Source organism: Cynara cardunculus (genome assembly GCF_001531365.2).
Source record: "Cynara cardunculus var. scolymus isolate 2C chromosome LG 3, CcrdV1, whole genome shotgun sequence".
NCBI lineage: Eukaryota > Viridiplantae > Streptophyta > Magnoliopsida > Asterales > Asteraceae > Cynara > Cynara cardunculus.
This window is the reverse complement of record NC_037530.1, coordinates 5,315,467-5,426,431: the sequence shown is the minus strand read 5'-3', so window position 1 is coordinate 5,426,431 and position 110,965 is coordinate 5,315,467. Positions and strand designations below refer to the sequence as shown.

Sequence of the window (110,965 nt, the reverse complement as noted above, 5' to 3'; positions counted from 1 at the left end):
GAATATCGATATATATTTTTGTTATGCATAAAATATTGTATATTGATGCATATTACTTAAAATTGAATATTACAAGTAATTATGCATAAGTTTGAGATATTTTTCCGATCGTTTTTCACCAAACTTTCTACAAAATCTTATACATAATAATAATCCCAACTCGTACCCAAGTTTACAGCCCCTACGGTTCAATATTAAACTCGTATTTTGAGTTTTTGTACCCGAATCTCGTCGAGCCGCCGCCACAACAGCTTCTAGCCTAAACCGCTTGACGTACAAGTCACCATAGCCCACGAGACTTGTACCAACAGAAAGGTAATTGAAAAACGAAGCCAACCATATATTATACATCAATTTTGGTTGAGTATTTTACCTCCAATCGCCGTTTTTGTGCGGAATGACCCTATGCCGCTTCAAACTAGATATCTCTCTCGTTTCTTGATGAAATCTCGAAATTCCAAAGACGTTTACTCCCTTACATCCTTAGGAATATCTCCACAAAATTTCAGCCGAAAAATCCAATTTATAGATGGTCAAACGGTCTCTAGAATAGGAAAAACGTGAATTTGAGGAATGATTTCCCAAATCTCATCACTTCCAAATTAATTTTCTACTTTTGGCAGAAATAGTCCTTTTTGTTTTTCTTTCTGCATTTTCATCCCAAATCAATTAAATACAAAATGTTTTTTTATTGATTTTATTTATTGCAATAAAATCATATTTTTCGAGTATCGACACTTTAATCCCGTATGTCGTTTACTCTTTAAATTTTAACCCTTAACATTTATTTATTTTACGAATCATAAATTTTTAGGGTGTTACAGTTGGGGATGTGATTATACTCCCCGATGGGGATGGGGACAAAGATGAGGGATCGGGGACAGGGATGGGAATTGAGGTCTCGCCCCGTTTCCAAGCCTACTACCGACGATACAACCACAACCACATCAACAACACAATCGTGGGACCCAACGGGACGGTCGTATATGGCGGCGACTTGGGGCAGGGAACAGCCGCTCCGCAGTGGTGACTTGGGGCAACCACATCTCTCAGTAATTTGTACCTGTGACCGGAGATTAGTTGCCCTATCACGGTTTTTCGATTTCTTTTCGATTTTTAATTCAAATTAATTAGTTTTATAGTCAAAATGGCTTTGATACCACTGTTGGGATTTAAAACGATTTTGTAACCTCGAAAAGTGTAACACCCCATCCTACTAAACTTAAGATGAGACATGTCACAACCGAAAACGGATCAAAAGTTTACCATTTATTGTACAGAGCTCTAATGGAACTCCCAAAAAAAAACATTACAACCATTATATTACATAGCACTAACATAATCACCTAATAACATAGCAAAAACATTATATTCAACCGCTAGTCTTTTAGAATCCTAAGTTATCTCGACCCTTCATCCTGCCCCTAAGTTAGATCCTGAAACTACCGAGGTAAAACAAAACAAACCTCAACTGAGCAAAAATTGCCCAGTGAACGAATAATAGCAGAAGAATATCAAATATGAATAAATAACTGAAAGGAAACATTACGATACAAGTGAAATCAATTTAAGTGTAAATCTCTAAAATTTGAAAGTTATATAATAAAAAAATATTCAAGGTAAGAAGATCATCTGTATTATTAGGATACGTTGTTCCCGATGGATGATCAGTCCAATCAGGCGTCGTAATGGAATGGAAGTGTCGGGCACTACACCATCACATTCCCCGGTAACCAGAGGTATCTGATATTCGACTCTATCCGGTAACCAATATAATCGGTATTCGGCTATATCCGGTATTCGGTTCATAGGATGCATCCAACGTTCTCTATTTGGCTTGGTCGTAGCCTTTATGAGAATTAGTGGCGGATCCAGGATTTTTGTTCAGTGGGGTCACTTTTAAGGTAGACTAAAAAACCGCAAAATCGTCCGATGTGTTTTTGACCTAATTACAACGTTTTCGAGGGAATTTTAAAGTTTTTTGGTTGATTTCGAAGAATTTTTTTGTGTTTTTGTCGATTTCGAATAACTTTTTTGGTTTTTTGATTGATTTCAACAGATTTTTTTTTGTTAGAGTAACAGTTTCGATTGGAGGTTGGGGGCCCGTGAAAAAATGTAATGGAGGGAAGTGAAAGGTAAATCATATAAAACCTAAATTTTAACCTATGAATTTTTTGTTTTTGAGGTTTTGACTGGGGTCCCTTCCCCCCTCCTTTAAACCACTGCATCCGCCCCTGATGACAATGCCATGATTATTTTAGCCATCATGGGGGCGTCTCAACACCCGTGCCCCGAGTATTGAGCCTATTCAAAGTTAAGTCAATAAACTCAAACTCAAATAACCAAATCAAGAACCAAACATTTGATAATAAGTCTAATAAAACCATTGAGGTTCCAATTTATATAAAATCGATCATGAGTCTTAAAACGTACCGATAATGGTTTAGATTTATCAGGTACACAAAATTTATAAACCAAAACATCATATTTCACATAAAGGAATTTCATATACCAATTTGATCATCTCCCCTTTTGTGGACATGTGTCATGATTAAGATTTCATAGAATGGATAATCACCACAATTGATTACCCACATATCAAAAGAAAGTAGATATTCGTACCTTGAAAGTGTTTTAAATATGATCAAACAAAATTTGAGGCTTATGAATGATTCCCTCCTTTCAGATTACCTACACTTATCATAAAAAGGGCTTTTAGACCATTTTCAATAACACTTCTCATCAACTTCAAGTTCCAACAAGCTATTACCTTTCATAGAACTTATGGACCTTTAAGCATGCTTAACATACCACTAGGACACTTAGTAAACATATAACACAATGCCTAGGACTAAAGACAACATTTGCAAAAATCAAATTTACACAATCCAAACAGAAGCTAACAGGTTATGTACACCAAAAGTTTAAGCCTTTTTCTCATACTTAGAGGTTGAACCAAACTTTCTTATAAAAATGAAAGTTGTACATATACCTCTAGGATTTCATACCAACTGGATTCACATAATTTGGAGTTCTGGTCTATTTTATACAGAATTTATACAAACAGAGTGCAATTTTGAGTGGTTGCAGACAGGGTCTGGAAAATCGAAGATTTCAAGCCATGTATGGTTCGAATTAGTTTTCTCACTAAACCACAAAGTTGTAGATAACTCAAACACCTTTCTAACGGTATAAAGAACTCATCAATCGGACAAACGGTTGATTTTATATGAATTTTCAAACTTACCGAAACGAATCTGCCTCCTCTAACAGCACCAACTTTAAGAAATTTCATCAATCTTCAATTTTTAACCTATGAATCATGAATCAACTTAGGGTTTAACCATTGCCCTAAATAATAAGAAATCAGAAAAATAAACTATAAACATACCTTATCTTGAGTTTCTAATTTCAATTATAACATCAATTCTTCAAAAAACTCAAAGATTTAACAAGAAATCCCTAGGTTTATAGAGACGAGATAGAGAATTTTTAGAGAGAGGTAGGAGAGATCTTAAAATTAGAGAGAGGAAGAAGCCTGATTTTGTTTTAAAAAAAACAATTTCATATATATATTTACAATATTTACTATCTAACCCTTGATCTTAAGCTTATTAGCAATATAATCATGCTTTGGCAATTTTCTTTACAATTTTGGTCCTAACCAAGATTGTTCTAACCAACTTAGAACCCAAATGAATTTTTATGAAAATAACTAGGCCTAATAAACGGCTCTTAAAAACTAAGATATAAAACACTAAAACACATTTTCACACTTGAACAAAATTGGTTCTCGATCAAGAGATTAGATTTACCAAATACGGGGTATTATAAAAAGCACAGCGTAAAAAATATTTAGGTTACAATATTTAGAAAGATTTTCTAAAATAAAATTTCAAGCCGGATCCAATGACAAATAAAACAAATTTAACAAAGCATATGGTGTTTAGAAGGTTATTTTTAGATCTGGCTAGGATTTAGATGGAGCAATTAAAAATCAAAATAGATTTCCTCTATTGACAGTCCACACACGAACACACAGTCTGACCTCCACCGGGTGCTAGTCCAAAACCCCTAGATCTATATGTGTTTTACAGAAAAAAAAATGTTTTTTTTTTCTATATTTTTCCTGATAGCTAAATCTAAAAGATTTTAATCTCTTCATTTGATTTTAGTCTATCACCTTATTTATGTGGAGTGCGTTATAGTCCATCCATACCACAAATAAGTTCTTAATAATTATTTGTAACATTTATATAATTATCTTAAACTTTAATATAATTATATATATATATATATATATATTTACATACAACACCAGTAATAATCGTAATTATATTTTAACATATATTTTTATAATTATCCTTCAAGAATAATTATTACAATCAAAATGATTTAACACGACTTTCTGAAAATAGAGGCAAACGTATTCTTTTATGTATGACCCTATAAGTTTACATACTTGTTAGTAATATTCTTGTGTGACACGTATCATGGGCATATAATAATCCCAGCCCATCAAATGCTCCACCGCCAAAAAGGCTCATTAAATTTCCAATATTATCAAATCTCTCCCAGAAATCGAGATTCAAGATTAAAGATTCATGATGCATCTAGCAATCGAGATTCAAGATTTATGCATTACAAATGACTATTTAACTTAACACAATCAGATCCCAAAAATCATAGTAATGAATTCAAGAAAATTTCAGAAATCGGGAGCAACTAAGGAGTAAGAAGTAGATAATTTTGAGCTTTACACTGACACAAACAGGCGCTCGTCTAGATGTTTAGCTGATATTTCTATTTTCTTCCTCGCATCTCTGTTTTTGGAGATCGCTCATCTCAAATTGGGTTGTAACACATATGTTGAACAAATCGATGATGAAAAGGGAAGGATTTCAACGAGATTTACCCGTTTGCTTTCTTCCTAATCTTTAACTCAAGTAGGTTCCTTTTTAATTGATAAACAAGAAGGGGGGAGGTATCAAGGAACATATCGACGGAGCAAGGGAGTAGATACAGACGCAGAGGGAGGAAGAAGAAGAAACATTGAAATAGTTTGTTGAGAGGGCTTTTTCTTGTAGAGGCTGATGTTTAGTATGGTTAGGGTAAATACGGAATAGTATGACTGAATGCAAATGACACATCTACTTTTGCTGACCGAATGAAGCACTTGACTGAAACATTAAGGGGCCGTTTACCTAAACACTTACCCGGTAAGCGCTTAACAGTAAAATTCAACTCTCTTTTGTTTATTGGGTAAGATTTTAGTCTACCAAACGACATAGTATGTAATAATTTACCCGGTAAGCGCTAACCGTGGTAAGAGTCATCGTCATCACTTACCGGGTAAGACTCTCGATTCGTGCATTCGCTCTTACCAGGTAAGATTTTTGGTACTTGTCATATTCATCCGGTAAGGGAATATGACTTGATAAACGCTTACCCGAGTAAACATTTAGTAAACGGCCCCTAAGTCACAACCGAACAGGTTTGTATGGCTTACAGAATAAGCCATATAAGTTATGCATTCATTAAGTCACAACCGAACAACCCCTAAATGCTATACCACTAAGCTATAATTGATCTGTTACAACTTTTACTAGCCATATAATATATTAAAATATTTTGATCCTATACATTTGACCCGTTGCTAAAATAAGATATATAGATTAATTTTTGTTTTATATTTAAGGGTGTTTGTTTAGAAGTATTAAACAATAATCAATGATAATAAAAATAAAAGAAACAGTTTGGTTTTATATAATATAATGAGTTATTTCACCTAGAAGTTTATATTTTCATTCATGGTTAAACTGAGAGGAATGAAAATCATTCTCATTTTCATTCTCTGTCATTTTCATTTTCATTTCTTAGACTGAACCAAACAGCTCCATAATTTCATTTTTACTTTTCATAAAAAATAAAAAGTAAAAGATAATATAAAAGCACGATTAAAAGTTATTATAAAGTAACTAGAAGGGTACTCGCACAATGTTTTTATTTTTGAATAAAATATAAATTTGAAGATAACATAAAAAAATATAATCAATATTAATATTAAATTAACCATTTAATAGTTCTCGTTTTTTTTGGTGTAACTTCTTTAATTCAGTTTTTTTATTATAATTTAATTTATGTTTAATAACAAAGTAATTTATTTTTGATTTGATAATATAATCTTTATTAAAGATAGTAATTAAACATTCGGTTAGAAACTCAATAATTATCTTAATTATATTTTAGATTTTGTATATTTAAAATAGATGTTTATCTTGTATTTGATTATGTTTATCTGTAGTTAGTTACACGAATTTAAAAATGAAGTTTTAATAAGTTGTACTTATACAAAAGCATTCATAATCTTGAATTTTAAGTAATATACATTAATAAACAGTATTTTATGTATAAAAAATAGTTTTTAAAATATAATTTAGTATATATATATTTTTATTTATTATTTTATTAGAATAATGATTAGAACGGTAGTTAGTTTCTTTTCATATATAAATTATTATGTTAATTTATAAATTAAAAAAATGAAAAAAAAAAAGTGAAATGGGTTTTAAAAAGTACGTGCCAAAGTTGATCATGGCATCAAGTGATATACATGCAAGCACGCCATTTTGAGGATTACACGACTATTTTTATTTTTAATAAAATTTTACGATTTTCTTATCATTTAGTTTTGAAATTATAAGATGGTCATCATGGTTTGTAAAAACATTCGGATTTGATCCTTTCCTCTAACAGCTCTTAAAATTTTCGTTAAATAAGGAGCATTTCCATTCTTTTATCGATTTTTTTTGTCTTTTAACGGATCAAAATTAATTTTATGATTTAGTCCTTGTAGTTTTTGATCAGATAAAAATGGACAAAATTTAATAGTTGTTAGAAAAAGGAATCAAATACAGACAATTTTACAAATTATACCAAAATGAAAAATGTATTTTTTGACAAAGCACAAGGACTAAGGTGTCATGTACTAAATACTTACTTGATAAGTGTCTACCGGATAAATTTTCTCATCGGATGAACATGAGAAGGGCCAAAAATCTTACCGGGTAAGAGTGATGAGAATGATGGAGAGTCTTAGCCGGAAAGTGAGGAGGAAGACTCTTACCCCCAGGTAAGCGCTTACCCAGTAAATTGTTGCATTCGATATGTTTTGGTAAATACTAAAATCTTACGCATCGAAATAAATCATAATGTTGACTCTCATCGATAAGCGCTTACCGGGTAAGCGATTGGGTAAACGAAAATAAAAAAATAAAATAAAAATGAAACACGATTCTTGTTGGTTATAATTAAGAAAAGTTATTGTAATTTTGGTGTCACAGATTTTTTTTAATTAAATAATAAAAATAAAAAATAAAAATAAAAATAAAAATGGAAGGATGGTGAGGCACAAGAGGCCGAAAGACAGTTTCTCGCCCCCTTATAACCTCTTCTTCCCCCCAACAGAAACATTAGTTTTTCATTTGTTTTTCCAGATTTCAAGGATCTCTCTCCCCTCTTCCTCTTCCTCCTTCTGCACTTTCCGTCTCGACGTAATCATGGTATGCATACCTCTTTCGATCTCATCGTTTTCATGCTTTTTCTTCTTTCATTTGTTGATATGCGATCATACGATATGAAAATTGCTCCGGTTTTACGTTAATTGAATGATGTGTTTGTGCATTCATCCACATCTGAAGGATCGATCTTACATTGATTCATTTTGCTTTTGTATTGATTCATTTTGCTTTTGTTCCTGTTTTCTTCTCCGTGAATTCGGCTTCTCAAATGGCCTTGCATGTCACGATTGCTCTGGAATGGACGATAGCATTATAATTGCTGTGATTTACGTCAATCATGACGCGATAATATGTTTGTTCATGCATCATCACCTCTGAGCCACATATTTACCTGATTTTAGTTTCATCAACATTAATTGCGTGATGGATTTCACTTTCGTGTCTGTTTTTGGACACAATTTATTGTTTCTGTAAGGTGAATTTGGCTTCTGGATCTCGGCATGACAACCGTGATAATAATTGATTCGATCCAGAATGGATGATAATGTAATATTGTTCAGGTTTATGTTAATCATGATCCAGTAACGTTTTACCCATGCATCCTTGGAGCACCAGTTCATTGGGATTACATTGATGAATTTCGTTATCCTTATTGTTTTTTGAAACGAGTTGTTGGTTTTGTTAGGCTAACGCGGCTTCTGGAATGGCTGTGGATGATGAATGCAAGCTGAAGTTTCTGGAGTTAAAAGCACGGAGGACCTACCGATTCATTACTTACAAAATCGAAGATCAGCAGGTGATCGTTGATAAGATCGGTGGTACTGACCAGACCTATGAGGATTTCACAAACTCCCTCCCTGCTGACGAATGCCGCTATGCTGTCTTTGACTTTGATTTTACCACCGATGAAAATTGCCAGAAAAGCAAAATTTTCTTCATTGCCTGGTAATGATATATATGTCCTCACATTAATCTAAATCTTATATCCCCTTGAATTTTGTCTAACATGTTACCACCAGTATTTGATAATCGCATGTTTTTCTTGCTTTAATGAACCTATATGATAATCGCATCTCGTGCATCCCTTAATTTTGTACCCCTATTTGCTATTATAACATTTTGGTCAGACATTAAGCATCCCTACTAGCTTGTTAGGGTTACAGTTTTTATATATGCATTTATTTCGATTGAAAAGATAATCTAGAGATGATTATTTGAAATAAAATAGGTCGCCGGATACGTCTAAGGTGAGAATGAAGATGGTGTATGCAAGCTCAAAGGACAGATTCAAGAGAGAACTAGATGGAATCCAAGTTGAGTTGCAAGCCACTGATCCCAGTGAGATGAGCTTCGACATCATAAAATCTCGAGCAATCTAAATAATAATGTTCCTCTATGAGGGAGCTTCTTTTCATGAATTTCCTTTACTGCTTATGCTTGAACGTTGTCCTTTTTTTGTTAATTTGTCTTTTCTTCTTAATTTTTTTCTATTTCCGTTCAACGAAAAGACATTATTGTAGCGTAATGTAACATTACTACGCACTCATATTGTTCATGTTTGAAGACATTTTGATTCCCTACCTCAATGGAAATTTATTTGCATCCATTATATGCTTTGAAAGCTTTGTGTTTCATACTCAAACTCTATTTTTTCTATTAACTAGGATATCCAACCAGCTATACGAGCCGACTAATCCCAGGGCGACCACCTGCTTTGCAGGTAGCCCTGAATCATCGCATTTGAACCTCCATGGCCACAAGGGGATTTTTATTCCTCATTGGATTTGAACCTGAGACCTCCAGACACTTTTGACCTTTGGAGCTCAAGCTCAAACCAATCAGACACCACCCTTGTGGTTACTCAAACTCTATTTAGTGATCATGCCTTGGAAGTTTATTGAAAAATCATGTCAAATGGTGATCAAGGGTTCATATATCTTCTCACGCTTTTCACACAATGCTTCATCTTTGAATATAACTCTTAAATTCAACATTTTTATTAGTTGATTAACAATTTAACCATTCAAATGAGGCTATAAATCGAGTGATTTAGACATCGTATTGTGTTCCATATGGTTATTCTTCATTTCTTTCAACTAATTATTTATTAGTAAATATAACGTCAGCCGTTGGACTTCATAAATAACCGATCAAAAATATTACTTCTCTCTATAAAATTATGCATGACGAGACAAATGGTCACTGTGTTTCTTTGTACTGAAAATGAAAAAAAAATGAGTCATCTACTTTAAGATTAGAAATCTTGTTTTTAAGATATTGTAATTTGTAAGCATGTTTAGTAAGAATAAAACATGTTTGAAATATTTTTTTCGATTTTTCCGTGCCAATCTTACGTATTTGTGGTTGCATCAGAGGTTGTCGGCAGATTTTTTTTTATAAATTCTATCATTTCTTTCAGTACTTCATGAAAAACATTTATAAACAACTTTTGTGGTATATTAAAATCTTCATTTAAACACTCTAGAACATTGATATCTATCGACACTTGTGGGTCATTTATCAAACACTTACCCAGTAAACGTTTATCGGTAAAATTTAACACTACCACTTATTTACCTAATAAGACTTTAGTTCACCAAAACAATATGCAACAATTTACCCAGTAAGCGCTTACCGTGATAGGAGTCGTCGCCCTCACTTATCGGGTAAGAATCTTGGTCATTATCACGCTCTTACTGGGTAAGATTCTTAGTCCTTACCATATTCATCCGGTAAGATAATGTGACTTAATAAACGTTTACCCGAATAAACGTTTTGTAAACGACCCTTTATATGTTTATTTGCTCGTTTATCGACACTTGTATGTTCTTATAGAATAAAACTTAAGAAATTGATAGAAATGTTTGGAAAAAATTAATAACACAAGTTTCTTATTTATACAAAATCACATTAAATCATTTTTTCAATGGTACCCTGGAAACTAATTGTTACGATGGGTAAAAACTCTTAAAAGTAAAAATAAGGCAAAATACTAGTCGTTTAGAAGTTCGACAATTGTCGATTCTTGATTGGCCCAAAATTAGGCTTTATTTTTATATACAACAACTACTGACTAGTCACACATTGGTCCTAAAATTTGGTTCGACCGGTGATCAACTTGAAAAATCCAGCCTGATCAAAATTTTCTTGACTCAACCTTGGATCTATTGTAACTGGTTCTTTTATGGCTTGTTTCGGTCCTCAGACCCATTCAAGCATTTTTACCGGGGTGCATTTGTTACGATACCAAGTTTTTTTTTCTCCAATATCATGTATCAATGAATTATAATTGGTACGCAAAATTTTATGCCGTATATCAACCAATTATAATTGATATGCAAAATGTTATTAATCTATATACCAACCAACTGTACTAGGTACCAATCGGTATCAACTTTTTTCAGTTGGTACATGTTGAAACAAGTTTTGTACTAACTTCAAGTGACATATATCAAGACTTACCATTATGTTCAAATTTTAAGTGACATTTTAAAATTTTTTTTTCAGGTGATGCATGTGATAAGGGTTTTTAGTTTCAAAAAATAGAATTTATGAACATTCTAATGTTGAAACAAACTAGTAAAAGTTATAAAGTTTAATATTTAATACATATAAAATTCAAAAACCAATAAATAATTAAATAAATTGGTATCATGGTATTAAAGGGCGGACCGGTTAAGGGTTCAACAGGGTCCCATGCAATCATACACCCGCTTAATTATGAAGGTCTCCTTAACTATTTGGAAATTGAATTCTATTGTTTACGAATTCTAACATTTCTTAAATATTTTTCGTGTTAGGGGTCGTTTACTAAACACTTACTTGGTAAGTGCTTAACGCATAAATTTCCTCATCGGATGAACATGAGAAGGGCCAAGAATCTTACCGGGTAAGAGCGATGAGAAAGATACGCTTACACAGTAAATTGTTGCATTCAATATGCTTTGATGTATTAAAATCTTACGCATCAAAATAAATTATAGTGTTGATCCATATTGGTAAGCGCTTACCGAATAAGCATATGGATAAACGGCCCCTTAATCTTACATATTCGAGGTTGCATAAAAGGTTGTTGGCATATTTCATTTACGAATTCTGGCATTTCTTGTGGAACTTCTTGGAAAACGTTTATAAAAAGTTTTTATGGAGTATTGAAATATCCATTTAACCACTTTAAAATATCTCCGTGTCAAAAACGTTGTTACGTTTTCATGGACACTTATGTGTTATCTAGTTTTAACCAATTTATTTACTTAAAACGATTGCATGGTACTCTATATCCACAATACAAAACACGACAATTAATCGACTTTGCAAATTGCATTCACCTAATAACTTCACGTATATTCATAGGGGTGTTCGCGGTCCGGTTTGGCAGGTTTAACCTCTCAGACCACAAACCAAACCGTAATGGCGGTTTATAAAATTTTCAAACCGAGCGGTTTGACATCAAGTGTCCAGACCAGTCAAACCAGACCATGAAAAGGTTGTCTGGTCTAACCGGTTTAGGCGGTTTGGGCCTTTGATGGACTTTAAATGTTAAACTAAAAAAAACATATATAATTTATAATTTTAGATTAAATATCCATTTTGATTATGTTAGATGTTAGACTTTATGTTGAGCTTAGGGATATATTTGAACCATAGTCCATAAGTTAAAAAAAGTTGAACTTGTTAATATTAAAATAAATAATTAAATTATATATATATGGTGGTCGGTGTGGTCCAAACTGCCCAAAAAATGTTCCAAACCGCAGACCGGACCGAACTGCCCGGTTTTACTATTTTCCAAACCAAACCAAACCGCCAGACCGCTCAAACCGCCAAAAACGGTCTGGTTTGACTTGGTTCGGCCGGTTTGAGCGGTCCAACGGTTTTTTTGAACACCCCTAACGTACAAGCATCTTCACTTAATATTGAAGTGTTATCTCTTTGCGAAATCTATTCCTATTAAAGAGATTTTTCATGTTACATAAAAGATATATAGAAGTTAACAATACAAGTTGGTCCTCAAGAAACTTATAAGATGGCAATATGTTGAGGTTTTATGTATTTATCATGGTGGAACCAATGAGGATCGAATCGGGTGCGAAATCAAAAGAAAAACGCAGAAAAGAGAACCCCACGACCTGGCGCGCGACCTTGGGTTGCAGCGCACTCCGTGCATCTTACCGGATGAAAATGAGCTGGCGACATGCGCGACTTAGCCAGCGACCCCGGGTCGCGGGAAAGGTCACCGGAAACACGCATGGGACCTTTTTGATCAATTTTTCTCACTTTCTCTTCTCATTTCTTCTCCAACTCTCTCCTCCTCCATTCCCTCTCTAGATCTAAATATTTTTGGACTTTAGCTCGAGTTTGAAGGTCTTTGGGAGCTTTCGTTGGTGATTTTAAGAGTCGATTATTAAAAGTAACTTCTTATCCCTCTACTCTGAAAGTTAGGGTTTTGGTTTCCTTTCATTCCCAAACCTTTTCCTTACTTCGTGGAGCTTTTGAATAAGGTTGGGAGTATTTGTAGTAAATCAAACTTGTGGAAGCTTTGGAACTAGGTTTTGAAAAGCTTGCTAGCAGATTTCAAGTCTTCACCAATGGAAGCTCAAGATCTGAGGTAAAACCTACATTTAGTATAAACTTAACAATGTGAGTTCTAGTTGTTTTGCAAAACTGTATGTCAAAAACATCTTCATTTTAAGGATTGAACACTCCCCAATGGGTTTATTTCACTTCTGATGAGTTTTACGGATATTTGTACTTTTGGGCATAACTGATTTTTGAAATCTTAAAAGATGTTTATATGGTGTTTCGAAACACCAAATGATATATATTGCTTTTGAATGGATTTTCTTGGAGATTTGGGCAAAAATGTTACTTTGGATCTTAAAAAGATGCCTTGGTTTTGTGATGATTTCGTTTGGAATTATTGAACGAGTTGAAACCCTATTTGGAGTCAAATGTTGTTTTAGAATTTTACCCAGCCTATGAACTTTTAATTATGGCACATTAGTCCTTTTGGTCATAAGTGTATAAGTATTTGGTAAACGCCCTTCTTTGGCTTTGTGAAGATTTTGGAAAATACAGACCATTCAGTTTTAGGCCTTTAACTATTAAGCTTCAATGAAGTGTTGGTTATGGACCTACTCATGTTACAGGTATCATGTATTTGTTAAATGTTGGAAAATATGTCTTTTTGGGCTTATGCGGGTTATATTGACTTCATTTAAACAGTCAAGTACATTATGGGGACTTTTGGAATGATTTTAACTCAAATGAGCTTTGGGGACATTTATTTAGTTTTAATAGCTCAATGGAGCTTTGATGTAGAATGCATTAATTGCATATTTGCTGGATAGTACATGTTTTGAGTGTGTTAATCATTCAATTGGAGTCATGTAATTTTAGACTGTAAGGCATTGGATCCATAGGCGGTGGAGTTTGTATTGTTGTTAAGATTAGAGTTTTGATGTCCACACTTACGTCTAGTGAGTGGTTCCCAAGTCATGAGTAGAGAGCTTGTGGTGGTAATTTTGGGTCGTATAGGGAGCTATTAGCCTGTGGTGGTACTCGGTTTGAGTCGTATACGAGGCTAGGTCTTGCGGTGGTGCTCACTAGAGTCGTATACAGAGACCGATGACTTTTGCGGTGAGACTCATCTAGAGGTCGAGTAGACACTAGGGTCATTTTGGGAATCTTGCGGTGATGTTCAATGGAGCCATATACGGGGGATCCATGACCCGAGGCAAAAGTCGAGAAAGTTGATAATCGGCTTACTTTTGTGTTCCTGCAACACTCGATGGAATCGAATCTCCCTCATCATCGAGAGGTGTTGTTTTCGGGTGCTTCGTTGCCCATGCTTTCGATGTTTTGAATACATGGATTTATCAGTATAATTAGTGTTTTTGTAGTTTACCCCTTGCGTACATTTTGGGTAAGTTTGACGACTGATTGTTTATCCAAAACGAGTACTTAAATTAAAAATAACGAGCTTTGTAAAGATATTCCTTTCTATGGATTGAGTTTAAATAATGGGTTGCCGTTTTAAGGAAAATGTTCGTTTTAACTGTTTCACGTTTTATATGATGAAACTGTTTTAACTCACTAGGCGTCAAGCCTATCACTTTTTTCTTATCCACATGTATATCATGTCTTAGTAGGATCTGAGCAGTATTTGAAGTTTTGTAGTGGTTCTGGTAGGATGGCTTTAGAGACATCATTCAATTTTCAAGATAACAGATTCGATGTTGTAGTAACATCCGACCTATTCTAGTTCTATTTGGGGAATTATATAATCATGTTTAGAACTCTGATACGTTTTTTTTGTCTTCCTTCCCTTGTAAACTTTAAGTACTTTGTTATTAAAGTTTTTTTAAGCTTGTAAAAAAGTGGTTTTCTCATTATCTTTTAGTTTCACCAGCGCTTCTTAAAATGGTTAGCAGATTTGAGTTTTTCGTCTTGATGGGTTTGGATGACTTTTGATTGTTAGTTTTAATAGGTTCGGGTTTTTCTGATTTTGATTTTAAGATTTGGTATAACTTGATTTGGCTGGAGAAGGGGCGACGGCCGGAGACGACTGGAAGAAGAGTAGTTACCGGACAGGATCGTCCCTTAGCATATTAAATGTGAGATTTTGAACAGGGACCTCGAAATTTTGGGGCCCAAATTTACATGTGTTCAGGGTCTTTTTATCGACCTGTGTAAAAGTATAGCCGAAATTATTTATGTTCAAACCATTAATCATTTGGTTTTAGGTTCAAATCATTATGGTTTATGTTTAGTTTCATATTGTTAATCGTTTTAGGTTTAGTCCATTTTTGTTCTTAACATATATTCTCTGTTATCTCATTTATGCAATGTAATCAAAAGTTTTGAATGCAACAGGGCCTTCAAAAAGATTGAAACGTTCCTGTTACCGAGGAAAATGACCGCATGGAGTGAGGAAGGTTTATCGACTGCTGACTTAAGTTAATCTATGGTTTAACAGAATTAAGTTAACCTAGGTAAGGGACTTGATCCGAATATAAATATAACCATAGGGATGAAATCTGTAATTTACTCTTCAAAAAATTAAATTGTTAGGAAATTTGTTGGAGATTTTTCAATGATTTACAATTAATATTATAATTAATAAAAATAAAATATTTAAAATCGAATATTTTGGAGATTTCAAAAATGAAAATTTAATTTGTTTTGAATATAATTATTGAGAAACTTTACTTTTGGTTTCATGGAGTTTTAAGCCAAAAAACAAACTGTGACTCTGATAGGCGAGTGTTTCTTTTTTCTTCATCTCTCTCTCTCTCTCCACAACCACGCGCCGCCGCGATGATGATGAGCATCGTTGATCACGAACTCCCCGACTATACCCACAACCTCTACGACGTCACATTCTACGAGAACACCATCTCCACCATAGTTACAAACACACCATCCTATGTCGACTCGTGGATCGCCGAAATCGAACGCATCCACCGCCGCCATCTTCACCGCCTCATCGTCGGACTCGATGTCGAGTGGCGTCCTAACCAATCCCGGAACTCCGATAACCCAGTGGCCATTCTCCAACTGTGCGTAGGCAAACGATGTCTGGTGTTTCAGATCCTCCACTCCCCTACAGTCCCTGAATCTCTCAAGAATTTCCTCCGCAACCCCTCCTACACCTTTGCTGGGGTGGGGATCGAGAGCGATGTGGAGAAACTTACGGTGGATTACAACCTGGTGGTTGCGAATATGGCTGATGTAAGGGCGTTGGCTGCGGTCAAGTATGGTGTGAGGGAGCTCCAAAATGCAGGGTTGAAGAGCTTAACGATGACGGTTCTTGGGAAGGAGATAAGCAAGCCGAAGGGTGTTACGATGAGCAGATGGGATAACGAATGGCTGACTCCGGCGCAGGTTCAGTATGCGTCCATCGATGCATTCTTGAGTTTTAAGATCGGGAGGACTGTGATTTCTGGGAATCAGAACTGATTCAAAATCGCAATCGATGATCATACAAGGTACGGATTCACAAGAAGAAATCAGTAGTTGATGTTTGTTTGAATAGATATGATTTTGATTGCTTGATGGTTGAATGATCTGGGTTTAGAAATCGATTCTGTAGATGGTTTGAATCTGTTGGTATTTTAGTTGAATTTTGGCCCAAATTAATCACAAACACCATCAGCCGTTGACCTAATGGATCATCGATTTCCATATCAAAATTCTAATTAATTTCCGTAAATTCCAAAATCGTAATTATGATTTACCCTTTTAAATATATAAATTATATTATATTTCAGAGAAATTCGGTTTAACAATCATGAGTTGTTTGGTAATTGTTGAATGATTTGGTGCAAAATGATTAAGAAGCTCTTATGATTTAATATAAAATGAAATATAATTATCTGACAATTGTTTACAATAAATTAGGATGTTGAATGGTTTAGGGAGAAATCATTCCATTGTAAAATGTTTTGTATTTGAATTTTCCTATTTGTTGACTTTTCCCTAGGCTAAATTTTGACTTTGCAAGCCTTTGATTGATCTTAAAGGTGCACCTGCGTAGGAAAATTCTTAGGTCCGTCACTGAATAAGGAGTCGTTTATCTAATTAGTTACTGGTAAGTATTTATCAGTATAATTTAACATTATCGTTTATTTATTGGGTAAGTGCTAACCATGGTAAATATGGTTGATCTCACGTATCAAGTAAGAGTTTTGGTCCTTGCTTTCGTTCTTATTGGGTAAGATTTCTGGTTCTTGGGCAATATTAATCGTGTAAGGTAATGTGACTCGATTAACGCTTATCCGAGGTAAGCGTTTGGTAAACAATACCTAACTCTTGCGGTGAAAAGTTCTTTTATGTATACATATTTATTGACAGTTATGTTAAAACAAAACAAAACAAAACAAAAATAGAGATTTAAGAGTTTTTTTTTATGTCAAAGGGCAAATGATTGTGTGAAAATGAGAGTTAAGGTGGGAAATGTAAGAAATGATTTGTATCATTGATCACTTTTAATCTCAAACTCACCTATCAATTGTGCTCACGGACGGACCCACATGGTGCCACTAGTGGCACATGCCACCGTATTATTCTTCCGTCGAAAGGTAAAAATATTAAGCTTCGTGAAAGGTGCAATTGTATTAACTTATTATGTGTCTTCTTATGTATTTCAGAACTACAACAAGAACAAGTTTCTTTGGTTGAATTGGTTAGCAAGACTTTTCTTCCACCTTAGATCTGAGTTTGAATCCTGCATGTTAGTGTCATTTTCTTGGTCAAATGATATTATCATTTGAATTTTTTTATTTATTTGTTTTTATAGTCAAATGTGTCACTTTATTGAAAAAAAATATATATATATATATATATGTTCAAAGTCCGTGTAATTTCTATTTTCTGTGTTTTGGAGAATTAACAAGATAGCTGTGATATACGCGCTGTAAAGGGCGAGTGGATTAAGTAACCTTTACAGTTTTCCTCCCTTTTTCTGCGGTTGGAAGAACCTACTTCTATTAACCCTTAAATTCTCACTCTCTCCCACAACCACGCGCCTCCGCAGAAGCCATAGCCGCCGCGATGACCATGAGGATCGTGGATCATCAACTCCCCTCCGATACTACGAAATCACATTCTACGAAGACACCATCTCCACAACAGTTACAAACACATCCTCCATCGTCGACGCCTGGATCGCCGGCACCGAACGCATCCACTCCAATAGCCTTCACTGTCTCGTTGTCGGCCTCGATGTTGAGTGGCGTCCTAAATACACCCGGAACTTCGACTCTCCGTCGGCCGTCGATGTCTCATCTTCCAAATCCTCCATTTCCCTATAATCCCTGGATCTCTCGTAACTTTCCTCGGTAACCCCTGCTATACCTTTGTCGGCGTGGGGATCAACGACGATGTGGAGAAGCTTAGGCAGAATCAACTACTTGGTGGTTGCCATGACCGCCGATTTAAGGTGGTTGGGTGAAATTCAGTATGGTCTGAGGGAACTTAGGAATTCTGGATTGAAGGATTTGACGAGCGCCGAAGAATATTACGATGAGCAGATGGGATGATCAGTGGCTAACTCCCGCGCAGGTACAGTATGCGTGCATAGATGCCTTTTTGAGTTATGCGATTGGTCGGATCTTGATTTTGGCGATCAGAATTGATTCAAATTCCCAAATCAAAGAAATTAGGGTTCTTAGTGTTTCTTGTATGATTAAACCTGAATTTGGTAGTGGATGCTTTATTTATGCATTTGAACAGACAAAGACATATTTTAAAATTTATGTTCTCCAAAGAATTCGTTTTCCCGTTTCTCAACTTGTTTAATTGAATTCATTTTTCTTTCAAGAATGGAGTTAAGAGTTTGAGGATCATACGGAGGTGGCATGGTGCAGGGCCTAAAATCTGCAGGGCCTTTGACGATAGACTCCTTCATGAATCTTTTAGCAATCCCTTCTGAATTGCAAGCCATGGTTTCGGAACAAATTTCGATTGCGTTCCGGGGTACAACCGGTTTGTATTTCAGGAGCTTCGAGTATCCGTTCAGAAGATGAAACATGTAGTCGTATACATGATCCATCTTCAAATCTTCTTGAATAAATCTGCTTCCCGCCCTTCCGATTCTTTGGGCCTTTTGCTTGTGATTGTTTCCCCAATCGACAGCAAACTTGATTGATCTGCATTTGCCATCCATCCTTACGGGCCAGTAATGGTGGACGGGCATCAACCCTCTTGTGAAGAAATCGTAGTAATCGGGTTTTACCATTAAGGTAACCGAGTCACAAGCGAGAATGTATTTCTCACTCACGGACCATGCAGATCCCTCGAATCCCTCGATATAGATCTTATATCTGCACGGAATATGTGGACCCCATTAGATTACTCTCCGTTGTTCCAACATATACTGAAAGACTAACTGATGTGGGACTCTAACAGAAGCAAAAGATTGATTCTTGCCTGTGGGTGCATTGGTTGGCCAAGTGTGATTCCTTAAATCCCTGCTGCGTTTCTCGAATCCAGTCCTGGATTAGGAGATGAACCCGTCTTTAAAACCAGTGATCTCGATGAAAAGGCGTAATTAGAATAAGAACCTGGACGTAAAGACGAGCGTTCCAATCCTTGGTGTTAGAAACATTGCATTTAAGGAGATCCTTCCTGTGTTTAGCAACGAATGGATTGCCTTTCCAGTAAGCATAAGGATCTCTGCCTATCCATTTAGTCCTTTTGTTGCCTTGATCCAGGTCCTTCAATAAAGACTCCCATGGTTTGATGTTAATTTCGGGCCTGCAGCAAAGATTTACGATCAACTTTTGGTGATACCCTTCTTGATTAAGCCTCGGTTCGAGGGATAGAGAAGACTTACCAACCCCAGAAGGACCAATCACGGAAAAGAATGTCGAAAGTGTCATCATCGCCACAGTATCGAAACAATGGCGGTGGAGCAACCAACAGATGGTCTTTCTTTTCAACGAGTGGATAATCGAAGCAGTCGAAGATAAGGTCTAAATCTGGCACTTTTCCAGGGTACCTCCTTAGCAACTGTAGGAAGCCCCACAGAGTGAAAAGGTCTCTAGTTTGGGGTGGTTTTTTATACCTTTCGACGTAAGCCCTTCCCTTCAATATCACCAAACGAAAACTGGCTTTACTCTTGGCGCGCTCCACCATCTCCTCCGTTATCCCAGTCTCTGTCCATGGCCTTAGATCTTCATGAATCCAATGGAAGAATTCTGGACAGGTTACTGATTTGTATTTCTGATGGTGAATTTGGAATGTTTTTGGGTAATAATGAAGAGGGCACGTTTGAGTGAGATTGAGCGGGGAGCAATTCAGTGGAAATTCGGTTTTGTGGCGATGAATTGAAGCCTCGGAAATCTGAGTTACTGGCTGCCATGAAAGAGCAATCAGAACTCGAATCGTTAAAACATAAAGCAAAAACGAGTGGAAAAAGAAGAAGGAAGGAGAATCACTGAATGAAAGAAGCGAGTGGAAAGGAGCATGAAGATGAAGAAGCAAACGGCAAGGAAGAGGTGGCGAACAGATCTAACTCCCAAAATCGAACTGCTATTCCTCCTATCATTCATCAGCTGTTGCATCTTGTATGAATTTGCTTCCAAATCTAAACAAAAGACGATGGAATTCTGTTAAACTGATCCTGCAAAACAAAAGAGAAGTGAATCAGATTGAATTGGAAGGGAGAGTATGGAGAAAGTAAAACAGCAATGGCGGAATGGAGGTGTAAAAGACGTAACCTCCTTAAAGAGGCAAGCGAATCCCTCCCTCCATCCCCTGCCATTGCCAAATACCAACTCAGGGGCCATTTACTAAACACTACCGGATAAATTTTTTTATCGAATGAACATGAGAAGGGTCAATAATCTTATCGGGTAAGAGTAATGAGATTGATAGAGAGTCTTACCTGGTAAGTGAGACTGACGACTCTTACCTAGATAAGCGCTTACCTAGTAAATTGTTGCATTCGATATGTTTTGATGTACTAAAATCTTACGCATATCAAAATAAATCATAGTGTTGAGTCCTATCGATAAGTGCTTACCGAGTAAGCAATTGGGTAAACGGCTCCCTTAATATCAATTTCACATAAATGTATGCATTTCTTCTTTCTTTTCTGTTTTTGTTTATATTATGGTATCGACAACTTAACTATGGGTTTATAGCATCCATGTATGACCAATGTTCTAAACGGCGTGGCATGAAAGCGAAGTCAAGACTTGGTGTTTAATGCATGACGCAAAGCAATGAATTTTTGTATCATTTGTAAATATTCTCTAATGTTACTCGATTTAAGACTGCATGTGTACAAGTAGGTTATGACGAAAGATCGTGTGAGAATAGGAGTTAAAAGTGAGAAGTGTAAGAAGAGATTTGGACACTTGATCACTTTTAATCTCAAAATAACCCGTGAATTGTGCTGTGGAAAAGAATTGATCTAATGGTTCTTTTCAATTAGGATTGATTCAATGAAGATCTCTTCTCACCATAATTTTCATTATCACCGGAACCCAACCTAGTAGATTAGAATAAATTACTAAAAAATAAAATGTAAAACACAAAAAGATAAAAGAAAAAAGTAAAAAAGAAGCAAATACCGTCTTATAAAAAACCATATATCGGATTATAGCGTGTCATATGCAACAATTTACCTGGTAAGCGTTTTACCATGGTAAGAGTCGCCGTCTTCATTTACCGGGTAAGACTCATGGTTCATGTTTCGCTCTTACCAGGTAAGATTATTTATCCTTACCATATTCATCCGGTGAGGTAATGTCACTTGATAAATGCTTACTCGGGTAAACGTTTGGTAAACGATCCCTTAGTGAATATATTTGATAAAGAAAATCATTCCAAAAAAATCATTCTAATGAATACTTGATAAAAGAAATGTGAATATATGATTTTTTTGATGATATAACATTGATGAAATAAATACATAAATAACATCAAACAAAACCTTAAAACATTATCGAATTGCAGTCCTCGACGAAACTACACCGTATCAATTTATGAACTTTTGTCAATAAATTATAATTGATCTTATTCAAATATATTAATATTTTTTTTTTGTTAAAACGTATTTATACTTTAAAAATGCTTAATTGGGATAACAGAACAAGATCACCAACAATTTGACACATGATTTTAATTTGCTTATTTGTTATGTCATTTTATTAAAATATTATAAAACATTTGATAAAAATTCTTAAAAACCATTTTTTATGTATAAAGTATTGTTTATTGATGCATACTACTTAAACTTCAAAATTACAAGTAGATTATGCATAAGTACAACCTATTAAAATATTATAAAACATTTGATAAAAATTCTTAAAAACTATTTTTTATGTATAAAGTATTGTTTATTGATGAATACTACTTAAAATTCAAAATTACAAGTAGATTGTGCATAAGTACAACCTATTAAAGCTCTATGACTAAATTTGTGTAACTAACTGTAAATAAATATAATCAAATACATGATAAGCATCTCATTTTAAATATAAATTTTTTAAATATAATTGAAATAATCATTGAGTTTTAACATAATATTTGATTATTATTTTTATAAAAAACTATATTGTTAATAAAAAATAAATTACTTCATTAATAAAAATTTGAATCAAGAAAATTACACACAAAAAAACAAGAATTTTTATATAGTTAATTTAATACTAATATCGATATAATTTTTTCAACTTTGTATAATATCTTCAAATTTATATTTTATTCAAAAATAAAAACATTATCGTATTCTCAAAACCACATAAAAACATATTATATTGATAAAGATAAAGAATAAAACGAAACATTAAAATTGAAATGTATCTCACTGTATTATGCAAATACCTTTCTGAACTAACTAATATTATTCATGCACTTCTATTTGAAATTTTACGTCGGATAAAAGAACATGTTTTTGACCGGTATTAATATAAATAAGACAAATTGAATATTCAAATTTCAATTTTTAGTCGATAATTGACCAAAATAAATACATTTTTTTATATATTTTTAAAATAACATAAAAATTATTCATTTAAAATTGGCTATATAGTATGACTAGAAGAAATGTATACTTTTTCGCTGGTTTTCAACGATGAGCATTCAAATTCAATTTCTTTTTGTTGTACGATATTTTGACTTAAAAGATACGTATAATATTCTTTTTTTCTTTTCAAAAATTATAAAGTCTTGTTTGGTTTGAAGGAATGAATTTGAGAAGATTTGCATTTCAAATGCATTCCGATCTCATGTTTGGTTTGTTGGATTGTCCGGATTTGAAATCTTGGGATTTCATTGAAATTCTTCAGATATAGGTTTTAAAATCCTTAGGGAATGCTCGGTATTTTACGGGATCTTGTAAGATTGTATGCAATAAAGTTTTTAAAAAAATTAAAATATTCATTTTGTAATAATCGATTAATAAAAATGTAATTCAATTATTTTAAAATTTTTCTATAAATTATTTATAAATAATGAAATCTAATTTCATTCCAAATCTTATAAACCAAAAACATCTAGAATTTCAAATCCATTCCAATCCAAATTTCTCCATTAAATTTAAATCCCTCAAAAACAATCTTGCAAGCCAAACAGATCCTAAAGGATTGTTTGGCAGTTACTGAATGGTTTGGTACAGAATGATTAAGAGACTCTCATGATATAGTGCAAAATGAAATATAATTATTTGCTAATTATTTAAAACAAAATTAGAATGCGGAATGATTAAGAGAGGTCAAGGATACAAAACCATCCGGAGGGTTTTGGAACCATTAAGAAACAGACTTTTTTTACCAAACAAGATTCACCTCTTAACGATTCAGATGTTGCCTCTTAATAGAACTATTAAGACTGTTGATTTTTGGTTGTCTAAAATAATTTGCAATATCTTCGATTTTGGAGGAAAATAAATTCTATTGACTTGTTAACAATCATTCATGATATCTGTTAAGTACAATTTGTAGTTCACAAGTTTTTTCAATTTTATCGTATCAAATTATTTTATAAGTTTTTAATTTTCAGATAAATAAGATTAATATTCCAATTTAAATATTACATTATTTTTTTACAGAAAAGAAATATATACATTTGAGTGTTTGTTAATATCTTTTAATAAGAACTAAGTTAAAAAAACTAGAGTGAATTACATGTTTTATCTTCGTAGTTATTTGTTTTTAACGGTTATTATCCTGCTTTTTTTAAATTTAACAGATCGTGTCTCCATGATTACATTTTTACAACGAGTTGGGTCCTTAATACAACTACAGGAACCCAGGTCGTTGATTTATTTAGGGGTTGTTTGGCAATTACTGAATGATTTGGTGCAGAATGATCAAATGGTCAAAATAATTAAGAGGCTCTCATAATATAGTGCAAAATAAAATATAATTGTTTGGTAATTGTATACAATGAAATTAGGGCTTTTAATGATTAAGGGAGATCCAGGATACAAAATCATTCAGAGGGTTTTAGAACCATTAAGAAGCAGACTTTTTGTTTGTCAAACAAGATTCATCTCTTAACGGTTCAGATGTTACCTCTTAATTGAAATATTAAGAGGTAAACAAACAACCCCTTAGAGACCAAACTCGTTAAGATTGCAACTAGTTGTATGTAGCTCGTTAAAAATTCAACAACAAAGACAAAATACCATTGAATTTCCAAAAAAAAAGGACAATGATCATTAAAAACATCTGACCCCGAAGTTACTCAAAGTTATCAACCAAAACTTAAAGGTATTAATATCAAATAAATCATTATTATTGCTCATGATTTGAGTTATGAATTCGAGTTGAAAACCTATCAAAATAATGTTGACTATTTTAAACAACAGAAAAACGCCTTATACTTTTACGAGCCTTAAACCATACTATTTAATATACATATAAAGAAATAGTTGAGTGGATAATAAATCTGATTATTTTCGTCAAGACGTAAAAGAAAATCTCGAACAATTTTTTTAAAACAAACTATCATATTTTATTATGGGTTTATTTTTAATTCTAATCTTGTAATTTATTGGATTGAAAATTAAAAAGAAAAAAGAAAACATATAGGGGTTGTTTGTTTACCTCTTAATCATTAAAAGATGAATCTCGTTTGGCAAAAAAAAATCTGCCTCTTAATAGTTCTAAAACTCTCTGAATGATTTTGTATCATGAGTCTCCCTTAATCATTCAGCTCCCTAGTTTCATTGTAAACAATTACCGAACAGTTATATTTCATTTTGCACTGTATCATGATCGTCTCTTAATCATTCTGACTACTTAATCATTTTGTACCAAACCATTCAGCGACTGTCAAACGCACCCTTAATTTGATGTAAATTTAGATGATTAATTGGTAATTTGGTATTAAGTATTGACTAATGACTATTAACCATTCAGCCCATTGGTTATGAAAGCTTGCACTTGGACCGGTCCAACTCCAATAACTTTTCATTTACATTTTAATTTTGATTGGAATGGAAGAAGTTGAAATTCAAAGTCATTATGAGACGTTATAATTAGTGGTGAATTTGGAAAAAAAAAAATTAAAGTCAATTAAGATCAATAAAGTTGTATTTTAATTTCGGAAAAAGTCAACATGACCTGAAAAAAATTCGGTTGTGTTAATCTGAGACAATACAGTTTACAAATAGAATCAACCATGACTTTTGACTTTGAGCAAGATTACATCTTATCGTGACATGTTTTGGGTCGAATTCCACTTTTACGAGCGACTTTTTTAGGTTTTCTAGTTGATTTCGTGATGGACAGCAGATGCAACAACAAAAAGTAGTCGAATTCCACAATTTATAAACATGTTTGACGGCATCATATACTGTGAGATAATAACTTATTTCAGATAAATATGTTTTATTATTAAAATCTATTAAAAAAAACAACTTTAAGAATAATGGATAAACTAGAAGAAAAAAATAAATAAAAAATAAATAAAAGTAAGATAGGGACAATTATAAATCAAACACAGTGTAGAGTTTTGTTTTAAACAATAATTGAACTCGTGAGCGAGCTTAGTAAAGAAAAGGAATGCCCCAACCGTTCCAACTACCTCAACATTTTTATTTTAAGTTCAGTTTTATAAAAATACAAGAGCACCCTTCAAAATTAAACGGGTGTACAATTATATCCGATAAAAAAAAATTCATCACGACGGGACGATTGGACAGGTGCCCGTGCGACGTACACCCCCTACTCTCTTAATAGGTTCGTCCTTGATTATCATTTGGAAGAAAGAAGAATGCTCAAAGCAATAAAGCCAAGCAGGCAAACCCACCGAGCCATGACCCTACCTGGTCCACTCTCATTACTCTTCCTTCTACAAGTACCTGACATATATCGTCAACCAATGTTACTATGACACGCCATCAAAAGACGATGAAGCACACTGCGATCTCCATGCCTTCTTTCACGCCCCATCGGTTTGCTCGCTCACCATTGAATACCATGAAGTCGTGGCCTCACTCGACCCTCGTGCTTCCTCACTCAAATTTTTGCTGTTTGTTATTAGTTTATATTTAGTAAAATATGAATATGTATGTCGACGACATCATATAAATTATCTTTCTGATGTTATTTTAAATTTGTAGTAAAAAAGTTTATGAAAAAGAACAAAATTATATAATTATATTATAAAATTTTAAACATAAAATATTTGAAACTTTCGATTTTTAAAAACGTTCCACGGTTACATTATTATATTTCATTTATACTTTTTATAATACAAAAAGAACTCTAACTTTCGTTTAACAACAAAAGAACACATTTAATAAGATTTACGGTTTCCTTTCGAGACGTTGGTTTTGATTCCCCAAAAACCATTTAAAGGGTTTTTTAGTGTTGACTTTTAGGAGTTGTTTGTTTACCTCTTAATAGTTCCATTAAAAGGCAGCCTCTAAATCGTTAAGAAGTGAATTTTGTTTGACAAAAGAAAATTATGCCTCTTAATGTTTTTAAAACCCCTAATTGATCTTGTATCATAGGTTTTCCTTAACCATTCAACGCCCTAATTTCATTATGAACAATTATATTTTATTTTATACTGTATCATGAGAGCCTCTTAATCATTATCTATCAAATCATTCAGCAACTGTCAAACAACCCCTTAGACTCTAAGAATAAGTTATGAAATGGACATATTTACAACCAACTTATTTCAATATACTTACATAAATCATTAGTAACGACTGATTTAAATGTCTTAACATTTTCCGCGACAAAATTCTTTTCATGGTTCTCGTATTACACACCAAATTATACAGTACTGTCAAAGTTCTTGTAACCATAGAGGTTCCCTGTAATGATTCTAGATTCTCTGTGGTCGTCTGAGCAATTAGTCAGTGCACATAAGTTGGTCTAGAAACCCACAGTTACTAAAAAAAGAAATAATTAGTTATATTGATTGATTTGTTTAAAATGAAAAGAGAATTGAAATACAGAATAGTTTTGATGACGGTGAGTTGATTGTCCCTTTATATACCACTTGTAACATGATGAAAATAAAAAGAATCTTCTTATCGCTGATCTAACCGACCAAACCACTTACCACCTCATGACAAGCTTCTGCACATATTGCTTTACAACTTTCATTAAGATCACCACTACCCAAATAAATCCCTTTTTTCATATATATATATATATATATATATATATATATATATATATATATATATTAGACTGGACACTACTACATTAGATGGGTGAGAATGAGTTAGACATGTGAAAAAAATTGGATGGTTTTAGGGTTTTAATTTGGTATATGTAATTTATCAATTTTATCTATTATTCTGATTTTTTGCTCCACTTATTTTGAACCACTCATATCTTATTATGTCTCAGTCTAATGTTATATCAAACATGGAACAATAAGTTTACGTATTGCCATGTCTCTCATACCAAACCACACCCACTTGTCTCTATAACATACGATTTTACCTTCTCATGATTTATGAGATTAATACAATGGAAAATAACCTTCACAGTGTTTTTATTGTAAATGTTCTGTTTTTCCTACCTTCATAGCATTTTGCTGTAAAACTTTAAATGTAAAAAAGTGATTTTACGAAAATAGGCTGATCAAGGAATGGAAATACAAATTGAAGTCGACAAAGAAAATGGGTTATGAAAATCATGTTTAAAGTGGTACTATAATAAATGCAAAATGTATAAGTACAACTAACAATGCACAAGGTACAAGTCGTAATCAATCAGCATGACTAGATACGTTGTACGGCTGTAGTCACACCGCACGCATACCATCAATATAAAACACCAAAAAGATGATCAATAACCATTTCCTTTCTCTGTTTCTTTCTTTCACACTAAATTCCCCCCACCTTCTTCTTCTTCTTCTTCCATGGCTCAGGTAATAATAATTTCTTCATTTTTCATGGATTTTTTTTAAATTTTCTTGATTTCCTGCATGTTTTTATGTATATCATCTCTGATGAGCAGAAGGTGATACTCAAGGTTCTCACAATGACTGATGACAAAACCAAGCAAAAAGCCATTGAAGCTGCTGCTGATATCTATGGTACACTACTACAACTCTAACCTTCTAAATCTGACCCTTTTTCCGGATCAAATCGAAACGGGAAAATGGGATTCGTATACGAGAGAATTGAGATGAACAGATGAATCTTACATACAGGGGTGGATTCGATTGCGGCTGATCTGAAAGATCAGAAGCTGACGGTGATTGGGGAGATGGACACGGTGGCAGTCGTCAAGAAGCTCAAGAAAGTAGGCAAGGTGGACATAATATCAGTTGGTCCAGCCAAAGAACCTGAGAAGAAAGAAGAAAAGAAAGAGGAGAAGAAAGAAGAGAAGAAAGAGGAGAAGAAAGAAGAGAAGAAAGAGGAGAAGAAAGAAGAGAAGAAATGAACAACTATTTTAGATTCATGATTATCATATATTTACGTTCTATAAATCAAATAAATTCCTTCAAAAAAGATGTTCTTTTTCAAATCGGTGAAACGGGTGAGACTCGAAACGAAGCGAATCGAGTCATGGGCAGATCTCCTGGCTGGGATCATGGTGGCATCTGCAATGGCAAAGATGCCTTTTAGATTCAAGATTCTCATTGAGAGATGATGAAACTCCATATGCACATTACTTAGCTTCATCTGCAAGCACTCAACTGTACCACCAAATAAAATCATATCTTGAATTCTATTTGATTATTATTTATTTGTTCTTTTTCCTCTTGTGGGGTCTTCTGGTCTTTAACTTTCATCTTCTCAATTCGATTTCACCAACTAATGTCAACATAGTAACACAATTTGCTGCTTTTGTCTCACATGTAACAAACCCACAAAAATTTTCAGCAGGGTCGTTGATTTAACATGAAAGATTTGATCTTTAGTCATTTTTCTGCGGTGATACGCCTTTTTGTCGAGAGCATACAGTAAAAACGGACATTCTAACTAAACTGTTTGTGAATTCTCAAATGCAAGCTTGAGATTCTCGTCCTAATTCCTAAACCCTTAACCCTAAATGAATTACAAACCTCAGAAGTGTCCCTACAGTTTGAAGTTCCATCTGACATTTCAGTGGATTACGGAAAGTACGGTCAATATGTGGATGGTAAAAGTTTCATCATCTTGATATGGGTTTCTGGATCTTTGTAGAAAAGACTAAAGGATACGGAGAAGTTTAATGCGTGTTAAACCTAACAAATTTGGTGGTGGTGGACCATATGAGACGAGTTAAGGGGTGTCTGTTCTGCAACTAATCCCACCACCAAAGACCAAATGTAACAAATACAGCCTATAGAGAAGTAATCAGAATATATATAAACATATACCCATATCTATTGATTCCTCTAATTGAATCCCTTTTGATGGTGACTTATCTAAGCAACGATGACAACATGATCCATGCATAAAGTCAAATATAGTATTAAATACTCTTATCTTTGTCCCATACATGTATGCAATCGTTTCATTTTCAGCCAAATGTCTAAACAACATTTCAATAGTCACCGAACAATAATTTGTAGTTACTCAAAAATCCATGTTTTCATATATATCCATATCCAATATAACAAGATAATAATGAATAATAGATATCTTTGATAAATAAATAAATATGATTATGTTCGCTCCGTTTGCACCCCTAAAGACAAAAGCGTAATTATATCACTTTAGCTTTAATTTTTTGCCAAAAAAAGAAATATTGCAGCTTCATGGGACAAAGGGAGTACTTGTTTTAAGAAACATAACTACATAAGCAAACACAAATACATAATTTGCAATCTTCCAACATTTCCACCATGCGTAAAGACCGTCTTTCTTACCAAGAGAAGCAGATGCGTAAAAGGCGAAGAAACACTAGCGAATTGGGTAGTTGGACCTGTGAATCCTGTAGACCCCCCATGCCTCCGCCAAACTGCAGACTGTGCAAAGGCGATAAGTCGTCGTTGAGCTTATAACGAGATGTAATAACATATAAGAAAAAGGGTATGGAATTAGAAAACGCTTACATAAAATAAGAGGCATACGCTTGAACTGTTGAATATATCTTGAATTTGCACTGCTGCACTTAGATGATCAAGGGATCTACTGTAAACCAGTGGCTTCTAATTTCTGCAATAAGATTGTTACCAATAAACTAAAGACCGAGGGATTAACCACCATAGATAATTGAAAGAGAAATGTAGTCTGTTTCTATTTGCCTACCCAACTCGAATCAACTTACAACTATTCCATCGTAGTGTTACTAAAGGCGAAAGATGCACCTGGGCCGGGGTGAGCCTCTCCAAAGTATGGTGCATGAGTTGAAAAATAAATTTAAAAATAAAAATATATAAATAAGGGATGTGAAGAGGCATGTATACTTGATATTTAATTTAATAAAGTGTCCTTAACATGACTTAACAACCACAATAACTATATATTATATGTGAAGTTATTGATGTTCTATTGAAGAATCATCAATTAACAATATAACAATAAGACAACATCAGTTAACCACTAACATCCCTTTACTGTTCTTCAATTAAATAATCATCGATCAGCGTTAACATGATATTAACCTTGTGCCCATGATCAGAATCATTAAATAGAAGAGATGAGAGTTTGCAGACATAAAAAGGCATAGTAGAGCAGAAAAGAGGAAATAAGGAGAATTCAATGGTTAAGTTGGATCAAATTAAGGTAGCCAATGAAGTTAGTTTTGACACATTTAATGCATTGATATAAGGAGAATTCAATGGTTAAGTTGGATCAAATTAAGGTAGCCAATGAAGTTAGTTTTGACACATTTAATGCATCGATATCTGTGTACGCCAATTGTCGTTAACAGCAAAGATGGATCATGCGGTAAGAGGTCAGATAACAAAGCACTACTTGTAATGGATCATGCGGTAAGAGGTCAGATAACAAAGCACTACTTGTAGAAACAAGTAACAGGGGATATTCAGTGATAATACATCCAACCTCACCAAAGGAGAGGCGTGTGTGTGAGTTTCATCTGCTGTATATAAACATTATATTCTTTAGAAAATTTGTGGAGGAACTCAGAATAGTCCACATACATTGGCTGAGTGGAGTATTGTATAATCTAAAAAATATAGTCAAGTATGATTGTGCAATGAGCATGATTTAGCTTTTTATGCTTTTAAACTATGTTGTTACAGCCGTCAAACTACGAAATCATGGTCAAGACCGTGATTTGGAATAGCGGTTATCGCGATGGTAAAACTTATATATAATAATTTGAGCTATATTATATATATGTATACATAACTCAATATACTATATGCACGTATCCAATAAAAAATATATAAGAATAATGATGTCCAAGTTCAAAAAAAGAATAAGTGAACACTGTGAATACTTTTATCCAAAGCCAGATGTCAAAGTGATGGTGTCCAAATTGAAAAAAAAAATAAGAATAATGGTGTGCAAGTCCAAAAAAATAAAGAGTAATGAAGCCTTAATATTGTCGGACTAAAATAAAACCCAATGCCGGTCCAAAATAAAAGCCCACAAAAGTACTTTTTAACACCAAAACAGCCTATCTACAAATAACGGTTATGCGGCCACTTTTTTACTTTCAAAATGGGGTCATTTAGCGGTCAATAGCACCGCTAATATTGGTACCACTCTTTGACCACCGCTGCACGATTAACAGCATAGCTTTTAAATTGTATAATATTACTTTTATATATAAAAAAAACGAGCATATCAATGAGCATACAATGTTTTCCATATACAAAACATCACTAGGAGGATCAAAAGGTCTTATAAATATTTCAATTCTTAAAGGGAGTGAGGTAGCAATTAAAAAAAGGAACAATTAGCTTCAGCAAATAGAGGGTGTTAGTGGCAAACCTTCAGGAAGTTCCAGTATTGCCATGGCCTCCAGCGCTGCTATCAAGTGCACAAATAAATTATACAGAGAGATTGCTATTGAATCTGTACAAAACATTGACAGCCAAAAGAGAAGGAAATATAAAACAACTTAAGATACACCGCCTCATGGTATTCAACAGCAATGGCAGGCTCAGTCAGCATAGTCAAACCCCCAAAAGAGAGAGGCGTAGCAGATAAAAATGATTTAGAAACTGTAGATGTAAAAATGGCAGTTTTTATATCTTTTTATATGTCAAGTAAGAACAATCATGAAGTGTGAAAAATGAAACATAACTATGCAACTAGTAGAAAATGTTATTACAACACAGATGCCTCAAAACATCTGAAACCAACCGAGCTGAACTAAAGAGCAGTTATACAATCAGGTGCCTTAAATTACAGGGCTTACCACATTAGCATCTCCTATATCTCTTTATCTTGTGAACGAGATGTGCATACTTCCCCTTTTCGACCATCTTTTTTATTACCTCATGAGCTTCAGAAAGCTTCCCAGCATTCCTCAGATAGCTTACTAGTGTACAGTACACAAGAAAATTGGGATTACACCCTCTAGATTCCATTTCTTTAAGCATCAAACATGCATATTCAAACTTTTCAGCCATACAAAGGCCACGTATCATTGCATTGTATGTATAAACGTTAGGAATCTTCCCATTGTCGAACATTTCTGAAAACATTTCCTCTGCCTTCTCAAATTGTCTGACTGCAATATGTCCTGTGATCATGACGGTGTAAGACACCACATCAGGCTCACAACCCTGCTTGATCATTTCGTCAAAAAAGTACTTGCAAGCATCCATATTTCCAGCTCGGCTTAGCCCATCTATCAATGTGGTGAAATGAAGAACATTAGGCTCAATACCAACATCCTTCATGTGGTTCAAGAGATCAACGGCTGCTGCTGGCTTATCTCCTTTACCAAGAATGTGAAGAAGGATGTTGAATGTATGAAAATCTGGAGGAAATCCACTCCTGCCCATTTCATCTAGTAATCTATGAAACTGACCCAACTTCCCCAGCCTATACTTTGTATACATTAGGATATTATATGTAAAAGCATCCGGTTGATGACCATCAGCCAACATCTGTTGGTACACCCACTCAATCAGTTTATACTGGTTTACAGCAAGAAGAGAATGCAAGATAGCGTTAAAGGAATGACTAAAGGGGCGAAAATTGAATGATTTTGACTTTATAAATCTCTCTACAACTTTCTTAGCTACACCGGCCTCGCCACATGTACATATCAGTATGTTGAAAGTACATGAGGTGACCGGATATCCTTTCTCAGTCATCTCATCAACCAACCTCCACATTGCTTTGTATTCCTCGGATTCTGAAAAGATTTGCATAATTAAATGATAGGTATGTACCGTATGATTGTAATTCTGTTTCTGGCCAGACCATACAAAGAATTTGTACCCAAGTTTAGCACACCGATCCTTGTTCGCATGATTAATGTTCTTCAAGATTCCTATAAGAACTTCTCTCACAAGTAGGCCTGATACTTGTATTTCCAACTTATCTAAAGCCGTTTTTGCATCAAAACCAGGGCCATCCTGTTGGAGAACTTTGAGGGCCATGGCAGCACCAACTTTTGCATTTCTTAAAAAACTTGCTCTATTAAATACATTTTGTTGGTGATCTTCATCTTCCTCATATCTGCCACTGGTACCAACAGAATCAATAGACTCTTCATGGTTTTCATTCAACACAAAATTACCATTTGAACTTTTTTGACACCCAGTTAAGTATTTCTCAATTCGTCGAAACCCATCACTAAATCCATTACCATTACTACATAAGGAGCGTGAAATGCCGCAATAACAAGAGATCCCCTGAACAACTTTGTGACCAATTTGAGCAATAGAGAACATGCAAAGAGCCAAGCTTATGCTTTTGTTAATCGAGTCAAATCGACCCCCGATTAACTTTGACAATACCTATGTGACGATTTGAATAGAATATGGTTTAGATATGAGAATTCCCTAAAAGCAACATTTGAGCAGTGGAGGTGTTGAGGAATTGAAGAATTTTATACAGACAAATCAACCTTCAAGTACCTGGTAGTAGAATAAACGTGTTGCTTTGATCCCGGTGCCAGCAGAAGACGATGGATAAAAGGGGGGAAATGGTGGTGCGGAGAAATCTGAATGGGAAGGTGGGTTTTGAGGCGACGGCGGAGGACGGTGGATAGTAGTGGTGGTGAGCAACAGGGTTTATCAGCGATAGCGGCGGAGAGAGGGTAGGGCGGACGCCGGAAGGTGTTGAAAAGGGTAAAGAGGGTACCTGGTGCCTCCTTGTTGCGAGATCTAAGAGGAGGAAGCCCGTCCCTCGCTGAATAAATAATTTTCTTTTATGAAATAATGGTACCAAACATACATGAATCATTCAAAATTTCAAATACCAACATAGTGTTATAAATTTTCATATTGATGATTAAACTTTTTATATATATATATATATATGTTTATGTGTATTGACTAATTTCTTTTAAGACCTAATATTATCATAGCGTAAAAATCCTATATTTTTCTTGGTTAACCGCCTTTGTGGCACTAGTGGTACACAGAAGTCATGGGTGATCATTGGTCCGATGCTTCGGAAAATCATTCCCATCCATCCGGACTTTGAAAGCTAGGGTTGTCTGCTTTGTCTATCGACTTGTCAAGACTGCCCGTTGATTTACTTAGCTTACATGATGGTTGTTGCTCACCGTTATTCGATGCATGATTTCCGTCTGCTTTGTAGGCTGGGTGGAGCTGGATATCGTGTTCTTGCAAGGCTAGACCATAGGCGCCCGAGGCGGTATTCCCGTCTTGGGGTTATGGGGCTAAAATTGCTCTCTCCTTCTTACCCGCTTGATTTCTGGTTGGGTAAGGGACGACCACTCAGTCCAGAAGCTCATGGGCGTTTGGTGAGACTCCTTCGAGCCAAACTTAAGCCCCGGGAGCTGGTATTGCCTCCCGATGAGCTGTTCGAGACTGAGGAATCTAGAGATTTCCTGATTTGAACACAGTAAATATGTGATTATTTCTATTACATCCCTTTGACATTAAGGAGTTGTTAACGAGGCTGTTTGGTAGTTGTTGAATGGTTTAATGCAACATGATTAAGTGATCAGAATGATTAAGAGACTCTCATGATATAATGCAAAATGAAATATAATTGTTTGGTAATTGTTTAAAATGAAATTAAGGCGCTGAATGATATTAAGGAAGGCTCATGCTGCAAAATCATTTAGAGGATTTTAAAATCATTAAGAGGCAGACTTTTTTTTTACCAAACAAGATTCACCTCTTAACGATTCAAATGTTGTCGCTTATTGGAATTATTAAGAGGTAAACAAACAACCCTTGCTGAATGGTTGATATAGTGCAAAATGAAATATAATTGTTTACAATGAAATTATAGTGCTGAATGGTTAAAGGGAGACCTAGGATGCAAAATCATTCAGAGACAGATTTTTTTTGGCAAACAAAAAATCCATCTCTTAACGATTCAGAGACTGTCTTTTAATGAAACTATTAAGAGGTAAACAAACAACCACTAAGGTTTTATGTCTTCATGTTGTGAAATTTTGACTTCTAGCCAATATGATTGGTTAGGAGTTGCGAAAATGTGTAGCGATTCAAGTCCATATATTAGCTTTGATGATTTTTAAATCTACTTATAACTAATCAGAGAAGTTAATGATAGTTCACAATTTAAAGTTTTCAAAGAGTTCGTAAATATAACTATCTGATTCTCACAATTTCATTTATTTAAACTTTCCTTGTCAAACTTACCTAACATCCTTCTTCTTCATCAAAGATCTTGGATTCGCTTAAGACGTTACAAACACTCCCACTGACTCATCGTTCTTATTGAGGTTTACCCCACCATCAGGGGTAGCTCCAATACCATTTTGTGAAACCCAAGTTATAGTGATACTGTTCATTTTGACCATAAGTATGGACTCAAGCTCGTGGTTTTAAAGACGCCACATTAGTTGGATTCAATCCATACCTATGTGGGACAATTGTTACAACATTATCTTGTTGTGCATTCACATGAAACTTCGTATGTGTTTTATTGACTTTAGACTTTATGATTCCTACTTTTTAGTCGTAGTTTATTAGTATAGTTTTGTTGTAAGAACTCTTTAAAGTAAATAATAAATAATGACAAATTATATAATCCAAACTAGCACAAGCTTGTGCATATATTCTTGTTCAATGTTTTCACTTTGAAGCGCTTTTACCAGTGCACGTTATGAATCTAAATGGCATGTACTTTCATTCACTTGCGATTTACGAAACATACTTTCAAAACACACTTTTAACGGTCCATAGTTTTAAAAAATATCTATTTAAAGGTGTATAATCTGACGCTAAGTCCATTTGAGAAAGATACTTTCAAATTGCACATCAAAGTATACTCTTAAATAGAATAAAGCATGTCTTTTGAAAGTGCAATTGAATAAAGTATCTTTTTAACACTACCAACAAATAGATTCATCTCATTGTCTCTACAACAACCCTAACACGACCTTTCTTGCAAGGACGTTTAGGGATTATTCGGTTGATTTTCTATGAAGCTCTATATAGATAAAGTTATTTGTATTAATTTAACTAAATTGGTGTTCGATTGTTGTGCTGAATAAACAGTCTGAATAATATAAATGACTAATTTACCCTTTAGTTTATATTAAACAATATTTGTAGATAAAATTTTACAATATAACAACAATATCTGCAACAATTTTAAAGAAAAATGTAGATCAAACAAGAACAAGAAAATTGTAAGAACTTTATAGGTGGTTCTTATCTTTCTATGACCCCCAGAATAAGAAGTATGAGGATATGCAGAGAAAGAGCTCTTGTAGAAAAGTCATCGATCAGCAAAATTTTTTGTAGATCAATCATATTACATGGAACACTCATAGCAAGAACAACAAGCAAATCAAATGTAACCAGTTGTTGAATCAAATTAAACCAAAATTTAAAAAAAGCCCAACATCGATGAACCCTAAATAATAATAAACCCCCCCCCCCCCCAAGTGGGGTTAGAACCATATTCACGAGGAGGTGATGTATAAAGCATTTGAATCTCTTATGCCATGTGTAAATGATCTGGATCTCTCCTTCTCGTTTGAATCTCTCTGCTAATAATGAATTGCCTTCTATGCGTAAAGCATTTGAATCTCTCCTTCATAGACAATTCCTATTGCTTTGCGAGTTGCGAGTTGCGAGTTGCAAGTTGACGTTTCTTGAAGGAAGGAATTATCAAGGCTTTTCTAGTGCAACGAGATTGGGAGATTCTTTGAGGGATTTCTTCTTCATATTTATGCGGCGGGTTTGGGAGATTCTTGAGGGATTTTTTAGAGTATTTTTTTTTCTTGAAGGGTTATGACAAGGATATGGATTGGAAAATATATGGCTGAGCGTAAATAAGACTTGTCATATGGTTAGCCGAATAAGCGGTCATCTGATTCATTAAGTCACAACCGAACAGTCTGTTAGTCGGGATTTCTTCCACTCATTTGCAAACACCACCTAAAATTTATCAAATGAACATAAAGAAATCAATCACATATTGTCATTCATAGATAAATTACACACAGTTATATTTTGATTGGTGTAACGCTCTGAAATTTGGAGTAGTTGGAAAGGATAGTCCATTTAAGGGTTATTGCTGTAGTAAGTGGAAGTAGAAGTATAGGGACTAATTAGCCATCAACTAAAAGTTGTGGACTTGATTGCAATTCTGGAAATAAAAATACAAATGAAGAAAATAGACGGATGTCAGGGTGAGGGACCAAACTCAAAACAAATTGCAAACATGGAGGTTTATCTTGTAATAGGTGAAGATAAAAGACTAAATCCGTCAAACATAAAAACCTCAGGGACCAAATCTGTAATTTACTCTTAGAATTAAAACCAAATATGCGCGAAAACATTCCGTTGGGTAGTATTAGAGACAACTGACCTCTGTGTGTGTAGTGTATCCACCATTCCATTCCCTCCGGCCAAACCAGACACCTCAGATTTCCACCCTCCGCCATGAGAACTCGCTTCTCCGCCGACTTCTTCAGCTCCTCCGCCTCATCGCAATCTTTGCAAACCCTAGATTTTCTCCGATTTCCACCTCCTCAGCTCTCTTCCCCTGATCTTTTCAACTTTGACAACCTCTCGTGTTTCGATCAAGTCACTTCTCTCTACATCTCTCCTCAAATCGAGAGGTTTTCCGTTAGTGAAGCTCTCAGTAAGTTCTTCTCCGACGTTCTTCCTCAAGATATAAATGCCGAGATTGATCAGCAAATAGCGAGGGAAGTAACGTCAGAGGTAATGAGCTCTAACTTCCAATCACTTTGTTCGGTCATCCATTATTATTACAGAGTACCTCTATGAGCACTTTATTTGTTTCTGATGGAGTTAATTTGCTTCTATTAATGAAACGTTTGTTATTCAGACCGAAGTTAGGTTTTGTGGATTCTGCAATATACCAATGCAGAATGTTTTCGAAACTCGTTTGCTTTGAATTCTGGTTTTAACGCATGCAGTAATCCGTACTGAAACCCTACTGATTTTTAGTTCTGTATATAGGTTTTTGAGTCTATAGTATATATCTGAATTCCAGGCAAAGAACTTAAAGTTTGGCAATCACAGGGTTATTATCTGACACTATCACTATTATGATACATTTTTTTTACTCTAGAAATTTAAAAGAGGTTAAGTATTGTATTGACAGTGCACACTAGTGATATGACTGTTTAACTTTATGATTGAAGTTTTCGGTTTGTTATATGAAAATTTTATTATTCAGTCAGTAATTACCATGTGAATTTTGGTGAAAGGATGTATGCAATAATGGTTTTAAATGTGTCCAGTTTGACTTTAAAAGATAACGAGTCACTTATTTTAAACTTTATAAATCAGTTCTGGTATAGAAAGATATGAGAAATATCATTTGATTTTATGGTATGCCAAGGTGCATGATTCCATACTCTAGAATTGGAATTCTATACACTGATGAACTAAATAGCTTGGATTTAATTCCAGACGTCGGATCTTGTGCTCCCTGGTGCTTAAGTTTTGTATAGCTTTTAAATACCTCCATTGTTGTCATTTAGTTTATATTTCTTTTTGAATTTAATGTGATGGGAGGGACCTGGAGTATCAACAATATCTGTACTACAAAGCTGGAGATATTAAATTCCCAATAGCATTGAGAGATTTCACATCTTATTATTCATTTCAATTCTTATATACAAGTCAGGCTTTTCACTCATGGTATTTGCTTGTGCAGAAGCAAATAGATGACAATTCAGATGGTGCTGCTAACAACAATTTTACAGTAGTTAAATTTGAAAGTCCAGAACTTTGTATATCTTTGGTAACCAACTGTTCTTCAAACACAATTAATTTGTATAATAAATACTTAACATGGAACTAGTCATGTACATTGTAATGATATATCTCGTTATCAGCTGAAGTCTGTCACCTGCAGGAAGATTCTTGCCTTTTGCATGAAGAGACGATGCAATTTTTCTTTGAAGTAGCAGATGCAGAAGTTTGTCCGGTACAAAGTTCAATTCATTTTTTTTCTCTGTTATACCATGTTAATCCATCAGCAAAGCTTTGAACCACAAGCGAGCAAAAGGAACACAGAAGGAACGGCAACATATCCCGCCATTGTTGTAATAAAGCAGTAGGACATCTGATTTTTTTAATGTAGCTTCCTTGGTATGGCTCTGAGAAGTCTGGCGTTAGAAACTTCTTTCAGCACTATAAAAAGATAAAATGTTGGGCAAACAGAGATGAAAGCATAAATTAATCGGAGGTGTCCACATTTATCTGCCATATTTGAGTTCACAACCAAATGTGTCTTTGAAACCCTGGAATTAGTATTCAATAGCAGTAGGCTGTCAGGATTTCTAATGAGTTGGGGGGGGACCCCCAAAGAGAGGATGTTCCTGGAGGCTAACATGTATTTAGATGGTAAATATACCATATATAAAGAGTTTTCTGTTTTCTGTAAATTGTAATATAGTTATGGATACACCAGGCACGTTGGACTGCGGCACCTGCTTTTCTGGTTTAAGAACCTTAAATAAAGCATAAGAAATAATGTAATAGGTATCATTCAGACCTTGATATTTTCATTTGTTAAGGTACTAGCGGCACATACAGAGTAACGTATAGCACCTCTTTATCCATTTTTCTTCCAAAAAGTCCTCTAGCACCTCTTTTATTCGTTTTTCTTCCAAAAAGTTGTACAGTCTCTTTTCTATTCATCTCTTGCAGAATTAGTTACCAATTTATCTGTGGCATAACTAGTTACCTAATGAGTTGGAGTTGGCACCTCAAAAGTCAAGATAACTTTCTTTGTATTGAAGATTTAGAGCCACTTCATTAATTAAGTTCAATCTTTTTTTGCAGGAGCTGCTTGATTTTTCACTTGAGGTGCAGCAACTGATGGATACTCATAAATCAATTTTCTCTGTAGAAGATTTTTGTTTAGAGTTCCAGGAAGAGCATGAGTCCGATGTCTTCGAAAATGGCAGTTTGGTTCAGGGCCAAATATCTTCCAAGCTTAGAACATATCCTCTCTTGGAAGTAGACGAGACAAGTCTGGGAATTAGCAGCTATATATCTAAGGACAAACATTTAATATTTGAAAGCAATGAACCCCAAAAGTGGATGCAAAAAGATGAATCAACATGCGATGCCAAGGAGCTTTTGCTTTCCATGGAATTCGACATATGGGAACATTTCTTAAATCACTCTCTGGTTCCATATCTTAAATTTGAAATACCATGCGGAAACTTTGCTCCCGAGGTGGACTTAAGAAATGCATTAGAATATTCAATGACTGATGGTAAACAAGAGTCTCATTGTGAGTTAGTGGATGGGTTTTCCTCTCTGACATTGAGCCCATTTGCATTCGAGCAATTGCAATTTTTTGATACAAAGACCTCACATTGTTCAGAAATGTTCTTTGACACTGAAATTATAAGTGATGTAGAATATTGTGAACAGATGTTTGGTGACACAACCTTAAGCACTTTTAACAGCTTGATTGTCACACATGAACTTATTCTGAGAGACGACTCTTTCAAATCACTGCCTGTTCCTATTATTTCTGATCAAGAAAAGATACTGTCAATACAAGTGTTTGTTGATGAAATGCTTCAGAAGTTGAAGATGCAAGCTTCCTCTGCTTCAGATGGAATATACTTGGACTGGCATCTGTTAGAGGAAGACATTTATACTCGTAATAGATCATCTTTCAAAATGTTTGAGGATATAGACACTTACTGTATTGAGGTAGATATGGACTCGTGTAATAGTCGAATGCTGACTTTGGAGTTTGTTTTATCTGATGCATGCTCAGATGAGAAAAACACAGAAGAGAACACTGAGGTGCTGAACATACAAATGAATTCACCTTCTAGTGGAAATTCAATGGATCATGTGTGTCATGATGGAATTACTTCAAGTAAGTTGAATGACATCTGCCAGAAGATGGAAAGTGGAGAAGATTTACTTGACAATAAGGTTAACAAGGCTCATCAGCTTGTTGAATCAACATCACAGTTCAATGATCTTGACTTTTTATTAAACCCTTTAGAGGTTACTTGTTTGAAAAAGCAAAGACCTGCTGATAAGAGACTTGAAATGGATTATGCTCTTCCCATGATTTCAGCCAAGGGCCCAATCGAGACGCATGATACCTGCGAAAAGCAGTGGCAGAGCTTGGAGAATGAGTTGCATTCAGTTAAGTTTTTTCCTTGCATTTAGTAACGTTTTCTTTTAATGCATTTTGGCCCTCATTACCTGCAGAAAGAGCTAAATAGCCATGTTGTATAGTGACAAACATGTGAAAGTTTTGAAAATTAATATCTATCTGGAAATCATAATTTTATTTCTTCTAAACTCATTTTCTATCTTTTAGCAATGATAATTTTATCCTCCTCATTTAAGTTTAAGCATCTGGTTTAGTTTATAAGGGTTAGTTGTTGTTTTGATTTGAAACTCTTTACATTCCATACATGTATTACAAGCTAGAGAGAAGATCTGCATTCTACTTCACCACTAAGCAAGAGAAGCAAGAACTCAGAAGGACTGCTATGTTCTACACCTGTTGCGGAAAAGAACACCATGGGATCTATGAAAGCCACATATGAAGTTATGACTAGCTCCCTCCATCTACATGTACCACAACAGCCCTCAGCATTGGATTCAAAGAAAATGAGCACAAACATGCCTTCATTACCTGATGCGGTTATAGTGGTGAACACCCAAAATGTTGATACAGAAATGATAGTTTCCAGGAGAAGCACATACCAAAGAATACTTGCAATGGAGAAGGAAGGTTTACAGGTTGTTGAAAGGGATTTAAATCTGCCAGTTGATGTTATAGTTAGTGCTGCCGTTTGCTTAGTGTTGTATGACAGCAAAAACATTAGAAGGAAGACTTCTTTAGATGGCGTTTCTGCATTCTTATCTTCATGTGTTGAAAATATTGCGGCAAACGTTTTGACATCACTTAGTTTTGCCTTCAGTAGTTGCATTCTGGTAAGTATCATGCCAAACTCTGGTTCATTATTTTTCAAGGTTCGTTTTAATAAACTTGGATCATACTAGCCTTAACCCAATTACTTGGGTTCTTATACATACTTTTCCTTCCACCACTTTATTTTTAAAGCATGGCATCCTTCTAGACCTCTTAGTTATGTTAGTTCTGACGATTCCTCCTTGGGACACATGCCTTTTAGTGTAACAATTGATGATTATCCGTTACAGCCAAAAATGTGTCTAAACGTTATTGCGTCTTGGTCCATATTTGATTGTTCCATAAAGGTAATCACACATTATGTTACTTGTTCTCATGGAAAGTTAGGTTCCAGTAATTGAAATTGTTGTACCATCACTACGGAACTATGACGTCATCAAGGCAACGACTTAGATGTCAGCATGGTTTTATATTAACAAACTAATGCTTGTCATCTGCGTGGTAAAAATATGTCCATTTTTCTATTTCTACATTGCGTTTGCGGGTAAAAGAGTAGTTGAACAAACGTTGAATAATAGAGTACCCGTTTTTGCTCCATATAAATTCACACATGTGCTGATCAACTTATTCACCATTGAATTTCTGTGTAGCTTGAGATAAATTATTATTTGACAGTCTCTTTGATATACCTTGTTCTACAGATATTTGAAGGAGAAGTTGGTTTCCTTGCTAGTATAATGGAGTCATCAGATGGATTATATGCTGCTGCATCAAGCCTAGGAATTGACTTGCAGCTCTTTTGTTCATATTCATCTGAGATAACTGATGAGATAATATTGAAATGTATCGCACATGCTGCAAAGTCAACTAGAGGCCTATATCCCAAGATGCCCGAGTCTGAAACTCTAGCTGAATCGTTTCTAACCAAATTTCCTTCAATTAATCCACTCTCGGCACATGCAATTTTGTCTTCAGTTGGAACACTCGTTGAGTTTCTTGAAATGTCTCATCAGCAAAGGGTTTGTGCCGTCCAAAAGTACCTCGTTCCTGATGCAAGTACCACATTGTTTAGTGCTTTATGCAGATATGGTGAGCGAGAAGATTCTAGATCAGGAATGACAGATTGCTGCTCTTCAGTGTCAGAAGGTCATGACTCCGGCAATTGTTGTCCTAAGAGTGACCATGAGAAAAAGAAAAGAAAGTATGTCAGTAGTCCTGAGGCAAGGGCGATGTCCATGGATTATTTATTTCAAGTTGAGCAAAATAATGATGTCACATGTGATCCTCCCAAAACTGCAAATTCACATAGTTATTGGAATTTGGAAGCTGAAGAAATATCTGATGATATTGTGAAGTCTAATACAGCTTTTGATGAGATTTATTTTGGTGAAAACCAAAGATCTGCTCTGGGTATTATGCTGAATCCTTCTAGTTTGGCTAAGCCATGTAATATTCGAATGTCAGAAGCACCTGAGGTCTCAGGTGAAATAAATTTACCCGACATGACAGTGATTGAGACATCATTTGGTCAAAGCAAGAAAGTGCATATGCCCACGGTGAACAAGTTAGGTAGTCACACTGATAATAACTCTAAAGGTCTGCACGAAGGGTTTAAAGGGGAAGTTATTGACATTGATGATGATGCTATGGCAGGTGAGGACTTCTCTTTGGTGCACTCCGTATGCTTTTCACCTAGAATAGAGAAGGGAAGTGCCCCAGGCGTTTCTAGAACTACAAGTAAACTATCGTCTGGTTGGTGCAGTCTTCCTAGTTTTCCCTCGGCTGCTGACATCAACTCAGACTTAGATTTCTGGATTGATACCAAACATAATGGACAGAGTTCGAGAGAAGAAATTACACTGAATTCGCATGCAGATCTAATGAACAATGGCATACCTCTAGAGCAGCTGCAGATATCCTCAGAGGAGTGTTTACTAGTGAACTCTCCAGTGGATTCCTGCAGACCATCTTTTAAAGGAAAGGATCCACATTATGGTAGGACACCACTGTCAAAAGCCATTTTCTCTGCTCAACCACAGAAAGGTTCACCTTGGACTATAGATTTTCTTAACAGAATTAAGGAAAAGAGCAGGCTGCGTCAGCAATCTGTTCCATGCATATCATCTGCCCCTTGTTTTGGCTATTCAGGGAATTCATCAAAGTTTAGAAAGAGAAAAAGCCCATCTATACTCGACTTCTACAGGTACCAAAGGAGCAGCACCGTGCAAAGCATGGAGCACAAAGGGCAAAAGGTTCCTATACAACCATCAAATTCATCAAAATCTGTAAACACATCACCTTCCTCATCACAGACATGGACTCCAATTGATAAGAGAGCAAAAAGGGTGTGTCATTCATACTTCTAATACATATTTTGAAGTGGGTTTTTGTGTGTAAATCTTACATCAAATTCTTCTACTTGGATACAGAGGCTAACTTTTGCCACCAATGGAAGCAAGGGCCAAAGCAAGCTAATCTGGAGTGATAAGACTAATCAAACTCAGAAAAGAAGATAGTAATGTTGCATGCTATGAGCATGAAGTACAGGTAAAATTGTTTGGGCATTGGTTCATCATCTAACTAGCTTGGTTATCAACCCAATTTTAGCTGTAAAATGTGGGTTTTGATGGCTCGCTAGTTTTCCTACTTGATCATAAATGGAAAGGTATACATAAACCGTTCATGAGATGAACTTACACTTGAGATCACAATTTTGTGTTTCATGTATCCTTATCCTAAGTTTCCTTATTCCCTTGTTTGTATCCTTATCACTGTTTTTTATGTGTTCTTAATATGGACGTGGAGGTGTGTATGATATGAGAGGGGTATGGTGAGAAAATTATGGTGTTAATGGGGAAAGTATGTCTATTGTAACTTACCTGTTAAGTCATTGATCTATTGATTTATATCTTAAACAAACATTCGTATATGGGGAATCGAATACGTCCTCCAACCCGTTAAGTCCATTAAGTTCTAGTAAAACACCACCGTAGTCGTTATATTTCAGCCATAACCTTTGAATGACTAATTTTGTTCGAGTTGTAAGAATATTGAAAAGATATGTCAATGATCTCATTCTTGCACACATCCCCATCCCAGTCTGGTTGAATTTCTTTGGTAAACAGTAAGTATCATGCTCTGCACCAAGCACCAGAACACACAAACAATACTATGAACCCACTTCTAGATCATGAGTGAATTTGTTGATGTTGCACCCATCAAGTATGGAAAGTGCCAAACATTGGGAACTACCATTTGGGACCTTTTTAGAAATTGGACGTTCTGAACCCAGCTCACGTACCGCCTTCATATCACCTCTTTATCATTAGCTATACAGAAAACACAGAACCCACATCAACCTCGGCACAGAGAGAGAGAGAGAGAGAGAGAGAGAGAGAGAGAGAGACCAGAGGACCTTGATTTGGAAGGGGAGATTGCATCACCATAGCATTTGAATCAGATATATATGGGTCTAATGGATCAAATTTGGGTTGGGCCTGAGTTTAGCTTGGCAGGGAGAGAGGTAGGCTCATCGTTTGGACAAATTTCATCTTTTTTCTTTCACAAGCCATGGGTCTTCATGGAAACATCCACTCTACTCTTTGGAATAGAGGTAAAGTCTGCCTACATCCTACCCTCCCTAGACCCGATCCCTGGGTGGGATATACTGGGATAGTTGGTCTGGCTTGAGGTAGGCTAATCGTTGGCTTCAATGACATTGTAGGTGATCCATTAATGGGAGAAATCAGAGTGGCATGTTGGTTCCTCTTAGGGACTACCCTCTTTTATTCTGATGGTGGTCCAACAGTGGCATGGTGGTTGGGATGATGGAGGTTGGACGTGGGGGCATCAGCTCTTTTTCTTCTGCCATAGGAAGGGTTGGTGATATTAAGTTATCTGTTTAGTGGTGGAAGATCCTAATTAAAGAAAAACATCCTTATCTCTAATATCTAAATGAAAGAAATGACTTCATTACACTAACTGTATTGTAATGCAATAAGCGCATGACACTTTCCAGTAATATTTGGTCGGGAACACAGCACAAATTACATATTTGAAACAAAAATAATTTAGGGTATCAATTACCAGAAGTGAAAGGTAGAAGTACATTAAGTTTTGAAGGTAAAAGCATAGGGTTTTTTACTTTTCTGCAATCAATTGCTGCATCAAAATTGATGTCAAACCTGTAAGTATGTTCCATAAACATTGAAAGTCCCACATGATGGAAAAGAAGGATGGGCCAGTAGAACATAAAGTCGTCACTAAACATTTTACAGTAAGTGACATTACTCGATGCAAGATGAAAAACAAACACAAAGATAATGGTGTATAAGATTTGTTAATGGTGGTGCATGCTGTGGGATATCCAAACACAATCTCAACACAACCTATCTCGTTGATCTTCCCATAACTGGATTCACGCCACAATATGTTACAATTTTAGGCATCAAGCATCTACAATACTGCTATTTCTTCTTACCATTTCGCAGATTACGCAAGGTCATTACAAGTTGTTGTCTTTCACCTTCCACCTCTGCAAATCTTAGACTTATTTCTAAATATTTTTCTTGCATCTCTTTCAGCTCACTTTCCATATGTTTGTTCCTTTCATCCAATGTTGATATTTCACTTAATAATCTGTTAAGGTTCTGCTCATCATTGTAATGAGAAGTGGGCACTGACTGCTCTTTCTGTGAGCATCTTCTTCTTTCATTGCTGGAAACACAGAAGATGAAGAGTTCTTTATTATGTATCTATACATTAATGGAGATTGAAAAAAGAAGCAAAGGAAGGGAATAAGTGAAACTGCTTTAACTTAATTGTGTGTACCTTTTTGCTGATTCCAGAGTGGATCTGCTTACATCATGCTTGTTTGTGGTGATGCTAACATCACATGGTACATTACTTTCCTGCAGATCGAAGATAAGTCATCAGGTGAGTTATGGTGCTATTCATGTAGAAACATAAGTGCTTAATTTGCAAGTCTTTAAAAAGGTATTGCTTTCTACAGAAATCTGAGAAGTTATGTATACAAGTACGGCTGGTTTATAAACCAAACCAAACAAACTCAATATATCCCATCCAGAAGAGGGAGGAGGGGAGATGTACGTAGACATTTCCTCTGTCTCAAGATGTAGGCAGATCTTTGGCGGGTTGGGTTTAATCGGGTTATTTGCAGGTTGGGTTGGGTGGGTTGGCGGTTCGGTTGGGTTTTTGGCTGGCCCTAGTAAAGAGGCTGTTTAATAGTTTACTTTATTGGAGTTACAGAATCAGATAGACCTTACTTAGGATATGCAGAAAAAAAAGAATATGATTCCTTCAACATGTGATGGATGAGTAAATGTTTGAGTGCTTGCTTGTGTGTACATTTACATGCATTTGTATATGTATCTAATGCGTGTGTGAAAGCCGAAATTGGATTATGTACCTTGAGCAAGTTCAGGTGTTTTGGCTGATCCATGGTTGTGGTTGCCTCTTCTTTCTTCCTTAGGTTATGCTCTAACCTAGAAACCTCTTTCTGTAGATTGCTTTTCTCTAACTCAATTACCAACAACCTTTGTCGCAATTCGTTGTGGTCACCTCTTAGCATTTTCAGTTCTGACTGCATAGACCTAATCATAACGTTCTTTTCACTCATCAAACTCGTCCAAGTTGTTGATTCCTTCTGTAGCTTTTCTGTTTCCTTCTTTAGCGAAGCAAGTTCTGTCACCAATAATTCTCTTTCTCTAATCCATTCTCGTGGTGTTTCTGCTTCTGCATCTCTAATAAAATCGCAGTTATTTGCTTCTTGTATATCTTTTGTCAATGAGAACTCTTGACGAGATTTCTCAAGTGCTTCTTGTAAGTCTCTCATCTGCAGTTGCAAATTTTGAGCTTCAGCAATTGCTTCTGAAGCCAGCTTCTCTTTCTCATCAAGCTTTGATGTCATTTCGACAGAAAGCCTTCTCAATTCCTCCTGAAGGTTCTCAGCAGCAATAGCATTGGCCAACCTTGTCTTTCTTAAAGCCTCCTCTGCTTCTACAACTCTTTGCTCCTGTTCTATTTTGGCTTTCATCAAGTCTTGTACATCGTCTTCAAAATCATGCCCTTGCTTATCTAATTCTTTCTCCAAGCCCTTAACATGGGTTTCTAACTCAGTGATCATATCCAAAGACTGTGAGAGTTCCGATGTCTGATTCATAATCTTTTCCTCTATTCTCTTTACCTGGAGTTCATATTGTTTAATTGTGGCCAAAGAATTTGAGTATTCGCTTTGCATCTCCATCTGTTCTATCTGTGTCTGCTCCAACTTGCAAGAGATGTCATCGTTCTCCTGCAGTAAAAGTTTATAATCTACAGAAATATCTTCAATATGGATCTTCAACTCCTCCTTCTCTTTCTTTTGGAGCTCTATTTCAGCATACAGGCCCTCAATCTTCTCTTTTTCATGGTCCCTTTTGCATGCTATAGCTTCTTTCGCCATTTGACTTTCTTTCAGCTTTTCAGAAAGATCAGACATCTCTGAATTTTTTTCCTCTACCATTCTATCAAGATCTTTGACTGCAAGAAACAATTTAGAATTGGACTCTTCTGTTTCCTCTAGATGCAATGACAGTGATTTGTTCAAATCCTTTTCACGCTTTAGCTCTTCTCTTACTTCATCTAAAAGAACCTTCAATACTTCTGGTGATTCTGACAGACGAGGAACTGCCTTATACATGTGTTTGTGTGAGGATTTGAGTTGATCACATTCTGTTTTAAGGTATTCTTTCTCCTCCTTGAGTTCAGCAATTTTCCTCGAGAGATCTTGTCCTCTTTTGTTCTCCTTCAGCATTTGCTTACGAAGAGACTCTAACTCCAGCTCTGATAACTCTGCTTGCCTTTCCAACCTGGTAACATCACTTTTTAACACTTCAACTGCATTCTTTGATGCTTCAGCATACCCATTCGTCTGATCCTGATAGTTGTGTTCTGGGCTGTTTAATAGATCAGCCATACTTCTGTCTGAAAGAGAACCCAATGACCAATCGGTGCTTGATCTTTGCTGTACATGATTTTCTGCCCGAAGGGCGTCACCCTTCTTATTCACAGGGTTTGGGTTCCTTCTGACAGCTGTATGCTCCTGGAATTTAGGATTGTTCTCCAACCGAGGATCTCTGTTGTTCTGAGAGTTTACTCTGCTTATGTAGTCATCCTGATTAACAATTGGAAACATGCTCTAAATATCAACCTTCAGCTTTAAGAAAGCTGAATTCAGTGTCTTTAGTAACATTTCAACCCTCATAACTTGCATTGTGCATAAATGGAATCGGAATATGCTGCTAATAATGTATCTTACTTCTGCAAAATCAAGGATGTTCTCATTTTCGCTGCCATCACTTGCTTGATTCTTCGATCTGAATGATTCAGCCTGTAGAGATTCATTCTCTTCCGACTCTCTGAGATGGCCCCAAGAATTGATCAATATTACATCAACTAAATAAAAAACCAATATCGGATTGATTAACTATGCTTCTTATACCTTTGTTCGTCTGTTCGTTGCATCTTTTGAATGAAAACCTGTCTCATGTTATAAGTATTAGTAAATTTGTCATTTTGGAATTTTTAAAAAGTGAACTTCAGACTGGTATTGTGATCCCATTAAGCCACTAATAAATTTAAACTGCCACACACACATATGTATGCATGTGTGTGTGTATATATAGATAGATAGATGGATAGATAGGTAAACAGAGAGAGAGAAAGAACTTACATGTAGAATTGCACCAGAGTTTGAAGTTGTGAGGGGAAGAGAAATTTGAAGAGGTTCAGTTGCCTCTGCAAAATCAGCAAAATCAACTCCTACCTCTCCTACAAAACCCGCTTTCGAGGATCCCTGTGAGAATCCTGAAACAACATTACAACGCCATCGAAAGCTTCACCGAAGATGAGACACAAATTTTGCAGTTATTTTCTTACCGTTGCCACATTGAAGTAGTAAATTTTCTCTTTATATGTTTCTGTTTTTTGATGCTTAACCAATTTAACCATCTCATAAATAGGAGATTCCCACGTACAGGTTCCTTCTACAATTGCAGTTTTCTCTAATCTGGCTGTGGGCTTCCCAATATCTGCTGGGATCAGAGATATCATCAACCCTTTTCCTTTCAGCTTTGGCACCTGCAATCAACACACCCAGAGGTAAAAACGTTAAAACCCGTATATTGATAAACCATAATTGCTTGATCTCATTACAGATAACATACCTGTGTTGCTTGAAACTGCATTTGGAACATCACTTTTTTGCTGTTTTGAGTCTTCCATCTTCCCGATTTGAACATTTTGCTTCTGCTTCTGGTTTTTTGATCTATCTCTTGTTGTTACATTAGGATCCAGAATTCAGATCTCTCCTGACAGCATCCCAGATGGGCTGTCCTCTTGTAGCCTTGGTATATAGCTGTCATAGATGAAGAACCATAAATGCAAGGTAAGAAGCCTTTTTCTTTATTAGCCTAAAAAAGTTTAAAAAATTTGGTTCTTGATTCGAGTTAAATCAATCACAAGTTGTACTTTAATTAGACAACAAGGTAGGTAGCCATACTAGAATATTGTATTCCTGCATGACAGAGTAACGTTACAATCCTCAAAGCCGGTACTCAACTTGTAGATCAAACTTCTGGGTTGTATTTTCTTAAAACACATAGATCATCTAACCATTTTAGGTTAATGGTAAAGAGTCGAATTTGGAATGTAGATTTATGGGAGCATTATTTGGGGGACCAAAAGCCACACCAACCCTGGGGTATTGCGTGGCCAGGTATGGATGGTTTTATGCAGGCAGCCGGACCCATATTGGAGTATCCATTATTGAAGCATTAAGTGTATGGCTTATCTATGATTGACCCATATCTATAATTAAAGTCTCAACTTACAGCCCTGTTAATCCATGAAAGCATCTACCCATGTGAGCCCATGTGCCTCTCCCTGTCTCTCTCTCTCTCTCACACACACACACACAACGGCTATATAATTGGTTAACTAGAAATATTATTATAAAAATAAATAAAACATGATACTTGAAGTCAAAAAAGTAGGAATGAAGTATTATTTGTTAGGATTAGAATAGAATATGTGAATAATGGTAGGAGAACATGATGCTGTTGTAGCATTCAACTCCAAGATTCGGTCCCTTTTTTACTCCATCAGAAATCTTGCAACGGTGTCGTGTTGTGGTCTGGAAGGTGTTTCTAACAGGGTTTGGACAAAGAAACTTAAAAAGTTTAATTATGATCCACTTCATATAAAGTGATATAATGACCTTATCCATTTACATTTAGCCATCTAATTACCACCCAAAACCATCCAAATTACATGTTTCTTCTTTTTTTTTTGTCTTTATGTGTATGTATCATATTTAACTTCTTAAAAATCATCCTAATTAATATTTGGTCAAAATCCTATTGTTTTTTTGCATGCATCTTTTAGAAAAGGATATAACACTACTTTTATATAGATTTAGTTTTTTTTTTCATTCTTAAAACTTTGTGTTTGTATCTAGTTGCAATCAGGGGTGCACTCTCCGAATGGAATTGACATTTGAGCAAGACAAATACTACGTCGTAGGCGTAAGGTCGATGTGTTTTTAGGCAAATTCCATCGTCTCGAACAATTTCTTCAGTTTTTTTGGTTGATTTTGAGGATTTTTACGGGTTTTTGGTTGATTGCAAGGCCTTTTATAGGTTTTTGGTTCATGTCTCTTGGACTTTTTTGGTTTTTACTTATATTTTCAAATATCTCGAAGCACCCCTAAAAAAATTCCCTCACAAAACTAGATTGAACAGTAGTACGAGATCCCACCTAAGCCTTCGTAGGTCCGCTTGTTGCAATCATGGTTTTATATCTAGTTTTTATCAATAGTTTTTTTTGTTGTATAAAAAAGTGAATGTAAAATGTTGTACCTTTTAATTAGTTTAAATAATGTTGAACATAATTAGTGAGTAAATGCAGGATAAGATGGTTGAATTGAAAAATGGAGGTTAGTTATGAGAGAAAGCAGTAGAGCATCTTATTGAGCTTGAACCCCTACCCTAAAGAGGCAATGCTATAGCTAGTAGAGAGCAGCAGTGATTCTGTTTTCACTTTATTTCATCTTCAAGCAGGTGTGGGGTTTGTGGTAGATGGGGACCATAACCTCCCTGTGGGTGGTTGTTGGGAATATTTAACCTACCAAAATTCTTAATTCAAGATGAATCTATACACCTGTAATACAGTCTTTTTGTCAATTCCTTTAACAAATTAAAGAAAAGGCCATCACCCTAATTTAATGTTTTTTATCCGAGCTTTTATCAGACGCTTATTGGATTGTTTATCGGTAAGTGTCATCACTCTCACTTGTTTTATTGAGTAACATTCTAGACCATTAAAATGAGTTGTGGTAAGTGTTTTTTACCTTCTCCGTCACTTACAGAGGAAGAGTATGAGTTCTTACAATATTTCTTACTGGGTAAGACTTTCTTATGTTTGTCACACTCACTAATGAGTTAAATAACACCCAGTAGGCACTTACCTGGTAACAGTTTAATAAAAATCCGTTAATCACTTTTGTTATGTTCTATTTTTTTTTTCAAACTATGATTTATACACATAAAATATGCATTTTATGTGGGTTTCAAAGGCAAATTCATCTTTTAACACATTTTAATGCATCTTTCGCACTTTCTTTCTGCCTCTCTGTTTGATTTCTATGATGTAATGATAAAAAAAATTGTGACCATCAAAGTATTTAAGAGTGTTATGTAAATTAGTCATGTAGTCATATGTTTAGATATTTGTCTTTTATAAAGGTCGCATTTCAAAAACTCAATGTTATAAAAACAACTAAAGGATCTATTGCTGGATGGATATCTTTGGTTGCTAGCCTGCCAATACTCTTGACGTTTAAAAATCTTGCCATAAAAAATGTCATAATTGTCTTGTTTGAAGTGTTTGTACGGATAATCACAACTACATTTTCAAAGTTTGTCATAAAAATAGTCAAATTATTTAAAATTGTGATATAATAAAATCAATCATGTTTTAAAGAAAAAATATCAAAGTCTGTCTTGTTCTAAAATTTGTTGTTAGCTAAAATAAATCAAATTTAATAATTTTGACATCTCAAAACCAGTTATATTTCAAAAAAATTGTGATTCTGAAAATTAATTGTGCTTTCTTTTTTTAAAATCCATTAGATTAACGGAAAGAGCTTTGCGAGATGTAAAAAACAAAGAATTTAAAGGGAAAAAACCTAACACACAAACAACAGTGACCCTGTAAAACAAGAGAGACTAAATGGAAAAAAAAGAACAACTAAAAAAAAGGCTAGATTGCATCTGCATTTGGAGAAGCAAAATCCAAGAATTCCAATATTTATAGAAAGACATACATCTTAGAAATATCCAATTGAAGAACCGAAATTAATTTCGTCAAGAAGGTTCTTGCTCAAACCAACACCTTTGAAGATACAAAGTTCCTTTTTCTTCAAAGAAAGTATGCAACAACCAAATTACAGCTTGGAAGATACATTTTGAAGAACACGCAGTACGACTAACACCGTCGAAACAAATTAGCCCCATTAAAGAAGATGTGATGAAATCCTCCAAGCTCCACCATTTGAAGATGTTTCCCCACAAATCCCTAGCATTTTTTTTTATTAACCTGGATATCCAACCCGCTATATGAGCCGACTAATCCCAGAACGACCACCTGCTTTGCAGATAGATCACAGTCACAATATTTGAACTTCCGTGGCAACAAGGGGATTTTTATTCTTCCTTAGATTTTAACCTGAAACCTCCTGCTATTTTTGACCTTTGGAGTCAAGCTCAAACCAATCAGATACCACTCTTGTGGTTAATCCCTAGCATATTTGCAACCAAGAAGATAATGTTCCACCGATTCGATGAAATCTTTACACATCAGACATAGAGTTGGCTTCAGATCGAGTCATTTTATTTGTAACTGTTGAACTACTGGAAGACGATTTAGTAGAGATCTCCAAATGAAAACATTGATTTTCCTTGGCACAATCTTGTTCCAAGGTGTTAAAAATTCCCGAAATTGAAGTTGTGAGAGTGTTGATGTCGACCATATATATAAGACATTTAACCTTGAAAAGTACATCTTCACACAAAATTCACCGAATATTAAAAAAATATTTTACAAAATCAAACAAATATCATGCTTTTCATAGTTTGTCATAAAAATTCGTAGTTATGGTTTACACGTATAAAAACCAACCATGCTTTAAAGTTTTGAAAAATAATTGCATTTAATATCTTAAAAACTAGCTTTTAAAAAACTAGTCATGCTTTTAATTTTTGGTTGCAATTTTCTAAATTTGACTATTTTTCTTCTTTAACAATATATTTTAAACTTGATTATAATTGAATTTTTTATGACAAATAAATTTAAAAAAACTAGAAGGGTACTCATGCAATACATCGAGACACATCTCTATTTCAATGTTTGGTTTTATTCCTTTTTTATGTTGATATAATACGGTTTTATGTAGTTTTGAGAAAGCGATAATGTTTTTAAAAGTTATTGTTTCTTTGTGTAATTTCTTTAATTCAATTTTTTTATTATAATTTAATTTAGGTTTAGTTTTGAATTAATTTAATTTATGTTTAATTCAAATTTTTTATTATAATCTTTTATGAAGATAATAATTAAGTATTTTGTTATATATCAATGATTATCCTAATTATATGTTAGATTTTTTTATATTTAAAATAAAATGTTTATCCTGTATTTGATTATATTTATCTACAGTTAGTTACACGAATTCAAATATGGGGCTTTAATAAGTTGTATTTATGTATAATTTACTTATAATCTTGAATTTTAAGTAATATGCATCAACAAACCGTACTTCGTATATAAAAATGATTTTTAAGAGTTTTTGCCAAATGTTTTATAATATAGTATAAATAGTTGAATTCTATTTAATAAAATGGTTATTAGAATATAATAATAGTGGGAAAATAATTACAACTTCAAATTTTATTATCATACCAATATTTTATTTCTTATTTTTAATATTCAATTTCGAATTAAGAAAATAAGTAAATTATAAATAAAATAAAAGAGAGAAAAATTATTAAAAAATGGTTTATTTATGTACACCAAAAATTAAAACAATGATAAATATTTATATAAATTATTTAATACGATAATTAAAAATAAAATATTAATTAGACAAAATCAAATTAAATCACCTTTTAGATTTTTAAAACTTGTGTTATGGAAGGTGTAAGTTTGGTAGAAATGCAAATAGGTGAAATGTCATAAATGGGTTTGAATTCAAATGATACCGACCACATATCTTTCTAACACGTATACTCTTTATTACAACAATATACTTACGTAATTGTAACATGTCTTAAAGTGAGATTGTTATAGATCAGTTGATTATATTGAATGGAAGGGACGTTTACCAAACATTTATCCGGTAAGTGCTTACTAGTAAAATTTAACACTATAATTTACTTACCGGGTAAGATTTTAATCCACCAAAACGATATCGTATGCAACAATTTACCCGGTAAGCGTTTACCGTGGTAAGAGTCGTCGCCCTCACTTACCGGGTAAGACTCTTGGTTCTTATCTCGTTCTTATCGGGTAAGATTTTTGGTCTTTACCATATTCATGCGGTGAGGTAATGTTACTTGGTAAACACTTATCCGGGTAAGCGTTTGGTAAACGGCCCCGAAGTTAGTAAAAGGAAAAAGCATAGAGCGAAATGACGATGAATATGAGGCGTTTATTTGTAGCCTACAACACAGATACGTAATGGTCGAAATATAATTTACTTCAAAAGTAATACAAGTAATATAAAACCCAAGGGATATTTTCATTTTGGATGAAAACTGATTAAACTTTATCATTTTGAATAATTAAATTTTTGAATTAATAAATTATTGAATTCTTAAAGTTTGGTTACATACATTCTTTTAATGTAAAAAAAAAAAGTTACCTGAAACCCGTTAGGAAGGTTTTGATGTAAATAAAACTAAATTAGTTTTACCGTTCCAAAATCTTACGTCATTCAAACCCCTCGTCACTTTATCATTGTCTGCTCTCTATCACCTTTCATTACCGTTGTTGGCCCATGCCATCGATCTCCCTTATTTTTTATTGTTTTCAATTCTTTTTTTTTTAATATGTGTACATGTGTTCCATTAAATTGTTGTAAAAGTGGAAGAATCAAGAGAAAAAAGATTATAGCAAAAAGAGGGAGATCAATGGCAGGATCTAACGGTGGCGAGGGGCAATATGGAGAATGGACAACAATAGTTTGACGAGGAGTGGCGAGGGGAAGTGATGCCCTTGTGTGCGAGGGGTTTGAATATGGTTGGGTTTGGAAACGATAAAACTGACTTAGGTTTTTCACTCTAAAACATTTCTAGTTGGTTATAGGTAATTTTTTTTATTACAAAAATGTAAGTAACCAATTTTAGTAAGTTCGATGGTTTATTTATTGAATAACATTCAGGAGCTTAATCATTCAAAATAAGAAAGTTTAATGGTCTTTTCATTTAAAACTAAGTGGGTGTTTGGGATTGCTTATAAAACAACTTATTAACTTATTCCGGTGTAATATTGGTAATAAGCACTTTCGAGTGTTTGGATAAACAACTTATACCGGTGTCAAACCGGTAATAAGAAGTTTTTAAAGAAGTTAAACAATTCGAACTTATAATAAGTTGACAAACATTTTTGTAGAAAAGTATAACTTGTAACAAATAAGCAATCCCAAACACCCCCTAAAACCAATTTTAGGGGTCGTTTACCAAAGACTTACCATGTAAGCACTTACTAAATCACATTATCTTACCGGATGAATATGACAAGGACCCCGGTAGAAGCGAGACAATAAATAAGAGTCTTACACGTAAGTGAAAGCGACGACTCTTACCACAATAAGAGTTTATATCGTAAATTATTACATACGGTGCTGTCAGTGGCGGATCCAGGATTTTGGTCTAGTGGGGGCACCTTTAAGGTAGCTTAAACGCCCACCAAGTCATCCGATGTGTTTTAAGCCTAATTCCACCATTCCAAGAGATTTTGGAAGTTTTTTTGGATTATTTCGAGGGATTTTTTAAGGTTTTCTTATCGATTTCAAGGAACTTTTCAGTTTTTTGGTTGATTTCAAGATACTTTCTTTAGTTGGTGGAGGCCCTAACAAGAAATTACGGAGGAGAACCATGGTATAAAGTAACAAAAGACAATTTTTAACCTTAAAAAAATTTATTTTTTTATTTTTTAATGGGGGCCCTTCTCCCACCTTTTACATGGTGAATCCGCTCCTGGGTGCTGTTTTGGTGGGCTAAAATCTTACCCTATAAGTAAGTAATAGTGTTGAATTTTACCGGTAAACACTTATCGGGTAAGTTTTTGGTAAACGACCCCTTAATTTATTCAAATATTTTTCTATACTTTCTAAAAATCAGATGACGAGCTCTTAATTTATGGTTCAACACTTTGAGACCGTAACGGAGCTATTTCTTTCTGCATAAGTTAGGTTCTTCAGTCTCGAAAAGGTAAGTTTGTGCATAATCTGCAAATAAAATAAAGATAAAGGTTTAAATTGAATGTACGTCTTAGTTGAGGGTTTGTTGTGTAAATTCATCCACAGAATCTTTTGAGTTAGAATCTGTACCTCTTTGTGGACTTGCAAACGTCCGTTGTTGATGAGTTGTTGACAATTTTATTTGGTCGACATATCTTTAAAAAAAAATTAATTAAAATATCTATTTTGATACCTATGGTTTTATTTTTTAATCATTTTTTAAAATTACTAAAATAATCATAGGTTTGTAATTGACAAATCCATAATTTACAGAGGAATTAAAATGTAAGAAAAAATTCAGTATTTAAACCAGATCTGCAATAACAAACCAAATATGTAAATCTGAAAAAACACATTTATTGTAGATTTATTAACTAATTTGCATATTTGATCCCTATAATTGTGGACCTTGTACAGAATTATAGGGATCAAATATGCAACAATTAGTTAATAGGTCATTGTCTCGCTCTTACCATGTAAGATTATTGGTTCTTACCATATTCATTAGGTGGGATAATAAGACTTGATAAATATTTACCCGAGTAAATGTTTAGTAAACGGCTCCTTAGTCGAGTTTTTCACTCCATAATTATGCTATATTGTTTGGTAAAAAAGAGATGGAAATCTCTAAAAATATATTAATAATAAATATTTATGTGAAAGAAATATATTAAATATAAAAATATTTTAATAATATAGTTAAAACTATAATTATTAAAATAAAATAGTTATTATTTTTGTAATAATTGTGAAGTTTAAATTCTCCTTACTAATAATGGCAATTATAACAACTTTAAATGCTTGATTTATTAAATTAATGTAGTAGTTTTTTAAATTAAAATAAAGTACAAAGTATTTATTATATTTGTTAATTATTGTATTGCTATTTAAAGGTGTGTTTGATTAAAGATAATAATGGTGCTAATATATTAAATTAAAAGGATATTGACCCAAATGATTATATTTTACAATTAAATTAACCTTATAACCAGTTCTCTCTGGATTTTATTCAAAAAGTCACTAGATCCGTAATATCTAAGTCCATTATTATTGCAGACCCACTACACGAGCTAATTATTATAACCATAGTTATTACGAATCCGACCCAAAACCCATTTTTTTGAATCCGTAATGCCAGATTCGTAAGTGTCCACCTTCACAGAAAAATGGTTTTTGGGTCAGATTGACAATAGTTGCGGACCGGTGGTTACGGACCTGGTCCAAAAACATTGATTTTTTTGTTGTTTAATGGATCAATAATAGTTACGAACCTAGTGACTCTTAATAAAACTAGAAGGGTACTCATGCAATGCATCAAGACACATCTTGATTTCAGTTTTTTATTTTATTATTTTTTATGTCAATATACTATGATTTTATGTGGTTTTAAGAATGCGATAATGTTTTTATTTTTGAATAAAATATCATAAAATTTTGAAAAAAAAAATATCGATATCAATATCAAATTAATCTTTTTAAAAGTTCTTGTCTTTTGGTATTTAAGTTTAATAATGAAACAATTTATTTTTGGTTTAATAATATAACATTTTATAAAGATAATAATTTAGTATTCTGTTAGAACTCAATGATTATCCTAATTATATTTTAGATTTTTTATATTTAAAATAAAATGTTTATTCTGTATTTGATTATGTTTATTTGCAGTTAGTTACATGAATTCAGATATGGAGCTTTAATAAGTTATACTTACGCACAATCAACTTGTAATCTTGAATTTTAAGTAACATGTATTAATAAACAATATTTTATACATAACAAATTGTTTCTAAGAATTTTTATCAAATACTTTATAATATAGTATAGATACAGAAAAAAAATTGTGTGGAGTTAGGATTCATCTCACCAAACTTTAAAGAGATGATTTACAATTATTCATTTACGTCAGACAAAAACATTTACAATAAATTACATATTTCGTTCCTATGGTTTGTTAAAGATTTTGATTTCCGTCCCTATAGTTTAAAAAATTGAAGTTTATCCTTATAATTTGTAATTTATTACTATTTTTGTTCCTGAGTTAATTCTTACATTTTTGAAGTATAAGAGACCAAAATAGTAAAGAACCGTAAACCACAAAGACTGAAACAACAATAAATCATAAGGACAAAAATAGCAAAGGTTTATAAACTATAGGGGTGAAAACCATATAAACGACAAGGACAAGAATCACAATTTTTAGCAAATCACAGGGACGAAAAATGTAATTCACTCAAACATTTAATATTAAGATTAAGATTTTAAAAAATGTAAAAAAAATGTTGTTTATGTTGGGATCTTTAATCTTTGAGACGTCGATACTAATTTATCTTAAAAGTGTTATGTTAGAGAGAAATCAGATACATATAAACCAGTTAGGTGATTAATATAAAAGCATAGTGCCTATGAGGCGCTAAATCCTCAAAGAGAATTGTGATTCCTACATAGTGGTCGTCATATTCGAATCTTCACCAGTTTATGCAATTATAATAGTCCAGAATGAACTGTGCTACAACGTAAGGACAATACTGGTGTTGTTGCTTTGAATCATTTATATTGTTTCAATATAATTTGAGTCGTTCTATCAGGTAATAAGCAGTAAGAGAAGAAAATATGAAATCTAAGGATCGAAAAAAATTATATATATACATATATATATATGTATATATATATATATAAGAGTACTCGAACAATGCAACGAGATACATCTTGATTTTATTGTTTCATTTTATATTTTGGGTCTATCGATGTTATGATGCGATTTTATGTGGTTTTGAGAAAAAGAAAACGTTTTTATTTTTGAATAAAATATGAATTTGAAGATATTATAAAATTTTGAAAAAAATAAGCGATATTAGTATCAAATTAACTACTTTAAAGTTCTCGTTTTTATAATTTCTTTATTTCAATTTTTTATTATAATTAACTATTCTGTTAGAACTCAATGATTATCTTAATTATATTTTAGATTTTTTATATTTAAAAATGATGTTTATCATGTATTTGATTATGTTTATCTACAGTTAGCTACACGAATTTAAACATGGAGCTTTAATAAGATGTATTCATGCACATTCTACTTATTTTGACTTTTTTGACTTGTTTACCCCATATTCCCATGGGTTTGGTTGATCGGGTTGAAGACATTTGAATAACTCAACTCAATGTTTGCGGTTTGAAAAATCTCAACTCAACCCAATCCAAACCGTACGGGTTGATCGGGTTGGTCGGATTGATACTTTGGTATATTAAAATATTCTTCTAACCTTGAATATGTTATTTTACTACTCATAATTTCTTTTTTATCATCAACCATTTAATACAACTTATCCATACTTCTTACGTATATCACATTCAATTAATTTTCTCAATTTACATATATATATTCACAGTTGCTGAACATATATACGAATGAGTTATATAGAGACGGATAATAGATTGAAAAGATGTGTATATGAATAGCGTACGTGATAGTGTAATTGTCTAGTGTATATATTAATATAAACTCAACAATCATATTAAATCCAAGAAATATAAGGATATTGAGTTCATCGAGTTGGGTTGAGTTCAAATAATACCAACACAATATCAGTCCAATACCTACGGTTTGAAAATTTTACAATTCGATTAGACATCGGGTTATTTTTGATTGAGTTATTTCGTGTTGGGTTTGATTAATTTGGACGGGTTGATCAGATTTGTCGAGTTTGTAAGCACCCCTACCTAACAGGGAATATAATTAAATCTGCATCTTTTTTTGAAGTATGTAATATTTATATACAACAAATAGAACAAATAAACTCACACATATTTCTCACATTTGGTGAGGTTTGAACCCCTAAACTCCAAAAAGAACAAAAACTCACGTACTGTTAAACCAAATACCCTTTGATTTAAACCTGCATCTTGTCGCCACAGACATACAATCAATATTTTTCTCCATCTATTTTCGTGATTTTTTTAATCTCTTTTTTTTTTCAAAAATAAAAATATACCATGAATATAGAAAAAAATGTATTATGTCTTAAATTTGGTTAAGGAGCTGTTTACCAAATACTTACCTGGGTAAATGTTTATCAAGTCACACAACTTTACCTGATGAATATGGTAAGGACCAAAAATCTTACCCGGTAAGAGCAAAACAAGGACCAAGAGTTTTACCCGGTAAGTGAAGGTAACGACTCTTACCACGGTAAGTGCTTACAAGGTAAATTATTGCATATGATGTCGTTTTGGTGGATCAATATCTTACCCAGTAAGTAAATAGTATTGTTAAATTTTACCGATAAACACTTATCGGGTAAGTGTTTGATAAACAACCCCAAAATATACTTTCATAGAAGATATAATCAAATACAAAATTATTACAAAATTAATGTTTCTTCAATTAGATGTCTCAAAAAATGACCTTTTTCTAAAATCAAATATTTTTATCTTATTTATTGAAGAAAAATGCATTAATTAAAAATATTAAACCATCAATAATAATCGGATTACAAGTTAAACCATTAATTATATATTTTAAGGAATTAATTATATTTATATTATATACATATATCTAATTATTTATACTACAAAATATGTTGGGGTTGAAGGATATCATCCATCCTCGTCTGCAGTTTTAAAATTCGGGAATTTTCCATTCCCATTCTACTCGAGAATTCCCTGATAAAATTGAGATTAAATTTGAATTCGAGTCTCAACTTTTCATTGGGTATAGATTTTGCCGTCTCGGCAAAAGCATATTGTTACATTCTTAAGATAGGAGATAATTAAAACCTTAAAAATAAAGCGGATTAAAAGCTAGATCAAATAAAATCACCCAACAAAGGTGAAATAGTAAGAGAGTTTACATCAAAGAATGGACGATAGCTAACAACCTACTAATCTAAAGTAATTCCAGATCTAGATTATAATCGGGTATTGTTACAACCGACAAAAGAATATTTATCTGTCGTAACTCCACAATTTCTTCCAAAAGAATGATAACCCAAAAATGACACTACCGGCACACAATCTCTCCACTCAAGCATTAAGAGCCTCACTGTTAAAAGATCCAGATATACATCTCATTTAAGAAAAAAGTGTTAGGCTTAACGCCTAGTGAGTTCAAACAGTCATAGAATAAAGCTATAAAACATTAAAACTTGAAACATAGCTTTAAAATTATTGCATGCATTCAAATCGAGCTCATCCTTGTAAGGGCATAGAACTTCTTACGATGATGGGGGAGGCCTGATTTACCATTGACAGTGGCGGAACACATAAGTAAGCCATATTCAAATGTTATATAAGCATCACTTAAGGATAACCAATTATTAAGATCAGCCTCTCCAGATCTATAGTTTAATGAGTTAACAAGCTTAACTTTCCAAGTCTTTTTCTTGTGGAGTCACCAAGTTTAACCATACTAGGTCTTTACCTTGAGATCTCCAAAATCCAACTTAAGCTCGTTCACTTAGAAACTGCATTATGTTGGAGATGAACACTTGGATCTTTGGACTCTAGGCTTGAATCCTTAACTTGACGATAAATCTCTCTGAAATGATTGGAGAAGTGGAATAAACGCTCCAAGAATAGAAGTTAATGAAGAGGGAGGAAAGAGGAAATGTTGGTGAAGAGAAACGAGAGAAGGCCAAAAAATCGGGACTTCAATGTCCAGGTCAAGCACTTACGCGACCTTGCCCGCGACCTGAAGTCATGGTGCAAGTCGCCCGCTTCTTTGGTCACGCTCACAGTGACATACGCGGCTTCCCACGCGACTTGAGGTCGCGGGATCCGGTTTTGTGCCTGACTTGGTCTTTTTCAAGGGGTTTCAAACACGGTTCCAACGTAGACTTCACCACAAACAAACAGCATAAGAAATGACTATCTTAAGCGCTAAACGAGGTTTAATGACAAAAATAAGAATATCAGGAAACTCGAGCGTTACACCGATGCTTATTGAATATCAAATTTATAGAACAATAAATTCATTTCTTATTAGTTATTTTATTTTGTTTTTGAATTTAAAATTCGTATTAACTAAAAGTTACAATTTTCGTATAAAGATATATAACACTGGTTTTTTTAATTCAAAACGTTTCTTGTATTTTCAGAACAACTTTTTATTTTGTTTCAAGAACTAAATACACCCATGTCAGTTGTCACACGTATAGGAACGAACTTAAAGAGTCGATCTCCATAACAATAACGTTCGATTCGACTCATTCGAAAATTGATTAATCTTTTTGAGTCGAGGCGAACTATAAGATCGTACCATTTTGCCTTTGGCTTGTAGCTCGGTTAGCAAAGGGGTAGGGGTGTCTTTGTCCAAATACAAGACATGTCCTGTGTTCGAACCTAAGCCCCTACTAGCCTCAACTGCTGAATGAGCCAAAAAATGTCCCTTTACATTGGTGTCTTTGAAGGTGCTTTCGTGTGGAACTAGTTGAGATTGCCGGTAATTACCTTTTTTTTGCCCTGATAAGTTCATGATTTTATTGTCATTGACATTTAACACATAAAACATATTCATAACACCATAAACATGTAAAATACTTTTTCATGTGATATTGAATTGAGATTTCCATAACTGTAATCAAATTCGCATTTAAGAATTATCTTAGGACGAGTTGTCCTTTTTTTCTTGTCAAGTATAGAGGTGACTTGTCACAGATGTTGGTTTTTATCTGTATTTTGTTTTATAGTCTTTAACGACCTCTAAGTGTTCCTGATATTTACCGACAAACATATGGGGGATAAAACATTTAAACATTTATAATTGTGCTACAAATACTTAATATATTCATGAAAATGAACATTTTGTTTGAAATATTGTCATTAGGGCTGCTCGAAAACCCGACCAACTCGATCAACCCAACCCAACCCAATGCTAAATAACTCAACCCAATGTCTAATCGAGTTGTAAAAATTTTAAATCATAGGTATTGGGTTGATATTGGGTTACTATTATTTGAAACCAACCCAACCCGATATTCATTTTTTTTTTTTTGATTTAATATGATTGTTGAATTTCTATTAATATATACACTAGACAATTACACTATCACGTACGCTATTCATATACACATCTTTTCAATCTATTCACATCTCTATATAACTCATCTGTATATATGTTCAGTAACTGTAAACATATATACGTAAATTGAGAAAACTAACCGGATGTGATATACGTAAGAAATATGGATAAGTTATATCAAATGGTTGATGATGAAAAAGAAATTATGAGTAGAGAAATAACATATTCAATGTTAGAAGATTATTTTAATGTACCAAAGTATCAACCCGATTAACTCGTCCAACCCGTACGGTTTGAGTTGAGTTGGGTTGCACTTTCATTTGGGTTGGGTTGGGTTAAGATTTTTCAAACCGCAAGCATTAAGTTGGGTTGTTTAAATATCTTCAACCCGATCAATCCAACCCATGAGCACCCCTAATTGTCATCATAAACACATAAATTTCATTTAGTATGCAACTTTGTTTGAAAATAACATAGACACTCAGTTCCAAAGTTATTTCGTTAGGCCACCTCTAACCCATCACTAAAACATTAAAATAAGATCATATTTGTTTTAACCCACCACTAAATTGTAGAAGATCTCTATATTTATACCATTCTAGGTTTCCGGGCCTATGCACATTGACTAATCCCCAGACGACCACGAATGGCCTGACTTCATCGCAGGTGAACCTCCATGACCACAAGGATTTATATCGTAGAGGTCTAATATTCATGATCTCCAAAAAAAAATGTGTATACTGGTTTTAGAGTTGTACGTTTTAATAAGTGGTTGGAAGAGTTTTGTATTTTAGCAGAGATAGACCCACATTTTAATGTTTTTTTAGAGGTCGCATTAGAAGACAGTCGTACCATATTTTTATATACCCTTTATCATAATATTCGGCTTATCCCCAATTTAAATTTAGGAGTCGTATGTCAAATACTTACCGGGTGTCACTTATCTTACAGAGTGAGTACGATAGGAACCGAAAGTCTTACCTAATAAGAGGTGTAGCAAAGACCGAGAATCTTACAAGGTAAGTAAGAAAAAATAGTCGTACAACGGTAAAGCATGCCTACCAACAATCAATTTTGATAGTTGAGAAGGTTATTCGATAAGATAAGTAAGGGGCCGTTTACCAAACATTTACTCGGTAAGTGCTTACCGGTAAAATCTAACACTATCATTTACTTACCAGATAAGATTTTAGTCCACCAAAATGGTATCGTATGCAACATTTTACCCGGTAAGCACTTACCGGGTAAGATTTTTGGTTCTTTTCTCGCTCTTACCGGGTAGATTCTTGATCTTTGTCATATTCATCCGGTAAGGTAAAATGACTTGGTGTTTACCCGAGTAAGCGTTTGGTAAACGGTCCCTAAGAGTGATAACTCTTGACGTCAAAAGCTTACTCAATAAGCGTTTGATAAACAACCTTTAAGGTCGTTTTATATTTATCGACACAAAGGACAAAGCTACGTCTTTGTCACATGTCCTACAACTTTGCTTTCGTTACTTTGTTTGTACGTAGCTTTTATCATTGAAAAATATTTTTGACCATTTAATTATTAAGTAACAATTATTTTTTGTTAAACTAATGTTTATGCGATTTTAAGAAATGAATAAAAATGTTATTTTTGAATAAAATATAAATTTGAAGATATTATAAAATTTTGAAAATAAATATATCGATAGTAGTATCAAATTAACTATTTAAAAGTTTTAGTTTTTTTGTGTAAATTCTTTAATTCAATTTTTTTATTATAATTTAATTTAGCTTTAATAACGAAATAATTTCTTTTTGGATTAATAATATAATTTTTTATAAAGATAATATTTAAATATTTTGTTAGAACGCAATTATTATCCTAAAATAAAATAATTTTACATTTTTTATATTTAAAATAAAATGTATATCTTGTATTTGACTATGTTTATGTGCAGTTAGTTACACAAATTCAAATATGAAGCTTTAATAAGTTGTACTTACGTACAGTTTATTTGTAATCTTGAATTTTAAGTAATATGCATCAATAAACAATATTTCATGCAAAAAAAATTGTTTTCAAGAGTTTTCTGTCAAATGCTTTATAATACTAGAAGGGTACTCACATAATACATCGATATACATCTCTATGTCTTAGTCGATGTTATAATACGGTTTTATGGGTTTTAAGAAAGCGATAATATTTTTTTTTGAATAAAATATAAATATGAAGATATCGTAAAAAAATTAAAAAATATAAATATATATATATATATATATTGATACTAGTATCAGACTATTATTTAAAATTTCTCATTTTTTATGTATTTCTTTAATTTATTTTTTTATTTTTAGTTTAACAATATAATTTTTTTAAATAATAATTAAGTATTTTGTTACAACTCAATAGTTATCTTAATAATATTTTATTTTTTTATATTTAAAATGAGATGTTTATTCTCTATTTGATTATATTTATCTAAAGTTAGTTACATAAATTCAAACATGATGCTTAAATAAGTTGTACTTACGCACAATTTACTTGTAATTTTGAATTTTAAGTAATATGTATCAATAAATTTCATGCATAAAAAATGATTTTTAAGAGTTTTTATCAAATGCTTCATAATATAGTATAGATAGTATAAATTAGCTAAATATATTTATTAAATTATATAATAATATATATTTTTTATTTAGATAAATATTATATTCCTATTTAAAAATAAGAGTAAAACAAATTTCGTTTATATGTTTGCAAATCCTACGAGTTTAATCCCTATAATTTAGAAATTGAAAAATCTCGTTTAGATGTTTGAATACCATTTGGCTTGTAAATATAATGAACGTCACAAATGGTTAGCAGGTGGGAAAGAGCTTTCTGGCCTTTAGAGCGATTTTCCGAGTCCGACCCTTTGTAATTGGTGTTCAGTATTTCACTTTGTGCAATTTTCGTCGAATTACAAACTACCCGAAAAGCCGTTATATATAAGAATGGTTGATTACAAATTAACAACAAAATCCATCTTCTACTTCCCTTCCTTCAAGTATGCCACGTTAACCTTAATCTAAAAAACAAAAACCCCCCGTTGTTTCCCGGTCTTGGTTTGGCTGGGCCCTTCCCTTGTGGTTGGTTTCTTTCTCTCCCTCTCTCTCTCCCCTTCTCCCTTTCTTTCTTCTTCTCTCGCCCTCTTTTTGGGTCCTTTCCCTCTCTCTTCTTCTTCTTCTCTCTCTCTTCTTCTCCTTCCTCTTTCCCTTCTCCTGTGTTTCTTTCTTCCTTCTTCTCCTCCGGGAGCCTTGGATATTCTGGTGGATGTGGTTCGCCCCCACCCGAGCGCGTATTTGTTGTTTTATGTTTAGTGTTTTGCCTTGATCTGGAGGGGTCTCCCCCCTCCCTATCAAAAAAAAAAAAAAAACAAAAAAGAGAATAGTTCAGGGGAGGAGCGTTCAAATAAAAACCACTCAATTTGTAAAAACCGTGAAAACTTCATTCAACCAATCATAATTTTTCATTTTGTTCATTTTTTTGTAATTATGAGAGGTTGATTAACCATTTTTATTGTKGAGGKTGTTAATCATGRATRTTATCATCTTCATTATYTTAATTTTAGARAAATACATGAAACAGTTTCATTAAAATTTCATTAAATATTATATGAAACAATTTCATAACCATATATGAAACAAATTCATCAAAAAAAGTATTATATGAAACAATTTCATAACCATATATGAAACAAATTCATCAAAAAAAGTATTATATGAAACAATTTCACAAGATTAAACAATTTCATGAAATTTTTTTCATAAGATTAAATAATGAAATCGACGTATGAGAGTGGTTTGTACGGTTTTTACAAATGAGGGTGGTTTTCATTTGATCGCTCCTCTAGTCCAGGGTTAGCATCCTTTCTGACTTGTAAACAATTTTGTTAAATGTAGGATGATACTAGAAAATCCCATTCGATAGTGAGTTTGTCGGTAACTCTGAAGGGGCGGAGGGTTTGAGAAGAAACCGAAACCAGTGTCTCTATGAAAGGTGGTGTGAATGGACGATGAGTGATGATAGGGGTTATTTCATAAATATTTTAACACTTGTACATATGCAATGTCAAGTCGTATACAAATTTTAATTAAAAAAGGTTAAAATGACGAAAATGCCCTTCACATATATGGTCGCTTAACGGGGATAGTTGTTTTAGGGACGAAATCCATAAAAGAATACAAAGTAAGAAGTGAAAATTTTGTGATTTCTAAAATAAGGACTAAACCTACAACATTTACAAACCATAAGGACTAAATTTGCAATTTACTCTAAAAATATTATTTATTTAGAAAGTCATCTAGTAACAGTTTTGTTATCACCAAATAGAGAAATTAAGGAGAGCTGATTGGAAGGTAGAAGGCGCGTGGGTAACAGAGTGCGCGTGGGGGTGTGCCAGCTCATGATATAAACACAATTGGGCAATCTATAACTATCAACACAGCTCCTTCCATCATTACTCACACTATTCCCTTCTCTGCCAAAAATATCTGCTCTTTAATCCTCCTTCCCTTTTCCCAATTTTGCTTTTGATATGGCAGCTGAAGAAGCCCAGAAGGTAGAGGTTGAACCCGAGTGCCCGCCGGAGCCACCACCTGCCGCCGCTGAGGTGGAGGAGAAAGCTATTGTTCCACTTGAACCACCTCCTGTTCCTCAAGAAAATCCCGTTGATGATTCCAAAGCCCTCGTTCCAGTTGAAAGTAACAATTTCTGTACTTTTAAGATTCTTATTCCGTCAAGTTTGTTTCTGATTCGTTTCTTTTTTCTCTCTTGGTTTTCTTTGATGAATTTAGATTTGTATTGGTTTCTTGAATCTATTATAAACTAGAAAAAAAACCCAACTTTCAGTAATTGTGTTTAATCAAGAATATTGTCGTCTAAGTGTTTGTTTATATGACAGAGCCAACAGAGCCTTCCAAGGATAAACCTGCAGAGGGTTCTGTCAACAGAGGTAATTATGAGCATCTATGTGATTTTGATTTTGAAAAAATTAAAAAAGAAAAAGAAAAGAAGAGATTTAATTGATTATTTCTTCAGATGCTGTTCTTGCCAGAGTTTCAACAGAGAAGAAAGATGCACTAATCAAAGCTTGGGAAGAAAGTGAGAAGTCCAAAGCAGAGAACAAGTAAGAAATCAGCTTCTGTTATTTACCCCACAGTAAAAAAAATATTTATTGTTTTATAAACTTTGATCTTATTAATCAAATATTAATCTTAGTGTGATTGTCTTTTACCTCAAAGTGTGTTCTAATAGATAGATATATAGAAGTTCACAAACACTTTTTCACTAGCCAAGCCTAGCCAATTAGCCGCACTACTCTTTGCGATAGAGTTCCGTCCCTTTTCACACCATCCAAACCCCAACAAATATCAGTTTTCTTGGAAATGGGTGATCCAGACTTCACCCAGACTAATCCCATGGCAAGTTGAGACTGTAGGCTTCGCCCACAGCCCTGAGGTAAATCTCCCGATGGCTATAAGTGCATATGCAAATGGCAGGATTTGAAGTGGGTTGATTTTTTCGGTTTTTGCTTAATCTTCTAAGACGATGTAGATTAAAGATCCTTGCAGTGTTTGACTAATGAATTATTTTGTGTTGAACTCGTCATCTTGAATAGAGCTCAACAGAAGCTATCTGCCATTGGAGCTTGGGAGAACAGCAAGAAAGCAGATCTAGAAGCTGATCTCAAGAAGATTGAGGTAACATTCTTCTGCAGTTTTCTATCTGGTTAGATTCTATGATTATTAACCATCTTGGGTCTTTACAAAGAGAGAGATAACATGTTCAAATAATCATTTAACCAAAAAACAATGAACGAGCAGGAGAATTTGGAGAAGAAGAAGGCCAAGTATATTGAAAAGCAGAAGAACAAAATCGCTCTCCTACACAAACAAGCAGAAGAGAAGAGAGCAATGACGGAAGCGAAACGTGGAGAAGATCTTCTCAAAGCAGAAGAAGTGGCGGCCAAGTGCCGAGCTACTGGAACCACCCCCAAAATAGGATGGTTTAGCTAGATGTTTCCATAAACTCTAGTATGTGCCATTTGTAAAGTTTCTTATAGTATCTTGCTATATCTTAGATGTTTGCTTATTTATGTTGCGAATGATTGGTTGAATGTTTCATTATTTGGTGTGCATAGTAATGCAAATTATGTGTATATAAACCATTTGTAAGAAACAAATTTGAATGTGATATTTATGTTCCATGAAGTTTCAGTTTTGTGTTCCTAATTCTAATCCCAACAAGATTATGGGTTCTTCCAAAAGACCCCCAAGGCTATACACATATATATAGATTTCGGCTCTCTCTCTCTCTCTCTATCTATCTATCTATCTATATATATATATATATATATATATAGGTTTGGCCCAAAATTCTATGACCAATAGGTGAGAGATGCAATCGATGAGAGATGAAACCATGAGAGTTGCAATCGATAAGAGAAGTACCTACAGATTCAGCTGAAGAAGCTGATTGATTTCTCTTGGAGAGCAGCGTGAGAAAGGGCAAGCATGGAAAAACGAAGACTCGTTTGGGGAGACTGGGATGAAAAAACCACTCAGAGGTTATTGGAATCATTAAGCGGTAGTGTTTTCTTTTAACAAATAAGAATTACCTCTTAGCAGATCAGAGACCTCTTTTAATAAAACTATTAAAAGGCAAACAAACAATCCTTAATAATTAACAGTTCAATATTGATTATATTATTAAAATATTTTTCAATACATTTAAGAAAAAAAAAACCTTTATAAACAATTATAACATATTAAACCTCATTGAATTAAAATAGTAGATTTCCCTCTTCAATATTAAGTTGTAAAGAGAGATTGTTTGTTTACCTCTTAATAGTTCCCTTAAGATGCAACATCTAAATCGTTAAGAAATAAAATTTTGTTTGACAAAAAAAAGTCTGTCTCTTAATATTTCAAAAACCCTCTAATAATTTTGCATCATTGACACCTCTTAACCATTCAACGTCCTAATTTCATTGTAAACAATTACCAAACAATTATATTTTATTTTACACTATATTATAAGAGTCTCTTAATCATTCTGCATCAGATCATTCAACATCTGTCAAACAACCCAAATTCATAAAATTTTACCTTCTCTCTCTTCTATTTTATTTTTACCAAAAAGAATCTAAAAAACTTATAGTAAACATAGCTGATAAACAGAAAATAAAAGGAAATCAATCCATAACAAGATTTAGTATTTATATATTTGTAATTGTTAAAACAGAAAATAATATTTAAAAACATTTACATTTATGAGAAAGTAATGAAGAAAATTCCACAAACAACATAGGACTTGGGACACTCCCACCATATTATTTAGTGAACAAAAACCATCCTCATAATTTGAGAAAGAAACCAATTGCTAATAGAATTCTTTCTTTCTATTAAACAGGTTGAGGTTGAGGTTAAGATTAATCTAGAAATTCAAAATTGTATTCGAAGCTTCTTACCAAGATTCTCAAGAATTCAAGTAATCTTCCCAACCCACTTTTTCTAGCCTCTCCGTCTTCTCTAATACTGTATCTCTCGCATCTTCTTGGAACTGTATCATTCTGTACATGACGGTTGAGTCAATATATGCTTTATACATAGGAACAGGTTCTGTTAGAAACCTAAAATTGAATGGAAACCGAGGAACCGAGCATATTCATCAGGAATATGGGTGTGCGTGTTCTATATTCATCATGAATAAGACTTCTATATTCATCATGATTCATGATGAATATTCATCCTGAAAAGGAACATGTGGAGCGTTGTGGGTGGTTCCCAAGTTCCTAATCAATTTTGGGTTTCTAACAGAACTTTCTTACATATATACATATATGCACACAAAAAGAAAGACATTAGCCAATTAGAGATAGAGAGGGGGAACTGAACCTTGCTTGGAGGGTAGTATCAGTGACCCCTAACATTCTAACTGCCAACAAACCCGCATTAGTGGCATTGTTTATTGCAACTGTCGCAACAGGAACACCTCTAGGCATCTGCATTACATCATGAGATCGTTTAAATCCAAGAAAAGAATGTGATTGCCCACCTCTATAATATAGTATGCAACTGATAATATAATTCGAAATCTCAATTTAGCTTGAAGATTGAATCCAACATCGCTATGTGAGCGATTTAGAGAAGCAAAAAGAGAATTAAGTTCTTGGCCATTTTTAGGAACAAGGACCCACTTTGGAGATTTTACGTACCTGTACGATTGAGAGAAGGGAGTCAAGCCCATCCAATGCAGAAGCACGTACAGGAACTCCAATCACGGGTAATGGTGTCAGTGCAGCTACCATGCCTATTTGACAGGCAAGAGGTTACTCATGCTCATCTAACCATATTCTTCTAAGTTTGGAAATTGAAATAGGAGCACAATATAAAACCTGGAAGATGGGCAGCACCCCCAGCACCGGCAATAATAACCTGGATGCCTCGCCCTCGAGCAGATGTAGCATATGAAAACATCAGTTCAGGTGTCCGGTGTGCAGATACTATTCGAACCTGCAATATATATATTATCTTAAGGTCTAATAACATCTGATACTAGTCAAATATAATGAGGTGAACCACAAATGATAACCTAACCCAAAAGATTAAGAATTAACCTCAACAGATACGTCAAACTCTTCCAAAACTTTAGCAGCTTCTTTCATCACAGGAAGATCTGAATCAGAACCCATTATGATTCCAACACGTGGAGCGACTGTGTCAAGAAAATTACGACATATGAATCAGACAAGTAAAACATACAGTGATCAAGACCAGAGAATGTAAGCCCAACTTAAGTGATTTAAGGCAGGGTTGGGTCTAGAGTCCAATGTACAGGTGGAATTTGTCTCAAAATATGTGGAAACACGGGTTAATGTTTTTATTTGGCTTGATTATGTTGTTTAGTTCCATGTATCAAAATATGCATAACTTGTAATTTTAACCACACAACCATTGGAAAACAAACCTGGACTCTCATCTGCTTTTTCTTTTAAAAATGATTTCACCCGTGTTTCCACGATCCCCATTGAAGGGCCAACAACTGTGATATGCCCCATCTTCCGTTGCTTTCGCATATCTGCAGAGTCAAGAATAATATGTTTTAGCAACTGACTGATAATATTAAAGCATTGAGCTGATCGGTTACATCAATGTTGCTTGGAAAACCTACCTGGCTTATCATACCAATGAATGGATGCTCCTGGAGTACACAATGCCCTGCTAATAAGCTGATGTGCCATAATGAAACCCGGTTCTCCCTGCACACAACTCATAGGTACAAGCTTAACCACGGTTATCATGATAGTGACATAAAAAAATGATTCTATATATCAACTATGAACATTATCAACCAATTGCAATGGCTTTCCGCCAACTTGCAATATAAGACAAGTTAAGAACTCTTGAGCAAAACTATATAAATGATCAGGAAAAGGCCCAAGACAGTAAGAAACAAAATGACATATTGTGAACGTCATTATGTCACAAGCAATCAAACATGCAGCAATCAGCTAGGTACATACACTAAAATAGATATCATTTGAAGTTTCACAGTTTATCAGGATCACGTTCAACTTTTTATTAAAAACCTATGGCGTATAGGTCTTGAGTGAGAACCTACCTCTCAATAATAGGAAAATTTCTATTAATATTCTGTTTGATCAATATAAATCATGTCGAGTTCTATCAATTAGTTTCCTTTGTGAACCAAATAAGTCGTATACAGTGTTGGCAACTCTACTTACTTTCCAGCTGTTTTTTCCTTTTAACTTCATCCTCTCTGCAGTGTGGAACAGAGCAGGAGGCCTAAGAACAGTTTCTAAAGGTCCAAAAGCAATTGATAATATCTAACAAAATTCTTCCCACTGCCTTGAGCCATTGACCACACTGATTAGTTGAATCTATTCTAAAAGCTATTAAATGATGATTTTACCTCATCTTCACCTAGAATGTTGTACATTATGGCAGCCGGAGCCTTCATTGACGGATCACCAAGAGGAAGACCAACGACTGCCCGCAAATGCTGCTCATATTGCGATGTATAGCAAGCCTCAATGGTGTGGTGCCCACTGTTATGAGGTCGAGGAGCAACTTCATTTAGTAAAATCTGTATCGAAACATGTGAGCAGAATGTTCATATAAAGCATCAGAAATATAAAGTAAGAAAATGTAACGAAAGAAATAAGAAAGAATTATTAGGAACCTCGCCATCTTCTGTCAAGAACAGCTCAACTGCAAATACACCAGCACCTTCCAATGAAGCCACAGCTCGGGAAGCAATATCAGTTGCAAGTTTCATAATCTTCCATGAATCATTAGCAGGTGCCTTAACAATGTGACAGATGTTTTCCCTATAAACAAGATTAAAGATATAGCATCAAATTATGAAATACAACTTCTAAAGTTGTATACATCATTGTTGCAGATTTAGACAAATTGATGTAAATATAACAACATTAAGACATCAACTTGCCTATGAACAGTCTCAACAACAGGATAGCATAATATAGAATCATCTCTTCCTCTTGCAACAATGACCGCAAGCTCCTAAAACGAAAGTGCCGAACTCGTTAGCTCTATCACCAAATCGAACTCATAGAAAGACAATCTGATGGGGACCCCATAAGATCCTTGAACAAATCCACACCTAATGAAAATGACTAGAGGACCATAAATAAGCATGCAATGCCAATGCCATACCAAATACTCCCTTCTTCCTTAAATAAGTGTCCACATTTCAATTTTATTTTTGTCCCAAAATAATGGTCCAGGCGGTGTTTAGAGTTGCGCCTATATGGATAAGTTGAGGCAGAGAAGATTGCGGTGGTTTGGTCACATTTATAGGAGACAGTTGCATCTCAGTGAGGAGAGTAAGTGTGACAGTCGAGGGCGAGAGAATGAGGGTAGACCGAGAAGGACGTGGGATGAACAACTGAGGTTGGACAGGGTGGCTTTAGGAACTTCCGAAGGCATGACCTTTGATAGGAGTACATGAAGAACCAAAGCTAGGGTGGTAGATTGGAGGTGGAGATATAGATGGGAGGAAGGGAACCAAAGAGGTGGAGGTAGGGGCTAGGGTTAGTGAGTTGGCAGTATAGTTTTACATTGCTTCTGTACTTGCCCCTTTCCATACTGCTTTTGCTTACTTATATACAACTCTTTCACATTTAAGTGTTCCAGATTTTCTGTTTTTAATAGTACCTACTTTTCTCTATTTCGAACATCTTTTCACAAGCTGGAGGTCTTCACGGAAATAACCGCCCTACTATTTGAGACAGAGGTAAGGTCTGTGTATATCTTGCCCTCCCCAGACCCCACGTGCGGGTGGGATTCACTGGCTCGTTTGGTTTGGTTTTTTCATATGTGTCCTCTCCCAAAAATAAGTGTCTACTTTCCTATTCTACCCTCTAACTATGAGATGGATAAATTCATTACTGCCTCTATTATTAAGAGTAATTGTCATTTAGTTAACTGAAAATGTAATAATTACACATTTCTAACACTGTATGCCATTCTCATTGTGGACATTTATTTGAGGCAGAGGGAGTAATAGACATTGAAGGAAAAAATCATCGGACATATATGGAATAATTGAACACTAAGCAACAATGATTATGATAGATTACTGACCTTAACAAAAGGAGCCCATTGCTCAGCATATAAACCATGACCATATCCTCCTAGAGCTGTAAATGAGAGAGATATTTGAACTTGTCAGTGCCAACACATGTACTAATCAATCAGGCACATGATATATCATTTGAGGCACTTTGTATTTAAAATTTATAAAGAGCGGAAGCCAGGTGAAATGCTGATTCTATAACCTCATGAGTTTGACACTCTGATGGTGGGCTGTAAAAAGCATACTAATTAGGCATGCGCCTGAATAAATAAGCAAATAGCTGCTCAACCCCTGTGTCTCCCACAGTTATGTAATGAAATTGTATTAATGTGGAATAACAGGGGTGCTTAGAGAAAGTATTTATAGGCAGAAACAAACAAGTGCTTTACAATGCTTAGCAGTACCCTTTAAAAATCACAACAGGAGGGAAGAGAAGCATAGAAGAAAGAAAGATGAGGGGATAAATTAGAAAAGTTATAAGCCTAAGCAAGAAAGAAACCTCATGTCCTTGTTGGCAGAGTGATGTACAATTTATCAAAAGTGATGATCATAGCGACAGTTGATCACAGCTAATAGGTCTATGGGCAGAGGCATTTTGTGGACCCGTTACAACATTCAGAAAGAAGGTTGTCCTACAGGCCAGTTCAGTCCTTGAGGTTGGTACAATTGTAGTATTGAAAACATGAGGAAGGATGTCTATGGGGCTAGTATTTTTTGCAACCCTTTGTAAACGCCAAAAGAGTAAAAAGCGTATCCGGGGCTATTTTACCGAGACTGCAACCGATCTTAGGGAATTACCAGCTTTTGAAATGGGTGGGTATGGAATTGACAGATTAGAGAGGATGCAAGAAGAGCATAAAATAGCCCTTTTAAGTTGTAGTGACACATCACTGAGGGTTGAAGACTTAGAGGCGGTCGTTGGAAGCATTCACTCTGATGATCGGAGGGTAAGGCGGTTAACTGATATGGTTATGGACGTGAAGGTCAATTGATATGGTCACGGATGTCATGGTGGATGTGATTGGAGTTTGTATTCAGCAAACCACTGCTTTTGATTTCCTAGCAGAATTTGGTAGAGTAGTGCATGCAGTGAATGCAACGTGAACACAATCATTACGAGCTGAAGTTGTTAAATGAAATCACCTGGCTCTTGATCCCACTTATTGAACTTCTTTCAAGCATATTGAATGACTCTGGGATAGAACCACTGCACGGGGTTGTTCTAAAGTCCCTCAACATGCTCTTAACATGGATTTGTTAGTTTGGAGAGATGTACTTGCAGCTGGAGAACATTATTCAAGTATTCTCGCCTTGAACAAGGTGAAAGTTGGGGAGCGGGTATTGATACACCCCAAAGTAGTATAGGGTGTTTAGGAGTACACCAGCTGGGAAATTAGCAATATCGTACTTCACTGATAGCAAGTTGTTAGCTGGGATAATGGGTGGTTAGAGATATTTTACTATTTGTTGCATCACTAGTTGTTAGTATAAATAAGAGGTCTGGGTGGTCTGGGAGGGTATCCTGTTTTGTGTTAAATGGGACAATCCTTTGGAGAGATTCTGGCCTCTCGAAAGCCAGAAAGCCCCCTTTCTAAGAATTCAATTAGTGAGAAGCGTTCCTCTTCCTTTGAATTCAATCTTAGATGGCCTTCATTTCAAGCCACTTGAATAAATGTAGTCAAAGAAACTGTCAAAGGATAGCATAAAAGTAGTCAAAGAAACCAACATCACTTATCAACCACAACTAGCCATACAAATTTTAAATGTAAAATTGTGTTCTAGAAGGGTCAACTACTGTACCAGCCAATGAAAAATGAAGCATTTGAATACGAGGTAGATTTAGAAAATATGAAGTTCAGCTAATTGGTATTCATATGTATGAAAAACTAGAGCCACCTAATGGATAATGAAAGGAAGAAACAAAGAGAAAACTGATAACAAAAAAAAAAACCCTTACAAATAGAAGGCACAGTTTCACAGACTCTAACACATAGTGCTAGCTACAACGTCAAGCCTAAATCTTTTGAAACCAAAAAAGATTAATAAATTACAAACCATTTATTGCAGAAGTGAGCTCCTCTTCACTTTTAGCAACAGCATTACCACGACCATCATAGGCCAGCCTTCTACTCTTTACCATAAGAGGATATCCAAATTGGTGACCTGCTCTTTTGGCACTTTCTTGGTCGTCTATCTGTCCCAGCAAATTTTGTTGCCAAACAACTAAAGTAATGTAAATTATCTTTCTCAGGTGAAGTGAAAAGGGCTTAATATATTCTTTAATGATACAGACCTGCATAAACTTGGGAAGCGGAATGCCATGTCGAGAAAAATGGACTTTTTGAAGAAACTTATCCTGTGAAGAAAAATATCTAGTCCATATTAAAAGATATCACCAGAAAACAATAGATCGGGGAAAAACACTAGCCACAAAACATCTGCAAATGAACCATATAGTATCTTAGAGATCTGAGGAGTTAGTTAGAAGACCAAAGATCAAGTAAAGTAGAAAAATAGAGCCAAGGCTATACAAAGTGAAATGCCATGTTCTATAAATTAACAAAGATATCAAAATAGATATCTAGATGAATAGAAGGCCAAAGCTCACAAGTTATCTATTTCTGGGAAAAAATAGAGATGGGCTACAAATTCCCATGATTCTTATGAAGCCTTAATATGAGCATCCTTTGTGTTCTCAGTCCTTTCTTGCAAAGTCGTAAGGTAACGCCCACCGACAACGCCTTATATACACCACATGGCATACCATTGACAATCCTACAAACAATATACAAAATAGAACACCAGTCCCCTTTGTATAACTAGACAAGCATTTTTTTTTATCAAACTATGGTAAATGGTATATACCTAAATGAAAATTTATACTTAAGTTGAAATTACATGAACAGCTAAGTTGAAAAAATATGGCACCATAATACAAAATCAAACAAGAACGCCCTAACCTAAAGAAAACTTGTGTGCCTGTTGCTAACCATAAAACTTTTTGTATTATATGCTTGAAACCATTGTCCTTTAATGTTTTACCGAGTTTAACTTTCGTTGAATTGCATAAATATTAACTTATAGAATTTGAAATCCAACATAATTATTTAGGCAAAGTTAGAGATGACAGCATAACAAACATACCTGGATAATGCGAATGGTAGAAGCTTTAGGCTGGCAATCTACCCCTTGTTTTTCAAGCTTCTCCAAAGTGTCAGCATCAACATGCTCAATTTCAACCGTCAATATTCCACACCTACACAAACAAGTTGAGTGAGTTTGGGACATGTTGATCAGAGTCACATAGATTTATCGAGCAACAGTTTCAAACTCCAACCTCTTAGCAAATTCTTCGACTGTGGTGCTATCATCATAGCTTCCCACCATATGATGGTGGCATATGGAACTTGCAGGGCAGTTCTTCATAGGATCCAAAATATTGACTTTAATAGCCATTTGGGAAGCAGCTTGGCAAAGCATGCGCCCTAACTGTCCTCCACCCAAAACACCGACAATTTTTTCAGACAGTCCATGATCTGGTGTATTCTCCTTCCTACATCATAGGCATGATTCAAGGTCATGTCGTGTCATGGAAGGGTACAAAACATATTACTAACTGCGAATAGTAAATATAATTAGTAATTATAAGCATCCAAGTTTCCATAGTTTTGAAGATTAAACAGGGAATGGATGTTTGTAAGGTTAGAAATCCTAGCTTCATTACTCTACACACAAAAATGTTCTCTAACCTGTGTGAAACATCGTTTTCCGATGATGCGCAACAAGTCATGCTCCGAACATTTTGTTGGTTAGTCATCGAACATGAAGGGAAAGAGACGCTGCTGAAGTTCCTGTATGCTCCAAACTGAAGTAGAGAACTTCGGTTGGAACAAAAGGCTGAAGTAAAACCAACTTGATGGATGGGACCGTTGTGAAGAAAACTGCTTGGGCTCAGCATCCTTGTCACAACACAGTAGCAGAAGGTAAGTTTTCATCTCTAGTCAAAATATTTAAAGCATTCCCTTCACCCTTAAGATCATGTTTCCTTTTAGGGGGTCTTCAACAAGAAATGCAATGTTCGCTTTCTTGGAAACCTTTAAGCAAAGTTGCCCATTTCCCCATATCAATCATTACAAGGGTAGTTCTGTTCAATTTTTTTCACAAAATTTTACTTTTGTTTGATCATAGGAGTTCTATCTCTGGGAATCAAGGGCTTTTGACTAGTAGTTAATAACTTTTCACATGCTTGGAGGGCTAAACTTTGCATTTCTTGTGAGTCAGGGGAAGTATACATATAAAAATCAAAGTAAACATTACTTACAAATACATAAATCTGGAAATATCCAACAATTTATGAACTGAATGTTCTTAAAAGATCCTCAAACGCCTGTAACAATGTGACAACAAGATTTAATAACTATCCCTGACCCCAAACATAACACAAAATTATGCAATAAAATGTGACAATTTCTGAACTAAATTTTGTTTTGTAGTTACTCCCGGAACAACATTCCAAAGAGGCTTTCGAATTAAACAGTAAAATCACCATTCTGGCTTTGAAAACAGAATCTACAAGGAAGCTTATATATGACCACCGGAAAAGATGAATAACTATTAACATGTAACACCATATTAAATGTTAATTATAAGAATCTCGTTCCCGAACTAAATTTAACCTAAAAATCTGAAACCAACCCCATTTAAAACAATGCATGTTCACCAGAACTAGTCCATCTCCCATAACTTTTTAAAAGAATGCCCGAATAAACTCTAAATCGTCTGGAAAACGAAAAATGGAATGAAGAACGTAGAATAAACTCCGAATACACAGAAAACATGTGCAATCAAACTTCTCAAAATCCTTCCTTTATAAAATCAGCTATCCAGTCCAAAGTACAAAAGGAGGTTCCAATGGAAATCGAAACAACAAATGAAGTTGAAAGAATTGGGGAAACATAAGCTCATTTACTTGTGAAGAAGACTTGCCGATTGTTAGAGTTGCTGAACCACGCAGCCGTGATATATGCCGTCGTTATTCGTGAAGAGAAGTGAACGATTCTGAGAGGTAGTAGCCGAGCCAAGGAAGACAGCACTCGAATTTAAGATTCGTATGATTAAAAGAATAAAAGGGCAAAGTCAATCCTGGGCTGATTCTTCTGACTATAGTATGGAATATGGATGAGCTTATCCAATTAAGCCATGGGCTTAATAGTAAGCCCAAATGATATCTATAGACTATAATTAAGCTTAAGCCCATTAAAACTCATAATTTTATTATTTTAAAAATAAAAATAAACAATTACATTTAATTATAGTTTTTTTTCCCTTTCATATGAAATAAAATTTATGAATAAATCACAAGGGTGGTGTCTGATTGGTTTGAGCTTGACTCAAAGGTCAAAACTACCAGGAGGTCTTAGGTTCAAATCCAATAAGGAATAAAAATCCCCTTGTGGCCACGAAGGTTCAAATGCGGTGACTTCGGGCTATCTGCAAAGCAGGTGGACGTACTGGGATTAGTCGGCTCGCATAGCAAGTTAGATATGCAGGTTAATAAAAAAAAATTATGAATACTTATGAATAATTTGGTATATCTAGACGGAACTTCAAGTTTGGTGAGTTTAATTTGCTACAAACATTGTAATGTTTGGGCAAATTGCATGAAAAAGTAACGTACTTTAACTTGATTCCTATTTTGAGTATCATACTTTCAAAACTTCAATTTTAGTATCTAAGATGTAAAGTTTTAACATTTAAGTACTTGGGTAACCGGTTGAAGCATTAAGCGGTTATCATGCTGATGAGGCGAGTGATGTGGTATTTAACTCAATATTATTTGTTGACGTAGTTAGTGACATGGATTTTTTTAATCTAAAATTAGTCTTCAACCAGTTACCCGAGTACTTAAACGTTTAAAACATGTACTTTTCAGATAAACATGTATTGTCATTAAAACATGTATTAATTGTTAAATATGATCAACTTTATTTCAGATAAACATGTATTGTCGTTAAAACGACACAAAAAACAATGCTACGATTAATGGGTAAATTGGAAAGAAAAAAAAATAGAAAAAATGAACTAAAAGTACGAAGGGGACAACAATAAATTTAAAAGTAATCAAAGGGCTTTTGGCCTAGCACCCTAAACATTTCAACTTCATCAAGTTTTGGTTTAGGTTTGGTTTTAAAACTATATAAAAGCACCCTTCAAGATTCAACGGGTGCACCGTTACAGTCGATAAAAAAATATCCGTTACAACGAACCGAATTGAGCGAGGGGCCGTGCACCCTCTACTCGCGTAGTAGGTCCACCCCTGATCGTAGCCATAAGCTTCAACTTGTCAAAGTTTATAATATGTGTTTCCTTATATACACCCAAAACTTTACGAAAATAATCATCCATGAATGAAACAAAATACTAACCTCCTTCAAGAGATTAGGAGTCCCCAAACCACATAATCGATATTATGCCTGTCGTGTATGTTTACCGACACCAAACGACACTCGTGTTTGTATGCGTAACACATAGTTGGTATACAAATCCGAACTCCCGAACTTATCATGATCAATTGAAGCACCGTTACCTTCCATCAATGTTTTGCAACCAAGTTGGAACCACAAATTTAGTCATCGATGGTACATACCTCACATCTGAGATCGTATGTATGAATGCAACCATCAAACATCTTGATTCTAATGTACAAACACATGTTGTAGTGCTATCAGCAATGAGAATGTTTGTTTTTGGAAAAAGGTGCCGATGAATTAAACACAACCAATAATGCATCATGATCTATGACAAATGAATATAGGAACCTGAGTATTGCGGATGTAGTGACATTTGGGTCAAACCAGTAGAGAAATGGTTAGGTGACCAATTTGAACGAGGGAAATGGTCATTTGAGCTAATTTCTCTATTGTATACAAGGGGAGGACCATATTTCAGTAAAATTAGCATCAACGATCTCGTAAGTTACTAAAAGATGAAAAGAGAAAGATAACCAATGAAAATGGACCTAATTGTCTATTTTTCATTGCATTGTGCAAGACACGACGTCATGCAAAGCAACTTGACGAGGTCGCAAAACATGTACCGCGAGTTGCTCTGCTTTCCAAGTTACATCACATGTGAACCCAAGTTGCATTCAAGAACGCTGACATTGCACCATACCATCTACCCGTCTGCATGCGACTTGCAATCTGAGTTGTAAGTCGCACATGAAGTTGCTTATGCCCAATAGAGTTTGTATCACTATTTTCAACTTTCAACATAAGTGGCGAACCTAGAAACTTTTAGTGGCACCATTTGACTATAAAAACAAAGCTATAAATGTTCTTTTTTAATAAAATCATCATTGGCTTGTTGGACGGTTTATTTGCTTCTGTATTTGAGGTCCTATGTAATTCGAGTATTTTATTCTAACTTTTTTCAGAAACATAATGAATCTGAAATAAAAAGGCTAAAAACTAGGGGTGCACAAAAAACCGTCAACCCGCAAAATCAGCCCAATCCAACCCGCTAACAACCCAATTAAACCCAACCCGCCAAACCGCCCACCCGCCAATTAGGAGGGTTGAAATTGGGTTGGGCCTAGCTCAACCCGACCAACCCGCCAAACCGCCGCTAATATATAATTTTTATCAAATTTCATATATTTATATATATATATAGATGTTTATTATGTATATATATATATACTAATAATGTATAATATTTATTGATATTATGTTTGTATTTCATTTTAGCTACACATATAGGTTATCAAAAGAGATTTACGATCAAGGAATGATGATCAATAATCTAATTAATAAAAGAAAATTATTGAAATCTTTTTTGCAGCAACAACAAATTGATATGTCGGAGAATATAAACGATACTAATAGATATTTTGTTGACGAATCCATCAATCTAAATACCCCGTCATTTGATGTTGTACTTTAGTGGAAATAAAATGTTTAGTTATAGCATTTCGCTACAACAACATTAGATCTTATAGGATGCCTAAAATGTCTAAGCGTCCTAATATGATTCTTTATAGGACGAAACAAGAAAAATGTTTTATTTAAAAGAGTTACAATATGTTTATAGAATGATTTTGGACGTCCTAACAAATTCTATGATGCTTTTAAAATAAAGTATCATATTAGTTATTTTACACGACACAACTTGAAAAGTGTATATGAACATAAGTGTCCTATAAATATATGAGTTTTAGGGACACTTCTCAAAATATTTATATAAAATAACTAATACGACATTTTATTTAAATATCATTCTAAAACACTTGTTGAAGCGTCCAAAAAAGTCATGTAAACCTATTGTAACTTTTTTAGATAGGACGCTTTATAATATGGTCTATAAACTTAAGTTTTATGAATTATTTCATTCGTCAAATTTATATAACTACTAGTCCGCCAACCCAACCCAACTCGCCTCAACCCGCAAGGGTTGTGTTGGGTTATACTTTTGAATGAGTTGGGTTGGGTTGAGATTTTTCCAAACCCCGCCATAATTGGTTATTACTCACCCTCCCCATTTTACATATACAAGTCTTCTAAGTTGAAAGCTCCAGAAGTGAAGTTGAAAATTTGATCAATTTTCATCTGGGTATGAAACATATCTTCGTTCGAATAATCGCTCAGACAGTTCACGGCCTCACTGCTGTCTGTGGATCCTTCATTTGATAGCAAACCATGCACAGGGGTTTCTTGGTAATTTGAGGTGCCATTGCTAATGCTGTCCTTGCATGCTGAACTCTGATGTCCATGAAATTCTTCTAGGCTAAGCCAGTCTGCAAATAAAATCTTTGGTAATTTGTTGATCTGAGCTGGTGGGGCCGGTTGACCTGCGTCAGCAGATGAACGGTTCGCGAGATCCGATGAATCAAAACTTGTGTTTCGTGTAATCGAGTTCATGTATGATGAAGAGGATTCTGTATGTCCGTTTGTGTACTCAGGTTTAGGTTGCGCTTCAAGATTTTCAGATTTTGCTACTTGCTTCTTCAGGTAGGAATGCCAATGATTCTTTATCTCGTTATCAGTCCGGCCAGGCAGATGTTGTGATATTAGAGACCACCTGATTAGTGTTATGTCAGTGCTCGTCGCTGATTTATAACGTTTACAGAGGTAAATAACTTTTTTTTTACTGAAAAACGATCTAAAAATGCTAAAAGAACCAAAGAAAGGCCCGAAAGCAGGCAGCCTATATCATAATTGTTGCTTACTTGTTGCCTAAAATGCCATGAAGGGCGAGGACAGTTTCTTCTTCTTGTGAAGAGAATGCCCCTCTCTTTAATCCTGGTCTAAGATAATTAATCCACCTTAATCTGCAACTCTTTCCGTTCCTTTGCAGACCTGAATGTGTTGGTATAAACTATTAGAATCAAAGGTCATACACATAAAAATACGTAAAAGATAACGAAAAAGAGAAAACAGCATAAACATAGTTCAGTGATTTGTCTATATTCACTTTTCGGTCCTTAGTTTCTTAGTTTATGTATATTTCATGAATGAGTTGGCACAATCATAGAAGAAAGACTCCCCTATCATAAGAAGAAAACAAGATAGTAAATAGATAAGACATGTAAACTGTCATTTTTAACTGTTTGACTGTCATATCTGTTTTTTACTACAATTGGATACTTGAAATTGTAGACCGGTTTACAGTCCAAATGAGATTGTATCCAACATAAGCAAGAAGATGACTGAAGTTAACATATGGGTATTTTTTTCCGAAGGCACAAATAGTCATGATCAATCTCTTTCACTAGAACATTTTATAGTTACTACATCTTATTGACTTGAAGCTAACATAATCAACAGTAGTGTTGAAGAATGAGCACATTGAGAGTAATATTACCTGCATTGATGGGGACGGCACTCCAGCAACCATGACCATAGTTCACCACGTAATCTCTTAGCTTTTGGTCCTCATCAGGAGACCATAAACCTTTCCTATGCTTTAGCTTTGGCTTCTCTGATGGCTTGCACCTCATTATGTTTCAGGTAAACGGATTTAATACCACATAATATAAGATATGAATTATGAGCGAAGTAAAAGCCAAGACTGGAGAATGAGAAGAGAATTTGATGTTGATGATACTATGAACAGCTGACTTTAGATGGGTTGGCATTTAAAGAGAATGACAGGCCATTTTTTGCATCAGAAAAAGATTTTAAATTCCACCAAAATTAAAAAAGAATTGTGCGAAGACTTGAAACTAATATAGATTAATGTCAAACTCAAGTAGACTTTCTAGAAAACAAAAAACATACATTCATTCCTCTTCTTTTTTCTTTCTCTATATTCTCATGACTTTTGGATTTATTTATGACAATAGCATTATTACTCTTGGAATCTAATAGAAGCATCATCAAGCAGTTGACAAATGATTGATTAACTACCATATGCAGAGAATCACATATAAATAACATTAACCTACACTTGGTGTGTTAGGCATGCAAGTTCTTTAAGTGCTCAGAAACATGCAATAATATATACAATTTCTAACCAAAGAAGCTTAAACCAAACCGAAGTAAATCTCACTAAAAATAAACCCGTCTCACAGGAAAATCTAAAATATCAACGGAAGTTTGACTGTTGTATAAAAGAACCTTTACTTATTACCCCTTGGAGTACAATAATGCGCATAATTCTTGCTACTGAAAGTCTAACTAGTCCTTGCCAATCAGAAACTTGATTTGTTTATTTCAACAAAAATGATCAACAACTTCAGTTGAATATTTGTATTCCTACCCATCAATCTTTTGCTGGTATAAAGAAATACATATTAAAGAAATAGGATCAAGTTCGTTGACAATGACCTGGTGAGATGGACAGCATATGATCATAAGCAATCGCTTTAGCGTGCGACTTTCTCTATGTTTTATTTGAAAGTCTTTTGTTTTATGATAATCAACTTGCACCTAAGTATATTATTAGCCTTTTTTTATTCCAGTATATTAATTAATGTTTTATTTTATGTAATATCACATGTGACCTTTATTTCATATACATGATATTTGACATTCCAAATTCTTTCAGGTAGGCCTAGCAATTGATTAATAGTTACTGCTTTAGAGAAAATTTAATACCTCTAACCTTGCTCCCAGTCTAGCTTGAGACCATCACATGCTTGCACATATAAGCAATAAAATTACAGTGGTTATAATACTTTTACCTCAAGGTTTTTGACTAGTGATATGATAAATAAGAAACTATAACAATTCAAGTTTTTACCACCAGAACATTTTGTCACACAACTTAGGCGGGAATTCTTTATTTCAGAAGATAATCTTTATAGAAATGAAGACATCAGCATGCTTCCTTATGCCAGACCAGAAGAACTATGAAGGGACACGTAGCATGGCATCTTTTTAATTTCTTTAAAGATTATGATTCAATATTTATAAAGATTTTATTATGATGATAAGAAATACTGTGATTTAAATAGAGGGAGGTTGAATGTCAATGGCTTTACTTTAATCCAACAGGCATTGTCAACCAATAAACAATATCCTTCTGTTCTAAACACATTAAATATTAGAAATAATGTCCTGTTTGGAATCTCTTAAAGTGAACACCAATGAAAACTGTAGTTGAAATGTTCAAAAAATCCTGGTGTTTTTAAGAACTCATCTCCACCGACCGACTAAAGCCTGAAGCTTGAGGTCAGCAATTACTAGAATTTATCAGATGTTCAGGCATTGATCGGGAATGCATTAGTTGTATTTTCTGTGCTACAGACAATGCATTTTAGGATTAATTCTGGTGCATATGTTCAGTTCTGATTAAAACTGACATCAAGCTACCAGGATCTATCAAGAGTTGACTGTCATCAATCATCATTTGATCATATCACTTATGTCCATCCAAGAACTTAATAACAAAATCTCATTAATTCGTAGTTGTCTAAAATATGACATGAAAATTAAAAGAAAGAGTTATTCAGGGGTCACAATCTAATGCAGTTATTAATTCTCTTATACAAAATGTGTACTCAAAATAATTTCTACACATATGATTTCATTAACATATTAAGAACAACCAACTATCATGTACCTTCACCTCATTTAATTTGAAAGAGATCGACTATCCATTTCCTATGACTGCCACAGATTTCGATTTCGCCATCATCTGGAGTATTCAGGAGAAAAACAAATTACTCATACTGTCATATAAGTGTCAAATATAGAAAATGAATTTTTGCATAAGCACCTAATCCACATTAATGTAGCAAATCTTTTGCTTTCTTACTGTCATTACAGCATAATATCCAAAATAATATAGGGATTAATGTACCTGCTTACAAAGACCTCTCACAGCTTATTACTATTACTCTTGCTTTGTTGAACACATGTGGAGACAGAAGTGAGATACAGACATTCTGAACAGTCATATTTGCCTTTTTTTGTGCAAGCTCACCATTATTCTTGTGACAATGTCGAATAAGTACTATGGTCTGCAAGAATGAACTATGCTGGAAGCAAAATGTGAAATATAGATGCAAAAAGACCATCATGTTTTGCATATTTTGTCTAAAATGACTCATTTTTTAGTAGCGTTCTTGCATTTTTGCAAGGATGGTCTGTTTGCAATAAAAAGCCAAATACAACGGTTTAAAAAGTCAATAAACAAAATGGAATACAATTAAAATGAAATTTCATGTTTTATTAGCTTTTGCACAATATGTTGGCACAACTTGACAACTCAGGGACATAAAAGGCCATATTGAATTAAGCCTAACTGCCCTCAAGGTTATAGAGATCCTGATTTAGATTGGCTAGGGGTTGATACAGAGTACAAGTCATCACAACTATACATTTTTACATCATTAATGTTGAAGTTTGGACATACATTTTCTTCAAAGATCAAATCATAAGTCATATTCCACATCTTGATGCTCAAGGTTCAGTTGCAGACTACTCATTCTTGATCCTTCTTGCATGTCACTAATGTATGATCCCCCATTTATAATTGTTTCTTGAGAGCTAGAAGCACGGTAAAATCCATCCCCGGAACTGGTAACTCACCTGAACTGTTAAACTCATGAAACTGGTCTAGTGAAATCCAGTCAGCAAATATAATCTTTGGTGGGATTCTAAGAGCTGATTCTTTTAAATAATCTGAAGGCTCAGCATCAGTTGATAATTCTTCCATGTATCAAGATGACTTGAGATTTGAACCTCCTCTTGTTGGCTTCAAAGATGAAGCTGAAGAGGATGCTTCATCCAATGTGTCCGAAGACATAGGATGAGCCTGTACGTTTTCTAAGTTGTCATAGTTTTTCTTCAGATACGAATGCCAGTGATACTTTATCTCATTATCGCTCCTCCCTGGTAAAAGCCGTGACATCTGAGACCACCTAAGAAATTTTAAGTCTGCATCTTGTTAGTTTCTTAGGGATATAAATGATATTAATCTTGATATGAAGCAATAACTTTACCATTCAGAGTCCAGTCTTTTACATCTTTTTCATATTGGTCGTCTTTTTGGCCACATAGATGCTAGTGGTATATACAAAAAGATATCTCTCACCAAGACATAAAATAGAACTTAGCAGCTAGATTGGATGTGAGGAATTGAATTATTCAAGATATCAAGTTAACTTGAACCATTGCATTGTTACATTTATTTACTTTTTGTTTATGGGGGTTCTAGTTTAGTTGCTCATTTAGTGATCTCTTTGAGGATTATACTTAAATTATGGAGGTTATGATCAATAGAGTAATTATTTATCGAATTATAAAGAAAATCAGTAGGAAAATAAATCTAAATTGGCAAAAAGGAATGAAACCTGGGTTCTCTAGGTTGAAAAACCAACCCTACCGCTATTTAAGATGATTGATGCATATTTTTTCATTTGTATAGTAATTAACAGAAGTTCTATGGTGCTACACGACATCACGGGCCACCACCTAGCTAAGTCCATCCCTGATACCCATAATGTCATCCTTCAAGGAGGAGGTTCATAGAAGTGCTGAAGAAAACAAATAAGTTGCTTAACGTAAGGTACCAACACTTCCAAAATATTGAAACAAAAATCTCATACATGATGCATGCTTACTTATTGCCTAACATGCCATGAAGTGTTAGGATGACCTGCTCCTCATGTGTGGTGAACATCCCTCGCTTTAATCTTGGTCTTAGATAATTAGTCCATCTTAATCTGCAACTCTTTCCTTTCCTTTATAAACCTGTGTTGATAAAAACACAAAGTCAACTTCAAGAGTGTGTCTGCATTTGCAAGAAAATGTAAATCCTTCATCATCAAACACTCGCTTGCAGGAGGGGGTTGATCTTCCAAAACATGAGCTTTGACAAGCACAAACGTTGAGCGTAGAAAATATGCATCTTTGAACAGTTAAAACATTAATATACATGTATAGAATTTGTAAGCAGGAATATACCCACTTTAGAATTTCAAGAAAAAAGACGACATTATGTTATCTGGCATATTACCAATGTACTCAAACAGACTCCTAGACTCAAGACACAAGTTGTCACATAGCTTTGATGATAACTTACCAGCATTAATGGGACAGAACTCCAGCAGCCAAGATCAGTTAGAAGTGAGACTTTCAATTGTTACCCTGATGTTTCTATAAACAATTATACTACAGCAGAAGGTTCTATTAATTGTTCCCTTCAAATCCATGCATAAATAGCCATCCCATTCAAAGAATTTGAGTTAGTCTGTATATTTATGCATTATATGTCTATTCAGCAGGTTTAAAGAAGTTTTAGGAGGCATTACTAGAAGTTACAATTCATAATTTCCTGACAAAAACTTTCCAGTCTACACCGGAGCACAAATTCAAGGATCCAACTTATGTCTGAATTTAGGGGAATAGAATGATAGTTTTTCCTATCTTAATCTTTTCCTGTCTTTGTTTTTTCTTATAACATTGCCAACCTTCTTGTTTGTACGTACTGCTGAAAATTTACAAGATACAACAAGAATTCAAGTAACATGTAGGCATAAATGTGCGCTAATGTTGTGGGTTGATTACTCATTTCATGCAACTACAATTATGTGTGATTATATATCCTAAGAAGGATGCCTGATAAATGCAGAAAAAAAAAATAACGAAGGAAGCCTTGAACAAGTATTCTCAACTTCTCTAGTCCAAGAAAAGTCACCTCTAATTTTGGTTCAAGGTTGTTTACTGACTTTTTTCATTTCTATATTACACTTGCATAAAGACAAAATAAATGCTTAAATCCCTTGACGAATAGCCAATATGGTGCTCTGGCTCTTCAAGGGAGAGAAGGTTAAAAGAATTAAACGCCTTCAGTTAACTCATGGGAATTGACTACTAGATTAATAGAGTATTCACACCATATACATACATACACCTAAGACTTGCATACAAATTCAAAAAGTGAAATTTGGATACATGTCATGGGCACGGACCAGTCCTAAAAAATCTGGTCTGGGACCAGTCCAGTCAATTTAAATCCTAGTTTTGTGGTATAATTGTTAATATACATAATTCTTTAAATTCTAGATACAAGAAAGGGACAATTGACTTACTGTACAGAAATCCCAATGAGTAAGCAGAAGATTAATGAAATCACAAGAGCCAAAGCATGGATGGTTTGTCATTTGCTACGTCAGTACTGACTGGACCAATATTCATTTTTTTGTTTTTATTTTAATTCGAATGAAAAAACATGCATTTTTTTGCCAGAAAAAAAAATGCATTATGTAGGAAAAATAAACACAAGCATGGATACCTCATGTCATGCTCGTTTTGTTTATCACTCAATTACCTACCTAAAAGTACCAAATAGACTTTTGTGTCAGGGCTTTTGGCTTTTGACACCTAATAATTATTTGCAAAAAAACCACAAATATACATGGAAACAAGCAATCTTCGATACTTCCAGAACCAGCACGAAAAAAATTTAAATGTTGAGGTGTTAACTCGATCATGGTTCAAAAGAGATAACAAACCAAATAACAGGTCAAAGTATATAAACTTCAAATGTCAACTTCCATAACATTCATCGTCTATCAAATGAACAAAATCTACCCTTCTCTTAAAACTATTTAGAGGAACCAACAACTACATTATATATTCACCCGACTTCCTCCTTCATGCTTTCTCTCTCATTACAAAGAGTTTGATAGACAATTGCCATGATCTTTTTTCTTCCGAATCTTTAATTGAATCCACTTACACATACACAAGCCTGCAATCAAATGGCAATTTTATATCTTAATAAGTTACCTCCAATCATTCACCTTGCTTGATTGCCGGTTGACCCAAAAAAGCTTAGGCTTTTGATAGAAGATAAAGAAGAGGATCTCAACCAATCCAATCAGGTCATGCTAATTGACTTATTTGTTTATTCTCCAATTCTAACTATTTTTTTTAATAGGTTCCCTTTACGAGACTAGGACCCTGATGAAATAACCAGTGTGGATATCTACTTACGCATAGTTCCCACGCACCAATTTTCAAACCCTCCACTGTCAATTTTGTTTTCCTAGACATGATAGAATATTGTTCTACTCAAGTTACCTTTAAACTACTTTTGTGTTAAAAATCTAGTACTTGCTAATCGATATCAGATCAAAACTATCAAGTATGTAATAATCTCTTTGCACACATTGTGCATGTCCAAACCGAAGATCAGTACAGTCAGAAGTTCATAAATTAAAGATTTCCAGTAAATGCATACAATTAACGTTTTCTTGTTTTGTATTCATGTTTTTCCATTCCTCAGTTCAATCACTAACAAAAAAGAACATGCCTTGCAAATAGAGTTAAGTTTGTTTGTACTTCAAGCATAAAATTATGCATTTCTGCGTATGTAATGCACCTTCAAACGGTTGAAACAGATGATGCCTTAATCCTCAAAGCATCCCTCCATGACAAAGTTAACAATTTTTCTAAAATTCATTCGGCCAAGCACCAAATACGAAAGCATGGTGTATCCGGGACTCATATTTTCTCTACTGGATAACACTGTTTGAATAAGACAACCGTGTGGAATGTGATGAATGATGATCAGATGGTACCATGGTATGCTTATGACAGGCATTAAGATATATGTTGGAATCCCTCAAACAGGCCTAAAAAAACCCTAATAATTCACATACCAATGTTTGTGGTCAGCTGGTGCTCTGAATTGGATTGGTATAAGATAAGGGGAACAGTAAGGTCTCGCAGTTTTAAGAAGGCATTGAACCTGATTTTGCTGTTGGAGAGTCCTTTCAAGGTTTCTACCAAACATGACTGATTCTTTCGATTAATAATAGCTGAGTGATCTGTTGTTATTAATGACGTTAGAAATTTTGCCAATGGTATGCATATAAACAATAACATTATTGAATCGATTTGTTTCTGTAGAAATGGATAATGCGTATAATTAATCATGCACGGCAGATGTTTGATCAAATGTCTGAGAGATGTTGTACCATGAGATGCCGGTAGTATGGGGTTCTGCAGCAAATGCTACCTATCTGCTTGGGATAATGCCAGAGAGAATCTCGTCCACAAAAGTGCAGTCATGGAACACCAAACAAACAGAAATATTTTGGTATATGCCAAACCGTGCTTGTGGATCCAACCACGTAGAGATAGCCAGCCATCTTTGCAGGTGAATTATCCAATCGGAACTTTACGAGGGAAAAAAGAGGGGGGGGGGATTGTTCGTTTTTCACCGGTGACGGTCGATGGTAGGCCCTTCTAACATTTGGGTTGGCCGGCGCCGTTTGCTGTCCGAGAAAATGGTTGTAGGGGCGTTTGGGATTCGTTATAAAAACAACCTGTCAGAATTACGATCTTCTTTTAATAAATAATTTATATCGGTGTCGAATTGATAATAATTTTTTTTTATGAAATTAAACCTTCTGAATTATAATAAATTGATAAATATTTTTATAAAAAACATAATTTATGTCAAATAAGTAATCTCAAATAACCCTTAATAATTACTAATGTTACTGTAATATTTTTAATCCTTCCGATAACAAAAAAATTGTAAGGTATAATTTTTTAATAAAAAAATATTTTATGTCGTATTATGCTTTTTATTGTTTTATAAAATATGTTTATAAAAATTAAAGGGTCGTTTACCCAAACACTTATCTGGTAAGATTCAATATTATCACTTATTTTATCAGGTAAGATTTTAGTTCATCAAAACGGCATTGTATGCAACAATTTATGCGGTTAAGATAAGTGTTACCCGGGTAAGATTCTCGGTCCTTGCCATTACTTTTTTTTTGTAAGGGTGTCCGGGCCAAAGCCCGACTAATCCCCGACAAATTTGGAGGCTAAACATGGCCCCACTTAAATGTCGCCAACACTCCCCTCCCAGGGCTCGAACTCGGGTTCATGACTATGTCATGCCCAAGCCTTTACCACTAGGCTGGAAGGTCTTTGACTCCTTGTCATTACTCTTACCGGATAAGATTCTCAATCTTTTCCATGTTCATCCAGTAAGGTAATATAACTTAACAAATGTTTATTAGATAAACATTTGATAAACGGCTCCTAAATCAATATTTAATAAAAATTTAGTTATAAAACATATAAATAGTCCTATCAGTAAGAGTAAAGTGCGATTTTTTGGTCTATGTGGTATGTTGTTTTTCTTGGTTTAGGCTCTTACAAAAATTTTATTGTAAGAAAACCCTCGTGGTATGTGAAAGTGATTGGTTTGGTCCCTGAAACTAACTGCGTTAAGTTCCCTCCAGTTAAACCCTCTCGTGTGACTTGCGCACGAGGATATTATTGTCATTTTGTTCATTTCTTTCTTTTAACAGACGAACTCTCTCTCTCTCACTATCTCTCTCTTCTTTTAGTTCACCATCACCATTTGGTATAAGACACAAGCCAAAACAAATCGATCATTACAAAATCGGTGTTGACTTCCAAACATTCAAAATATAATCCCAAGATTGGACACAAACATGTTAAATTCCAAATTCAAACTTAGACCTTAAATCAAAATCAAACCTACGTCACAAGTTCATATGGAGGTCTCCAAGTTCAATGTCATGAAAGCTAACTGTAATTTCCCCCAAATACACAACCTCAACTATAGGTTTGATTTGCAAACAAGAAAGAGTGATCAGAGATAAGAATGGGGGCCACAGACCGTCGGAGATGAGGGGAAGAACGGCATTCCTTCGGTTAATGAGAGGGACAACTGGAGTTAGCGAGGGACCAAAACAAGTCGATTGGACTTGACAAAAAAACTAACTTCCATTAGTAAGAGGGACAAAAACAAGTCGATATTGCATACATCAGGAGCAAAATTGAAAATGAAGATTAAGAACCAGTTTTATTAAAAATTAACCAGAACTTGCTCTACTTTTTTATAATTGTGTAAATATTTACGAGTTTGTTTCCACCGATCAACTAGATGATGTAATTTTTTTTTCTACATGGTTCATTAAGTTTAGAAATTTGGCTAACGATCATAACTTGTACGAAATAAATAACGTCTAAACCCGAGATCTTATGTCATATGTAGTTGGTTAAGCTTGGTCATCTTGTCACTTGATCATAACTTGTGAGAAGTGCGAAGGTTTTTTTTCATAGTTATCCGTCATGTTGTTATAAAGGACTGTTTTTTCCTTAATTGTCGGTTTTATGAAAGTTTGATTTTTTTTTAAATTATAATAAAAAATCTAATAAAGTTTAATAATTAAACAAATTATGACATGCATAGTAATCCAATGGACATAACCAACCCTACACAATTAGGCAAGTTTTGTATGTTTTAGGAAACTAAGATAATTTTTTGAAGTGTGTACACACGCGTCAAATGCTATAAATAAACTTACATATCATTCTTATTTTTGGTGAGGTTTGAACCCCTGACCTTATATGAGGCCAAAGACTACAATACCGCTAGATCAAAGGCTCTTTGGTAAATAAGATAATTGTCTATGTATGTTTTCAATATTTGAAGGTTTTATGCATGTTATGTGTTTACTCTTTTTTAAACTCTACTATAATATGAAACCTATATTATGAAATCACGTAAAGGGCATCGATAATCACAATGGTGTTTGCGGTGTGTGTGTGTCCACAATGTGAGTGTCGGTATATGTTTTCCCTTTAGACTGTGGGTATTGGTATATGCTGGAAAAGCCCATATGGTATATATGAGTAGTGTCGTACCTTAGAAAATCCCATTTGTGTCTATACGGAAAATAAGATCTCATGCAACTATATATCTTTTTGTGAGCATAATTTTTTAACAAAAAATTGTATTTGAGTGAGACGAACGTTGTTATTTTCGCCACACAAACGATAAGGCAACCACTGCTTCTCAAGATTCATTTCTCCTGCTTCATGAATTTTTGGTGTTAATTGCTCAGAGACATGTTATTTGGTCTGATAATTCTGGATTGCATAATTGGTTGTCATGATGTAGCGATCATTCGGGTAGACTCTCGCTTCCCGACTCTAACTTTTCGAATACTGTATCAAGCACCTTCATCTTGTAACAATACCTTGCTAAGTACAGACTCGTATATAGGAAGAAACATCTTACGTTGTTGTGTTCTTTTCTTCCTCCCCTACCAATTATGTTAAAATGGTACACATGATTTGAAAGAGTCGATTGTTTCTTGGTGTTCCATAAAAGTCTTTGCGACTATGAGAGTACGTATACTTGTGATTCTGACAGTAACTTTGCACAACGAATAGCCTTATTCAATTGAGGTGTTGAACAGTAAGTCATCGTCATCTCAATAGATGAAACAATTACATAAATATAAAGTTTTGAGATAACCATAGTTCCTTAAGGGTGCGTTTGGTATGCAGACTACATGGGACAAGACGGGACAAAAAAAATAGTCTTATGTTTAGCATGTCATTAGATAAAAATAGCATAAGACAAGGTGAGACAATTTTTAATTTTCATGGGACAAATCTTGAGATTTTTTTGTCCCACCAAAAAGGGTGGAACAATATGGGACAAATTATAAAATTACTTTTATACCCTCAAATTTCAATACAAAACCTCCATTCTTCCTACATTTCAGGTAGCTCTCTACTTTTCAAAATTACTTTTATACACTCAAATTATAAAATTACTCTTATACCCTCAAAGTATAATATATTTTGATTGATTTGTTGTCATTTACAATCATTATATGATATGAGATAACATTAAAAAATATTTATGGGTAATATGGTCATTTTAATAGTTTTGTCCCGTCATGTCCTAGTCGTACCAAACATAGGATAGACAATAAGTCATGTCTCGTCCTGTCTCATTCAGTCTGTGTACCAAACACTACCTAAGGCTTTGATATAGATTAACCGGTTTAAAACCCTTTTAATGAAATTATGACTAAATGTAGTTGTATTACGTCGGTACTACTTTTCGATGTTGACTATTTTAGTCATTTCATAAATACATATATGCATGCACATGAATTAATAAAGGGAACGAGAGTAATAACAGACACCTTTATATGTATCATAAATAACTACAGTAATAACGAAGAAAAATGGAACCGGACAATGGTGGTTGTCTACCTCCACCATTAGATGCGGTGGTTGTTATTCTAACTCATCTTACGTCATCTCCTCTCCTATTTTATTTTCTATTTTTATGTTCAGTTTTAAAAACTCTTTTACGATTATTTTTCAAAATAAGGGAGATTGAAACAGCTACTTTCTATTTGGTAGAATTATAAGAAAAAAAAAGGCTAAAATGTATAGCAGAAATTCAGTTTTTGATCAACGAGTGCAGTTCTCTTTGTTAGTAATATGGAAAAGAAAATAGTAGGCGATTTTTGAATAAGGGGTTGTTTGGTAATTGCTGAATGGTTTGGTGCAGAATGATTAAGTGGTCAGAATGATTAAGAGACTCTCATGGTATAGTGCAAGATGAAATTTAATTGTTTAGTAATTATGTACAATGAAATTAGGGCTCCTAATGGTTAAGGGAGATCCAGAATACAAAATCATTTAAAGGGTTTTGGAACCATTAAGAGGCAGATTTTTTTCTTGTCAAACAATATTCACCTCTTAACGATTTAGAGGTTGCCTCTTAATGAAACTATTGATAGGTAAACAAACAACCCCTAAGCCCTACTTCTAATGTGGTGGGACCGAAATGTAAAATCAAAAAAGTATCACTTACTTCCCTTTTCGTTTTCAAGTACTGTACAGAGGCATCTTAATTTAAGCTTTTAATTATTTCCGATTAAACATGTGTCGGTCCGATCCTTTTTTTGGCTACCGTATCTCCACGTATGATTGAGTAAGTTGTTTCAGGGTTCTTTATTTCAAGTTTTGCATATAGAAAACGGTATGTTAAGAGGACACAAACGTTATAATAGAGTATTTAATAAAACTTAAAATTTAAAGGATAAAAGAATTATACATCATGTACATTTCATACTCAACGAAGATGTAACACTATTTAGGTCATTAATTTGATTACATTCTCACTAATTTAGTAAAAAAAAATGAGAATTCGTACTAATCATCACTTCGATGATTTCTTAGGGGTCGTTTACCTAAATGCTTATCCGGTAAGTACTTAAAGTTAGGAGTCAACACTATAATTTATTTTATTATGTAAGATTGTAGTACATCAAAACGTATCATATACAACAATTTACCTAGCAAGCGCTTACCCGGGTAAGAGTCGTCACCCTCACTTACCGGGTAAGACTCTCAATCCTTATTATCGCTCTTATCGGATAAAATTCTTGGCATTTGCCATGTTCATCCAGTGAGAAAAATTACCCGCTAAATACCTACTGAGTAGGCATTTAGTAAACAGCCCCTTAGTCACATGTTAGCCATAATCACTTTTTTTTTTCCTATTTTCAAGAAAATGTAGATCCCACTTTTCTCACATCTTCAATGAAATCCACAACTTTCACAATATGACACTTTAGCCCTTGGGCTACATTAATTCCAACTTTACATTTTTTTTGTCCATTAGACTAACACTTTGTCGGCTTGACTACTTTGGTCCCTGACTCCTATATAATCACAGTTGCATCTGAAAATAGCCATTCTCCTTCGATAGTTGAAGTTCTTTCATTTGTCTAAGTGTTTTTCGTAGTTCCTTTGATCGGATTTAGAGTAGCTCGTGGATGAATCTACTTAAATTTCAGGGTGTTACGTTTCCTTTTTAACTTCAATCCTATAGAAATGCAATGATTTGATATTTTCATGTGTTTATGTAACCTTACTGATCTGTCACAACCCATGTTTACATCTTCGTGGTAATGACGACCAATAGTAGACTCGGTATGAATATTCATTCAAAAATGAATGTCAGGCTTTTTCTTTAACAGCTGACCCTATTTTCTTAATGTCGAGACTTTCTCTTTTGTCGTCCAGATGTTGCTTATGCAATTCATGTAGTGAGTCAATTTGAATCTGCTTCTAACGGTCCCTGTCGCGGCGTTAGGAGACATTTATTGTGTAATTCTGAAGAAAACCACGCAGGCCATAGGTAACGACTCTTATGCCTTGCCAGCAAAAAAAATAATCAACAGACTGTTCCCCCTATCGTCTGCCCAATGCTTACTATTGAGATTGGTTCATCGGGCTTTACTCCCATTCCAAAGTTTCCGAATATCAACCCATTTTTGTTTCGGTTCTCATTTTTGGCAATTTATTCTTTTACACAGAATAGTCGAATATTTTTCCATTTATTTTTACGTCCGAATTTTATTTATCAATCACATAAATACATATAACCATAAATTAAATGAATTTAAATTAAATAAAAATCTGATATATTTAATTGTTATGACAAAAATGTGACGTGGAATTTCGAGAAGATGATTTCATGGTTGTCCTTTATTTTCATGGACCGCTCCCTGAAAACGAATCGTGTATTTACCAATCACCGTGCACGATGATGGGTCCTACTTATTAAATATTAATATAACAATAATTAAAAAAACTAAATAATTTTATTAATAAATAAATTATTTATTTATTTATTTAACTTAGTTTGATAACAAAAATAATCCTGATTACTCAAGAAATTATTATATTAATATATTTTCATTTGTTAACTAGTTGTGTATCTGTGTAATGCGGTGGGAGACGTGAATTTTAACGATTTTGAAGTTTCACTGTTTTATTAGAGAAGATTTAATGATGATATAAGTTACACTTGGTCTTTACATATTAATACAATTTAAATAAATAAGAGTTATGGTTCCAATTACAATCTATCAATGAAAAAAATTGTATGACAGTTTAAAATCCAATATATTTGAAATCTAACATATTTAAACGACTCCACAAATGTGTTCGATTTACACAAAGAGCAAAGAATCAAAAGATCGAAAACGAGACCGAGAGTTATAGAGCAATTGAATGGGAGATGAGTGGGAGAACTTTTAATAACTCATGGTGAATATCAGTTTGAATCTTACCTTTGGGAATGAGGAGAAGACATAGAGGTATGAGAGAGTGAAGACATTAGTGAGAATGTGTCAAAAGTATCTTTAAAATATGAAAAAAAATATATATAATAATGTACATTGGTAACTTGTATTATATGTTATTTTAATTGTAGATTAAAATATTTTAAGACCGAATGCATAAAGTAGTAATACTTAATGCATTATGAGTTGTTTTTAAAACTTTTAAGACTTTGTGCATTAAAAATTGTTTTTAAGACTTTTAATAAATCTGGTTTATAAGGTAATACAGATGAAGAAAATTAAACTATCTTTTACATGATTCTAACTTGAACCTGTTGTGTAATTTATGATAGTTTTTAAAATTAATCGTTTGAATATTTTTCAATAAATAGATTTTTAAAAAATAAGTAATTTATGTAAATAACACCTACATTTTGAATCTTAATCATTGCATTTGTTATTTATAAAATAGTTAATAAATAATTAATATGGAAAATATCTGTAAAAAAATAATACATATTTAAAGCCGCACAACTTCAATGAAATTCAAATTATTTTTAGTTTTTAAATTACAATTTATATTCTTGTAATTAATTATTTAATTGATTTTATATATGTCTTATATTTTTATTTTTTATTTTAAATTCTTATCATATTAACATAAATAATCATATATGAATTAAAATATGTTTATTTTTACTATTTATATTATCATAATCGTCTCACAAATACTTTCAAAATAAGTCCAATATCGAATATTATTTGATTTAATTTTATTATAAAATATCATAAATATGTAGTGAATTATTTTTAAAATTTACATTTTATAACTTATAGTTATTTATTTTAATTTGTTTTATATTCTTTACTTTTTTAATTTCGATTTTACACTATTATTTATCTATATTCCTTTATAAAAACGCACTTACGTTTATGAAATTTTTATGGGATACTACCTATCAAGGGAAAGTTCACGGGAAAGTTCTCTCGATCCGGCCAAAAAACGCAATCATCTCGGGCGGTGGCGAGGAGGCCACCGTCGCCAACGACCATCCCCTACTGACTATATGTCACGACGACCATAGACCACCGTCCCAGTTCCTATTGCTTCGATTTCAGGTTTGTTATTAAATTCTTTTTGTTTCTTTCTTTCTTAGTTAGGTATGTTTGTCTCAACCATTTGATTTGATGATAATACAAATACATCTGATCTAACACTTAGGATAATTCTTAGTTAAAGCCTTACAATAGTTATGTTCTAATTATAACATTTGATATCAGGATTTGATATCCGGACTGAGTTTAGTTTCAATATCTGGATTCATCATTCAACATCCATATTTAAAATCTGAATTGGACTTCTGAATGTATCGTCCAATCCTAATTCTCAAAAGCTAAAATAAATCTAAGTCTTGTGTATCACTGAGTTCTGTACTTCATAAGTAGTCTTTGCTGGAATTCGAAATATATATTTATATTTCAGAAGAAGAATAGATAGGATTTTTCCTTTGTAAAAGTCTTTTAATTGTCTGTATTGATCAAGGAATAAATAATTCTCAACGAAATGAAAGAGTATTAAAGTGGGGCCAAAATCGTTACCAAAGCGGATTGGATTGTCATCTAGCCGAAAGAAAATTAGCCAAAAGAAAATCAATACAAGATAAAGTCAAAAGTAGTATGACAAATAATACTTATGACAAGCATATTTTAGAGTGCAAACGTATCCAACAAGTTTGATTCACCAACTCTTGTCATAGTATGAGAACATGTTTTGTATATCAGACAAAGTAAGTTATAAAATACTATTTTATTAGTACTATACTTCCTTTATTGTTCTTTTGCATACAGAAGGATGAGTTAGATTAACAAATATCTACATCACCTTCAAAGGATGAAATGAGGCGTACAAGCATGCACAGATCATCAAAAACTCAACCAACTTGGCCAACCCAACCTAACGCGAAACAACCAAACCCAAAACGACCCGATGTCTAGTCGAGTTGTAAAATTTTCAAACCGTAGGATTATGATCATTTAAACCCAACCCAACCCAACCTAACCCGATGAACCCGATATTTTTTTATTTTTTGGATTTACTATGATTTTTACGTCTGCATTAATATATGTTTAAGACAATTACACTATCACGTTACGTATAAGGTGTATGGATAAGCTTATAGGAAAGAGTATGAATAAGCTATAATAGAAGATTGATGATGAAAAAGGAATTATGAATAGATAATACAACATATTCAAGGGAAGAATAATATTTTGATGTACCAAATTATCAACCCAACCAACCCGTACAGTTTGGGTTGGGTTGATTTTTCAAATCGTAAACATTGGGTTGGATTCTTGAAATGTCTTCAACTCGATCAACCCAACTCATGGATACCCCTAGTTTAGCGTGTATCGTTGCAATGATCGATGAATGTAACATTACTGTTTGGTGGACTTTTAATTAGAAATATTACAAACAACTTGAGGATGTTAAGCGTCTACAAGAGTTTTCTCAAACCCATTATCAGAATTTTTCACTTATGATTCCTTGTTAACCCAACTTTACTGATTATGTGTGCTATGTGAATCTGTATAATTGCATTGACGGGTTTATTGGATTGATCGATAACCCGAGAAAAGTGATAAATTTACGGCTTATTCTAATTGACAGAATGCGGAATATTAATTTTATTTGAGTGATTGAAGAACTTAACAATTTGTCTAACAATCATATTTCATTCTTGAATTTAAAAAAAAAAAAACCCGGTGGTTTATGCACTGTTTTCCTCCTGAAACATGATCCAATAAATTGAAGTACAAAAATTCTAACAAATGCAACCTATGATTTATGGCAACGGTTCAGAACATTTTTGCAATTCAAAGTTGCATAGATAGTTTTCAGTGTTTAAGACATCGACATCATATAAATAGCTATACATAACTAAGTACATTTAGCAATGTTCAAGGTACTTGAATCTCTACCGGTATTTCTAGCGGTGCAACAAAGTGATCGTATTCCTCCGTTGCCGTATATAATCTCGTATTGATGACAAAAACATCGCACGGGTACGCACATAAGTTGTCTTATAATCGTGAAGTGTGTGTTCTATAAAAAAGCTAAATTTATATCAAAAGAAAATCTATATCCAATATGGAATTTTGGATATCAATATTCGTAAAATGGGATGGAACGAATGTAAAAAAGAAATCTGTCAGCTTTTAGTTAATTAATTAACGGAGGTTAATTAACGGCTTTCTTTTACCGGAAAAAGTCTTCACGACTCCATCGGAACCACCACCAACCAAGGTGCACTCATCTTCCCCTTGTTGGCTCCAACATATGCTACTGACGAACCCATATTCAGACCTCCTGGTTCCACCCTCTGGTTCGAACCCATGAACCCATATCGGTTCACCCCACCTCTTATCGTATACAAACATCTCGTTGCTCTCCGACCCACATCCAATCAATCCTTCATTTCTCCAAATCGATAATCCCACGAACCTTCTTTGGTTCGTATGCCCTCTGTACGTTCGGATCAGCCTTTGATTCTCTACATCCCACATCTTTAAGCATCCGTCTGTACCCGAAGTCATCACCGTACGATCATCCAAGAATCTCGTGTAACTCACGGTTCTTTCATGCCCATTAAAGACTGCCACTGCCTTGTCCATTTTCCTCACATCGTAAACGTAGGCTTTTCGGTCAGCACATCCAACGGCTAACATTGCGCCACCAAATGGGCAGAACTCCACACAACAAACAGGACTCCCTAATTGTACGGTAGCCACACATTTCCCGCCATCATGGCGTGGGTCCCACATTTGCATGGTTCCGTCATCGGAACCAGATGCTCCGACCACCGGGTCCCAATGGGAGTAGTCCATGCTCCAAACTCGTCGGCCGTTGTGCTCGTCGCGCTCAAAAATTGACATTTTTGTCTCCAGATCATATTCTGTGACAACTCCATCGTAATCGGCGGAACCCATGACCCGGCCGGCGAACCCGGGTTTCCATTTGAGGCTGCTCAGTTTTGCTGGGGTACATATGCAAAAAAGGCATGCAGTGGCATGGTCGACCAACGGTGGTTCCTCCGCCCCACTTGGTGATATCGATAGCAAGGAACTCAAACTGTAAACTCTGATTTTCCGAGCAATACCTCCGGTGGCGAAAAGGGTGCCGGAGGAGTTAACTTCTATGACACCTAGGGTGTCGGAGATGGGTCCATCGGTGACGAAGGAAGAAATCACGGCGGAGATACGGAAGTCCCACTCACACTTGGCTGATGATCTCTCCTCCTGATCGGGAATTTGAGATGGTAGAATTGGATCTGATTCAGATGAGAAGTTTTTCATCTCCCATTCATGCTTAGGGGCGCTGGGGGCTAGTGGTGGTGATGGAGGGTTGCTTTTGGACCCCCCCCACCAATCAAAGGGTTACGTTTGATAAATTCCAAATCAAGAAATGGATAGACATGCATGGCTGTATGTTGCTTTTGTGTGTGTGTATATATACATTCACATACCCCATAATCAATCCCTAACAAATGGCTGTGTATTCTCATTTATTACAATGGTGCCATTGCATTTCGGTTGGTTAATCTAGTTGCCTACTTGGGAGGAAACGGTCAATTTGGTCCTTTCTCGATTTTTAACGAACCAGATCGGATCCGAAATTACTCAAAGTGTTTGCCGCTAGGGTTACGGGCTTCTTTTCTTACTGAACGATTATGACAATCCTTTCGTTACGTTAAGATTTTCAAATTAGAAAATGACCAAATCTAGTGATGATAGTCGATTAGATACGTAAAACAACGATGACGAAAGTAGATGAAGGATATTTTGGTCATTTTACAAAGGATAGAGTGGTATGTTTGCATGTAGGGAATGGAGAGTATCATAAATGAATATAAACAATAAATGGAAGAGAGAGAAATGAAAATTGAATGGTGGTTGTTTATATACCTCAAGCACCAGGTGTGGCGGTTCTTGTTCCAAGTCATCTCACATGGTACCCTTTCCTTTTGGTTTTCCTTATGTGATGCTCTTATTCGTTCTTTTTACATTATTTTATATTTTATTTATTTATTTATTTATTTATTTATATTTAACATGGAAAATTGCATCAATGGAACCAATTTTTACTTGATTTTTATTTTGTGGAACCAACTTTCAAAATCGTCATTTTAGGGAACCAACTTTCACCTGATTTCTATTTTGGGGAACCAACTTTCAAAATCATCATTTTAGGGAACCAACTTGCACCTGATTCCTATTTTGGGGAACCAACTTGCAAAATAATTATAGAAAAATGGGAAAATTACACTAAAATGGAACCAACTTTCATCTGATTCCTATTTTGGAGAACCAACTTTTAAAATCGTCATTTAGGGGTCTCTATCAAACTTTTTGTTTATTTAAGGGTCTGGTTGATCTGTTGAACATGTAACAGGTAATTTAAGGATCTCTATCAAACTTTTGGTTGGATTTGCCAAATTTAATTTAAACTTTAATATTGACACAGATTGGTTAGATATAAAAATCTTGAATGTGATATTTATTTTTTATTGCATCAATTAATTTCTTTTTATTAAATTGATTTTTTATTGCATTAGTAAAAAAACATTTTTTATCGTGATAACTTGGATATTTTTCAAAAAAATCTTCAATTTGATATCTGAATTAAAAAAACGAGATTTGAAATAAAAAATAGATTTTATTGCATTAATTTTTGAAAAAAACGAATTTTAGTTATTAATCTGTAATTATTTTGCAAATTGGTTCCCCAAAATAGAAACCAGATGCAAGTTAGTTTCCCAAAATAACGATTTTGAAAGTTGGCTCCCCAAAATAAGAATCAGGTGCAAGTTGGTTCCCCAAAATGACGATTTTGAAAGTTGGTTCACCAAAATAAGAATCAGGTAAAAGTTGGTTCCCCAAAATAAGAATCAGGTGATAGTTGGTTTCCCAAAATGACGATTATGAAAGTTGGTTCTCAAAAATAAGAATCAGGTGAAAGTTGGTTTCATTTTGGTGCAATTTTCCCTATTTAATAAATAAAAGTTTAAACGAAAACATCGTTAAAATAAATGAACATATAAATGTTTATTTCATTACGACTAAAAATCACATGTGATTCAAGTTCGGTAAACATAGTACGTGCATGCACAAGTTAGGCTTGATGACCTAAAAACGTTGACAAAACCTAAATCACATTTGATTTTCAGTTCAAAATATTATATATATATATATATATATATATATATATATATAAGTGTGAGCTCTTTTCTTTTATCCGTTGGCTTTCCAGAAAAAAATGTGATATAAATGTTCACACGTTTTTTTATTTTAATTATGTTCTAGCTTGAACATAATCTGTAATTAATAATTTGTTTTGATTACATGGTCCTTCTATTTTGTAATTATTAACGGAATATGCAAATATTCAAGAAAAAATGTTTTTATGAAATTGTATGTTATTACATTAAGCAAAATGTTACGGTTTTAGGGATCTATAGAAGTATCAATATTAATATATCACGTGAGACCACTCTGTTTTCGTGAGACGACTTTTTTACACTACATTCACCATGTTTTGTTGTGAAATTTCAAGTATAAAAAAATTGTCTTATAGATCTCACGAAAACAACTTGTTCTTACGTGAATCCAACCATATAATAAACGATTTTTGGACAGGTCCAAATATGATGGACCCGAAATGTAAAATGGAAACGAGTATCCCCACTTTTCTTTCAAGTACTATACGAAGATATCTGATGTATAACTTAATTGAAGGTTTTAATTACTTGTGACAAGACTTCCATCGTTTTCTTGCTCGGTGTATAATCGGGAATCGGGATGAGTTGTTTTACGCTTTATTATTTATAACTTATTCAAAAATCCCCTTTTTAAGAGATTCGTTATAATTTTTTAAATATTAAATTAAAAATTAAAAATCTTTAAAAAAAGTTATATTATTTATTTTTAAAATTTTAACATTTATTATATAATTATATAAATTTATTATTTTAATACATTTTCTAAAAAGAATTTATATAAGATTATAATAATTTCAATCATCATTTATATTCAGTTAAAATTATTTAGGTAATTTTCAAACGTTTATGCGTCTTATAATAAAAGTGTTAAAATATGTTTATAAGATGCTTTTAAACGTGTTAACAAAAAGTTTAAGAAATCTTATGAAATAAAAACGTCCTTTTTATTTTTTTATAGACGACATTATTTGAAACAATATTATCTAATAAAAACGAGTGTCATAAAATTTTTGTTTATAAGAAACTTTTTTAAAAGTATCCCATACAAAACTAGAGGTGAGTTATTATACAACCTTTTACATTTGTACAACCAATACAATTTAATCTCAACCATCCATTTAATTTGATAAATATGTGATTTCTTAGAAGTTTTGATTGTTTCATAATATAAAGTATTGATTATAATTAATGAACTTTATTCATCTTCCATAAATATTCAAATCATAATAAATGAACTCCAATCATTTCTATAAATATCTCAATTAATTAGGTTGGATTTGTTGTACAAATAAACATGGTTGCATTTGAAATATTCTACAAAACTAATAGGACAATTAATTAAAAGAATTGTTTATCCAACATTTTTAAAAAATGTCCTATACAAAACTGATAGGACACTTGATTTGATAAATTTTGTAAAAATATCGTTAAAACATCTAAAAATATCATATAAACTTATTGTAACACTTTTATATATGATGTAAAATTGTTTGTTTCTATAAACCTAAGCCTTATAAAGACAATTAGACATTCTATAAATCCAATTTTGTTGTAGTGTATGAATAAATTGGGAAATGAAATGCAAATGGTTTTTTTATTAATCTGGACATCCAACCCGCTATGCGAGCCGACTAATCTCAGAACGACCACCTGCTTTGCAAATGGTTTATTGTAATTAACAAAGCCGACACTTTCTTTCTATTTTTTTGTGGTATATTTATATCTGTATAAATGTGGATAGATTTGTATGCATATCAACCTATCGATTTTAATGTTATAACAAGAGACAAATACTTGAAAATGTGGCACTTTGTGTACCAAATGAAGTTTACTTGTCCATGAAAAATGCACAACACACATCAAACGTCGTATTGACTTATGCTTTAAAATGTTATACGTAGATAACATCATATTTGCATGTTATATACTTTAGTTAAAGTTTTATTCTATTATTAAATATTAAAAAAATGTTAAAATATAATTGAAAAAATACATACCACAAGAAATTTTATTCGATCAGATTTTTTTTAACCCTTTACAGCCAGAAGATGATTGATTTAAACAGTTAAATTTGTTTCTTATGATGGATTCATGTCACTTAGGATATTAGACCAAGACATAAAAATTGCTTAGAACAAAAGTTAAGGGGGTGTTTGGTTAGAGGTTTAAACAGTAATCAATGAGAATGAAAAAAAAAACTGTTTGGTTTTTTATCAAATATAATGGACTCATTCCTCCAGAAGCCTAAAATTTCATTTCTGGTTAAACGGGAGAGAATGAAAATTCATTCCCTGTTATTTTTATTTTCATTTCCATTTTCATTCATCAACATAAGCCAAACAGACTATGAATCTAATAAAATTTACTGAAAACACAAAATTAGGGATGGGAACTGTAGCTAGCGTATACCGGAGGATAGGAAGCTAAAGAAGTAGGGGTAGGGATAGGGGTAGGGGTAGTGTACCGATAATTAAGTTTACATATCTCAAAATTAGACCAAAGATGTGTAGTTTCCGTTCATTGACCATGTTTTCTTATATCTCAAAGTATTTATCGATAGAAATTGCTAAAAGCTATATATATATATATATATATATAATTATCTAGTACTTTGGCACAACAAAATATTGGATTCACATTTTTTAGGTTTGGGAAGTCATCGAGTGACACTTTGAACGATCATAAACTGAAAACAAATGTAGTGAATACGAAAAATGCAGAAAGTTAATTACAAGGGTGATGCCTGATTGATTTGAGTTTGGCTCCAAAGGTCAAAAGTATCAGAAGGTTCCAGGTTCAAATCAAAGAAAATAATAAAAATCCCCTTGTGGCCACGAATGTTCAAATGCGGTGACTCCGGACTATCTGCATAGCAGGTGGTCGTCCTGGGATTAGTCGGCTCACATAGCGGATTGGATATCGAGGTTAATAAAAAAAATGCAAAAAGCTATACAATCGTAAAGGAAAGAAAAAGAAACAAATAATTTCTCATGTTATTGAAAAGGAGATAAAGGAAATAAAGATGTTATCTTTACAAATATATCATTTAAAAATTTATCCCGTAAAATGAAATATGTTACAAATTTGGTACCTCAAACTACTTTTACTTTTATAACATATTTGGTCCCACAAGCTAGTTACATTATTATAACAGATTTGGTCCCTCAAACTACTTTTACTTTTAT

The 110,965-nt window shown here is 34.1% G+C and overlaps 11 protein-coding genes and 1 long non-coding RNA gene across 17 annotated transcripts; 6 read left to right on the top strand and 6 right to left on the bottom strand.

The window, feature by feature from the left end:
* Nucleotides 1-7,500: 7,500 nt before the first annotated feature.
* On the top strand, nucleotides 7,501-9,118 carry LOC112509928 (actin-depolymerizing factor 7-like). Its single transcript, XM_025115138.1, has 3 exons — nucleotides 7,501-7,562; nucleotides 8,206-8,465; nucleotides 8,749-9,118. The coding sequence occupies exons 1-3, from the start codon at nucleotides 7,560-7,562 to the stop codon at nucleotides 8,897-8,899; spliced, it is 414 nt and encodes a 137-aa protein (XP_024970906.1). The 5' UTR covers nucleotides 7,501-7,559; the 3' UTR covers nucleotides 8,900-9,118.
* Nucleotides 9,119-15,785: 6,667 nt separating this feature from the next.
* Nucleotides 15,786-16,714, top strand: LOC112510044 (Werner Syndrome-like exonuclease). Its single transcript, XM_025115304.1, has one exon. The coding sequence runs from the start codon at nucleotides 15,840-15,842 to the stop codon at nucleotides 16,479-16,481; it is 642 nt and encodes a 213-aa protein (XP_024971072.1). The 5' UTR covers nucleotides 15,786-15,839; the 3' UTR covers nucleotides 16,482-16,714.
* Nucleotides 16,715-18,768: 2,054 nt separating this feature from the next.
* LOC112508671 (protein O-glucosyltransferase 1-like) lies at nucleotides 18,769-20,534 on the bottom strand. Its single transcript, XM_025113364.1, has 4 exons — nucleotides 19,858-20,534; nucleotides 19,586-19,778; nucleotides 19,452-19,516; nucleotides 18,769-19,345 (listed from the first exon to the last, which is right to left on the bottom strand). Exons 1-4 carry the CDS (start codon nucleotides 20,157-20,159, stop codon nucleotides 18,769-18,771), a joined length of 1,137 nt encoding a protein of 378 aa, XP_024969132.1. The 5' UTR covers nucleotides 20,160-20,534.
* A 7,642-nt stretch (nucleotides 20,535-28,176) lies between these two features.
* LOC112509306 (heavy metal-associated isoprenylated plant protein 39) lies at nucleotides 28,177-29,217 on the top strand. Its single transcript, XM_025114188.1, has 3 exons — nucleotides 28,177-28,376; nucleotides 28,466-28,544; nucleotides 28,662-29,217. The coding sequence occupies exons 1-3, from the start codon at nucleotides 28,368-28,370 to the stop codon at nucleotides 28,892-28,894; spliced, it is 321 nt and encodes a 106-aa protein (XP_024969956.1). The 5' UTR covers nucleotides 28,177-28,367; the 3' UTR covers nucleotides 28,895-29,217.
* Nucleotides 29,218-30,096: 879 nt separating this feature from the next.
* On the bottom strand, nucleotides 30,097-34,625 carry LOC112509803 (pentatricopeptide repeat-containing protein At3g60050-like). Of its 4 annotated transcripts, none has more exons than XM_025114975.1 (5): nucleotides 32,993-34,625; nucleotides 32,777-32,899; nucleotides 32,347-32,430; nucleotides 30,495-30,597; nucleotides 30,097-30,407 (listed from the first exon to the last, which is right to left on the bottom strand). In XM_025114975.1, the coding sequence occupies exons 1-2, from the start codon at nucleotides 34,263-34,265 to the stop codon at nucleotides 32,781-32,783; spliced, it is 1,392 nt and encodes a 463-aa protein (XP_024970743.1). In that variant the 5' UTR covers nucleotides 34,266-34,625; the 3' UTR covers nucleotides 30,097-30,407; nucleotides 30,495-30,597; nucleotides 32,347-32,430; nucleotides 32,777-32,780. The 4 variants fall into 4 exon arrangements, with proteins under 4 accessions (XP_024970743.1, XP_024970742.1, XP_024970740.1 ...); XM_025114974.1 differs by having other exon boundaries at nucleotides 32,777-34,331; nucleotides 34,452-34,625; XM_025114972.1 differs by having other exon boundaries at nucleotides 32,777-34,625.
* Nucleotides 34,626-38,432: 3,807 nt separating this feature from the next.
* Nucleotides 38,433-45,404, top strand: LOC112508670 (protein SHORTAGE IN CHIASMATA 1). The gene is made up of 9 exons (XM_025113363.1): nucleotides 38,433-38,714; nucleotides 39,679-39,765; nucleotides 39,880-39,951; nucleotides 40,812-41,210; nucleotides 41,274-42,149; nucleotides 42,441-42,950; nucleotides 43,590-44,546; nucleotides 44,643-45,233; nucleotides 45,318-45,404. Exons 1-9 carry the CDS (start codon nucleotides 38,433-38,435, stop codon nucleotides 45,402-45,404), a joined length of 3,861 nt encoding a protein of 1,286 aa, XP_024969131.1.
* Nucleotides 45,405-47,189: 1,785 nt separating this feature from the next.
* On the bottom strand, nucleotides 47,190-51,644 carry LOC112508525 (myosin-2 heavy chain). The gene is made up of 9 exons (XM_025113168.1): nucleotides 51,449-51,644; nucleotides 51,114-51,304; nucleotides 50,827-51,027; nucleotides 50,621-50,743; nucleotides 50,390-50,427; nucleotides 50,207-50,306; nucleotides 48,317-50,062; nucleotides 47,719-47,798; nucleotides 47,190-47,604 (listed from the first exon to the last, which is right to left on the bottom strand). Exons 2-9 carry the CDS (start codon nucleotides 51,186-51,188, stop codon nucleotides 47,355-47,357), a joined length of 2,613 nt encoding a protein of 870 aa, XP_024968936.1. The 5' UTR covers nucleotides 51,189-51,304; nucleotides 51,449-51,644; the 3' UTR covers nucleotides 47,190-47,354.
* On the top strand, nucleotides 50,615-51,510 carry LOC112508526. Its single transcript, XR_003068779.1, has 3 exons — nucleotides 50,615-50,841; nucleotides 50,927-51,048; nucleotides 51,237-51,510. It is a non-coding gene; the product is annotated as an uncharacterized LOC112508526 (long non-coding RNA).
* Nucleotides 51,645-69,931: 18,287 nt separating the features above from the next.
* LOC112508915 (remorin-like) lies at nucleotides 69,932-71,707 on the top strand. Its single transcript, XM_025113766.1, has 5 exons — nucleotides 69,932-70,192; nucleotides 70,393-70,443; nucleotides 70,530-70,617; nucleotides 71,110-71,191; nucleotides 71,315-71,707. Exons 1-5 carry the CDS (start codon nucleotides 70,027-70,029, stop codon nucleotides 71,504-71,506), a joined length of 579 nt encoding a protein of 192 aa, XP_024969534.1. The 5' UTR covers nucleotides 69,932-70,026; the 3' UTR covers nucleotides 71,507-71,707.
* A 1,041-nt stretch (nucleotides 71,708-72,748) lies between these two features.
* LOC112510261 (phosphoribosylaminoimidazole carboxylase, chloroplastic) lies at nucleotides 72,749-82,183 on the bottom strand. Of its 3 annotated transcripts, none has more exons than XM_025115606.1 (18): nucleotides 82,084-82,183; nucleotides 81,436-81,501; nucleotides 80,864-81,073; nucleotides 80,452-80,667; nucleotides 80,259-80,370; nucleotides 79,408-79,470; nucleotides 79,170-79,308; nucleotides 77,123-77,178; nucleotides 75,966-76,039; nucleotides 75,696-75,843; nucleotides 75,426-75,599; nucleotides 74,664-74,751; nucleotides 74,460-74,570; nucleotides 74,110-74,207; nucleotides 73,888-74,005; nucleotides 73,708-73,802; nucleotides 73,388-73,494; nucleotides 72,749-73,062 (listed from the first exon to the last, which is right to left on the bottom strand). In XM_025115606.1, the coding sequence occupies exons 2-18, from the start codon at nucleotides 81,441-81,443 to the stop codon at nucleotides 72,969-72,971; spliced, it is 1,911 nt and encodes a 636-aa protein (XP_024971374.1). In that variant the 5' UTR covers nucleotides 81,444-81,501; nucleotides 82,084-82,183; the 3' UTR covers nucleotides 72,749-72,968. The 3 variants fall into 3 exon arrangements, with proteins under 3 accessions (XP_024971374.1, XP_024971373.1, XP_024971375.1); XM_025115605.1 differs by having other exon boundaries at nucleotides 82,101-82,126; XM_025115607.1 differs by lacking the exons at nucleotides 80,259-80,370; nucleotides 80,452-80,667; nucleotides 80,864-81,073; nucleotides 81,436-81,501; nucleotides 82,084-82,183 and having other exon boundaries at nucleotides 79,170-79,337; nucleotides 79,408-79,473.
* A 3,443-nt stretch (nucleotides 82,184-85,626) lies between these two features.
* On the bottom strand, nucleotides 85,627-87,157 carry LOC112509683 (transcription factor LAF1-like). The gene is made up of 3 exons (XM_025114768.1): nucleotides 86,976-87,157; nucleotides 86,341-86,470; nucleotides 85,627-86,192 (listed from the first exon to the last, which is right to left on the bottom strand). The coding sequence occupies exons 1-3, from the start codon at nucleotides 87,109-87,111 to the stop codon at nucleotides 85,655-85,657; spliced, it is 804 nt and encodes a 267-aa protein (XP_024970536.1). The 5' UTR covers nucleotides 87,112-87,157; the 3' UTR covers nucleotides 85,627-85,654.
* A 17,504-nt stretch (nucleotides 87,158-104,661) lies between these two features.
* LOC112508669 (WD repeat-containing protein RUP2-like) lies at nucleotides 104,662-105,858 on the bottom strand. Its single transcript, XM_025113361.1, has one exon. It carries the CDS (start codon nucleotides 105,856-105,858, stop codon nucleotides 104,734-104,736), a length of 1,125 nt encoding a protein of 374 aa, XP_024969129.1. The 3' UTR covers nucleotides 104,662-104,733.
* Between the last annotated feature and the right edge of the window lie 5,107 nt (nucleotides 105,859-110,965).

Excerpts from the sequence above, each read along its gene's own strand:
- LOC112510261 (XM_025115606.1), bottom strand. Across the intron at positions 79,471-80,258 it reads CTACCATTCGCATTATCCAG|GATAAGTTTCTTCAAAAAGT; the intron begins GTATGTTTGTTA and ends TTTTCTTCACAG. Across the intron at positions 74,006-74,109 it reads AGTTTGACGTATCTGTTGAG|GTTCGAATAGTATCTGCACA; the intron begins GTTAATTCTTAA and ends TATATATTGCAG.
- LOC112509683 (XM_025114768.1), bottom strand. The coding sequence starts at position 87,111 with ATGAGGTGCAAGCCATCAGAGAAGCCAAAGCTAAAGCATAGGAAAGGT. Across the intron at positions 86,471-86,975 it reads TGCCGTCCCCATCAATGCAG|GTCTGCAAAGGAACGGAAAG; the intron begins GTAATATTACTC and ends CAACACATTCAG. Across the intron at positions 86,193-86,340 it reads CATGGCATTTTAGGCAACAA|GTGGTCTCTAATATCACAAC; the intron begins GTAAGCAACAAT and ends AACACTAATCAG.
- LOC112508671 (XM_025113364.1), bottom strand. The coding sequence starts at position 20,159 with ATGGTGGAGCGCGCCAAGAGTAAAGCCAGTTTTCGTTTGGTGATATTG. Across the intron at positions 19,517-19,585 it reads ACGCTCGTCTTTACGTCCAG|GACTGGATTCGAGAAACGCA; the intron begins GTTCTTATTCTA and ends CTCCTAATCCAG. Across the intron at positions 19,346-19,451 it reads GCCAACCAATGCACCCACAG|ATATAAGATCTATATCGAGG; the intron begins GCAAGAATCAAT and ends TATTCCGTGCAG.
- LOC112509306 (XM_025114188.1), top strand. Across the intron at positions 28,545-28,661 it reads AGCTGCTGCTGATATCTATG|GGGTGGATTCGATTGCGGCT; the intron begins GTACACTACTAC and ends TCTTACATACAG.
- LOC112509803 (XM_025114972.1), bottom strand. The coding sequence starts at position 34,265 with ATGTTCTCTATTGCTCAAATTGGTCACAAAGTTGTTCAGGGGATCTCT.
- LOC112510044 (XM_025115304.1), top strand. The coding sequence starts at position 15,840 with ATGATGATGAGCATCGTTGATCACGAACTCCCCGACTATACCCACAAC.
- LOC112508670 (XM_025113363.1), top strand. The coding sequence starts at position 38,433 with ATGAGAACTCGCTTCTCCGCCGACTTCTTCAGCTCCTCCGCCTCATCG. Across the intron at positions 39,766-39,879 it reads CAGAACTTTGTATATCTTTG|GAAGATTCTTGCCTTTTGCA; the intron begins GTAACCAACTGT and ends TGTCACCTGCAG. Across the intron at positions 44,547-44,642 it reads ATGATGCTATGGCAGGTGAG|TGGTGCAGTCTTCCTAGTTT; the intron begins GACTTCTCTTTG and ends CTATCGTCTGGT.
- LOC112508525 (XM_025113168.1), bottom strand. The coding sequence starts at position 51,188 with ATGTTCAAATCGGGAAGATGGAAGACTCAAAACAGCAAAAAAGTGATG. Across the intron at positions 50,307-50,389 it reads CAACGAACAGACGAACAAAG|AGAGTCGGAAGAGAATGAAT; the intron begins GTATAAGAAGCA and ends GGGCCATCTCAG. Across the intron at positions 47,799-48,316 it reads AACACCTGAACTTGCTCAAG|GAAAGTAATGTACCATGTGA; the intron begins GTACATAATCCA and ends TTCGATCTGCAG.
- LOC112509928 (XM_025115138.1), top strand. Across the intron at positions 8,466-8,748 it reads AAAATTTTCTTCATTGCCTG|GTCGCCGGATACGTCTAAGG; the intron begins GTAATGATATAT and ends GAAATAAAATAG.
- LOC112508915 (XM_025113766.1), top strand. The coding sequence starts at position 70,027 with ATGGCAGCTGAAGAAGCCCAGAAGGTAGAGGTTGAACCCGAGTGCCCG. Across the intron at positions 70,444-70,529 it reads AGAGGGTTCTGTCAACAGAG|ATGCTGTTCTTGCCAGAGTT; the intron begins GTAATTATGAGC and ends TTATTTCTTCAG. Across the intron at positions 70,618-71,109 it reads AAGTCCAAAGCAGAGAACAA|AGCTCAACAGAAGCTATCTG; the intron begins GTAAGAAATCAG and ends CATCTTGAATAG.
- LOC112508669 (XM_025113361.1), bottom strand. The coding sequence starts at position 105,858 with ATGAAAAACTTCTCATCTGAATCAGATCCAATTCTACCATCTCAAATT.